This window comes from Podarcis erhardii (genome assembly GCF_964252035.2).
Source record: "Podarcis erhardii genome assembly, chromosome: 10".
In the NCBI taxonomy this organism is placed as follows: domain Eukaryota; kingdom Metazoa; phylum Chordata; class Lepidosauria; order Squamata; family Lacertidae; genus Podarcis; species Podarcis erhardii.
The window spans coordinates 55917569-56061747 of NC_138500.1; the positions used below are offsets into that span (position 1 = coordinate 55917569).

A 144179-nucleotide genomic window follows, 5' to 3' on the forward strand; every position below is an offset into this window, starting at 1 on the left:
TAAAGGGACCCCTGACATTAGGTCCAGTCGCGGATGATTCTGGGGTTGCGGCGCTCATCTCGCTTTACTGGCCGAGGGAGCTGGCGTACAGCTTCCGGGTCACGTGGCCAGCATGACTGATCCACTTCTGGCGAACCAGAGCATCGCATGGAAACACCGTTTACCTTCCCGCCGGAGTGGTACCTATTTATCTACTTGCACTTTGACGTGCTTTTGAACTGCTAGGTTGGCAGGAGCAGGGAGCTCACCCCATCGTGGGGATTCAAATTGCCGGCCTTCTGATCGGCAAGCCATAGGCTCAGTCAAAATTATTTGTTAAGATTGCATATTTACAGTGGATCCTAGGGCAGATGTATGGAGCATTCTCTTAGAATGAGCTGTAGCCCTGTATGCACTTAATCAGGGTGGACTCCCATTGAATTCAATGGGACTGATATCTGACCAAGAAAATCATAGGGCTGGATTCCATGACTGTTTTCTGGGAAATCTTCAATTATTTAATGCTCACATTTAAAAAACAATAACAAACATTTAACACTAACTTGAGAGTGAGTTCCACTGCAGATTTGTGAAGTAGACTTGCAAGAAAAAGAAAGAAAAAGATTGCACTGTTAGTGGCCGAATAATTCCTTAAAATTCACACAGTTAATGATCACGCTGGGTTAAGTTGCTAATAACTTTTGAATCCCATTCTCAACTCAGTGTTGAGTTGAACAAAATACTAATGTTTGCAAAAAAAAAAAAAAATCATACACGTTTTCTCCCTATTCTAATACTGTATTTGTCTTGTGCCAAGATTTTAGTAACAGAATTTAAAAGACAAGTGAGAAGTGGCGAAAACCAAGAATAAGAGGCCCTGTTATGGGAAGGCAATGGGAGCATAGGTATAGTTTGTGGGAAATAGAATGGGAATTCCATTGGGAATGTTGGCTAAGACCCGGGTCCTGGTTATCTTAAAGATGTGATGTAAAGCATGGAAGCCGTAGTAGGCAGGAAATGAAGTTCCAGGTTCCAGTTTTTGCAGCACATGCACACAGATAATACACATAAAACTACACACACACAAACACACGTAAGACAGAAACAAACATATTTGCAGAAATTGCAGTACAAAAGGGTTTTATTGGCATGACAGATGAAATTCCAGGAGAACATTTAACGTAACTGCTGACTTTACTTTTACAAACTCTCTTGCAGAGATGTTGGATTGCACATCTTCATAGCACTGTCACAGCAAGTGCTTAGCAATTCACCAGCTGGCTATGTAGCCTGTTTTTCTTAAGTAATCTGTACTGATTCATTTACTGAAAGTGTCATCTCAAGACAGGGTCTTGGAACTGTGCCCAGTGTGAACACTGAAAGGGTACAGTCTTCTGTGAGCGAAAAGGATGTACGATGGAAGAAATAGCAGTTAAAACATTATTTTAGACAGGATACACAAATGGGTCACATCGCCCAATTTATTGCTGTTGCTTTTTCTCCTGATGACTACTGCGTGCTAATCAAGTGCTGTCCTTTTAAGAAAAATGATCTTTGAATGTAAAATGCCCTAGATTTCTAGCATGTGTCAAAAATGAGAAAAGTAGAGGGGGAGAGGAGTTTTTATAGCATAGCATATATAATAATAATTTACGTAATTAAATGCTTTCTTTTTTTCGTGATAAAAAGCAGCATGAGACAAATGACAACAGACTGCTTATTACGATGGCTTTGGAGTTCTTGTTTTGAACAGAAAAAACAAAGTCTGCACAAATCATCAGTCATACAGGAGCGGGAATGCAAAAGAGAAGTGACAAAGGAGTTTGAGACAAGAAATAAACCAAACTACCCAATAATATGGGCAATCGAAATATTTAATGCAGTTTATAACTGAAAGAAACTGGGGAGTATTCCCAATTCTTCCCATTATTGCCACATTCCATTCACTTTTCATAAAGTGAACTTTTTTTCTTTTTTTGCCTTGAAAACACATGTATATTATTAGCTTTAAGCCAGTGCTGTACAGAATTGTGCAACCCAATATATGAAATAAAACACAGGAAACTTCAGTATATATAGCTATATATAAAGGTTATCATCCATATCCAATGATCCTGTTCTACAGGCAGTAGGGATATTACACACAGAATAGCATTTTAAGGTAACCCCCTGTAGGATCCCGGTATACACAGGAAACGAAAGCAGATCCACTGCTTAGTTTTTCACATAGGATCCTGTTGCGTGGGAATCCCACTGCATACTAGCAGAGTGGAACTCCAGGAGAGTCTCTGATTGCAAGTGATGAGTAAACAGCAAATGACACACTGACTTTGCTGTACAGATAGTCAGTCAGTCCTTCTGAATTTGCTAACTGCATCTTAATGCAATGGAGAACACATCTCTCCACCAAGACATCACACGTGGTACTAGCTCTTTTGTACATAGATATCTCTGGATGAAGTCTCTCATTCATATATATATATATATATATATATATATATATATATATATATATATTGTGTGTGTGCCTATGCATGTATTATTTACACTCTTTGTAGTGATACCCCTGAATATAATTAAACAATAAAACGTTTTCAGATTAGAAAATCATCTGTGAAGCTCTCTCACTTTCTAAAGTTCAATTTAATATAATCTAATATTTTTTTCCCATTATAAACAGCTTATTTACACAGAAATTAAACTGTGGTCCCATAGATACAACCGAGAAAACATATTTTAAAATTATTTACACTCGTAAATAAACTTGTTCTCTGAAGGTAACTAAGATTACGCAAAGGCCGAAGGGGGCGGGGGGGGGATGAATGGCAGACTGGTAGATTTATTCGCATTTCTCAAGTTGTATTTTTTTTGTGCATGTTCCAAATTTCTTCTTTCGAGTCCTTGACTGCCTCTATTTGCCTTGTATTGCTGCTGCTGCTGCTGCTTCATTTAGTGTTCTGAGAAGACTGGCTGACTTTATTTCTGGGCACAGGAAGAAAAGATTTCACTCTGGAAACACCACTCTTGAAAGATTCAGTTTTTGACTTCGTGTTGCTGCATTGCACTGTTGGACCGCTGCTGAGAGGACACATCCCAGAATTCCCATCCTGCCGACAGAACAGCATTATATATCATGAATGATTTCACCCCTGACCAAAGCAAAAAGAATAAAGAACAAAGAAGCAAAAATTGTCTGGGATCAAGAACCCTGAGCTTACACCAAGCTTCTGCTGCCAGCAGTTACAGATACATGGAGGGGGTGAATGTACTATGCTGACTATCGCAGCAGCTCTGCTTTGTGGTATGCAAGCCATGTCTTTGGATTCCAGCACCGGCCTTTCTCTGTTATTGTGCGGGGCGACCCTAGGCATTTTTACTTTGAAGTGAAAGTTTGGGTTCCAAAGAACCTGAAGGAGCGTCTCCACCCCCATCGTTCAGCCCGGACACTGAGATCCAGCGCCGAGGGCCTTTTGGCGGTTCCCTCATTGTGAGAAGTGAGGTTAGAGGGAACCAGACAGAGGGCCTTCTCGGTAGTGGCGCCCGCCCTGTGGAACACCCTCCTTTCAGATGTGAAGGAAATAAGCAGCTATCCTATCTTTAAAAGACATCTGAAGGCAGCCCTGTTTAGGGAAGTTTTTGATATTTAATGCTGTATGTTTTTAACACTTGACTGGGAGCCGCCCACAGTGGCTGGGGAAACTCAGCCAGATGGGTGGGGTATAAAAAAATTATTATTATTATTATTATTATTAAAGAACGTTCGCAGACCGGAACAATCACTTCCGGGTTTGCGGCGTTTGGCACCCAAAACGTTCGACTCACAAGTCGTTCAAGATCCAAGGTACAACTGTATGTTCAGAATTTAAGAGGAGCCCTCCTGATTGGTCCATTTAGTCCAACATACTGTTTTCCCATAAACCTCTCCTGTTGCTGCTCCATAGCAGCGGCATACCTGCTCTGAACCAGAGGTTTCATCTAGCCATCAAAGGAGGGCTTTCCTCAGTTTAACATGCCCGGGTTACATCCATATGAGGCTAGTGCGACATGCGCAACATGGGCCTGGCATAAGAAACCGTTTGGAAACATAAACTGCTGCAGCTACCATTTTAGAACATGGGTAGATAAACTAAGGTCCGGGGGCCAGATCTGGCCCAATCACCTTCTAAATCCGGCCCACAGATGTTCTGGGAATCAGCATGTTTTTACATGAGTAGAATGTGTGCTTTTATTTAAAATGCATCTCTGGGTTAATTGTGGGGCATAGGAATCCGTTCATTATTATTTTTAAAAATATAGTCCGCCCCCCCTCCAAGGTCTGAGGGACAGTGTACCGGCCCCCAGATTTAGAATGTGTAACACCTATACTTTACCCGTTGCATTGTTACCAAATTGTTCCCGGGCTTAATTTGAAATACTAGTCTTGATCTAAATGGTTTGGGACCACAGCATTTCCAGGACAGGGTCAGTCCAAGACATTTTGGCACCTGAGATGAACCACAGAATACACCGCTGCTGTGATGTGAAATGGTGAGGAACAGGGAAGCTTTAAGGCATGAGAGAAGTTGGGCTACCTATTATGCACTGAGTTACAGCTCCCTGAGTAAGAAATAGCACCATTTTACAGTGCTACTTAAGTTTATTTAGCTAGTCAGAATTCTGCAGTGTTAATTCTGCACAGCCAAAGGTGTGTCGAAACTGCATGAAATTGTGCTCAATTTGTAAATAAAATTGACAACGAAACATTTCTCCTTCACGATGAATCACTGTGTACACAAAACTCGATCCACCTCCTTTGTTCCCCCACTTTCCCTTCTCAAAATATATACCGGCTCCTACCACTTTATGTATGAAAACAACCCTGAAAATTTCCACCGTCCAACTGTTGAGAAAGCAAACGTTTTGCATATTAAATAGTTTCCTGTGTAGAGGCTTATACGAGATTATTTTCCTCGGGCCTCAAAATGGTATGGCTGGTGGCATTTGCAGTGTGTATTTTGGGATGAAAAGAAGAGAGCCTGTGATTACAGAATGCCTACATGCCTTTTAAGACTAAATAGATTCTATGCCCACCACCATATCTGGACTTTTTTTTTCTATTTCTACAATATCCCTGTTTCTATTTTTAAATGCATGTCTTGTCTTCTCCTATTTTCTGCTTCCCTCCCTTCCCCCACCGCATCTTACGATTCCAGAAGCTACACCAAGCAGCAAGAAGAAAGAACCGTAGGCATATCTGTGTACCTGCTCTTTCTGCAAGCCTGGTGGGTTCTAATCTGGATAACATAAAACCCGCTGATAAATGCATGACCTCTGCAGAGGAGACTGAAGCCGTCTAAATGCTGCAGAGATTTCTATGCACACTTCTGGACAAAGTAAAATCTATCTTCCATCCCTCCCCCCCCCCCAAAAATGGGGGAAAACAATGCTAAAGGTGTGGATACAGGGAAGGAAGGGCACAACATCTCACCCTATTTCATACAATCGTAGAGTTGGAAGGGACCCTAAGGGTCATCTAGTCCAACCCCCTGCAATGCTGGAACCATAGCTGTCAACTTTTCCCTTTTCTTGCGAGGAATCCTATTCGGAATAAGGGAATTTCCCTTAAAAAATGGGAAATGTTGACCAATATGGCTGGAACATGCAGCTGTCCTGTACAGGGATCAAATCTGCAACCTTGGCATTATCAGCACCATGCTCTGACCAACTATTCTTCTTTCACTTCAGTACTACCTTTTGATGGGACGCGGGTGGCGCTGTGGGTAAAACCTCAGCGCCTAGGACTTGCCGATCGCATGGTCGGCGGTTCGAATCCCCGCGGCGGGGTGCGCTCCCGTCGTTCGGTCCCAGCGCCTGCCAACCTAGCAGTTCGAAAGCACCCCTGGGTGCAAGTAGATAAATAGGGACGCTTACCAGCGGGAAGGTAAACGGCGTTCCATGTGCTGCGCTGGCTCGCCAGATGCAGCTTGTCACGCTGGCCACGTGACCCGGAAGTGTCTGCGGACAGCGCTGGCTCCCGGCCTATAGAGTGAGATGAGCGCACAACCCTAGAGCCTGGCAAGACTGGCCTGTACGGGCAGGGGTATCTTTACCTTTTTACTACCTTTTATCTAAATCAGTAAAAATCTCTACTGCAGTAGTTATATATTTGCCACAAACCATATTATAATGAGATGATTTAACAAATGTAAGTTGGAAGGCTGATCTGTACACAATACACACCCTGTTTGGTCCCTGCTGCATGGTTGCTTCTTATAACCAACATCTGCTGGCAACTATACCACATTCCTATCCATTCTTAAGGAAATCAGCCCTGAGTGCTCACTGGAAGCACAGATCGTGAAGCTGAGGCTCCGATACTTTGGCCACCTCATGGGAAGAGAAGACTCCCTGGAAAAGACCCTGATGTTGGGAAAGATGGAGGGCACAAGGAGAAGGGACGACAGAGGACGAGATGGTTGGACAGTGTTCTCGAAGCTACCAGCATGAGTCTGACCAAGCTGCAGGAGGCAATGGAAGACAGGAGTGCCTGGCATGCTCTGGTCCATGGGGTCACAAAGAGTCGGACACGACTAAACGACTAAACAACAACAACATACCACAAAGATGGAACTGATCAAGCTACTGCGTTCATTTGATGCCATTTTTCACTCATGAATTCATCAAAATATACTTGCCACTGGAAATGAGCCCCCTCCCTCAAATTGAGTTTCACAGGAAATAAATAAAAAAATGCCTTTTTCTGACTTAATCAAGGTGCATGGGGATATATATATATATAGAGAGAGAGAGAGAGAGAGCAAGCTTAAACTTTCCAAGCGTTGTGGAGGCACCTAAATGTTTATATATATATTCCCCATCAGTGACTGACTGAATCAGTATGAATACATAGACCTGTGTAGTATTATTATTATTATTATTATTATTATTATTATTATTATTATTATTATTAAACTGAATTGCAAACATTGTTTTGAACACACGTATAGAGCTAGTTGGAAGGGCCTTTGGCGATCATCCACCCCACGCCCTTGCTCAGTGCAGGATCTGCAGTGCAGATGCAGCTACAGCTTTGTGGACAGAACATAATGTTGGAAGGGACTGCGAGGGTCATCTAGTCCACCCCCCAATGCAGGAATCTTTTGCCCAATGTGGGGCCTGAAGCCATGACCCTGAGGTGAAGAGTCTCACACGCTACTGTCATTCGGTCTGCTTAAATATCTAACCACCCCCCTTCTCCAGGTAGCTGCCACTTTCCTACTGGGAGAAAGCATATAGGCTGATGTACAAACTCATCACAAGTGACACTCCCAGACAGGCCTCCATGTGATTATCTTTGTATACATTCTGAGATGCTTTGCAGACGTTCTTCCCTCTTTCCTATTTCACATGCTAAGAAGGCAACAGCCTCTTACAACTCAGAGGAAGGGGGGAAAAGCCTTTTAAGCAACTGAACATTTCTAATTGTGACTTCCAAGCAACCCTCCCCCTTGGGTACCATTTTATTCAGCCACTTCCTCTGTGTTTTTGAGTTTCCATGGTAACGACAACCATCTGGAGAGTTCATGGTCTCTGGGCCCGATCATGAATGGCTGAAGCCGAATGCTCTTTCATCCTAGTATTGGCTAGTCTGAGTTTCTCAATTATTTTTCCTCAGAGTGGGCTGTGTTTTGTGTGGGTGTCACAAAACTTCTTTTTTTTAAGAAACAAAATCTTCTAGGGCATGGGGCTCATTTCAAATGCCAGCAAAAATACTTCATTCTGATTATTATACAACTGAAAGGCAAGTCACGAATCGGTATGGGATAGCAACACACAAACAATCACACACAATCCCCAGTGCTAAAGGCACACAGCAATAGGGGTGAAGAACGCCACGTTTGTCAAGGGAGGTTTCACTCATGTTAATAGCTCAGCAATTCACTCAGCCCACCCACCAATTCAACACAGCCTACCCACTCCCTAGGCCTCTGTTCATATCCTACTGAAAATGGGGGGAAAGTCAAAAAGATTTATACAGTGTTGTGTTGTGCTCTTCAATTTTTTCTGTCTGCACAAGCATTCCAAATTGCCAGAGAGATTGATTCCCGCTCTCCCTGCCCTGTGTGCTGTTCTGGGGGTTTTATGACCCTCTACCCCAAGCCAATTTGGTGGTGCATGGGGCAGTGTAGAGACGGATTTAAGCACCACAGTGCAAATGGAAGTCCTTGCAAGGGGCTTTCCCTGATGATGTAAATCCCAACCCCCAATAACATGCAAGTACAGCCGTATCTTCATTTTGAAACAGCTTAATTCCAGAATGTTTTGGTTCTGGAATGCCACAAACCCAGAAGTGACTGCTCCGGTTTGCGAACATATTTTGGAAGTCAAATATCCGGCGGGGCTTCCACGGCTTCTGATTGGCTGCAGGAAGCTCCCCACAGCTAATCAGAAGCTGTGCTTTGGTTTCTGAACGTTTTGGAAGTCGAACGGATTTCCAGAATGGATTCCGTTTGACTTCCAAGGTACAGCTGTACAAGAATAGATTTAAAAATATCAGTCATATGACCACTTCCACTGTAATCTGATATGGTATAGTCCAGACACAATTTCCCCCCAGGTCCCTTCAGTGTGAACCAGGCCTTTGCTGCCCATGGCAGCTGTTAATGCCTCCAGCTGGTCACCAAGTATCTCTTATGGCACTCCCCTTCTGCTATAAGTAATAATAATAATTTTATTATATATACTCTGCCCACCTGGTTGGGTACTTCTTTTTATTCTGCCACTAAATGGTAGCCCTTTGTACTTTACTGTGGGGAAATCTTCCATTAGACCGACTGAGCAATTTCCCCCACAAGAATTCCTGTTCAGATACAACAGGCACACGCTGTCTGTATGTTCAGGAAGGGACAGAAGACATTTTTGTTTAAACACGCTTTTCCAGCTGAAGGAAAAGGTTACATAAACCTATCTTTTGTCAGGTTTCTGTACGGCAAGCTGTGTTACGGCATGTTTGCGAATCGCCTCGAGACTCGTGTGAAATAATATTCATAAATTAGGAAAATAAAACAACTAAATGTGCTCTTTCAATGCCCCCAGTCTGGTTGCCAGACGTTTAAGAAACTTTGCCCCTCATCCATGGTAAAGGTAAAGGGGACCCCAAGCGTTAGATCCAGTTGCGGACGAGTCTGGGGTTGCGGCGCTCATCTCGCTTTATTGGCCGAGGGAGCCGGCATACAGCTTCCAGGTCATGTGGCCAGCATGACTAAGCCGCTTCTGGCGAACCAGAGCAGCACACAGAAATGCCGTTTACCTTCCCGCTGGAGCGGTACCTATTTATCTACTTGCACTTTGATGTGCTTTTGAACTGCTAGGTAGGCAGGAGATGGAACGGGAGCAACGGGAGCTCACCCCGTCGCGGGGATTGAAACCGCTAACCTTCTCATCGGCAAGCCCTAGGCTCTGTGGTTTAACCCACAGTGCCACTGAGCATCAATAAGCTGTGAACCACAAAGATTTTTAAATTGTTTAGCAGGGGAGTAAGCAACAATCTTTTGGGGTTTTCCATGGTGTATCGTTGATAACTTACCACTTCTGTTTGTGCACTGTAGGAGAACAACAGTATGGACCTGTACACAGAAGAAAGCCCAACTGGCTTCCACAGTTCTTAAATAAGTAAATATGGGACTGCAACCTAAAACGCTTAACTGGAGACAGCACGTCCGACTGGGGCAAGGATCTATTCTTGCTGGGTCCTTTGGGCGACACTTCCCATTTGCAGGGCTCAATTTTTAATTTTTCTCCTTACTTCAGAGGATGTTTATATGAATAAAGCAAGAGACTTTGAAATCCTGTGCACACTGGAACTTCTTCATAAATGATAAATAGCCGCAGTAAAAAGTTGTATAATTCTATGAAGCTGCACAGCAGAGAGGGGGAGAGAGAGAGAGAGAGAGGTGAAGCAAGGCTGTTGCCTCAGTTGAGATGCCAGCTGCCTTTGGTTCTCCCTAGCAGCAGCCATTTCATTAGGCTTCTAGAACTATTCTCATCCTACATAGTCATTATAATAACTGTCTGAGCTTGCCATTCTCCTCCTCCTCCCTCGCCATCCCCTTTTCCAAGTGTGTGGTGTTTTTAGATTATCATCCTGAAGGCAAGGGCTATCTTCTCTCTGATCTTGTAAGCTGCTCTGGGAGCCTTTTTGGCTAAAGAGCAGGGTAAAAATGCTTTAAATAAATGCATAAGTATGTATTCACTATTTCTGTAAATGACCAGGTAGCTCAACAAAAATAAAACTCTAACGCAAATGCAAAAGCAAAATAGACTTTCTGGACAATGGAGTTGTCAAACACAACACCTCTTCTGATTTTTGTTTTCAAAAATCTAAAATATTTTAACATCTTCCCATGGCAACCAGTGGTTCATAGGATGATGTCTAGCCTGCATATTTGTTTCATTCTCTCTCTCTCTCTCTCTCTCTCTCTCTCTCTCTCTCCACCTTTGTGCGCATATTTCATGCGCATCAGTCTTTCTTGCCCATCTTGTGCCTGTCTCTGTTGTTCTCTGCCTTCTCTCATGGTGAAACTTCACTTCCACAAGGACAACACAATATAAAGGGCCTTGGCAACCATGCAGTGATTGTGCTCAGTATGCCCTGAATCTAACAAACAACTCTAGGCTTAGGTCACAGACATACAAAGACATCCTTATGCCACATTGTCACAACTCGTCACAAACCTGCTGTGATGCTGAAGTTTTGGCCTTAATGACGTTTGCTGAAAACACAGGATCCTTCTGAGAAGCATTAATCATCATCACCAGCTCATCCTTTGAATCTACTATCTGTATAAGGTTTGGTGAAGAAGGAGGGATGGAAAAAGTCAAGTGTTAGAAGTCAAAACAGGGATATGCCTATGCCCCACGTTAAGTCTACACTAGCTTCCCATGATCAATAGACTGATAGCGACAACAGAGATAAGATTATGAAGTCAGAGGGAAATCTCACTCGCATATACAAAAACTGATACATGTTTTTAAGTAATGTTCTGCGTATCATTGTTAATCTGCTTTGATAAACCTCTTAAACCTTGGTAATACACTCTGTAAACATATTATAAAGGTTTTCAGAGTTGAAAAGAGTGTTGCCAAGCTGCAGTCTATACGCTATGTCTTCTGTGATTAGATACAACTTATGCAGCACCACGGTACATCCAATATTGTCTACAGGACACAAACGTGACATTATTGGAGGCAGCAAGGGAACTTTCCATATGATGATGGAACTTCTACATAATGAGTTACTCCACTATGAAATAGCGGTCTATAAATATTTGTACAAATAAATAAGGGCATGCACCAAAAACTTCATGGAAAATGTGAGTTTCAAGGAGAGAGTTAATGGAAGAGAGAGACAACAACTTGCAGCCATTTTTGAAAACAAGTTTCAGACATAAGGGGCAGGGTGAGAAAGGGAAAGGGAAGGAGATGTTCAGACAGATGATGGACCTGAACACCAGCAGGAGTATTGGGATGCAAAGGTGGCCAGGATAAGAGGATACAAAGCCACAGGGAGCTTTGAAAGCACAGATGAGGATGTTGTGATGGATTCCAGGCTGAAAGATGGTGTAGGAATTAAGGACAGCTGTCAGGTGGTCTGAGCAATAAAACTCCACTGTGGGAGCAGGGCTGGGGCGGGAGAGTGCTAGAGTCCTGTCTGGTCTAGTTGTGTGGGATCAATTCCAATCTGTTACCTCCAAGGATGTGGACAGGCTGCTTGGACGAGTGAAGCCAACCACCTGTCTCCTGGATCCTTGCCCATCCTGGCTTATAAAAGCTAGCCGGGAAGGACTGGGCGATGGGCTTCGTGGGGTGGTGAATGCTTCCCTCCGTGAGGGAGCCTTCCCAGACCCGCTGAAAGAGGCGGTTATTAAACCGCTTCTTAAAAAACCATCTTTAGATGCGGCCACGATGGCCAATTATCGCCCAGTCTCAAACCTTCCATTCTTGGGCAAGGTGATTGAGCGAGTGGTTGCTGAACAACTCCAGGCACGCCTGGAAGAAGCGGACCATTTGGATCCCTTCCAGTCAGGATTCAGGCCTCATCATGGGACTGAAACTGCCTTGGTCGCACTGGTTGATGATCTCCGGTGGGCTAGGGACAAAGGTGAGAGCTGTTTCCTAGTTCTGCTGGATCTCTCAGCGGCGTTTGATACCATCGACCATGACATCCTTCTGGACCGTCTTGAGGGGCTGGGAGCTGGGGGCACTGTCATACAGTGGTTCCGCTCCTTCCTCCTGGGCCGTGTTCAGAAAGTGGTGGTGGGGGATGAGTGTTCAGACCCCTGGGCTCTCACTTGTGGGGTGCCCCAGGGTTCTGTCCTCTCCCCCATGCTTTTCAACATTTACATGCAGCCACTGGGAGAGATCATCAGGAGGTTTGGGCTGGGTGTTCATCAGTATGCAGATGATACCCAGCTCTACCTCTCTTTTAAATCAGAACCAGTGAAGGCGGTGAAGGTCCTGTGTGAGTGTCTGGAAGCGGTTGGAGGATGGATGGCGGCTAACAGATTGAGGTTGAATCCTGACAAGACAGAAGTACTGTTTTTGGGGGACAGGAGGCGGGCAGGTGTGGAGGATTCCCTGGTCCTGGATGGGGTAACTGTGCCCCTGAAGGACCAGGTGCGCAGCCTGGGAGTCATTTTGGACTCAAAGCTGTCCATGGAGGCACAGGTCAAATCTGTATCCAGGGCAGCTGTTTACCAGCTCCATCTGGTACGTAGGCTGAGACCCTATCTGCCTGCAGACTGTCTCGCCAGAGTGGTACATGCTCTGGTTAGCTCCCGCTTGGACTACTGCAATGCGCTCTACGTGGGGCTACCTTTGAAGGTGACCCGGAAACTACAACTAATCCAGAATGCGGCAGCTAGACTGGTGACTGGGAGCGGCCGCCGAGACCATATAACACCGGTCTTGAAAGACCTACATTGGCTCCCAGTACGTTTCCGAGCACAATTCAAAGTGTTGGTGCTGACCTTTAAAGCCCTAAATGGCCTCGGTCCAGTATATCTGAAGGAGCGTCTCCTCCCCCATCGTTCTGCCCGGACACTGAGGTCCAGCTCCGAGGGCCTTCTGGCGGTTCCCTCACTGCGAGAGGCCAAGTTACAGGGAACCAGGCAGAGGGCCTTCTCGGTAGTGGCGCCCGCCCTGTGGAATGCCCTCCCATCAGACGTCAAAGCGATAAACAACTACCTGACATTCAGAAGACATCTGAAGGCAGCCCTGTTCAGGGAAGTTTTTAATATGTGACATTTTAGTGTATTTTTCATCTCTGTTGGAAGCCGCCCAGAGTGGCTGGGGAAACCCAGCCAGATGGGCAGGGTACAAATAATAAATTATTATTATTATTATTAACAGATGACTTGTTTGGTGGTAGAGCATTGGTATAGGGTGGGTGTAGGAAGAGGGGAGAGAAGGTTGCAGCTTTCAGAATGGGAGATGACAAGACCACAAATCAGAATATTTGCTGACAAAGCAGAAAAGAAAGGCTGCATTTTTACAATGTTAAAACAGGTGAAAATGAAGTGACTTGGTGGCAGTGTGGAAGAGACGTGTCTATCCAATGAGGTAGATGGTGATATTCTCAATGGACACAGAGATGCAAATGTCTAATACAGAGTATATGAGGAAAGGAAGCATAGGAATGAGTTTGAGAGGGCGATGTAACATATAAGCAGCAATGTCAGAGAAGTACTTAAGAACTGAGGAATGAATGGAGGGGGATCTTGGTCTGGGATAGGGAGACAAAACTGGGTACCAGCATACAGGCAATATGAAAACCATGGGATCTGATGGAATAACCTAGGATTGGGAACAACAATATATCACTGAGACAGATTCTAATGGAAACATGGAACAGAGAAACGAGAGAATGGTCAGGTAGGAAGAGACCCAGTTGAGGACAGAAACTAGGGCAAGAAGGGAATCTGGCAAGATGAGGACAGAGACCTTTGAATTTGGCCGTGAGGAAATCATCTGCTGAGAGCACTTTAAATAGAGAGCAGGAGAGGAGTTGGAGGAGAAAGAAGTGAGAATAAGCCATTTTGCAGACATTTTGGAATTGTAATTCTGCAAGTGCTCTATTTAAATCCAGCCTTATTTTTTATTTATGTAATTATAAGCATTTTGAAATGGAATAAATAAATGAAAAGTGGGAGTAAGCAGTCAACTGAAGGAGTTTGGAGACAACACCGGGTAGAAACAGAAAAGGAAGGCACTTAGAGAGATGGATGAGTCTATGAATGTTTTCCTGAGAACGGGAGAAAATTGTGACGTTTTGGAATGAAGCATGGATGGAACCAGAGGAAACGGACAGGCCGATTACGTTGTGAAGAGATGTAGACTGCAGTTACCTTGCTTATGTCAGATTCCGATTTGCTTAAACATATGCTCTGAAGCTCTTGCACAAGGTCTACTTCATCATCAGAACTAACCGATAGCCTCTGCTCCAGGTTTAACACACTTAGTGGGTCATCTTCTAGACGTCTAGGAAAACAAAACAAAAGCCAATTTAATTTATTCTACAAGTTCATTAAAAAAATCATTCTTGACACTGTTGCCTAGGAAAGATGAGATTTTAAAATTGAGAGTTTTGGGTCTACTCAAAATATATCTTGGTTGAATATTAATTCTATGAGTGGTTTAATTAACCTTCCCTGCTACACGGGCATTTCCTTACTAATCTACAAGGGAGAAATGGCCTTTTCTAGTATAATGTGCGAGCAAGTTCACACATGCAACATTAAACAATGGCAACCATTAAACACCGCAGACAGACCTTTCATATCATCAAACATAAATGCAAGCACAATATTTTTTTTTTAACAGAGGCATTTCAAACATTTACATAGGATTGAGTCACAATCTGTTGAAACAACAGATAATGTCTATATGTAAAGTGTTCTCCCAAAGCTGCAAATCCTCTGGAGAAGTAAAACTAAACTTGACTTGAGTCTCATTCAGTTAATCTGTGCCTTTGACCATTTGCTCAACAGTATATAGAATGGACAGCAGGATTTTTAGAAAGTATCACACTGGCTTAAGGACTGGCATTCTGCAAACTAATACAGATGGGAATTCATTCCTGTGAACTATTCAAAAGCAAGTGTGTAGGCTGTTCTGTTTCGTATAAGCCAGGAACGTCATAGAATGTTCCTGAAGACCAGGCATGTGTCCAATAGCACTCACATGCACATTGGCAGGACCAGCTCAAGACATTTTGACACCTGAGGCACCTCCCTCCCTTTCAGGAAAAATGGGGTGATGGATGATCAGGAACATCAGGAATGAGAGAGAAAGATCGACATTGGGATCTGCTGCCCTGGTGGATCCTTGCCACCTGAAGCGGTTGCCTCACCTTGCTTCATGGGTGCACCAACCCTGCACATTGCTCTCAACCACTTTTATCTTTTTAACAAAACATGTTGAGGCTGTGGCAACTGGCAGCAAAGAACCTGCAGTTCTTCAGGACTTGTGCTTTCCAACCTTTGTGGCATTTTGGCAGGTTGTGAATTGGCAGCTTTGTGTTTGCCATCTGCACGTGGCTACGGCATCCAGCCAGAGTAATTTAAGGTGAATATTATTGTCTGCATATTGTCCCATTTCCTTTGTAGTTGGGGGAGGGGAGGGCAATGATGCTCACCTCATCTCACATGACAGGCTTACAACAGGGCAAACAATTATCTAAAATTTTGTAGAAGACGGACCGGGACAAAGCCACATAAAAATGTACAGTACTAGGTTATTACAGAATTCAGTTATTTAATTTTATCATTGCCTAATAATTTTCCAGTCCCCCTCCAAAAGCAACTTACTTTTTTGTTAGAGAAGCCATTTTGTTCCCATTTTCCTGCAATATGTTCTTTGACTTGACACCTACACAAGACGAAGGATGAGAAGCATTGACACACACATACAGTCGGTGGGAGTAATCCCTGAAGCACCAGTGGTGCCAATCCTGTACAGTGGTACCTCGGGTTAAGAACTAAATTCGTTCAGGAGGTCTGTACTTAACCTGAAACTGTTCTTAACCTGAGGTACAACTTTAGCTAATGGGGCCTCCCGCTGCTGCCGCGCCACCGCCGCACGATTTCTGTTCTCATCCTGAAGCAAAGTTCTTAACCTGAGGTACTATTTCTGGGTTATTGGAGTCTGTAACCTGAAGCGTCTGTAACCCGAGGTACCACTGCACAGTCATACCTCGGGTTACAGGCGCTTCAGATCGCGTTTTTTTGGGTTACGCACCAGTGAAACACGGAAGGACTGGAACGGGTTACTTCCGGGTTTCGGGGGTCGCGCATGCGTAGAAGCGCCGAATCGCTCCGGGTTGCGAACGCTGCGGGTTGTGAACGTGCGTCCCTCACAGATCACATTTGCAACCCGAGCGTCCACTGTATCTGTTTTAGCAGGGTTAAGGAGAAGTTGCACTTCAGCGGTGGTGAGTGGATTATGCATATCGTTGGTAAACAACAACAACAACAACAACAACAACAACAACAACAACAACAACTCAGAAATGAAAGAGCCTTGACTGAATGGTTAAAGGACAGAACAACAACAACAACAACAACAACAACAACTCCTCCTCAGAAATGAAAGAGCCTTGACTGAATGGTTAAAGGACAGAACATTCACATTAAACAGAATTTCCTGGCCCATCTCTGCAGTTCCTACAGGGCCTTTCATTCCCATTAGCCATTACCTTCTGCGTTCTCCTCTTTCCTACTCCAGGACTGGGCTGACAAGTGGCCTGGTTTCTTCCGAGGACTGGTGCTCACTTTTCTCCAAGCGATGCTTTCTCCTCTTTTCTTGGGGCAAGTCTTGTAGTTTGACACCATAGAGAGGGGGAAGTTTCCTCCTTTGAAATCAGCAATGTACCGATCCAGTTCTGAAACATTGAGAACAAAATAAGCCGTGGTGATAATTCAAGACCTGAAATATTATACAGTGGTGCCTCGCAAGACAAAATTAATCCGTTCCGTGAGGCTCTTCGTATAGCGGTTTTTTCGTCTTGCGAAGCAAGCCCATTGACAGCTTAGCGGATTAGGGCTATTAGCGGTTTAGCGGCTTTTAGCGATCAGCTGTTAAGCGGCTTAGCGGTTTAGGAAAAGGGGGGGGAGGGGAAAAAACCCTCAGGAACTCGCAAGACATTTTCGTCTTGCGAAGCAAGCCCATAGGGAAATTCGTTTTGTGAAACGCCTCCAAAACGGAAAACCCTTTCGTCTAGCAGGTTTTCCATCTTGCGATGTCAAATGCCTTTGTCTAAAAGAGCATCAGCTGAGCTTTTTTTAAAAAAACCACCATGGTTTTATGGAAGTGGAAGATTTGCTGTGATTGCAAGGATGAATAAAGAGGTCAAACAATGAAATATTATAGGTTTTTGAGACTTAATTGATGGGTTTTGTGGGCTCAGCAGTAAGCACTAGATCTCTTACAATCGTGGGCTACCTAATTGCTCAAGCAGAAATAAATCACGGGCCCCAATGTAAAAATGAATTACCTTTGGTTTCACAAAGAAACACACAAGCAAATGACACAGGAAGCACCAGGGGCAGAAACCGTGTGTGTGATGGTTGCATGAGAGAGAAAGAGAAGAGATGAATGCAAAAATAGAGATTCAGGCCCTCGTAGCCAGAAAGGAGAGAGCTGCAGTGGCTGGACCAATAAAGGGAACTATGAGCAATATACTCAAACACTTGGCCACAACAAAAATAAGAAAAAATTGAGAATTTATCTACATTTGTGAACACGTCAGACCCCTTGCAAAATAAAAATATCTAGTGCTCAAACTCCATGGGAAAGACCCATGCAATTGACCACACCTATGTGGCTGTAGCACATAATAATAATAATAATAATAATAATAATAATAATAATAATAATAAATATACCACTCTTCATCTGTAGACCTCAGGGCAGTTCACAACATAACAGTGCCGAGAGATGAACTCATGGAGAAATGACTCCCTCAACTCTAGTTTAACACTACGTGATCAGTAATCTTCATAGTTTTGTGGTCAAGAATGAATTTTCCCCAGATCAGACAGGCAAGCAACAGCATTTTGCTTTTGAATTGCTTAAGATATTCTGATCACTCCAAAACACGTTTCTTGAAACCATGTCTGAGATGTGGTAGTTAGTGAGTGCTATCAATGTCTTCTAGGATTGCTGGGTTATAGCCTTCAGTTTCCTTCCTGGACTTTTGAGTCTAGCAATCAACCCAGTTACTATTTCCCACCTGCTCTGGGAAGAGGACATCCATGCAGAACAGCTTTATTTAAGAGGATGCTGAGCGCAGCTTTCACCACAGCCTGTTGCCCTTGGCTCGGACTTTTCTTGACTGCCATCTGTCCCAGTGTGGATGGTCTTTTCAGAGAAGCTCTGGAGAGAATTGCTTCTTGAACTCGGGGAGCAATGACAGAATTCCATAACTTGGACATCCACCTTGGAGCACAGAGGGAAAAGAAATAACGCTAAGGCATGAAAATTGTAGCTGCAGTTTTTTTCATCCTTGCATGAGATGCTGTTGAAATTCCCTCTTCTGGTATGGGGCAATAGTTTAAAGGCAGAGTGCGTGCTTTGAGTTCAGAAGATCCTATATTCAGTCCCTTGCATGCTGGTAAAAAAAATATCAGGTGATATAAAATATCTCTTTCTGAGACCACAGAGAGCGCCTACAAATTCTGAGAAAGACACCTGGACAGCAATTGTACAGTTGTACCTTGGTTGTTGAACTTAATACATTCTGGGAATCTGTTCGACTCCCAAAACGGTTCGAAAACCAAGGTGCGGCTTCCAATTGGCTGCAGGAGCTTCCTGTACTCAGTTGGAAGCCACGGAAGCCACGTCGGATGTCTGGCTTCCGAAAAACGTTTGCAAACCGGAACACTCACTTCCAGGTTTGCAGCGTTTGGGAGCCAAAATGTCCGAGTACCAAGGCGTTCGAGAACCAAGGTACAATTGTACTTGGGCTGTACAAACACTTCCAAGAACTTGAACCTCCCTTTCTATGTGACAAGTGTGTCATGTAATCATAATCAAAGACATAAAATGTAATTTTAGCCCCTGGATTTAATAGTCTAATGGAGGCCCAGTGTGTATTACTGCAGTTGTGAAGCACACAATTACTTTTCCCCACTACTGCCATTGCATGCTTTGCAACTCCTTATACAGTGGTGCCTCGCAAGACGAAAAGAATCCGTTCCACGAGTCTCTTCATCTAGCGGTTTTTTCGTCTTGCGAAGCAAGCCCATTGACGGCTTAGCGGATTAGCGCTATTAGCGGTTTAGCGGCTTTTAGCGGCTTAGCGGATAAGCGGCTTAGCGGCTTAGAAAAAGGGGGGAGGAAAAAAACCCCGCAGGAACTCGCAAGACATTTTCATCTTGCGAAGCAAACCCATAGGAAATTTGTTTTGCGAAGCACCTCCAAAACGGAAAACTCTTTCGTCTAGCGAGTTTTCCGTCTTGCGAGGCATTCGTCTTGCGGGGCACCACTGTATATTCCTGATATGTTATATCAAAAAAAGAACTAACCAAAGAGTTTGCTAGCTCTACTAAAAAAGAGAGAAAATACCCCTGAGCATTTAAGGAACTCATTTACATCAGAGCACCATCATGATTGTCGGAATGAAATAAAAAGTAAAAGAATAATAAATTCAGAATCTGTAACCAAGTAAATGTCTACACAGTGGTGCTGCAACTATTTTATTTTTTAAAAAAGAATGAAGTTATTCTGCTCTGTGTTGTACATAATTGCAATTAAGCAGTATATCAGGGCTTGCCAACCTTTTGTAAGCAGCAGGTACATTTTGAATTTTGAGAAAAAGCTGTGGGTGCCAGTCGCAAAATGGCTGCCAAGAAGACACGGTGTAACACAAAATTAGAAAGAGTACAGCCATGGGAGAAAGATTGGGAAACTCTATAAATCTGAATTAGTGGTGCTAGAACAGATTACAGTGATGTACTGGAGAAGTAAGTATTTTAAGGATGTCACTGCTGCACTGTATCATGAATGAAGATTAAACGACAAGACTTACTTCACTGTTGTGTGGCTGTGACCAGGCACCACCGGACAAGACAGAAAATGCTTCGGTCCAACAAGTGCTTCAGGTGCACCAAGCCGTGATAAACATGAATTGAGTTGGTGCCAGACTGCGAGAATCCAATCTATGATCTTGCACACTGGATCACACGGAGGAGGCATTTTTCCTTTGAACTGGAGAGAGAGCAGATGATTGGTTTTGGACCTCTTTGAAGAAGGAAAGCAACTTCACAACGCAACATGCTGTACATAAGCAGTAGGTTTCACTAAAACACTTGCATGCTCATTCCTTGATAACCGCAGCATCAAGCAGTCACTGCTCGTGTGAAAAACCCACCATGGATCAAATACCACCAAGACACCTGTCCTTCTCACTTCTCATCACACAAGTGCTTTTTGATGGAGCTTTCATAGCTGAAAGTCATTGTGTTGAGTGACCAAGCGATAAGATATCAAATGGTGTACAGGCATGTGTGAATTATTTCCAAACTCGGAAAGATGAAAACATTTGAGTTCTTTTGAAACAACACAAGCAGTGGCCAGAAACTCCAAAGCACACCTAAATGTAAACAATTTTAAGAAGATGCAAATTCAGTAGGATGCTCCAGCTTCTAATATGAACCAAAATTTTAATATTTGAAACTATGGAGGGTTTTCTTTCGCCCTTCCAGTGGTAGTAACATCAACTGATTTCTTGAGCAAGCCCTATAATAATGGACAAGGGTTGTACATGTGTACATTTTAATGGGGCTTTTTTTTAAAAAAAAGAACATCCCAATGGATAAATAAAGCCTAATTCTATATGAAGCATTCACACTTAAGTCCCAGTAGAAGCATTACAGAGATATTGGCTATGCAGTCTGCCTTCAACTGGCATATCATCACCACCTCAAGAGGGAACAAGGCATAACATTACATATAGCAAGAAACAACAGTGTCGCCAGCAGTGTGCAGATGCTCTCGCTTAAGCCATCTTGCCAGGACAAGCTTGGGGAATATGACTGCTGCACATCTAAACATCTAATGTTACAAAGGAACAAATGAAGCCTTTGGGGCTGTAACTTTCCTCCCAATTAACATTTAATGCTACCTGGGCACAAGTTCTGACCATCACATTGGTGGTGAAAAGTCTCGATCTGGTAAGCGAAAATGCATCAGTCCTGTCAGCAATGCTTTAAGTCTATTCATCATTTCAATTTCCCACAATGCCATTGTGGTAGCATTGCTAGGGGCCCTAGATGCAGACACTGGGCACTACTTCACTACCAAATAAGCCCACTAGGGTCTACTGATGGAGAACTCATTCACTGGATCATCACCTTGTAATGGGGAGTGGGCTTGCACATTCCTATGACCCTTGTGAGCAAAGCCACCAGGAGTCTCGTACTCCCAGCAGGGTCACCCAAGGCGGTAAGGTCAAAGGGGAGGAGCTAGACAAAGGATGATCCAAAAAGTCCTCAATGGCAGAACAGGCGGACGATATGAGGTATGTTACAACGGCTGTGAAGGCTGCAGCAGATGAGAATCTACCGGTCGTTGTGATACTCATGCCATTGGAATAGAGTCTTACTGCGAAGACTGTGCATTGGTCAGCGTGCACTGATCTACACACAAAAAACAAATTCACGCACAGGCATCTTCCAAAACCACTGTTAAAACCGTGTTTATGGAAGACACTCTTACTCAGCTACAAGTGATCGCCAAAGAAGACAGATAGTTGAACTTGCCCCAAGGTGAAAGCATACTGGGATATGATATATAATGAACTTAAGAAAATGTTTAAGAACACTTTTCATAAGAAACCAGAAGCTTTCCTGCTAGGTATTCTAGGAGAAGAGATTCCCAAGAAAGACTATACTCTATTTTTATATGCTACAACAGCAGCAAGGATTCTTTTAGCCTGGAAGTGGAAGGAGCAAGAAATTCCGACAGTAGAAGAATGGCAAAATAAGATGATTGAATATGCAGAACTGGCAAAACGGTCCGGGAAAATCTGAAACCAGTGAGACCAACGGTTTGAAAAAGACTGGAGTAAATTTATTACATATTTGAAAGAGTATTGTAAACATTTAACAACACTAACAGGGCTGATTTAAAGGTTTGCTAGTCAACAGTAGAAGCTTGTTTACAATTAAAAGGAATATCAAAGCAAAAAGAAAGGTAGATAGGGGGAATGAGAAATGTGGATGAAATTATGATTAGAAGCTAGAAAGTCAGTTTGGAGGAATGGGGGGGGGGGTAAGTTGACGACTCAAGAGAGTCAAAATATAGGTGATGATAAGAAATGTAAAAATTGTATGGTGTTTGTTGAAAATGAAAATGCCAATGAATATTATTATAAAAAAGAAGAAAACTTGCACCCAGAGTTTTGTTTTGTTTCAGTGTAAATAATCTTGCACCTCTCACAAAAAAGGAGGGCTCTCTTGTTTTATAACAACTGTATAAAGAAAGGGCCAAGTACTATGGCTCTCTCGCACAGCGGAGGCCTACTGCTAACAATGACTTCAAATATCAAATTATTCCTTCAGTTCTCATTGTGTTGGTTTGCTCATTTGCTGAAGCTATTTCGGCGCATTTATGCCCTTGCTTCCATTTTGCTCGTTTTCAATTAAAAGGAACTTGTAGACAACGGGGAGCACTCCAGGCATTTAACAAAGATAGAGGCAGAGATCAGGAAACGACAGAAGAACCATACAGAAGTATTCAGTTAAGGGATAATGCCTTGCTTTGAGGCAAGAGCTAAAAAGGAAATCCTTTCATAAGAAATAACTCATGTTCTTCCTAATCTCATTAGAAGCAGGGCTTTCTGGTGTGCAGTCAGACCAGCTGTGGAAAGATACCATTTTGGTTGTTTTTTTTACAGCGCTGCTTTCATAGTCCTGTTGTGGACATTTAATTGAAATTAATTTTAAAAGGGAATATCATGATGAGGGTTGTGTATATATTAGTATAAAATGCATAAACTTCTGCACCAAGGTAACCCTAATTCACTACCCTGTATACATTATTGGCACTTTTTGAATAATGTAAATCTGCAATCCTATACCTACTCATCTGGGAGCAAATCCCATCGAACTCAACGAGACTTGCTTCTGCATAGACATATAAGATTCCACTATATATTCATCTTGCTCTCACCACAGGGAAATGCTTCGCACTTCCAACCCAACATTGAATACTACCACAATACTTTGCTGTTTCAGTTCATATGTGGAGTGCCAGCTATTACTGGTGATGAGTGCTCCCTGGAAGTTCATCACGGAAAGCACACCTTTCATGAGCTTTCTCCAAAATCCCAAGATAAAACTTGGCTCCTATATGAACCTTTTCTAGGAATGCACTAAAAGCCCCAGAACTCCCCCTCCCTCCCTGTTGTTTTTTACATGGTTGCTGCTGTTTCATAAGCACCAAGTGGGAGGGAGGAATTTCATCACAATTACCTGGTACCTTATGAATCCCTTGCTTGGTTCATTATTCGACCTATCTCCCGCTGGAACAGCAGAAGAAGGTAGTTTAGGGAAGAGGAAGGAAAGGGAAGAGGAGGCTGGAAGAGAACTGGGTTGATGTGTGGGGTGGAAGAAGCTGAGATCTTTTTTAGCTCAAATAAAAATCCAAGCCCAAGAAGAATTATAACACTGCAATGTTCATCTTCTATTGAGACAGACATTATGAGTCCTGGATGCTTGTACGGTCGTACCTTGGATCCCAAACGCCCTGGAACTCGGATGTTTTGGCTCCCAAATGCCGCAAACCTGGAAGTGACTGTTCCGGTTTGCAAACGTTCTTTTGGAACCCAAATGTCTGATGGGGCTTCCATGACTTCTGATTGGCTGCAGGAGCTTCCTGCAGCCAATCAGAAGCCACAATTTGGTTTTTGAACATTTTGGAAGTCGAACGGATTTCCGGAATGGATTCCATTCGACTTCCAAGGTACGACAGTATTTTTGAGAGTCAAAATACAAAAATTTCAGTGACATCACTAACTACTGTGCAACTACAGCTCTATAGACTGTAGTATACCTTACACAAATATTTTAATGATTACTGTGATGATGTATGTGGTGTGCCTTGAATGTGGAAAGAACACAACAAACCTAACATATCTAAATATCAAAGCAGCAATGTATAGCTAGCTTTCGTTTACGATGGGCTCACATCCTTGAGGTTTCAATCTCTTAATCCATGTTGGCTTCTGAGACAAAGAACTGTCTCTCAGGTGCTGTTTGCGGAAGAAGTCGCACCTGCTAAATATTTCTCTGCCGCACATTCTCGAGATCATCTCTCCGCCACTGCAGGCTCAAGAAAATCACTTAAAGCTAGTTCCTGACAAACACCCCAGTTCCACTAAGCAGCAATGATTTATGACTTCATTTCAAAGGGAGTAGGATGATAAACCATCCATTGCTAACTAGGATTTGAAGCTCTCCATGCTGCCAGGAGACCTACAATCAGAGGAGGAGGACTAGGAGGAGGAGGAGGAGAAGAAGAAGAAGAAGAAGAAAGAGAAGGAGAAGAAGAAGAAGAAATAATAATCCACCCAGTGGTTGTGTACATAAAAAGGGGTCTCAGATTTTTCTTTATTTCGGTAGGCATTATTCCTAACAGGAAGGCTTCAGGGGTTTTGGGGGAATGAAAATTTAAGACTCTACTTAATTTCATTATATATGATATCCCAAAATTCTCTTATTCTTTTATACTCCAACCACAGTGGCTAGGATTCTAATAGGTAAGAATTGGGAAAGTGACAACATCCCCACCAAAACAGACTGGCAAGTGAGAATGATTGGATATCTACAACTCGCAAAGATGAAAACTCAATACCAAAAGTTAATAAAGATTGGATAATTTTTGAAGAATATAATAGAAATTACTGTGATAATGCTAACCTCTGGGCAGACGTAGAATGAATCATGAAATATAAAGAAAGTATCTAATAATTGGAAGTTGGAAGAAATGGAAATTCCAATTGGAAGTTGGAAGAAATGGAAATTAAAATAGTAATAATGAAATGTTTATAGGTTAACAAATGTAAAATAGCACAATGAAAAGAATCAGAAGTTAGTGTCACGGGTGTGTTTGGTGTGTTTATGTTGTAATATGTGCAGTGTGTAGATGTGTCACTGCTTTTAAAAACCAGCCTGAAGCAGTCTCCATCCCTTACGTGCCTGTGACAAACCTGAAGGATGAAAGCTTATCACCAGGCAACAACTCAACACTGCTTCAGTACAGCTGGGTGGATTTTTTTCTTTTTAAAATAAACTTTATTATACATCAATTAAGATCAGTTTACATATTACTAATAACATTTAACTTAAACAGTCCATACAACACATCCAGTACACACTACACCTCTATTGAAGTCTTAAACGGTAGCAGTTACAGCAGACAGAAAATGCCTCCGTAACACGTATTGGTGATGTAATTGACTACCAATAAGCCAAGACCGCTCAAAAGCAATTCTGCAATTTGATTTAAGAAAGGCTTATGCATGAAAGTTACTGGTTTGTTGCTGGTATGTAGGAATGATGATGAAGTTCCACCTGTGTATTTATAAATATATACAGTCAAACCTCGGCTCCCAAATGGCTCCGTTTTCAAACTTTTCAGCTCCCAAAGGCCGAAAACACGGAAGTAAATGCTCCAGTTTTCGAATGTTTTTCAGAAGCTGAACATCTGACATGGCTTCCGCTTGAGTGCAGAATGCTCTTGCAACCAATTGGAAGCCGCGCCTCGGTTGTCGGACGTTTTGGAACGGATTTCCAGAACGGATTACATTTGACAACAGAGGTTTAACTGTATCCCAATTCATAAACTAAATCGCAGAAGCTTATTGAGCGGTATACAAAGGCTCACTTCTTTGTCCTCCAAAATGGAAGAGCTTTAGTTCTCTTATTAATTTATTTGGTTCTAGTAACGCCGAAAACCTTTTGTAGTGAACAGTGACCTGAAACTCACGCAGGCATGCTCCTACCTTGCTTAAAACCTTCCTTCTTAAGAACCTTTGCAGGAGGCCGTGGATCGGTTCTCCGTCCCATCTTAGCTGAACCCAGAGGAAATGTTGCTGAACCATCAGGTCAGAGCCTTGAAGCCGAGATTTTGCAATGGTCCCCATAAGAAAACAATTCTCGTGGAAGTAATAAGCTTCAGGTGCACCATTGGCTAAACAAAACAAAAACAAAACAACCAAAAGAGAAGAAAAACTCAAAATAAAACATCCAGGTGACAGAGTCCAAATGAAAGCTCATCTAAATGGATTACCGACATATCACTGTGGCAGGGTTCGTATGTGACTCCCTGTCATTCTGTACTGAGCTAAGCCTCAAACTATACCGTGAACCTTGCTTATAGCTTGTGGTTTGTCTGGAGAGAGCTAATCCATGAGCCTGGGTTCAGGTGCCCTGCTAAGGCTATGGCTTAGCTCAGTGCATTGCACTGCAGAGAGATCAGCGAGGAGTCAGGTGCAGGCTGGGATGTTTGTGTGTTTGTGCTAAGCCTGTGTCAAGGGCAAACTTCCAAAGAAAACTCTGCTCTTTAAAACAAAATAAAGAAAATTCTTTCCAGTAGCACCTTAGAGACCAACTAAGTTTGTTATTGGTATGAGCTTTCGTGTGCATGCACACATCTTCAGATACTTTAAAAGTATGTTTTCCATAATAGTGAACCCTAGAGAAACAAAAAAACATTTCTGTACCTTTCTTCATAGTGTAGGGGTTCTCAGAGCCACGGTTTTCAAGGGGTTGGAGAAACTCCCCCAGTAATTCCAATAATGTCGCTTTTTCCAAATTCTCTAAAATTACGATGGTTCTGTTGTTTACAGAAGGCTGTTTCACGGGGATCAGGCAACCTGTGGATACAAAGAGCTTATTGTGGCTGACAGAGGGAGACCTCCCTCTCTCGATTTACAACATGCACTTTTCATAATAAGAACATATATAGAGCATGTAGGAACTTTGATGCTGCTTTTGTCCACACCCCCTTTGCCCCCCAAATATCTCATGGAAGGGGTGACTAACCTTCCTTGGCTCAAGGGCCACATTCCTGCTCGGCTATTTCTCCAAGGGCCACAAGCTAGCAGTTGGAGGTCTAACCAAAAGTGAGACTAGCGCCCCCTCTCTCTCACACACAGAAGCACACAACCCCTCTCTCCGCAGATCAGCAGAGGGAAGGTTATCAGTTTTTCTCTGCTTACCAAATGATTGTTCGGTTGACCGAGAAGGGGGCAACGTGCATCTCCACCAGGATACTAGGTTCTGCCCACATCAGATTGAGCAGAGGCAACAGGGCAATGGGAACTGATGCCTCTGTTAGACTCCTCTCAACTCTCGTAACTAAACAAATACGCTTTCTGTCTCCAGTCTTTGTGTCCGGCAAAACAGATGCACACTTTTGACGACTTTGCTTATTCTCAGGGACAGTGCTGAGGGGGGCTACAATGAGGAGCCATGGTGGGTGCCGTCTCCTTTTCCCCCTGACCCTGAATCTCCCCAGGAGCAGGAGGGCAGTATAGATTTAGAACAGCGGTTTGCAGAGGGGCATATATCAGAAGGGAAAAGCTGGGAAATACCGGATGAAGAGCAGCTAGGAGAAGAAACACACTGGAAGAGAGAGGGTTAATAGATTCAGAGTCGCCGGACAGCATCCCCCTTCCCCCCTCCCCACGTTCTAGGAGAGCTGAGAAAGTTGCTGAACAGAAAGCAAAGAGACTTCAAGCTCAGGGTACCAGACGTGGAGGTGGTGTGGATTGAAAGGGACAGGCGGGGCGGAGTGTAGCCTTAATTGGAAACACCACCATTCTTAAAGGGAGACATTTGTTATCCCTTGCTGTGATTATTAAAGAATTCTAACTGGTAAGAAGACTCTGTTCAGTTTGTTCTGCTTATCTACTGCTGGGGGGCGGGGAGAGCCGATTCCTTGAAACCTGACACTTATAAACCTAACTTTTAAACTGAAACAGCTAACTTAGTTATTTTGAAAAGGTTTCACTTGTTTGTTAAAGACAAGTTAGACTGTTAGACCAGCCCAATCAAAATAGTCAGGGATGAACTTGGTGGGGGTCACGTCATCATCATTTGTTTTTTATTTCATTTTGATAGACCAGGCATAGGCAAACTCGGCCCTCCAGATTTTTTGGGACTACAACTCCCACCATCCCTAGCTAACATGACCAGTGGTCAGGGATGATGGGAACTGTAGTCTCAAAACATCTGGAGGGCCAAGTTTGCCTATGCCTGTGCTAGATAGATGTATGAGATGCCTGTAAATCTCTTGGGAGTGTTATTCCTACAATCATTGGTGAAGAATGATTTAGAGGTGGAAACACTCTGGGTGAATCCTGAGGGATGTAGATGCATGAGGTTCAGTATGGGAATGAAATCTTGAGAGAATTCTGCCTATCCCTTATAATACCTATAAGACAACTTTAATTTACCTTCATTTCATTTCCTTTTATGCTATTCATATGAATTAAATATTTCCAAATCATGTATAATAATTGTATTTTTTAGGGGGGGGAAGCATTTTTAAATCCCAGACCTATCCTCACATCTGTCAGGAGAGATATAAAATAAAACTATTCAAAGCTTGGTATTAAATTTTGTCTTCAGTCTCTTTTTCACAACATCAATTTTTGTCTCTGGAGTTTCTGAAAAGTTAGATTAAAAATATGCCATAGGGTGCACAAAGTGCTTTGGTGTAGTATTTCCTTTGTAAACATCATTCAAAGTAAGCCTTCTTGTTTTTAATCCCAGCCTCCGCTGATTTATTAAAATCATCTTACCGCTGTTGATGAATAATTCTGCAAGTTGCTCCTTAGAGAAATCAGAATCTATCTTCACTTTGACAATTTCACAGCTGAATCCTGCAGCCAGTTGCTTGTGCTGTGTTAAAAGTTCACAAATTCAGCAAAGGTGAATAATAGGCTTTTTCTACCCACCCTCCATGCCCCTGCCAAAATGTTGTATAGTTTTATCTTCTTACCTTCATACAGAGGGCTATTTGGTACGCCACATAATCTTGCAAGCTTCCTTCTGGACCATGGAAGATAATATTGCGGTACTGTTCCACCTATACATAAACACAGTAATATTTATATGTACTTTCACAGGCCTGTTTTAAAATGAATGAAAAGAGGTGTTTAAAATGAATGAAAAGAGGTGTTTATTGTTCTTTAGACATTGCTTATAGTGCAATCACATAGATGTCTACTCAAAAGCAAGTCCCACTGAATTAAAAGGGACTTTGATCCCAAGAACCTGCTATGTAGGATTGCAGCCTTACAGATTTTGAAAAATGTAATTAGAACATGGATGGCCACCTGGTACACATTTCAATGCGGAAAAAATTGCTCAAAGCCAGCAACTTATAAAATGATAACAGTTAATTGCTCTGTTTCTGTTCAGGGTTCATAAAAGTATTAAGGACCATTCTGCCATTCCTACATCACAAGTCTGGAAGGATGAGTGCCCCTATAATGATGCTTTTGATTCTTAGTACAGTGGTACCTCGGGTTAAGTACTTAATTTGTTCTGGAGGTCCGCTCTTAACCTGAAACTGTTTAACTAATGGGGCCTCCCCCTGCCACTATGCTGCCGGAGCACGATTTCTGTTATCATCCTGAAGCAAAGTTCTTAACCCGAGGTACTATTTCTGGGTTAGAGGAGTCTGTAACCTGAAGCATCTGTAACCTGAAACGTATGAAACCCAAGTGGTACCTCGGGTTAAGAACTTAACTCATTCCGGAGGTCTGTTCTTAGCCTGAAACTGTTCTTAACCTGAGATACCACTTTGCTAATGGGGCCTCCCGCTGCCGCCGCCGCACAATTTCTGTTCTCATCCTGAGGTAAAGTTCTTAACCAGAGGTACTACTTCTGGGTTAGCGGAGTCTGTAACCTGAGGCGTCTGTAACCTGAAGCGTCTGTAACCCGAGGTACAGTGGTACCTCAGTCCATTCTTAAACCGAAACCATCCTTAAACTGAGGCGCACTTTCCCTAATGAGGCCTCCCGCCGCCAGTGCCCTTCCACCGTTCGGCTTCCATTCTTAGACCGAGGTAAAGTTTGCGAACCAGGACACTACTTCAGGTTTTGCAGAGTTCGTAAACCGAATCGTTTGTAAACAGGGCTGTTCTTAAACCGGGGTACCACTGTACTGTATGATGTCTTAACTGGAGTGAATGTTAACAAAGACACCAGTCAGTTATTACCCCTGAAAGAGAAAATCAAAATGCCATTTAATATCAAATGCCAAAGAGAAAATCAAAATGCCATTTAATATCAAATGCCAGGATGTAAAGTGCTACTTTGGGTACATCCAAGGACTTGCTCAGCTGAGTTGTTGTATTTTCTCTCCTTTAACCAGTAGATCCCTGTGACATTTTACCAAGTGTCAAAACCAATGGTGCACAGTCCTGCTATTTGAGAACCCCCTTGGCTGCGCAGAATGAACTGTGTGATTCTTTGGACTGTGAGCATGATTTGGTGTGTGTGTTTTTTTAAATCTATGTATCTGGATAGAATAACTACAGAGGAGGGCTTTTCAAGTATTCTGCGTTTCCTGTGCTGCTATTCCCAGAACGAAATCTAACGCTCGTGTCTCAGTTTCCTAGCAACCTAACTACCTGTAAAGGGTTCTGAAGATAAGTTTACAAATTGAATTCCAAGAGGACTAAATTAGCTCTCTGCCACTGTAATAGCCATGTCCTTTGAAGGCTAACTTGCCACTCCTGAGAATTTTGCTTCCTTGCTTTTAAGTGGAAACGGATAATAAAAGGAACTTTATAGTAAGTGAACACGGTGTACGAAACTTTAGTGAAGCTTTATAGCAGGGAAGGGTAAGCTGCTTGCAGGCTGAGGTCTGCATTCCCTCAAGGAGAACCTGTCAGCGTTAGGTGGGGAATTAGAGGTCAAAGTGGAGAGAGAGAGAGAGAGAGAGAGCAACAAATGCAACTCACAATGTTATAATGTCACTCGTTCCAGCCTGGCAAAAGCATGTGAAGGGCTGGTGAAGGAGGCAATGGGATGGTGCAGTCCAGGGGGCGAGAAACTTAGCCCTTGGGTCTGAGAATTAGTTCCCCATCTTAATAATGAGAATCAGTTCCCCATCTTAATAATAATAATAATAATAATAATAATAATAATATATTATTATTATTTATACCCCGCACATCTAGCTGGGCTTCCCCAGCCACTCTGGGCGGTTTCCCAAAAAATATTAAAATACAGTAATGCATCAAACATTAAAAGCTTCCCTAAACAGGGCTGCCTTCAGATGTCTTCTAAAAGTCTGGTAGTTGTTGTTCTCTTTGACATCTGGTGGGAGGGCGTTCCACAGGGAGGGCACCACTACCGAGAAGGCCCTCTGCCTAACCTGTAACTTAGCTTCTCGCAGTGAGGGAAATGCCAGAAGGCCCTTGGTGCTGGACCTCAGTGTCTGGGTAGAACGATGGAGGTGGAGATGCTCCTTCAGATATCCTGGACCAAGGCCGTTTAGGGCTTTAAAGGTCAGCACCAACACTTTGAATTGTGCTCGGAAACGTACTGGGAGCCAATGTAGGTCTTTCAGGACTGGTGCTACATGACAGTTCTGCTGCCCTGATAGTTAAATGCAGCACCCATGTTCAGAGGCAGTGCTCCTCTGAATCACATTTGCGGGTATGGGAGGGCTGGTTGCCATCACAGCTCGTCTGTGGACTTTGCACCCAGGCAACATTTTGGGAACAGGGTGCCGGATCAAAGTGGACCTTAGAATTGATCCAGCAAGGCTCTCTTTATAGCCTTAAGAAAGCAATAGCATTCTGGCAGAGGTAGAGAAAACCAGCAAGATAATAAGAGTTAAGACTTGCATTCTTCCAAGCCCAAAGACTGGGAGAAAATATTCTGTGCCAACACTGTTTTGTGCCTTTCTAGAGTGGTTGCTTCACTAATTCATTTTTCAGAGCAGCAGAATGGTACCACTTGTCATAGTGGGGACATAGCCATAACAGATTCCAATTGCTCAAAAGCAACCAGGATCCAATTACAGTGGTATGTCAGGTTAAGTACTTAATTCGTTCCGGAGGTCCGTTCTTAACCTGAAACTGTTCTTAACCTGAAGCACTACTTTAGCTAATGGGGCCTCCCACTGCCGCCACACCGCTGCCACACGATTTCTGTTCTCATCCTGAAGCAAAGTTCTTAACCCGAGGTAATATTTCTGGGTTAGTGGAGTCTGCAACCTGAAACGTATGTAACCTGAAGCGTATGTAACCCGAGGTACCACTGTAGTTTAAAAGACCTCAAGAGGAGGACTGAGGGTGCAGTCACACAACTATTTTACTCCCACTTCAACATGGGTTCTGTCATCATGGTAAGATCCATGAGAAACTTGGTTATCTGAATCAGTCCATAACATATTTGGCTCTTGGCAGAGAAGACAAATGAGGGGAAAAATCCTAGAGACTAGAGAACTGGCTCCCTTCTAGAGAGTACTGTAGAAGGGCAGAGCTCAGGAGACTGTCCCCCAAACAGTTAGAAAACACAAGAAGTTTGCTAATTTTTACAAAACGATTGCAGTGGAGAGAGATGAATGTTGCTAAGGCTGAACTAAGCTGATCCTTACCAGCCTGAGGTAATTCTGCAGCGTCTGAAGATGGATCATAGATGTATAAGTCACACTGTGCAGACAGCCTTCTTGAGGACCTTTAAAGGAAAGGATACAAATGAAAACAACCCTAAGCTCTGTGGGGGGTTAAGCTGCACGGAGCCAGAGCTGTGATAAATGAGCAAGACACCAGACTATAGGGATCCCTGCAGTCCTAAAGAGGTTCTGCTTTCCCCAGCTTGCTGCACTTTCATTCCCTGCTTCTGTCTCATTTTCTTGCCCTTGGAATCTCTGCAATTTGCCCTTTCCTTCATCCTACCAACCATGAAGAATCTTTCCTGTGGTTGGACTCCCCAGATCAGGTACTCCCGAGAAGCTATTTTCTGAAATTACTGCCACACAATAAATACAAGCGGGGACGTTCAAGAGTACTCCCAGCCTGGCCAGATGCAAATTGTGCAGACTTTACAAAGAGGCATAGACATTTAATTCTGCTGTGGTTTTTGCACATGTCTACTCAGAAGTAAATATATTTGTGCTTAATGGAGCCTAGTCCCAGGTTAAGTGGCACACGACGCCAGCTGGAGCAATAAGGAAAAAAATGACGTTTTTCTTAAGCGCTGTGGGTTAAATCACAGAGCCTAGGACTTGCCAATCAGAAGGTCAGGAAGTGAGCAAAAACAATGTGAAACTGCACATGCTCAGAGTATTTGCTTTTTGTTTATCCAGGCTGGCAAATAATAATAATAATAATAATAATAATAATAATAATAATAATAATAATAATAATAATGTGTGCGTGTTTTGCTGAGAGCTGTGAAACTGCATATTGTGAAGGGCCTTTTTAAAAACATGGATCACAAATATTGTTCTAATATTTTCACTAGACAATACTATTTTGTGGCTATAAACTTCCCTGCTTTCCTTGTTGTTCAGGTTTTCCCTTTTGAACATATTGAAGGAAAGCTTCTTTATTCGCTGAACTTCAAAGCTTAATAAGAATGTAGCATGTAATTACTTAAGATGACAACTATCAGCAAACCATTGGCTATCCATCACAATAAACATTTACGCAAATATGTGAAGCCAAAGCAGGAGCAGACATACTTACTAAGCAAAAATATGATTATATGTTCCACCTGATTCCTTTTCAAAAATTCCCAAGGTGGTTGCGGAAATGCCTGACCTATTGACCACGAAACGTTGCCTGTTAAGAAGAACATGAAATCGGTCATGCTTATGTACACAAACACACAACACATCTATATTTGAAGACACATTTACTATGCCAGAGTATATATGCCATGTCACATGAATATAAATTTGGTTAGTTTTAACAAATATTTAATGGAAATATAAACCATTAGTGTTTTAAAAAGCTTTACATAGTGCCCCAGAGTGCTTTGTGCAACACAGTCAGATGGACGGGGTACAAAAATAATAAAGTTATTATCATTATTATTAAACAATAATGTAATGTCTACTTTTTTTTTTTAAAGGAATTTGCAATTCGTTTGGATTCCTGGAAATGTCGTATCTCAAACTAAGGACACGAGTTTCACCCCACTTCTGGATTTACCTACAAAGGTTGCATAATATGGCACCTTTTCTATTCTGTACTGTTTAAAAGCTACCATGACATAGGGGACTAAGAAAAATAAGATTATACTGAAAGTCTAGAATTGGCTCCAGAGTGTGGCCAATTTGCCAGGGACGAACATCAACAGGAGGTCCACTGCCCTTTTCTATGTTGTGCAGAGTACCCAAACAGATCAGATGCAGCCTAAGGGAATTCTTGGTTTACATGCCCCACTTGTTTCTTTATTTAAAGCATTTATACTGTGTCATCACAGGGTGATGAGGAATTGTGCTGGGTGCAGAAGGGAACGGGATGGGATGACGGCCATCGTGTGGTCTGAGTGACAGGAGAGGTAATTATTTGGCAGTGGGAGTTTGAACTGAGGTGCAAACCCAGCCAAAGAGAGGTACTGTATACAATGTAGTTTTACAGAAGGCAACAAATAAGGCTTCCAGAATTGTCAGCTAGCCTCATACCATTTCAAAAGATGTATCAAACACTTCCCTACTCACTCAGTCCCCTGGCACACCACATGAAAAGGTATGCTAAGTGCTCTAACTGAAATTGCGAGTCACCTTGGGAGCACTTTGTCCTGAAAAGTGGCATACTAATATCATAATGAAACATCTGGAGGGCACAAAGTTAATGTATTGGCATTTACTTGTTTAATCATGGCTCGATTTTGGACTTTGGGTAAGTATATACAGAGAACAATTGTGTTTCTTTATATTCCATCAGTCCATTGCATAAGGTAAAAAAGAAAAGGTAAAGGACCCCTGAATGATTAAGTCCAGTCAAAGGCAACTATGAGATGCAGCGCTCATCTCGCTTTCAGGCTGAGGGAGCTGGCATTTGTCCACAGACAGCTTTCCGGGTCATGTGGCCAGTATGACTAAACCGCTTCTGGTGCAACAGAACACAGTGATGGAAACCAGAGCGCATGGAAACAGCATTTACCTTCCCACCACAGCAATACCTATTTATCTACTTGCACTGGTGTGCTTTAGAACTGCTAGGTTGGCAGGAGCTGGGACAGAGCAACGGGAGCTCACCCTGCCGCGGGGATTCGAACCGCCGACCTTCTGATCGCCAAGCCCAAGAGACTCAGTGGTCTGGATCACAGCGCCACCCGCATCCCCTCAATTGCATAATACACCAGGAGTTCAGTACAACGCTCTTAGCCAAGATACTTGTTGCATACCATGTAACCCAAAACATAGAGCAATTTTCTTTTTCTTTTTTTAACAAAGCTAAGAGTGTTAATAGGTACCAAGTTTGATGGATAATATACTGCTTGCAGTGAGGCCGATGGTGGAGTCTGTGGTGTTATTAAGTGTCAAGTCTTCTAGGCTCTTCCATCCATCAGAAGTGATTGCTTGGAAATGGTTTGCCACTGCCTGGCTCACTGCTTTTGAAAAATCATCCCATGCTGTCTGCTTGCGGATGTTTAACACGCATATAGTGTTTTCCATTTCAAGATCATCTGTACCACAATGGGCTGGCTCCACCTGGCTAAGTGCAATCCATAAAGGTATCTTCAGAGCATCTGTTTAAATAGAATGGGAGAACGTGAATGTAGCAAAATCTAGATGCAATGACACAGTTACAATAAATAAAAGAAAAATATGAGTATTCATCCATACATCTCAAAAGCAACATGCAATCCCTGGGTACGGTTGGTAGCTCCATCAGATAGAATATAAATTCAAGTTTGTTTCCTGTATAGCCATTTTTTTTATCATTTGATCTAGCTGTAGGGAAACCTCAAAAAATGTCTGTGATAGAATCACAAAAAGGCTTTGATGTACGAAAGTTTGTGGCTTGCATAATGACCATCATGTGTGACAACAGAACAATTGTGTCCACCTTTTGATTTCCATGAGGTCTGAACTACTCCAAAGTAATCATAGGGGAGTATTTTAGCCTTTCCCACAGCACTTCAGAATGCCTGTTATTGAGTATATTCCATGCTGATCTCATTTTAAATTTGATGGATGGTACAGGTAGATTCAGATCATGTTTGATATGGTGTTATGACTGCCAATTAATGGACTTGCGTTTGAACTGCTGGTACCGTGCTCCCTTCCTGCACATATGGTTCTTCCAATTCAGAAAGGTGATGCAGTCCCTAATGTTGCTGTTAGCATGGTTGTCATGGAGACAGATGGCATTTAAATAACTATTTCTGCACCACCTGTGGAAATGCCAACAACTTATAAAGGGACCACCTGGGCATGACTGCTCTAACTGCCAGTTCAAACACATCATACCCCAGTACCTAAATAACTCCGAACAACCTTCAGGAAGAGTAATGCCTCAGTTAAAAAAACTCGAATGATTCCACAATCACTTATTCAACTTCTGAAACTGCTAGGGCTGTTGTTCTAACATTTAATTAAAAACCTGTCTGCTGAATTCCACTAGTTCTTGGCCTTGTTTCCATATGTGGGAAGAAAGATCCCCACTTCTGACGCCCTGTTACACATTTTGAGAGCCGTTGACATGTTCAGCCCTGCTTTCATCTTTTGCCAGTTCTTTACCTATTTATTCTACCTTCCTTCACATTCTTTGTATTCTGGGCATTCATCATCTTTACAACAGGGAAAACAAGGAGGCAGTCTCTCCTCTGTGCTGTGCTTTAGCCCACATGCAACTATACTAGAGCTGAGCTGAAATTTCTCATAAGTCATTGTTGGAGGAAAATGGTAAGGTTTTTCTTTTTCTTGCCCTTCTACAAAAAAAGCCATTTTGAAAAATGTTCTTGGAAGGTTTTCTACCATTTTGCATGCGCGCGCACGCGCGCGCGCGCACACACACACACACACACATGATGCTAGGTGCAAGGTGGACAAGTTGTCAATGCAGCAAAGACATGAAAACACACACACACACACCACCATCAAAACTGGATGCCTTCATCTGCCTCACCTGCAATAAAAAGTACAGTATCTCTCTCACTGCGGCCTCTACAGCCACAGCAGGAGCTGTAACCCTCCAACAATTTGAGTTTACCCCTCTTCCATCGCCTTACAAGATGTGAAAAATAAGAAATATATAAGGAAAAGCTGTGCTGATGAGCCCCAAACCTCAAAAAACTGTTTGGACATTTCTCCCTCTCTCTGGAGAGGTTTGCTGAAAAGCTCTTCTCGGTTTCTTTGCCCACAAATAGGGTGGACAATTTTGAGAAGCCATTTGCGGGTGGCTCTAGCTTATAATTATGTTATACTCTGGCCAAATCGCAGGTTCAACATTCTGAATGGCTTGATTATAATGCCAAATTTTGCCTAAGTACTAGTTATACATGCAGTACAGTAAGGTAGAAATATGATGGGTCCCTTTGTTCTGTTCTGATCTCAATGCTATAGTTATTATGAAGTATAAAAAGGCATCCAGTATTCACAACAAAATAGTATTAAAATATATTGCTGGTTTGCATTTTATCTTCTGTGATTCCAAGAGTAGGCTTTTGCACAATACTGAACTTTGTGTTCTCCAAACAGTGCTGAAATCTCTTTTCCATACTGAATTCTGAAGGGTCTCCTGTGAACTGTACTCAAGAGACTGAAGTGCAGATGTTTTAAAAAATGTTGTTTTCTAATTGGGACCACACAGGAAGTAGTATGTTTTCATGGTTGCTACAGAATAACTAAAGGTATACTATAAGTTGCATAACAATTGCAAAAGTTATTTTTACATGGAACCAGAAGGCAAGCTTTAAACTTTGTTTCCTTCATTACAGAGTTATTATGTCAAATAAAATAATGGCTTTTTTGTTTTGTTTTGTTACTTCTTACTATGCTGGCCAGGAAACTACAACTAATCCAGAATGTGGCAGCTAGACTGGTGACTGGGAGCGGCTGCCAAGACCACATAACACCAGTGTTGAAAGACCTACATTGGCTTCCAGAACATTTCTGAGTACAATTCAAAGTGTTGGCGCTGACCTTTAAAGCCCTAAACAGCCTCGGCCCAGTATACCTGAAGGAGCGTCTCCACCTCCATCGTAAAGCCCAGACACTGAGGTCCAGCTCTGAGGGCCTTCTGGCAGTTCCCTCCCTGTGAGAAGTGAGGTTACAGGGAACCAGGCAGAGGGCCTTCTCGGTAGTGGTGCCCGCCCTGTGGAACGCCCTCCCATCAGATGTCAAGAAAATAAACAACTATCTGACTTTTAGAAGGCACCTCTTTAAGGAAGTTTTTAATGACTGTTTTAATGTATTTTTAACCTTTTGTTGAAAGCTGCCCAGAGTGGCTGGGGAAACCCAGCCAGATGGGTGTGGCAAATAAATAAATAAATAAATAGTGGCAAAAACCAATACAAAAGTGGCAGAAACAAAAACAAAGGAACAAATGGGGAAATTGACTCCCACCTCTAATGGTAATACAGTATTACTATTTTGTTTTCCAAATCTTGCTGTGCTATGAAGCGGGATGGGATGCCAAATGCCTACGGTTTGAGACAGGAAGGTGGAAACATATCAGAAAGAAAGCTCTCTTAAGCGGTCTTCTCCAGCACAGGTCCCTGTGTTGCAAAATCCACTCTTCTTCCTGCTTCAGTGGCGGAAAACAATCTACTTCCATGCTCCTCAACTGATGTTAAAGGGTACAACTCTATTAACACTTCCATTTAAAGTTCCATGTGAGATCCAACCCTGGGGACACATCCATGTAGGTGCTAATTTAGGGCTCCAGATAAGCTGCCTCAGCATATCCAATCTCCACGGCATAAATATGGCAAAGAAATTCTCTCTGGTGCACTGCCAAACCACACAGCTGACAAGGACTGCTATATACATAATGGGCTTTTGCTTTCAACATAAGGGAACCCCCTGGTGGAGGGAGAAGTGCCTGCCTTTTCCAGAGAGATGTCACATGCTCACAGTTAAGTTTTAAGAATGATACGCTACAACAGAAGCAAGAATATTAATTGCCAAAAATTGGAAAGCAGAATTAGTACCAACACAAGAGGAATGGCAGGATAAATTATCTGAATATCTCGAACTGGCGAAAATGATGGAGGCAATTAGGAGACAGCCAAACCGAAAGTTCAAAAAGGAGTGGGAATTTTATAAAGAATATTTTTTAAAAAAACAAACAAACAGTGCCCTCAAGTTAAAACCTGGACATGCTTTGATCAATTTTCGCAAACCACAATATGGATTATAAGTATAGTATTCAGATAACAGAAGAAATGGCGAAATGATTAAAGAAGCAGTTTATTAAACAGATAATAAGACAGACCCACTTTAAGGAAAACGGAAGTCTAATGGGGAAGATAAGGAATTGGGAATTAAGAACATGGTGGCATCAGTTCTTTTGTAAGAACGTATGGATGTATGTATGGTTTTTTTGTTATTATTTTTTCATTTTTGTTAATTTCTTGTGTGCGTTTGTTAAGTAAGAAAACTAATAAAAAGCATATTAAAAAAAAGTTAAGTGTTAGCATTACAAACTGAATGGAAAACACCAGGCAGAATTGCCCTAGCAATCCAGTTCAGTGGAAAAGTTTACTTCGGATTCCAGTTTCAGTGTGATTTCAGTGGGAGGCCTTGCGCAAAGGACTATGTGCTGCTGTTAACTCTGTGCTGTAGAATCCCATGGGGTTATTTTAGCAATGAAATAGGTATGGCAGGTGGCTTGGCTCTGCCGGTGCATTCCACCAAGCCAACATCCCCACCACCTTTGCACTTCCCCAAAAGGTGGTGTAGTCAGTGGTTCAGTTCCACCTGGTGAACTGCTTCTGAATATATGACAAATGAAATAATAAAGGTGTTTTATGTGACCGCTCACTCTCAAGCCAATGGGATTTAATGGTGACACACGATTTAATGGACATAACAGCGGCATGCTGTACCAAATGTAGAGAATAGTCAAAAGTTGTAAATAATAGCAATAACAGTAACAATTAAAAATGTCAGCCTGCACTATATTTGCCTAAAAGTGGTGCAAAGGTAACACTGTAAAACTTTGCAGGACCCAATCAAAAGAGCGATGTGGTGATTGCCAAAACATGCAGTAGGGAATTTTAGCTCCCATTTACAAAGGCAGACTCCATTTTGCCTGTCTGTTTAGGAGCAGTCTCCAATTCAGACGTAATCTCCATGGCAGTAAATTGATATTCTGCCATGGTTACATCTCTCTGTCACATACATACCTCAGTATACCTGAGAATCAACAACATACAACTACGCAACAATATGCAATTTACAGCAATGGGCTTTTCAGCAATGCTTGGCCGCTGCACAGAATCTGCCACTTTTCCAGAAATTTCCACATATTCATGACTTAGCTGTTACTCACTCAGATTCTCTAGAAGCTGCTTGCAGTCATCGGTGGCAACATCATGCAGGGTTTGGTTGCATTTATCTTCCCTCTCAGCCTCTAGTTCCCCGTGGCTACACAAGACTTCTAGGCAACTCTGGGAAGATAAGAGCAGGAAGCTTTCAAGGAATTAGCTTGAGCTGAATCTAAGTTATTACCTGAATCTACCTTTTATAATGTCCTCATTTCAGCCCTTAAAATACATACTTCCAAACACTGAGAAATTATCTATTAAGAGGTTCGGTTTTCTGACAGGGAGAACTTTGACCACGAGATCCCCACATTTAATGTTTTCCTAGTCTGAATATGTAAACCTGAATTGGGAATGGCTGTGGAAACTCTGGACCAGTGGTGGGCTGGATGAGGGCCGATAAACTGAGTTTAAACGCTGACAGGACAGAGACTCTCTGGGTGAATGGTTCACATGTCCAGGATATAGTTAGCTGTTCTGGATAGGATTGCACTCCCTCTGGAGGAGCAAGGATGAAGTGTGGGGGTGTTTTTTGTCTGGAGGTGCAGGTGCTCTCGGTGGCTAGGAATGCCTTTTACCAGCTTCAGTTGAGAAGATAGCTTAGGCTTTTCCTGGCCCAAGAGAGCTTGGCTACTATTTGCATTGGCCACCTCAAGACTGGATTACTGCAATATGCTCTATACCAGGCTTCCACTGAGTTTCACCTGGAAGCTGCAACTGGTGCAAAATGCAGCTAGGTTGTTGGCGGAGGTATCCCATCAACATCATATAAAACATCTGCTGAGGGAGCTTGCACCGGCTGCTAAAATGCTCCTGGATGCAGCTCAAGTTGAGCATTTAAAGGTAAACCGGGTAGCCTAAGGGACTGCCTTGCCCTTATAAAATTCATGCCTTGCAACTGTAATCTTCTGACGGGGCATGGATGAAATGGCTAATGCACCCAGAATCATGATGTTTTGGTACTATGGAAGTCACCCTCCTCAGCTACACCCTCACCTGCCCTGCTGTGCACCCTTCCTAGAATGTTTTTGCCTGGCCAGAATGTGCCACTGAACTCTTATAATGCTTCTTGCTCACCTGGAGGGAGGATAGAGAGCCATGTGAAGAAATGAACCTATTGCTTTGCCCACTTTAGCTTCTGCCTTGCCCATCACAGGCATGTGGCTCCTGGAAGGTTCTCAAGAAGGGGATGTGGTGCTCAGGCTGAAAAAGATTCCACCAGCTCTATGTGGCTGTCTCCTAAGTGAGAATGATGGGGTTCCCTACGCATGTTTCTCCTTTCCAAGTGCTGAGTGCCTATAACTGAATTAGCCACTTAATGGAAGCCAGTTCATGGTTATAAATCTGATCTAAATTTATTAACTTAAAGCATAGCTAGAAGCTTCCCACTGGCCACAAGAACTGTGCCATCTGCTGCAAACTGTACAATCTGCAAAATCGGCTTCTGTTATCAGGTGTCTTTCCCCTCAAGGATATCATGTGATGCCAGCTGTAGTGGACAGCTAAAAACAATGCTAAATCAGCTACTGTAAATCATATTCAAAGGTCAAGATAATCTAGAGTTTTGTTTCCAACAGCGTTCACCTAAGAACGTTCTCCTGATAGGCATGTGAAGCTAAGCACCAAGGCATGGCGGTGGTAATAATCCCATTATTTTAATCCCAGCATCTGAGACCCAGACATTCTGAATGTGTGTGTGTCACATTTTTGCTTCTTATGGTTAAGAGTTATCAATAGCCATAGATATATCTTCCATAATGTTGTTGTTATCTTCCTTGGGTTTGTGTAAACTTTTCCAAAATCACCCAAGGTCCAATCCATATGTTACCTTTGCAGCATAGGTTTCACAATCTGAGATGGTCACTGCCCTCAACACTGCCACCATAGGCCCTTTTTTTTGGATTTGAACTCACTGGAACTCAGTTCCAGCACCTCTCAGGTAGGCACCACTACCATTCTAAGATAACGAGGGAGGCGCTCATGGTGAGTTCCGGCACGTCTTGTCTAGAAAAATAGCACTGACTGCCATCAACCCTAATGGAGGAGACATCTTGACATGAAGGTTCTCACATGATGTAGAAAATCTGTACCGATCAGTGCTGGATTACCAAATAAACAGAGGAGGCACTGGCCTATGGACCCCACACCTTTCAGGGGCCCAATGTCAAGGGCTAGACAGAGGAGGAATGGTGGGGATTGCCCCCTTCTCCTGAACCTTTCTGAGAACAGAAGAACAGTATAGATTTAGAACAGTGGTTTGCAGAAGGGCACAGTTCAGAGGCTGCAGAGGGCAGAAGCTGGGAAATACTGGAAGAGGAACAGCAAGAAGAAGCAGCACCAGGGGAGAGACAGCTGACAGACTCAGTGTCTTTGGAAAGCATTCCTTACCCCGCCCCCCAGGACCATGCGTTCATTGAGGGTAGTAAAACAGAGAGCTCAGCGGAAGAGCTCAGATTAACCGATGCAGGGGTGACCTAGAATAGGGGAGACGCAGGGGGGTGGGACTTTACTTGGAGTTATGCCATTATTTAGGGAAGGCTGCATTGCTTGTCGCTCTCTGTGAATTATTGAATAATTCGCTTGGTAAGAATTTTTATCGTTTCTCTGATTCTTGGCTGCCACCATGGGAGGGATCAGATTCCCCAAAGCCTGACACCCTGCAGCAATGGATCTAAATAATATTGATCTGATCCTGAGAGAAATTTACAAAAACGTATTGGAGGTAATTTGCGACTCCCACCCCCTGAGATTTCAACTGCCCAGGGGCCTCCACAGGGTTTAATCTGGCACTGTTACCAATGCAACAAATGGAGCCAACCATGAGAGTGTAGTTTTACAATGGCCTCAATGAGAACATCTGGTCTGGGTCAATTCTCGTGGGCCATAACCATCTCCTGTGACAATGACTTTCATATGTTAATCGTGTACTGTAAGAAAAAAGAACTTCTATGTGCTTGTCCTGAAACTTTTGGCAAACAGTCTAATGAAATGATCTCAACTGTTTTCAGTTTATTGTCTATTAATATTTCCAGTGCTCGTATTCTAGGAACATCTATCTTCCTCACCTGCTATGCAGTCTATTAAAAAAAAAAAAAAAGCTTTATCAGCCCTTTCCTCATTGTTTTATAAACTCCTTGACGAATGTGAAAAACACAGTATTGACTGTATCAGTCGCGCACATACAGCCAGTGGAACAGTGACTTAATCTTGATACCACGTCGCACTTAACAATCTATTAGGCAGACTGACTGACCTTAAAGCCTTTTGACGCTGCTATGTGGGCTGCAGTCCAGCCGTCTTTGTCAGCGTGGTTGATGAGATCTGCAGAAACAATGGGCTTTGCTTTACGGTTACAGCTGTCAACCCCACACTCCAAGTCAAAGAGGCACGAATTAGCATCTGCTCCATTCACAAAGTTTCCATCTTCCGGCTTTCCATAGTACATAAGAAATCTTAGGCAGTCAACATTATCAGCATCGACAGCAGCATGAAAAGGTGTCCAGCCATCCTGCAGAAACAAAAAACGGGGCGGGGGGGAGAGAGCTCAGAAACAACTTCAGCCTGCTGAATAGATATTTACGAAATTTATGTGTTTTGTAAAACCTGCTGTCTGCTAACTATCTGAAGCAGTCAATAGTGTCTGGCTGTAAATGTTTTGACAAAGGCAGCCCATCTGTTATATCCTCAGACAACTGTATGTACTGGTACATAATGAAAAAAGGGGTGTAAAGTACTTCAGCTCTTCCTCTGAACAGTGCTGGTGGATGTTCCTGCTTCTAGACCGAGAGGGTTCACAAATGGGGGGGGGGCGAAAGAAGTGGGGTCAATCCTTTCCAAAGGATGCTTTTAGCAGGATGATACCAAAACATAAAAAGACTCTGGCAGAGAAGGCTGATGTAACTGTTACTGGAGTTTTCTCAGACGTCTTCTCCCTTTCTTAAAAAATCTGTACAGTTTTATATAAGCAAGCACACCTCTTTAGCTCTGTGCGGTATTAAGTCTTTCCTACATTAGCATAACAAAGCGAGCACAGCTGCTCTGCAAAAGCATTTTCAGTCCTTAATTTCTTTTGATGTATTTATTTGGAATCACCAACATCCAAACTTGTATCTTTTTCTTATTATTATTTTCCTCTCTAAGTTATCATTACATTTGAGATCAGTATACAGCCCCCCCCCCCCCCCGCCGCTTCATTTAACTGCAAAACAAATTGTAAGCATGTGCCTTACTTCCAATATTCCTTATTTTGAAAGAAAGTATCTACAGTACTAGTTCTCTCACCAGCCCCTACTTAGGTCATTTTGCTAATGCATTTCCCTGCTTTTAGGGAACCCAATTCTGAACACAGAAGAAAGCAGTAAGAAAATTCTTCTATCTATATCTACATCTATACTCTTTCAGACCAACTCCTTACAGCCTTGTGGGTCTTGATTTCAAACAAAAGTAAGTAGTATTGGGTTCAATTGTTCACTGCCCCATTTGACCAAACTTTAATGAAAGGAAAAGACATCACTCTCATTCCTCTCTGCCATCCTTTACAGCATGGGTACGCAAACTAAGGCCCGGGGGCCATCAAAGGAGGGCCTTCCTCAGTTTAACATGCCCGGGTTACATCCATATGAGGCTAGTGTGACATGCTCAACATGGGCCTGGCATAAGAAACCGTTTGCAAACATCAACTGCTGCAGATAACATTTTAGAACATGGGTAGGCAAACTAAGGCCCGGGGGCCGGATCTGGCCCAATCGACTTCTGAATTCGGCCCACGGATAGTCCAGGAATCAGCATGTTTTTACATGAGTAGAATGTGTCCTTTTATTTAAAATGCATCTCTGGGTTATTTGAGGGGCCTGCCTGGTGTTTTTACAGGAGTAGAATGTGTGCTTTTATTTAAAATGCATCTCTGGGTTATTTGTGGGGCATAAGAATTAGTTCGTTATTTCCCCCCAAAATATAGTCCAGGAATCAGCATGTTTTTACATGAGTAGAATGTGTGCTTTTATTTAAAATGCATCTCTGGGTTATTTGAGGGGCCTGCCTGGTGTTTTTAAAGGAGCAGAATGTGTGCTTTTATTTAAAATGCATCTCTGGGTTATTTGTGGGGCATAAGAATTAGTTCGTTATTTTTTCCCAAAATATAGTCCGGCTCCCCACTGAGGGGGAGGTCTTAGGGAGTGTGGACTGGTCCATGGCTGACAAAAGTTTGCTGAACCCTGCTTTACAGCAAGGCTAGCCCAAGAAATTTTACAGGGGAACCATCAAATGGTGCAGACACAGTGTTCGAAACTGAGATATGAAAGCTAGGAGCTAAATGGCACCTTAAACCAAGGTTATGGGCGCAACAATAGAATGCTTAGCGCTTTTTTAAAATAAAAAAATAACAATAATACAAAGTTGAAAATGAATAAACTGCAGCTAAAATATTATGTTCATTTTTCACATGGTCTAGTCCTTCCCCTGCCTATTCCCCTAATATTCTTCAGAGGGTCTCTTCTCCAGTCTTTGGAGAGTAGCTGGAAGTGGGGAGGCAGAAAAAGGTCCCCCTTTCCTTCCACTCTGCAGTTTTAATCTGCAATCTTAGGTGCAGCACTGCGCCCAGAGCTCAGAAACTGCTGGCGCTAATGAAATTCCCTGTCACAAAATGCACCTAGAACAATGCGGGTTGCGAACACTGTGCAGACACCTCACCCCCACCAAACCATGGTGCATAGTACTTAAGGCTTGTCAATGTATTTTGGCATCTGTGGCAGAGAACTCTGCAAAAGCCTCTCCCACCCTCTGGCAGTAAAAAAAACCAATAATAATAAATTAATAACGAGCAGTATGCTGTCCTTACATGACAGCCAGAATCAACTGCCTGAGGCGGAAGCTTCCCTCTTTCTAATGGCAGGAGTAGCCCTGGCATATGGCCATGAAATCCTGCCCATGGAAATTGGTCTGCATTCTGGCAAGACGTATATTTTGTGTAAATAAGTGTCGCGTCACAGGCGATTTCACATAAAGCACAGCAAGGATCTGACAGGGGGTCGTGAGCAGGGGCCACACACCAGTTAAGAAATCAGCAGTCTGAAAGAGAAGAGTGGAACTGGACTTTTTAGAGAGAGGGCAGCTGGGTTGTTATCAACTGCATGACACCTGCTTGGATCAGAGATTTATGACAACTCTTTCTGAGGCATTGCTTCTAAACAGATCACCTTACAAGGCCTGCAGCTTAGAACTTATTGATCCATGGTTCGAGAAATGAACTACCGACCCACAATCAATTTAACTTGGACACAGATTGAAATTATGACATTAATTTAACACGGATGACTTAACCCCTGTAACATACGTCAGTCAAATTCCCTAGGCAGCAAACTCAAGAGTATAATCCCACCCATGCTTATTCAGAAGTATTCCTACCAGTTGTTCAACTGAAACAAACATGAACAGGAAAACAGGTACAGGACTGCAGTGTCAGAGTGTTGCAAAGATCCTCATACGTATAAAATGAAACACAATTACAGTGGTACCTCGGGTTACATGCGCTTCAGGTTACAGACTCCGCTAACCCAGAAATATTACCTCAGGTTAAGAACTTTGCTTCAGGATAAGAACAGAAATTGTGCTCCAGCGGTGCAGCGGCAGCAGGAGGCCCCATTAGCTAAAGTGGTGCTTCAGGTTAAGAACAGTTTCAGGTTAAGAACGGACCTCCGGAACGAATTAAGTACTTAACTTGAGGTACCACTGTATTCAGGCTTACTAGGTAAAGGAAAAGGGGACCCCTGACCATTAGGTCCAGTCATGACCGACTCTGGGGTTGTGCGCTCATCTCGCTCTATAGGCCGAGGGAGCCAGCGTTTGTCCGCAGACAGCTTCCGGGTCATGTGGCCAGCATGACTAAGCCGCTTCTGGCGAACCAAAGCAGTACACGGATACGCCGATTACCTTCCCGGCGGAGCGGTACCTATTTATCTACTTGCACTTTGACGTGCTTTCGAACTGCTAGTTTGGCAGAAGCTGGGACCAAACAACGGGAGCTCACCCCATCGCGGGGATTCAAACCGCCGACCTTCTGATCGGCAAGTCCTAGGCTCTGTGGTTTAACCCACAGCACCACCCGCGTCCATTCAGGCTTACTAGAACCCCTCTATAATATTTTCAACATCCTGTTTTATCCCAGCTCTCCAGAAAACAGCACTGCTGCTTACCCAATACAATGGTACCTCAGGTTAAGAACTTAATTCGTTCTGGAGGTCCGTTCTTAACCTGAAACTGTTCTTAACCTGAAGCACCACTTTAGCTAATGGGGCCTCCTGCTGCTGCCGCACCGCCGGAGCACAATTTCTGTTCTTGTCCTGAAGCAAAGTTCTTAACCCAAGGTAATATTTCTGGGTTAGCGGAGTCTGTAACCTGAAGCGCATGTAACCTGAAGCGTATGTAACCCAAGGTACCACTGTATATGAAAAAGACCAACTTTTGTAGCCCACCTAGGATCGCACAGATGTAGGAATGGACACAGAGGACCACATGGGACTTCAGACATGGGGATTATTGCATTAGTTTTCCTGGTTATAATGCTAGCGCTTCTTTCCCAGTATCTAATGTTCCTTTTGCACTGCATCCTGCATCCTTTTGCACTGTCATCCTGAAACCGCAACCCCCCGCCACCTTATGCACATGTGCACTTTTCTTCCCCATGAAAACAACAGGAAAGAACTGTATGCTGGGATACTGCCCCAAATTTCATCATGTGAGCAGCAGTGGTGAGATCTATGAATACTGGGGAAATGCAAAACTTCTGTGATTTTCTAGATTACTGTGATTGCAAACAGACTTTTCTCTGGAAGCAATTAACATATGAGAGCTAAATGTCCACGAGATTCCACTAGTTTTCCAGCAGTGGCTGTTACAACATGTGAAAGATCACATAAAGCCTAAAAATATCAGGTGAGGAAACAGAATAAAGTGCTCTCTGAAGGCAGCCCTAAGGCTGGCATGTATAAACATCTTTGAACCACCTGTTCCACAGATCATTTCCAAACCGACCAAATCTAGGGACCTTTGCTTATTAAATGGCACAATGAGTGATAGATATGTTTCTGAACCATTTCTGGATGAAATCGTTCACAAAATTAACAAGGACTCTGATAAAAGCTGCATTTACAAACCAGAGATCTTCAGCCTTATGCAAATGAATCCGAAGCCACGATGCCTTTAATACAGAACCTGTTCTGCTTCTGTTCCATTTCACATTTCTATTTCTCTCTCTGATTTCTGCTGTGATCTTCTACCACGTCTTTGAGTGGAAACAAATGCTTCACTCAATATAGGTAAATGTAATAACAGACTATGTATTCCAGTTGCTAAACATTGCACAGACATGCACTAACCCCGATGGGGTGTTTTAGTGCAGTCTTTAGACTGAAAGCACTTCCTATCAGCCCCTCCTCAGATGCTCTGAGATTTGGAGAACCCTTTTCTTTCCACTATGCTTGAGGTGTGGAAGAGGAGTCAGGGGTACTTGGCTTTCCGGCCGTCTCTACTACACCCTTTCCTGGATCACCCAGGGTCTACCTGCCTGGGACATTATAACCAATTTCATATGTGTGAGGAGGCTGGTAACTCAAGAGAGGGGGATCTATTTGAGATGGAGCCCCCAAGGCCCCCAAATCCCCCAGATCAGCTTATGATGCTATTCCTGATCCCCCCCCAAAATGACTAACAGTTCTATAGGCCTGTAGCTATGCTAGCCAAATGGCCTTCCCTAGACCATTGATTGACAGCCTTTGAAAATGAGTGTCAGTGATACAGGAATGGCAGGAATGGGCCGGTCTGAGATTTGTATTAGATGCTATTGAATGCAGTTTCCAAAGTTTAGGTGCTAAACAGGACAAGCTCAGCCTCAGTGAAGCAAGCCTATCTGAAACTAATTCACCACTGGTACCTCCCTCTGGTGAAATTAAGTCATAGTAAACCATCCCTATCACTTGACGGTTGGAGATGGAGGCTCGGAATGAGGCTCCTACCTCCACTTATGCGATTCAATCTTTGATCATTTCTAAAATGACTAACTAAAGGTAAAGGTAAAGGTAAAGGTAAAGGGACCCCTGACCATTAGGTCCAGTCGTGGCCGACTCTGGGGTTGTGGCACTCATCTCGCTTTATTGGCCAAGGGAGCAGGCATACAGCTTCCTGGTCATGTGGCCAGCATGACTAAGCCGCTTCTGGCGAACCAGAGCAGCGTATGGAAACACCATTTACCTTCCCGCCGGAGCGGTACCTATTTATCTTCTTGCATTTTGACGTGCTTTCGAACTGCTAGGTTGGCAGGAGCAGGGACCGAGCAACGGGAGCTCACCCCATCGCAGGGATTCGAACCGCCAACCTTCTGATCGGCAAGTCCTAGGCTCTGTGGTTTAACCCACAGCACCACCCGAATCCCTCTTCACTCAATAGACGAAGATACTTATAGTGACAGAGCAACAATCCATCCGGACCTAACACTGGACAGTACTGAGAGTACTCAGTCAGTACTGAGAGACGCATTGGAAATATTAACCCAAATTTTACATATAATATGAATATAGTATGTCCCATTGAATGTCATGGGCTAATAATAATAATAATAATAATAATAATAATAATAATAATAATAAATTTATACCCTGCCCATCTGGCTGGGTTTCTCCAGCCACTCTGGGCTGCTTCCAATAAAAGATTGAAAATACATTCAATATAATTTGAACAAGCGTAGTAAGTTGTCACATCAGCAGCAACAAGAGTAATTTATGTGCCTAGAACATTGAATTTCAAACTGTGTTACGGGAAACTTAGCAAATGTTCCTTGATAGAATAAGGATAATGGTAGACTAACTTCTTGGGAGATAGAGGCCACATGATACACCCCAAGCTTGTGTGCCCCCACACCCTAGCCTCCTCTGTAGCAATCCAGAAGTTTGTGCTTCTGTTTTGATTAATCACAGCTTGCCATTTCATCAGAGCCCTGCAAACTGTTGTTTACAAAGCTGGCTTCTTTCAACAAACCATAGGTAATATTCGCCACAGTTTAAGGTTTATATCGCTAAACTGTGGTTAATCCAAATGGGAAGTGAAGGCTCCCATCTCCTTATTGTGGCTGCACTAGAGGAGAAGAGGCAATGGAGGAGGCTAAAATTCTTCCTGTCCAAATACACCAAAAGGAACTCTTACATCCAAATGCTGCCAACACGTCCACCACTCCCCCAGAAGCACAGAAATAGTACTGGACATGTTTTAAGATATCTGCCTAGTTTTCAGGGGATGATAGCTAAGGACGATATGAACCAAGAGTACATCCTGAACTCTCCAGCAAAATTTGTAGGAGTTGTGCAACAAACGCCCTAACAATACAGTGTTTTAAAACCACTGCTATATAATATTCATGCACTGAAATCATTAATTTAAAAACATATGAATGAGTCCTTAGCAGGAAACGTAATTTGATATATGGATATAGGAATGGCGAGTGGTAACAAATTGGGATGATTTATCTGCTTCTTTGTTATTAGGAACAAAATATTTCTGCTCCTATATTTTTAACGTATTTCTGCATCTTCCAAAGTCCAAACAACAGTGAGATGTCAGTTTCTTTATATTCATTTGTTGTATGTTAATTTCAAAGATAGAATAAGAATCTTCCTTATTTAGTCTGATCTATTACTCTCTCAGAAGTTCATTTTTTAAAAAAACCCAAAAGAATACTCAATCTTTTTACCCTCCCTTTGTAGATTGTTTCCTCTGCAGGAAGAACAAAAGCAATCTTCTCCTAAGCAAGGTGTCCAGGCTTTTGAATCAGAGACAAGAAAAATCTCTATTGAAGTTGACATCATGGAAAACAAGAGCTTATAGGAGCAGGATGTGAGTAACAACTGCTTCAGATTTCAAGTCTGTGAGGCAGGATGACAGGAAAGATAATTATTTCAGAAATCTTATGGGGAAATAAATAATTGAATGCAGTTGAAGGCATTTTACAATGGCACACAACCATATAAATGTGAAACCTTCCATTAATTCCAAAGGATTTCATGCACTACAGCAGTTAAGATTATGAACAAATGCCTCAACAGAAGCCATTTTGACACACAGCAATGCAGCCGTTAGGGTTATTAATGTATGCCTCAACCGAAACCATTCTGAAGCAGCTCACTCCTGCTCTTCTTGAAATGTTGACTTTGAAAAATGGGCTTTTAAGACTTACACAGGTTTCTGCGCTTCTGACTGCTCCAGCTTCCAACAAGAGTTTGACACATTCATTATTTCCGTTTCTACAGGCCAAGTAGAGAGGTGTCTCTCCATTTTCAGCAGCGTGATTAATGTCAGCATGATACATGATTAATAATTCTGCACATCTAGGGACAGAAGCATTGGACATGTTAGAAGAATACCTGACCTGGAAAAGACATGACCTTTAAAATGCCATTCAGCTACAATACCTTCTCCAAACATATATTTCAATTATACTGCATCAACAAAGGTAATTGGCTTAAAACCATTATGATCAGGGACACATATTAAATCCAAAATTGGTGCCTGGATACTGAAAATAGGCAAATTCTCTCATCCAGTTATTTGCGGAGACTTCAGCTAATGTTGCAGAATATTTGAATTATAACACGCAAACTGGTCAATTTGTGTTCACACATGTCTCCTTAGCTTATTAATATGGCATTATTTATTTGTTTTATTTATTTAAATAGATTTCATGAAGTCCTGCCTTTTTAGGGTGTTCACTCTTCCAAGCAATTAGCACATGTTATGATTACTAGCAATTAAAACAATAAAAACAGGAAACAACAACATTAAATTAGCAGCAGTAGAATGCACCACAGTGCTGTAAAACCAGGCTGCATTTTTTGTTAATAAAAATAAAATAAGGTCTCTTTTAAAAGCCAACAGAGAGGAATCTATGCATATTTCTCTGTGAAGGGAATTCCACAGATAAGTGACCACTATACCTGACACAAGGGACGCGGGTGGCGCTGTGGGTTAAACCACAGAGCCTAGGACTTGCCGATCAGAAGGTCGGCGGTTCGAATCCCACAACGGGGTGAGCTCCCGTTGCTCGGTCCCTGCTCCTGCCCACCTAGCAGTTCGAAAGCACGTCAAAGTGGAAGTAGATAAATAGGTACCGCTCCGGTGGGAAGGTAAACAGTGTTTCCGTGCGCTGCTCTGGTTTGCCAGAAGCGGCTTAGTCATGCTGGCCACATGACCTGGAAGCTGTATGCCGGCTCCCTTGGCCAATAAAGCGAGATGAGCACCGCAACCCCAGAGTCGGTCACGACTGGACCTAATGGTCAGGGGTCCCTTTACCTTTACCTTTATACCTGACACTAGTATTCATCCATCTAATAGCTCTCTGAGTGGATCAGGGAGCAAGGCACTGGATGCCAATTGTAAATCTTGGGCCCCACAGGTTTTAGGGGCCCAATGTCAGCGGCTAGACTGAGGAGGAATGGTGGTGACTGCCCCCTTCTCCTGAACCTTCTTGAGAACAGGAGGACAGTATAGATTTAGAACAGTGGTTTGCAGAAGGGCACAGTTCAGAGGCTGCAGAGGGGAGAAGCTGGGAAATATTGGAAGAGGAACAACAGGAAGAAGCAGCAGCAGGGGAGACACAGCTGACAGACTCAGTGTCTTTGGAAACCATTCCTAACCCCCCCCCCCCCGGACCATGCATTCATTGAGACTGCATTCCTTGTCGCTCTCTATGAATTATTGAATAAATTGCCTGCCCACCTAGCAGTTCGAAAGCACGTCAAAGTGCAAGTAGATAAATAGGTACCACTACGGTGGGAAGGTAAACGGTGTTTCCGTGTGTTGCTCTGGTTCGCCAGAAGCGGCTTAGTCATGCTGGCCACATGACCTGGAAGCTGTATGCCGGCTCCCTTGGCCAATAAAGCGAGATGAGCACCGCAACCCCAGAGTCGGTCACGACTGGACCTAATGGTCAGGGAGCAAGGCACTGGATGCCAATTGTAAATCTTGGGCAGCTGCATATGAGCAAGGCAGTCACTTGTACCAATGTAAGGAAAATTCAAGGGCGGGAAGCAGGGGTGCCAATAAAATATTGTGGGGGAGCAGGTAAGCTCTGCCCCGCATAATCAATCATATGATGCAATGCGCACACACCATTTGAATGGGAACGCCCATAACATATTTTACTGAGGAGGGGCGAAGCCCCCAAGACCCCTACAATTTGGCTCCTATGACAGGAAGCATGCTCCCGGTCCCAGCAAGGAACAGAAGCACAAACTCCAGTTATCAGATTGAGAACTGGATTTCCAAAGAGATGCAATGAGGCCTGGCTAAACAGGAAGGCCTTTGAGATAGTGGCCATGTGTGTCCAAGAGTCTGTGAAGTGTGCAAGTCTGCGTGTGACAGGGTTCAACATGGCAGCTTCTTCCATGAACACTGTATAGTCGGGATGTGTGGAATGTTAAAAGCTTTTGGTACAAGCATCTGATGATCAAAGCAATAAAAGCACAGGTTACAGGGTCAAAATCATGTCTTCCCAATGGAAATTCCACTCACACTAGCCAACACCTGGTTTTGGTTGCAACCCAACTCCCTCATCTTCTGACCCTGAACTGGTCACAACCGGATAGAATTCAGATTACCTATATAATAAATGCATCCACTCCTGCCTTTGCTCCTTCTGTATTCTAGGAAAACATTTTATTGAATTTTATACTTCAGGTAATTAGAAACCTCTGTTTAAGAACAGCACATTCAGCACTATTCATTCTGGTAGCCAGCAATCTCCTTAAATCTAAACGGCTTCACTGCAATATAATATACAGGTAATTCACAGGGGTTATGTTGTGGAGATTTCACGCAAAGCTGAAACCGTGTATAGTCAAAACAATCCTGGTACTGTCCCTGTGTGAGCATACCTACCATTCTGAAGGTGGTGTGCTGAGAAGGACCTGCCTTCACAAAGCAGAGAGCTTAAGCACTCTTTCTGCAGCAGGGAAACCTGGTGCAGAAAGAGCTTTTAAGCTCCCCGCCTTGCGTGTGTTTAGTTTGTGTGATTTCAGCTGGCTAGTAGGTAAAGCACTTAAAGCTGAAATTGCGCAAGTTAAAAGTACATATGTTGCGAGTTACCTGTATATGTAGAATGCATCTTATTCCTTTTTAAGACCTCATTTTTTGATAGAGACTGAGGGCAGGGGGGGAGAACTAGGCGTTTGCAAAACTGGGGTGCCCAAAACTGGGGTGTCAGGACAAGCAGAACAGATATGCAACAAGAGAGGTATGGTAAGAAAAGATTTAGGCAAGGAGATGAGGAAAACAAGAGGCAAAGTGTTAGAAAAATTAAGAGGGACTGATAAATAGGAGGAAAAATGAGAAGCATCAAAACATTTAAGGAACAGAAGCACAAGAATCCTCCAGACTGGTGGGAGGGAAAGCAGGAAGAAATAAGGACAGGGCTGTCTGAGATTAAAAGGAAATGAAGATGAGAGCAAAAGCTGCAGAAAGAATTAAAATGCATGTAAATGAACAGGGGTTATAGGTTTATGGTCACAAGAGAGCACATTGCTCTCCAAATGGCAGGAAGTTGAGATCAATTCCAAGTCTCCTCTCAACTGAGTGCTGAACTCTGGGGCAAAATCTGACAAGCCACCAGACGAGATGGCAGAAGTGACACTTTCCACTGAAAGGATGTTATCTGTAACTGGAATAACAGGGTTGCCTCAGGTCAGGAATCAGTCTGATTGACAGCCCCACAGGAAAACCTGCATCACACCTGTCTGAACTATGTGGAGTTCTAGCCAATATAAATAGCATCTCAGTCATTTAAATGCCAGATTTCTGGGGCGGCAACAGTATCGGCTAGGGTGGCAAGGAAAAACAGGGCTGCCATATGTCTGAATCTGAAAGCTGGAACTGACATCCAGGGGGAATTTACGAAAGGCGGTACTTTGTCCTAGATCTTAGGCAAGCCAATCACAAAATTGTGTTTTTGTAAAACAAAAGCTCAACAACTTTCGGGGTACCCTGGTTTTTACTTTTTGGCAACCCTAGGAAAACTGAACAGCAAAATTTGCAGGAGATACCATCCATAAGATTGAATAGACACAATCAAATCATCAGTAAAATATGGATCTCTGCAGCACTATTAGAATTAATCCTATTCAAGTCCAGAGAAGATGGATGGATACAAGATTACCTGAAAAGATATCAGCTCTGTTTTTCTACAATCTTTCATAGAATAGTGAAAGAGTTTCATTTATCAAGAAATGTAAAGTATTCAGCAGCTATGAAAGGCATATCTTGAAAGACACTTGCTGCTCTCGCAACAACATGCATACTTGTGCCACTATACAATCCCACATTCTTACTGCTCAGAGCCTTCAAAATGAAAAGGGATATATATATATATCCCATATATATATATATATATATATATATAACACACAATCAAATTATATATATATAACAATCAAATTATCGCCTCAAAGGCTCCGGTAGTACAAACAGAACACATAAAAATTAGTATCAGCTTATTTGCATTTGTTGTTTAGTCGTGTCCGACTCTTTGTAACCCCATGGACTCCAGGTCCATGCTTATTTGCATGCGATTGATGCAATCAACAAACCACAAGCCTCCTCAACATTCTCTTATCACAAAAATTGTAATGTGGGAAGGATATTCATGTCAGACATGGGTATGCCCAATAATGACTACATGATTTGGCATTCACATTATCTTTCTCTTAGGCCAAAGTAACCCACCCAATGCACACAAACAATTTTTTTATATAGAGGAGGGTCTGGAGTGTAAACTCCCAGGAGAGGAAATGGCACTAAACCCAGAATAAAATGCCGAAAGGCTACAAATTTCAGCATGTTTTCTTAGAGCTAACTAATGAGACTTACTTTCAAGTAAGAGTAGTAAGGCTCTCAGTTTTATTTTATTTTATTGGTGAGGGGGAGGATATCAGATCACTAGTTTGCAGAGAAGGAGGAGGAGGAAACATGAATTCAGCAAATCTCTTTAAGCAGACTGTTAAAGGAAGGTCTGTTACCCCTTTTCAATTATAAGTGTGAAAACTCTGAGACAGGCTCACATTAGAGAATCTAGCCCACAATACTATACCTCTCCTATTTCTGGGGCTATTTAAACGGTTTCTCACACCTTGATAACAGTGAGGAACTGACGTTTTTTAAATCTGATTTGCGGATAACTTCAGCTTCCTCACCTTACCAGCCAATCCCAACCGACCCCCCACCCCACCCCAATTATATCCTTCCATGGTTAAATATAGTACGCAGATATTTCTCACAAGAAAGCAGCTTTTCAAAATTGTAATGCATTGCTTCAGTCAGTTACCATCAAAGTCCTACAAAAGTGTGCCTTTATTCCGTTTCCTCAGGCACTGCGTTAAATGAAACATCCTTGCTCTTTGACATATTATACCCCAACTGAGGGGGCTTTTTCTGTAGGCAGGCCACTTTTTGAAGGATCAAAGGCAAAATATCAATGAACGCAATTTCCCCATCAGCTGCCAGCACATGCTTTTCATTTAATTTTTGTGCTCAAAGAAAAGGCTGATAAGGCTTTCAGTAAAAGCTTGACCATAAATCCGTCCAGAGCTCTGGTTAAGAGATGCATTTTTAGAAGCCAAGACCCATTTTTCCCATTTGAAAGTACACTATTATTTATTAAATTTATAGGCTGCCCTTCATCTGAAGACCACAGGATGGTTTACATATATAACTTAAAATGTTGCAGTATGAAGTATGAAAGCGAAACCTTTTTTGCAGCATGGCTTTATTGTAAATCATAGAAACTCGAGAGCTTTTTAAAAATCCCCAAACATCTCTACTTCTAACAGAAAATCTCATAATAATATTACAACTGAGGATTATAGGCAGGAATAAGTCTTTAATTGAGTACGTTTTTCTCTCGCAGCTTGTGCACCCCAATACTTAAAAGATTACAAGGAATTCTGTGTCCGGAGAAACACATAATTGCCACGTTACTTACTTGCAATGTCCCTGAGCAACTGCTGAACACAAGGGTGTAAAGCCATTTTTATCAACAGGATCAACTTGAGCTTCTGAAGTCAGCAGCAATCTTACACAATCTAGGAGTTGGAAAACACAAAGGCATATTGATATATAAGAGGAAAGTGGTGGGGAGAGATAGGGGTCTGAAAACCAGAGAGCATTCCTCAGAAACCGTGCATCTACAGTATGTAACCAAAAAGGTTCCTGTGGATATCTGGTTGTCTAACTGTTGAAACAGAGTGTTGGACTAGATGGGTCTTCGTATGTTCTTATCTACCAAAGGCAATATTCTGTATTGTGATGCCAGCTTACTAGGAGCCCTGGGCAAGGCAAACTTATCTCTCATACATAGAGAGAGCAAATTAACAAAGTCTTCCCATTCACCAAGTTCTTTTTTATTTTTATTTTATTTATTAGATTTATATAACACCCTTCTTCATAAGATCTCAGGGCGGTTCACAGAATAAAATACAGGATAAAAGCAAGTAAAAAATTAAAACAAAACAGCAAAACAATAACCCCCTCTTCCCACAGACACATTTAAAAGGCCCCAGAATATTACTCAGCCCAAGGCCTGGTTGAAAAGAAATGTTTTCACCTAAAAATATATAATGAAGGCACCAGGTGAACTTCCCTGGGGAGAACACTCCACAAACAGGGAGCCAATACGGAAAGAAAAACCTTTCTGGGCCTTTTAATGCTTTAGAATACACTGGAAATTTCCCAACTTTGGATTTTGCTGTCACAAAATTTGGTGATGGCTGCTAGCTTAAGATGACTTAGTACGTGGGTAAGAAAAATCCACAGAGGAGATGTCTATTGCTACAAGTCATGATGACTACATTCACGCTCCCCATTCGGAGGCAGAATGTCATTTGCCAAGAAGAATCGATGGGAGAGGTCTACTACCTTCATGTCTAGCTTTTGGGAGACTTGTGACTGGCAACACTGGGAAACTGGCAACTGAAATGTTGGTCTAATCCAAAAGGATTCTTCTTATGTACCTCCAAGTTTCCCTTGCAACCACTGCCTTCCTTACTGTACCTACACCCCAGCAGCTTTCTATGCTACCTCTTGCTCAAATCTGATGAAGTGCTTATAGGATTCTGAGGCTGTAAGTGTCCCATCCTGACCCAAGTGTAGACACATCTATGTCTACAGGGGAAGGAGACGAGTGTAGAAGGGCTGAAACCAGACGCCAGAATTTGGAGTTTGGATTTGGATTTGATATCCCGCTTTATCACTACCCAAAGGAGTCTCAAAGCGGCTAACATTCTCCTTTCCCTTCCTCCCCCACAACAAACACTCTGTGAGGTGAGTGGGGCTGAGAGTCTTCAAAGAAGCGTGACTGGCCCAAGGTCACCCAGCAGCTGCATGTGGAGGAGCGGGGAAGTGAACCCAGTTCCCCAGATTGCGAGTCCATCGCTCTTAACCACTACACCACACTGGAGCTTATGTGAGGGGCGTATTGCTCCCCTGTGACTATACAGAAATATTAATGTCTCACACCAGGAACTAATCTTAGGGCTGCAAGATCAAGTTCTTCAGGATCTGCACTGGTTCGTGGTTTGATCCTGCCATTTCTCTCTGGAATACAGAGCAACAGTTCAGCTTTCCAACAACTTTGCTAAGCAGAGGGACAACAGCTTGCCCAAGGTCACTCAGTGAACTTTAACAGCCAACCACAGAGCAGAACCTGGATTTCTATGCAACCACTCCTCTTCGCTGTCATAAATAAAATATCGAACTTGGTACTGATGTATTTCCTCATTCTGAAAACAAATCTGAATTGTTATCATCATGACAGCCCACTGAAAACCCCCAGCTTTTCTACCCCAGCTTTTCCAGGTGTGTTTCCCCTGTGATCGATTTCATTATTTGTTTTAGGCAGAAGAAACACAGCCATCAAGTTTCTGTCCAAATTGTACCAGTTTCTCAGTGGACTGTTTTGCCTTCCTTCCAACATATTGAATATTCACCAGGAGTGATAAAAAATATTTGACCATAAAAGCTTTCCATTTGCTTAAACTGTGTTGAAATGTCTCAGCAATATTTTGATGTTAATACTGTTTTTTCCATATAATTTCAGAATGAAAGATCAAGGGCATGCCGCCAATAACAGTGGAATCCCAAATTCTCCAAGTGCCCCTATTTTCCAGGGACAGTCCTGGATCTATAGAAGCTGTCCTGGTTTCTGATTTGATCACGGAATGTCACAGGTTTCCTTACGACGGCCCTATTTTCAGTGGAGAAATGTTGGAGGGTATGGCAGGATACCCCTATTTTCATCAGAGAAATGTTGGAGGGTGTGGAGTTATGTGACCCCCCCAAGCCAAGGAGATACGTAACTATACAACCTTCAAAAGACATCTAAAGGCAGCCCTGTATAGGGATTTTTCAAAAAAATGTTTACTGTTTTATTATGTTTATATATGTTGGAAGCTGCCCAGAGCTGCCGGGGTAACCTAGTCAGATGGGTAGGGTATAAATAATAAAATTATTATTTATTGTTATGGAAAAGGATGTCCCTATTTTCATCGGAGAAATGTTGGAGGGTATGGAATCCTATAAAAAGGTAAAGGGACCCCTGACCATTAGGTCCAGTCATGACCGGCTCTGGGGTTGCGGCGCTCATCTCGCTTTATTGGCCGAGGGAGCCAGTGTACAGCTTCCGGGTCATGTGGCCATCATGACTAAGCCGCTTCTGGCAAACCAGAGCAGCGCACGGAAACGCCGTTTACCTTCCCGCCAGAGCAGTACCTATTTATCTACTTGCACTTTGACGTGCTTTTGAACTGCTAGGTTGGCAGGAACAGGGACCGAGCAACAGGAGCTCACACCGTCGCGGGGATTCAAACCGCTGACCTTCTGATTAGCAAGTCCTAGGCTCTGTGGTTTAACTATACATGTCTACTAAAAAGCCCGGTTCCCTGCAACAGTCCAGTGAGACAAACCCCTAGGTAAGTGTGCATAGGAGGTGTTGGAAACTTTTGCCTTGCAGGCCAAATTTGACCCTGGTTGCAGTTGGCCATTTCCCCCCAAGCAAATCCACCTGCTCCACACCTGACATTATATGTGTGTGATACTGCTTTGAAATCCTGACAATCATCACCTGATGTCACGGTGGCATCAGGCGATTAACCGCCCACCTGTCCAAAATTTGGCCAAGAGGTAGGCCCACTGACCTGACCAGTTTCCTCACCCCTGGTGTCTAGTGCTGCAACCTTAGGTAATCCTGCCCTCGTGGGAATAAACCCCACTGAAATCAAGGGGACTTGCTTCTCCATAGCCATGTTTAGGATGTCACTGTTAAGTACGCAGGGTGGGATTCAATTAATGAGTCCTATCGGTGGAAGTCCTGTAGGAGGACTTCTGGTTGTGCAAAGGGGACTTCCTCCTATCTTCCCACACTCCCAAAAAAGGGCTCAGGGGGTTGTTAGGAGAAGCCTAGAGAAAGGAGGGGACGTGGGTGGCGCTGTGGGTTAAACCACAGAGCCTGGGGCTTGCTGATCAGAAGGTTGGTGGTTCGAATCCCCATGCTCGGTCCCTGCTCCTGCCAACCTAGCAGTTCAAAAGCACGTCAAAGTGCAAGTAGATAAATAGGTACCACTCTGGTGGGAAAGTAAACGGCGTTTCCGTGTGTTGCTCTGGTTTCACCAGAAGCGGCTTAGTCATGCTGGCCACATGACCCGGAAGCTGTACGCCGGCTCCATCGGCCAACAAAGCGAGATGAGCGCCGCAACCCCAGAGTCGGTCACGACTGGACCTAATGGTCAGGGGTCCCTTTACCTTTACCTAGAGAAAGGAGAGAGGAGATTGTTCTCTCTGGGAAGCCAAAATGCTTGCCCTGGTGGAACAATCACCTTAGGGCACTGTGGAATTCCTCCCCTGAACTAGAAAAGCACATATAAACACAGCAGATAGTAAAGTCAGGGCACGGACAAAATCCATACCTGTATGTCCATTCATAGCAGCAGAATACAAGGCAGAATAGCCATCTTCACAGGAGTCATTAATGTCCAGACCTTCTTCATTAAGCAGCATTGACAATAAAGTTACATTTCCCTGGGCAGCAGCTTGGTGAAGAAGGGTGGGCCTGCCACCCAGGGGGACAGGACCACCACTCATTAATAAAGGGGTTAGGGAGGGAGACCAGCCTGCGAGTTAAAAGCAACATCAATTAGAGAGAACAGACATGAAGAAGTTAAAGCTGCACACTTTGAAAGCTATTTCAAAAGTTCTACAAATGAAAACAGATACTGCCGTTTCAGCACATATAAAAAAATTAGCACAACTTTTAAAAAAATTAATAAATCCTGGATCCAAAGATAGCTTCAAATCACACACATGCTAACTGAAACAATTTATTATTTAAATTATCCACTTTTGGTACAGTGCCATTGCCTAGATTTTGGTTTTTTGTTTTTAAAAAAGATGTTTTAGTTGAAAAGCTAGCTCAAGTTATTTTGGTTTAAATTTAGCAAAAAATATATATATATATATATATTAAAAAGAGGATTGAGATAAAATTTGCATAGGTTTAAAGTTACATATGATTTTAAAGAGTCATCTTTATCAGTATTCTCTTAAGAAAATCTGCTTAAATCTATGCAAAATATGACAGGCATTTTAGTTGAAAGTACATTTAAATCTCACACCTACTGTCTAAGCCTGCTTGTTACTCAGCTGGCCTAAACACTGCAAAGAGTCATCTAAAATGTGGCAGCAGCACTGCAACTTCCTTTGTGTTTTACAGTAAGGACTAAAGAGCAGCAATTAATTAATTACATCAAAATGACTGGCAAAAGCTTCCACATCGTCCAGTAAGAAACGCAAGCGACAGAACAGAATTTTAGGAAATTATAGGAGTTATCTTGGATAGACATTCCAGGTATCAGACGTTAGCAGCTTTAGAGGAGAGTTTATTAAGGGCATGAAGTCTGCTGTATAGGGTGCGGAAGACTTTGTGAACTCTTCCTTGATCAAAAGGCTGAAAAAGGAAATAGAAAAGGGGACTGAAAATAGATATCGCTTCTTGCAACTGTGGATTGCTGATCGACAAAGGAGAAATTCCAAAGGAATTTCCAGCCTTTATTGAGGTTCGGGTTATAATCAGGTTATAACAACTGCCCACACTATAAGCCAGGCATGAGGAAATTTGGGCTCTCCAAATGCTGTTGAATTACATCTTTGACCATTGGCCATGCTGGCTAGGACTAATGGGAATTGGAATCCAATGATATCTGGAAGGTCTCAGATTCCCCATGCTTGCTATAAATTGGAAGGATCATGAATTTAAAACACCAAGCTTGGTAATATTTGTATTGTAAAATATAATTTCTATGGCCTCCTTGATGTAGAAAGTACCGTATTTTTTGCTCTATAAGACTCACTTTTTCCTTCCTAAAAAGTAAGGGGAAATGTGTGTGCGTCTTATGGAGTGAATGCAGGCTGCTATCCCAGAAGCCAGAACAGCAAGAGGGATTGCTGATTTCACTGCATAGCGACCCCTCTTGCTGTTCTGGCTTCTGAGATTCAGAATATTTTTTTTCTTGTTTTCCTCCTCCAAAAACTAGGTGCATCTTGTGGTCTGGTGCGTCTTATAGAGCGAAAAATATGGTATTCTACTCTTGTTTTTCTCAACTTAACAGCCATTCATTAAGTTATCTATTTCCAACTATTGTAGGGTTTGGTTATCTCCAAAGTTTTAAAAAGCTGCCCATGTCTTTAATGAAGTATAAACAGACCGACTCATAAACATTACACGTCTCAATAAAGATGGTGCTTAAAAGAGGAGAGCTTTTTCTCGTAACAGAAAACAATCATTTATGCCATGGAAAATAATCATAAATGTATTAACTGAATTTAAAAGAAAAATACAGAAAATGGGCCATAGTAGAACTGCAATGGGTCTCATTGGTCTTGGACACTATATTAAGGGGGCAGCTACTGGGCAGGAACCAATGAGAAGGTTAATGGAAGGCACTGACAGACTGAGGGACAAAGCTAACTAATGGCAGAAGATGATGGACCAAAGGAAGGGAGTCAGAGGATTGGATGGGCACAAAGTTTAAGTGCAGGCAATAGGCAATAGAATAACAGCTCTGCTTATCTCCCTGGAGGTACTTACCTTGGGGTTATTCTGTTGCCACTAATGACAACATCAATTTCCCCCCTCCTTGACCAATACCACTTTGCCACTAAACAGTTCAGGGGTGGACAGCACAGAAGGGGTGGACAGGATGGAACTAGGGAGAAAACTCTCTCTAGGAAACTTCAATAGAGTTTCAAGGTCAGCCTCTCTTATTAGAGATGTCCCCACTATCACCCCTAGCCCAGCAGGCAAAAGGAGCCAAACTTAGAATTCTTGGTAGCCCAAGGAAGTTGCTTAGTTGCTTGCAGCACCAATGATCAACTACAATGGATCCTTAACAGAAAGGTTGGCTTTGATTAAACATAAATACATGGTGTTGCTATATATTGTTGTTGTTTAGTCGTTTAGTGTGTCCGACTCTTCATGACCCCATGAACCAGAGCATGCCAGGCACTCCGACTCTTCGTGACCCCATGGACCAGAGCATGCCAGGCACTCCTGTCTTCCACTGCCTCCCGCAGTTTGGTCAATCTCATGTTGGTAGCTTCAAGGACACTGTCCAACCATCTCGTCCTCTGCTGTCCCCTTCTCCTTGTGCCCTCCATCTTTCCCAACATCAGGGTCTTTTCCAGGGAGTCTTCTCTTCTCATGAGGTGGCCAAAGTATTGGAGTCTCAGCTTCAGGATCTGTCCTTCCAGTGAGCACTCGAGGCTGATTTCCTTAAGAATGGATAGGTTTGATCTTCTTGCAGTCCATGGGACTCTCAAGAGTGTATATATGTGTGTGTGTGTGTGTGTGTGTGTGCACGCGCGTGTGTGTGTGTGTGTGTGATGAAGAATCCATGCATGGCAGGCTATTATAGGAAGTTGTGAATGTTCAATAAAGGAAAGGAAGAAATAGAAAAAAGGGAAGACTGAGAGAAAAGAAAAGAGTTTTTTATATAGTTTTAATGATTTCCTTTCTATTTAAAGAACTACAAGTCATCACAAAAAGTTGGGAATATCATCTAAACTTTGCCTTACAAAAAAGAAAGAAAGAAAGAAAGAAAGAAAGAAAGACCTAACAGAAAAAAACGAATAAAATCTAGATGAAAGAAACCTTTATATTTTAACTAGATTGCTTCCACATTAGAGTCCTTTAGCATTGCTGTGGCTTTGCTTTTCCCCAATTAGCTGGAAGAATAAAAATGGGCATTCCAGACAAGCAAAAACAGCATAGGTTTCCAGCAATTTTAATTAAGTTTCTTCACTGGAGGCCAACCCATTTTAATCTTCCTTGATGGGCATGGGTGCAGGAATGGTGGTGAACAGCCTCTTAATTGCCCCTTGAATTTCTCACAGCACAATCCTATGCATACCTACTCAGAAGTAAAATCCACTGAGTTGAAGGGGACTTATTCTCAGCTAAACATGTATAGAACTGCAGCCTTAATGCCATTTTTGGTTCCCATTGATGAGAGGAGGGTTAATTACTGCTTTTCTCTCAAACTAGAATATGGTGTGTTCTTGCTATATAAAATATGAAAAGAAAAATAATTAGCATAAACCAGTAATTCTTTTTCTGGCCCATTTGCAAGACTAGAAGGGATACTGGGACAATTAAAGAGAGGCTATTCATGGTGACTTTAAGAGGTTATTCATCACTAACTACCAGGGCCATTAAAAGCCTCAATGGTGCTTTGCTTATTCACACTGGACAGGTTGGTTTTGCAGTTGCATTTGTTTACACCCCCCCCCCCCCCCGCAAATCACCACAAAACCCATTGGGGGAGGGAACATTAAAACTGCTGGAATACAATGGGCTGACTATGACATTACTGGATGTCTCTTTAGAAGTGAACAATGAATGGGGAATTCCTGCTAGTATGGAAGCAAATCTCATTTGTGTATGTTTATAATGTTAAGCTAACCAGGTCTTGAGAGCTCTTGAGAGTCCCATGGACTGCAAGAAGATCAAACCTACCCATTCTTAAGGAAATCAGCCCCAAGTGCTCACTGGAAGGACAGATCCTGAAGCTGAGACTCCAATACTTTGGCCACCTCATGAGAAGAGAAGACTCCCTGGAAAAGACCCTGATGCTGGGAAAGACCCTGATGCACAAGGAGAAGGGGACGACAGAGGACGAGATGGTTGGACAGTGTTCTCGAAGCCACAAACATGAGTCTGACCAAACTGCGGGAGGCAGTGGAAGACAGGAGTGCCTGGCATGCTCTGGTCCATGGGGTCACAAAGAGTTGGACACGACTAAATGGCTAAACAACAACAACCAGGTCCAGCAGCACTGGCAGGAAGATGCACCCTGTCACAGGCCTAATTCAAGGAGCCCTTTTACTGAACCTGTTAGACAATCGTGGCTATCTGGTTTATTTTCCTTTGGGTGTTGGGCTGGTAGAGAGAGAGTGGAGGAACAAAATGGAGCTTCCAGCAATAAGTACTTGATTTAGCACTTATTTAGGAATGGTAGCAATCAAATGTTGGGATGCCATTTGTAACTGTTGTTCAGATGTGGGTAGAGAGGGAAGGTTAAAGAGATTTTTGGCCATGGCTACAAACACAGATGAAAGCCATTTTCAGAAAAAGCTTTTGAATTCCATCTTAGCTTTTTAAACGAGTGCAATATCTTTTCAGTCATATAGATATTAGATAAACTAGGTTTACTGTGCACTATAGCAGATCCGGATTTTATTAATATTGCATTCACCTTTCCGGCAGAGCTTAAATTTTATCTTCTTGGTGAACTGCTTTACAAATTAACAGGGTCCCAGCATGGAAAGCAATTCCAGGCAAGAGCCTGAAACACACATGAAGATTACTGCATGCAGCAATCACACACACACACACACACACACACACACCACTGCATGTATGAGTATTGGAAAAGGAGGTCCATGTAGGATTAACATATGAAGCAAGAGCATGAGAAAGCCTTCCAAAACATAGCATATACAAACGAAGCAATAATAACTGCATTGCATATTTCGTATGCAAATCCCACTGTTAATGTAACATTGAATCGGCACCGATTTTTAAGAGTTGGCAAGGAAGAAGAACCACAGGTTTGTATTCATTCAGGAAAATGCATAACAAAATTCGGAGACATGAGTAAGCTTTGTGGTTTCATATGCAAGAAGTTAGCAAATACGAAGCATCTGGGAAAGCGTGCTGGACATGCAGTGATGGGAGAATGAAAGGAACAGGGGGGCGGGGAAACAGCTTCTGGCATCAGCTTCAGATTGTGGAGATGATTAATTTCAGAGTCTATTACCAACCTCTCCTGCACCCCATTCACTTTATGAGCAAACCACATCACAAAAAGATGAATCAGATCTGAATGAACCAAATAAAAACAATGTTGATTGAAAAGTGATTTTAAAAAATAAATAAATAAGAGTAAATCTAAAAAGAATGGATAATCCCAAGGGCATGGGAAATTCAATTGCTTAGAGCCATTTTAATATTTATGCTTCCCCCCGCAAGTCTGAATTGTAAACTCAATTGATATTCATTGGCAAAATAATGAAGGCTATTCATTGGCATTAAGAGAGCTAAATCATGAATACTTACAGAGATCTTTCAAGTAAGAAAGTGACCCACAGCTAATAGGGACTCAGTTGACATTTCATAGTTGACAAAAGTATGAAGACGCACAAGAGACCTGCACTGACATATAGAATGAATTTGGTAATGGTAAGGTGGCCAGGCAGCAGATATAACCAGTCTTGCCTAATTCCATGTATACGTTTTAAGATATCTCTATGATGGGAATCATGCTAAATGTAGCTGGTCACGTTCATCAGGCACAAAGAGCAAAGGCAGCAACACCCAACTTTGGTAGCGACCCTCAGTTCTGGTAGGCTACGTCTGCTGCCATCTTAAATAGGATTGCACAGCCTCACTTAAAACACCTATGGAACAAGCTCAGTTGTACTCAAGTGACAACTGGCAGGTTCCCTGAATGATCACAACTTGGATAAGCTCACGGCGAGATACTTGGATTGGATCTAGGAATCTTCAACATGGGACTCTAGATATTTAGAAAAATCTTTGGATTGATTGCACAGCACTTTTCATGATAAATACACCTGAAACTCAGACCTGGCTGTACTGCACAAACCTGCTGTGTGACAGCGGCATGTTAAAACTTCCGTTTGAATTGCATGGTAAAAACACTCAGGCCTGTTTACACACGTGCAGTGGCGTTGCGTGGGGACAGGGCGCAAAATTGTTAGCAGCACAAAATTTCAACACCCAGCGCTACCTCAATATAGCTGTGTGCTTCCGTCGCTGGGGTCCATTGAAAACATCTTATCCACGTGAAACTAGGAAGTGAAATTTCTAGACAATGGAACAACTATTCTTTTCTTATCTCTGCAGCTATGATCTCCTGGGTGACGCAGGTGCCATTAGGCAGCTAAATGCACATGTGTTCTTTGTCCGTTTTCCTCCCATCCACCCCACCCGAGAACTGGCAACCAAGCTATGCCACTGCACATGTGGCAACGTTTTTGCATTCTTTCCTGATGACTGTCCTTGAGCTTGGTCCTGTCTATCTGTGACCATGCATAATTCTCACGTTAACCAGAATTACATGAATACACAGCAATTGTGCTGATGTTGGCACACTTGTACCTTTTGGGAAGTCACAGGCTGCAACCCTCACTGTAATCCTTATTCACTGTAGCTCTATCTTATCCCATAGCCATATATACTTGTGCTTCTACTTCACACAAGAGTATGGGAGGTGCCATAGCTCAATGATAGAGCACATTCTTTGCATGTGGATGGTCTCCTGTTCAAACTCTGGCATGTCCTGCTAAAATTATCTGGAAACAGGTAACTTGGCAGACAGCTTCCAGAGTCCCAGCCAGGTGATCAGAGCAGATGATATTTGGCTAGATGGACAAAAGGTATGACATGTTTTAAGGTAGCTTCCCATGGTCTATGCTCATACCACAAGCACATGGAGAAAGGGATCATATGAAGGGGATTCTATGTTGATGCTACTGCAAGGATGACATGCTTCTTAGAGGCAGCCAAGATGCAAGCTATGTTACTTTAATGTAGGTTGCCTACAGAAAAGTATCCTAGAGATTTATTGCCAATTGAATTACAGAAGCAACAGTAACATGTCTCTTAGAATGAAGAGAAAAAAGGGTAACAGTAATTTAAAAGCAAATGTGTTGCCAAGTTGATCCAATAGGATGTATGATAGGTGCTCCTTAAGCATTTTAATCTCTTTTTATTGCCATTATAATAGTCTTTTGTGGAATGAGAATACATCATTACAGGAAAGGGTGATATGTTACTAGGACAATAAAAACATTTCTGCCCCTTAATACCAGATCCCTAGTTAATGGGTGAACCATTTTATTATTGATTGAAAAAGAGGAACTGTTAGGTTACTGTCTCCAAGTTATATTGAACCAAAGCAAACTTAAAGCTGCCTTGAGTTTGATTTTATCATCAAAAAGTGGGAGGTGAATTCCCAGATAAATACCTTTTGCATTCACTGTCTGTTATGAAATGTGAAAAGCCTACTGCAACCAGAATCCAAATCAATTTTTGAACAGCTTTCTAATACACCCGGTGGTTCTTTTCAACATGATTAACAAATGTATATTCAATCGACCAGCACTTGGCATTTAATTAAACGTTAAGAACTGCATGCTGAGTTTCAATGAACAATTTGGAATTGAATTGTCAAGTCTTGCCATTTGAGACTGAAATACAGTACTAATTGCACTTTGCTGAAGGTAAGCCTGCTATTATTTCTAATAACTGGCCCACTAGCCAGAATTTTTCAGATACCTGAAAACTGTGGTGAGCAGTGTTTCCCCAGAATATAGTACACTTAACAAAAAAATAGAAAAAGGAAGGAACAGGAATACAATGAGCAAGGTGATTAACTACATCCATTAGAACACTTCCCTGTGTACCCTATGTACCTCACTTCCGTTATAATAGCTTGTAATCCATAAATATCATTTTGATTTGGATTTTTTTGCTGAATATTGTCACTCAGGGACTCTTCATGCCACCTATCTCAATCTCCAAAGGGCCAGGCAGTTCTAATAAAGCATGGCGTTATTTATTTGAATGTATAGCATGTTTCCTCCTTAAAGGAAACATATAAACAATACATAGGAAGTTGTCTTGTGCCCAGTCAAGACCATTGGTTCATCTAGGTCAGCACTGTTTAACCAGTCTGGCAATAGCTCCCCAGGGTTTCAGACAGGAGTCTCCCCCAGTCCTACTTAGATAAATTCAGGGATTGAATCTGGGATCTTCTACATGCAAGGCATATGTTTGACTATTAGTCCTACAAAAATAAAAAATATAAAAACAAACATATAAAATATTTTTTAAATCCCACAAATTTTGTTTAAAAAACAACAAGCAAAACTGCTTACCAAATGCTGAAAAATAAAATCCTTCAACAGCTCGAATCCAATGTCCAAAATCCAGTCCATACAGAAATGTCTTACAATACTTCTAAAATGGCGGCAAGGTTTAATTACATGTGGTCCTGAGTGATTTTAGAGATTGCAAGGCACTCTGGGTAGCTCAATCGGTAGAGCACGAGACTCTTAATCTCAGGGTTGTGAGTTCGAGCCCCGTGTTGGGTGAAAGATCCCTGCATTGCGTGGGGTTGGACTAGATGACCCTCGTGGTCCCTTCTAACTCTATGTTTCTATGGACAAAGGCTTATCTTCTAAGCAGAGGTGGTACATGTGGTGTTATGGAGCTTCAGAGTCAAGCTGGAAAGCAAGTTGTTCCTGGATGGGGCTGGTGAGGTTGAAGTCACATGAGTGCACTATCTGGACCACTGGATCAGCTGGTGGTTGCCCTGCTGGCACAAACATGTCGCCCTGTTGACACCCTACCCAAGCGTGAAGCAGCAATACCAGTGCTGGGAGGGCAACTCCACAACACCCACCTCTACGGCCTTTAAGCATGTCTGAGACTCCAGGCACTCTTCCCCATATCCTTCATGGACCACTGTTCTCCCCAAGCCCTAGATTCTTATCCTCAGAACTCAAAATCTCCTTGCTATTCTTAAGCAGAGAAGGTACATTTTGGATCCCAGAATGCCTATCGCTTTGGCACCCCAAATATCAGAAGATGCATGTGAAGTGAGGATAAACCTTGGAAGCTTTATGTATATGATGCAATCCACTTTGACAATTTTTTCCCTAATGCATCACCACGCTATTGACATATATAAGAAAGGCGTACTTCCTCAATGTCTTAGCATAAGTTGTTTTTTTCTGGGAACGTGCTGTCCTTTTCAGGATGAGAACCTACATTCATAGCTAAGATGGGCACAGTCCATTAAGGGAGACCCAAACCCAACTCTCTGTTCAAAGAGAAGGCAGGCTTTCTAGCATGGCCACTATCATTAAATATGGAGGCACAGAATTCTACTAAGGCCTTGCCCAAAGTGTGAAGCAGAATTCAATGTAAAGCCCATTTGAAGGAAATTAAAACTTCAGATGTCCTCAGTGTCTTTCAGGAATGCTTCAGGGCAGTAAGGACACCTGGGCTGAACATGAACTAAGCCTTGGCGCTTCTAGCGCAAAACCTTGTTGTTGACCTATACCCAACTGGGCTGTGGAACACAAAAACCAAATCCAGTGGCGTTAGAGGAGCGGGGAGAAAACCCTCCACAAATAAAGCCAATAAAATATATCCAGTCATATAAAAAAGCTAAAACTGGGCCAATCGTTTTTTTGTTTTTTTTAATCAGCTCCAGTCCTTTGGTTTCACAAGAGAGGCATTGGGAAGTCACTCCTGGAGTGCTCTCAAAAGCTGAGTGGCCAAAACCCCTAAAGGAATGTAACACAGAAGCAGTTCTTAAATAGTTCACTGAGATTTTCAAGGTAATTGAATATCCTCGTTCCTAGATCAGCTCGAGGCTGCAGCCTCTCACCCGTGGCTGTGCGTGCAAAACTACACATCATATCTAGTTCCTGAAGTCTTTTCTCTGAAGGCTCTTTTATTATCAGGTAAAACCTCTGATAAAAGATGGAACATGGGACTGGTGAGGGGAAGGGGTGGGGGGAGGGGCTGTTTAACTCTTTCTTTCCCAGACATGGATTTAAAAAGTACAGAGGCCTGTGCCTTTTATATCTTTGGGGAGAAAAGTAGTTTGGGGGGAGAGCAACTTTGAGTGAACAAGCAGCCGGGAAGTAAATGGTTAAACAAACATGAACACCCATCTTCTGCTTTACCTGATTAAAAAAGAGACAGAAGAGAGGGGAGAGGAGTCATGAAACTACATATAACATAAAGTTTGCCCTTAAAAATTATTCCAGACTTTAGGGTTTCCATCTTGGAAGGAAATACACAAATTTCTTGTGTGGGGAAAACTATGTTATGGCCCCATGAAATGGATTTCCCATACCCCTGAAACTTAAAAGAAACCGCACATGGAAATTTCAACTTTAAGGAAGAAGCAAAAAAAGGGAAAGAACAGGCTTAGGGAAAAGGAAAGCTATGGAAAAAAATATGGCAAAGTAGCAACAAGTTTAGGAGTATATTGACAATCCCTTTACCTGATGCTGTTACCAGTAGGCTGTCTGAATCACATGGTCTACAGGATGAAGCACTAACAGGGTTTATGGAGGAGCTACAGGCAATGGTGGTGGGAATGACAAAGGAACTTTCTGAACATGCAGGTTGGTTCAGTCCAGGGGATTGGGGAGGCCAGGCACCCACCTGAGACGTGGCCATGGCTGGTATGGCACAACCTGCAGATGCCACAGATATATCTAGTGTTGGTTTTGGTGGCAGCTGAGGTGAGGACTTAGAAATGACCTCCTCATTTATTACCCTGATTCCTTGAGGTGAACTGGAAGGAGGTGAGACTAGGGTTTTGCTGTCAGTTTTGGCACCTATATTAGGGGAGCGACCACTATCCATAAGGACTTTAAGCTGTGGGTGCGGTGGAGATGGAGTCTGTGAAAGGCCTGGCTTTTTGGGAGGAATGGGCGGAGGGTTTCCTCTGTCAATCCTCGACACACTGGGAGTCTTTAAACCCATTCTACCGACTGGGGGAGGATAGGTGCCAACGTCTATCGAATGTGACATTCCCGGCCGTCCAGGCGGAGCACCCTGAGGACTCGTGAATCTTGACAGGACCTGGGTGACGGTATTCCGAGCTAGCTGCTTGGCAACTAGGTTGTCTCGACTCGTGGGCGACACGTCTCTCGACGGAGGGCTTTGGGTAGTGTTTCCGTTTTGGTCTTGGTCGTTAGCATTGGTTTGAAATCTAAACCTAGCTGCCTGGACGCGTGGATTCAGACCTTGATGCCCGGTACTGCCGGCGGATGGAGAATGCAGAGAGTGCATAGACGACGCTTGCAGGTAGCTCTGAGGTGCTATACTGGGTGCTGGAGAGGGTGCAATGTTATTTGGGAAGGGGGAAGGTAGATTGGTTAAGTCAGGCATTGCATTTGGTCCGTTCTCCTCAATTCTGCTTTGGCCTTGAGTCAGAATGGGAGTTGAGGGGGACAGGAGCAGGTCATTACAAGAAGAATGCCTGTCCATGACTGGCTTCACAAAGCCTGCATTGGAGCATACATTCATCTTTGTGTGGCCAGAGAGCAAAGGGTTGACAGCCGAAGGCTTTACCGGAACAGTTAAAGGCAACTTCCTAACACTTTCGGTTCCACCATCTAGCAACGCCGCGTCTGTCTGGCAGGCAAGCGTTCTCAAAGCTGGTCCCTCTGTTCCGACAGATACAGAAGCGGAACCTCTATCTTTGTTCTTACGCGGGAGGGAAAGGTGCAACTTACTGTCGTTCTCCTTTTTCAGCTGCTCAATCATTTTTCTCATCCTCTCCCTCTCTTCTCGGAGGCCATAGGTGTGCGCTTCCTCTCTGCCAAGCCTGGCGTGCAGTTGCTCCCTTTCGGTGTCAAAGTCAGAAAGCTGCTTTTCCATCTGGGCTTCCATCTGCGCACTCCGCTGCTTCTCAACAGCAAGGGATTCCTCCAATTCACCGGCTTTCTTCTTTTCTTCCTCGAATTTTGCCATGACCTCTTCCAGCTTCTGGGCCTCTTCGACTATTCGACTGGAGAGCTGTTTACATTCTTTCACTAACATCAATACGACTTGTTTATTCTTGCCACGCTCCTCCTCAAGACGAGCACAGAGTTTCTTGTGTTCCATTTCGAGCTCTTGCAACTGTGATTTCTCCATTTCCAGCTACAAAGAAATGCAGAACAATATTCTCATTACCATCAGGGTTGGGCTTTCCTTTTTTGTTTTAGTCTCAAGTAACAGAAATCAGTTGTATTTTATATTATTAAAACAATAAAAAACTATCTTTAATGGGACCTGAATTAGACAATTTCTGGGCTAAGTTATTTGAGCCAAAATGTTGCTATGTGTCTGTTTTCCAAACAGGTTAAATGAAAACTAAACTCATATTTCGTTGTCTTGAAAATGCAAACTGCTCACTTTTTTTGTTTATTGTTAATGGGAACAACTACTTTGTTTCGGCAAACATCGGAACTATGCTTTTCGCAACTGACACAGTGTCAATGGACTCATCTGCAGTACAGTGGTACCTTGGGTTACATACGCTTCAGGTTACAGACTCCGCTAACCCAGAAATAGTGCTTCAGGTTAAGAACTTTGCTTCAGGATGAGAACAGAAATTGTGCTCCAGCGGTGCAGCAGCAGCAGGAGGCCCCATTAGCTAAAGTGGTGCTTCAGGTTAAGAACAGTTTCAGGTTAAGTACGGACCTCTGGAACGAATTAAGTACTTAACCTGAGGTACCACTGTATACACATCCAAAGCAGTATTATGTTACTTCAACCAGTCATGGGTTCCCTCAAAGAATACTGAAAAGTCTAGTTTGCGTAGTAGTAAGGGAGCTGACCTTATTTCCCCTCACAAAGCTACTATTCCCAGAGTTCCCTGGGAAAAGGGATTGACTATTAAACCTATATGTGTAATTAGTGGGTGCCAGTCATCAGGGTGTTGTTTATTTGAGTATTTTATTAAAGGGTACCATAATTTCAACAAAATCGTCTGTATCAGACATCCCGCAAAAGAGGCATCAAATTATAACTATTTTATGGTAATCAAGAATTTTCCCTATTTGCAAGAATCAAAAGCATCAAGCACAGGTGGCTCAATGGATTTGTGCATCTGGCTGTTAACCAAAAGGTTGGTGGTTCCCACCTCAGGGACAGGATAACCGCACTGCAGGGGGTTGGACTAGATGATGCTTGGGTCCAACTCAACAATTCTATGAGAAGTCATCTGTGAACAAACAAAAATGAGGGCAAGTGTATGTGTATTGGGAAACGGCCATGCCGAAAGGAATGAGTGGGACTAGAGAATGCTAGCATCTCATCAAGATGGCTATAGGGTGCCAAATAACATCACCAGCATGCTGAACATGGATCAGCAACTATGGTGTACCAGAAACTCTGATGCTCAATATACTGATCAGCAAGCTTGGAATTCTGAAATAGGTAGGACAGAATGTTCCTTCTATTTCCATGCTTGTAGTGCCAAGATTTATTCCCTCTTAGAAGGAGAAAAATACCTGTTTCCTGCCCGGTAGCTATTTCAGAACTGGATGTCCGTGAAACTGAAAAGGCTCAAGCTTTTGACTCTTGACTGAGGATCATTATACAGTGGTCCCTCGGGTTAAGTACTTAATTTGTTCTGGAGATCCGTTCTTAACCTGAAACTGTTCTTAACCTGAAGCACCACTTTAGCTAATGGGGCCTCCCGCTGCTGCCGTGCCACCAGAGCACAATTTCTGTTCTCATCCTGAAGCAAAGTTCTTAACCCGAGGTACTATTTCTGGGTAAGTGGAGTCTGTAACCTGAAGCGTATGTAGCCCAAGGTACCACTGTACAATTCAAGAACATGTAAGGGGAAGGGCTTAGTTGCATGTAATAATCAGTGTAATGAAATGTGATCTTCATTCTGACCACAGGCATCCCCTCTCCCCCACCCCACCCCCCCTTATAAAATAATTGCACACAGGGTTAGTTTGTAAGCTGATAAGAGAAAGCAGATAAAATGGTTGCAGTCCAGCATTTGTGATTACTACAGAGGCGGGGAGGGTTTTACATTCCTCTAGATGCTAAAATCATACTAATTTCAGAGTTGTAAGAAGATACTGTATGGTGAGTATATTTCATGTACGCTGTAATCTGGGGAACCAGATGGCCCAGAGGATTGGTAACAGGAGATGGAGCATTTCATCTCTAGGTCAGTGGTTCAATTTTGGCTTTGGTTGCTAGCGAAAGGAAAGTCATTACAAACTGGTGACTTCTGAGTGGCCTGCTGTTCACCAATAGGATTCTGTGTCCTCCCTCCAGCACGGAGGAAAACTGATAGTCTGTTGGACAGCTCCTCCAAAGAATGTTGTTGTTATTTGCCTACACTCCCTTTTTCTAATAAGACAGCTTCTACTTTGTTTCATCGAAAACTTTATAAACAAGGAATTAACAGCAGCTTAGCTGTCCTCCCCACCCACTCTGAATAATACGCCTTTTATGCTTAGCATAAGTAAAACAGGAATCACTCTGAAAGTGAAGCAACAAGGGAATAATATTGCATATCCAAAAAAAAAAGCTAACTCTACAGACTGCCTGGTGCTTGGATGTGCTTGAAAAACGAGAAAACATTTGCTAAAATTCCAGGGATTTATACTTCAAGTCAATAAAAGTTAGCTATCATAATGGCAATGTTGGATCTGCAATCTTAAAACTCTTCATTTAATTTCTAAGACCTGGAAGGAGAATGGTATGGCAGCATGAATATTGGAAGAGGATATTTCTGCTTTATATCCCGCAACACACATCGCCCAGAGTCACTGAATTACAGCGTCAATCACTAAATTGTCTTGAATTAGCGACTGGAAAGCGCTAAGAGCAAAATACTTTGGATAATGAAGGACAAGCAAGCATGTGAAGCAGCATCATGGCGGTCATCTCAAGCGCACGTTCTTGACTAGGCCTCAAAATATGAGCCAAGTAACTGATTCAGATATGGCGCAATATAATGAGAAATGAGATGTGGTTTAGAACCATGTGGATTATCTGCCTTAGCAAACAAGGGGTGCTTTTCAGGGGAAGAACTCTGAATAGCTGGAACTGCGCCACACATCCACGACAGTGGCCAAGTAACAGTCCCAGGTTATGCATTCATTTGTTGTATTTCTGCTCCCACATTCCTCAGGGTGGTTTCCCAAAATGACCAATCCTAATTGCAATCCAAATAACAGCAGCAACAACAATAATAAACTCCTCCATGCAAATTGGAATGCATTCGCACTGTCAGGGTATTTTCCAGAACCGCAGAAAAATTCAGCCTTCTTTTAAACATTAATTAAGTATAATGCTAGGTGATGGAAAACACATTTGCCCCTTTTCCAAGAGTGGCGAAAAAATAAATGTTTCTACCTTGGTTATGCTAATCCATGTTAAGCACATACAATTTTCACATTATAATTCCTTCCACAGATTGTCAAAGTGACAAAGTAGTGACTGGGAGGGAAGCAGGGGTGATAAAAATAGAGCCGGTAGCTTTTTATTTTTAGTGTTATTTTTGATTTGTTTACAAAATAAAGTTAAGATAGGTGAAAGGGGCAGGGAGGCCTTTGCAGTGGTGGGCTAGATAGGCAGTATGATTTTATCTTGTCTATATCTTTAACTGACTTTTTAAGCTGACTTTTTATTGTATCGTTATTTAAGATTTTTTTAATAAAATAAAATAAAATAAAATAAATAAAATAAAATAAAATATGGATTAGTGGCATTTTTATACCACTAATGGTATAAATGGTTTTGTCAGCTTCTCTAAGGATAAGCTGCTCTTTTTTTCATTGGAGAGGAAAAGTAGACTACATGTTTTGAAAGATAAATAAAACAGATAATGTATGTGGAACTGTTTGGTTTTATGATGCATTTCTTTTGCTTTATTGTCCCGTTTTCTGTGCACTGTTTTCATGTATACCACTCAGAAATGCAAATAATTAAATAAATAAAACTAGCTAAATGGTTCGTTATCTCCCTTCAACCTCTCCCTACTGTGAATATATTCAAATTCGAAATGATTCCAGATGTGTACATCTCAGATTATGCCATCTGCTCCTTATAGCAGATTCTGCTAAAGGAAGCAGGATGCGTCGTTCCCTCACACTGCATATGTGCTTTATAAGATGTTTGTTTTCTAGATGAGTCAACCTGACTAAGCTACTACCTGCCTTTCTACTTCTTTGCCCCAATACTCTTACGGAACCTGCTCCCAATTTGTTCCTTCATGTCCCAAATTTTCATCTAGGCCGCTAAATCCCATCTTGCCTACACATACCTTTTGATTTTCTTGTACTGCCTATCCATGCTTCCTGTCAACTCTGAATCCTATCCCAACATCAAACTGTTTGCCAAACCCAGCCTTAGTTCTCTTAAGGTAGCCACTCATGGTCAGCTGAGACTCAGAGGTGCTGCCTTCAGCTCCTGCAAAACTAGACATATATGAGTATAGTCTCTCTCTGATCAGAAGAAACTCATCAGAGCATTGGTACCCAGCATAATATCCTCTGGATGTTGTTGGACTTCAGCTCCCATCATCTGCTAACCATTAACCATGCTTAAAAGGTAAAGGTAAAGGTACCCCTGCCTGTACGGGCCAGTCGTGACCGACTCTGGGGTTGCGTGCTCATCTCGCTTAAGAGGCCGGGAGCCAGCGCTGTCCAAAGACACTTCCGGGTCACGTGGCCAGTGTGACGAAGCAGCTCTGGCGAGCCAGCACCAGCGCAGCGCACGGAAACGCCATTTACCTTCCCACTATAAAGCGGTACCTATTTATCTACTTGCACTTAGGGGTGCTTTCGAACTGCTAGGTGGGCAGGAGCTGGGACCGAACGACGGGAGCTCACCCCGCTGCGGGGATTCGAACCACCGACCTTACGATTGGCAAGTCCTAGGCACTGAGGTTTTACCCACAGCACCACGCGCATCCCATTAACCATGCTTGCTGGGTCTTAATAGGAGTCCAAAAACATCCAAACAGCACCATGTTTGGCTCCCCCTGTATCATAGGGTTAAAAAAGAAGTCAGCCACTTGACCTCCTAGTAATACTGTAATGCATCTGTCTCCAAGAGTATGAATCACTGTACAAAGCATGTTTATCTTTAATTACTTGGCAAAATGTATGTAAATAAAGTCCAAAGGAGGGTTGGGTTTCAGGTGTCATGCAGTTGATCCAATTACGTCGAGTTGTCAGCCAGCAGCAGCTATATTGGAGATACTGAGCTATTGTTAGTTCTTAGCTTATAGTAAAGGTATACTCTCAGCCATGTTTGGGAAACTAGCAACTTTGCCCCACATTCAGATCTTGTTCTGTTGGGTTGCCATTTGATCACTGAAACTGCAATTGAGTAATCTTTTGAGTGTTTAGTCATTTCATCTACCTGTTGGGCAAAAATATTATTTCTGCAGTAAAAATAAAGGTTTATTTGGTTTAGATTTAGACACCCACACAAATCAAAATCAGACATAATCTTAACACAGTCACTCCCTACTGGGTGCAAGTGAAGGGAGAATGTCTCTTTTAATGATGGCACTTGCCCTTTGATTTAAAGAAACATTTTTTACTCTGCTACCCAATTAACTGGGTGACCATTTCAGTTGATTAAATATATCTAATTGCCAAGCGGCCTGCAAGCAACTCCCACGGCCGGTTGCCAGGAACGTACAAATCCATCTTACCATCCGCTTTTTATTCAGTATTTATAGAGAGAGGCTTTGGAAGACAGCCTCTTGGATAATGGCGTTGTCCTGAGCGAATTTCCACCCCCCTTTCTCTCCCACTTCCTTATTTGTCATCATCATCACCTCCTGTACAGGGGACGCTAAGTGCCCTCTGTCTTCAAGCTCTTTGCTCTCCTATTTTTAAGGCTTGCCGGGTTCTGGGAGATGGTGGGTCTGGAATGCTTTCTAGTGACAACGTGTCAGCCAGTTGCTGCTCCGCTTCTGCCTCTTGCTCCTTTCCCATTATTTCCTAACTTTTCCCCTCATCTGCCTTTGAGCTGTGACCTCCCTCAAACCCCTGTTGTAATTCCGAACTCTCTTCCTCTTCTCTGGATGGGTCAAGCTGGGGAGGCAGTCTCTAATAATAATAATAATAATAATAATAATAATAATAATAATAATAAATTATTTATATCCTGCCCTCCCCAGCTGAAGCCAGGCTCAGAGCAACAATAAAAAAATACAACAATAAAATAATAACAACAATAAAATAATACCAACAATAAAATAATACAACATTCTAAAATCATTTCATTATAAAATCAGTTCAAATCAAATTAATGGCAACCACTGGGCTAGAGTTCTGTGAGGATTGCCAAAGGAGGGGGTCAAGTCAAAGACCTGGTGGAACAGCTCTGTCTTGCAGGCCCAGAGAAAAGATGTCACGTCCTGCAGGGCCCTAGTCTCTTGTGACAGAGTGTTCCACCAGATTGGAGCTCCAGCCGAAAAAGCCCTGGCTCTGGTTGAGGCCAGCCTAACCTGCCTGTGGCCCGGGACCTCCAAGATGTTTTTGTTTGAAGACCATAAGGTCCTCCGTGGGACATACCAGGAGAGGCGGTCCCGTAGGTACGAGGGTCCTAGGCCATATAGGGCTTTCTACCATTCCTCCTCTGCCCAGTCCCTGACACTAATCAATTGATCTAAAACAGGGGTACCCTACATGGTGCCCTCCAAATATTTGTTGGATTACAACTCCCCTTTTTCCTGATCATTGGCCACGTAGGATGGGGTTGATGTGAGCTGTAGTCCACCCAATATTGGGACGGCACCACATCTGCTACCCATGATCTAACCAATTAATCAATTAAATGTTGCAGCCCTAGCTGAAGGTTTGCATTTCTTCAGAATGGCCATTCTTTAGCCTCAGGACTGTATCCAGTTGTCATGCTGGGCCCCTGGATGATGAGGACCTGGTTCTCCTGATGACCAAAGACACAGGTAAGCTGACAGAGCCCATGACATCCCTGGTGTTCTGGGAAGGACATTCCAAAACTGACAAGGGATACTCTTATTACAGTGGTACCTCGGGTTACATACGCTTCAGGTTACAGACTCCGCTAACCCAGAAATAGTGCTTCAGGTTAAGAACTTTGCTTCAGGATGAGAACAGAAATTGTGCTCTGGCGGTGCGGCAGCAGCAGGAGGCCCCATTAGCTAAAGTGGTGCTTCAGGTTAAGAACAGTTTCAGGTTAAGAACAGACCTCTGGAACGAATTAAGTACTTAACCCGAGGTACCACTGTATTATGTAAAGAGGAATATTCTTTCATTGTAATAATTGAAAACTATCAACCAGAAATGTGTCACTTATGATAAAATACAAATAATACGGCCACTCTAGAATCACACACAAAATTGATTTCTAATTTTTTAAAGTCATAAAAATGAGAGGGAATACATTCTTTTGGAGATGTGGTGAGCAATTAAAAAAAGAGGAAAGAGCAAGTCAAAGGGGGCAGGGGAGAATTGATGTAGTACCTTCTTTTGTCTGTTTTCAGCAGCGACCAACTGAGCTGCCATTCTCTCTTGCATTTTTCTGCAGTGAGCCATAACAGCTTCTAAGATGGAGAGTGGGTTGGTACAAATGGACTTCTTGTCTTTATCACCAGCACCTGACTCATAGTCTCGCTGCAGAGCCAGAAATGGGTCACTAAGATTAAATCTCCCATACCGCTCCTGGATAAAGACCTCCTTCCTCCGTGCCTAAACAAAGAGATAAACAAAATGAATCACTAGAGAACAGTTAAATGAAATGTTAACACACACAACAGCGCTATACATAGAACATCTGGGAAATAAACAGTCACACGTTCAGCAGATTACTTCAGTATTTTTAACAATACATAAGCCAATGCATTTTGAGAATAGCCATGTTTTATGCCAGCGGTCTAAATTAAATCTTATTTCCAAGTAACACCACAAAATAAATAATATATATATGGCCTTTATATATGCCTGAGAGAAATCAATTATTTAACATTTAGGTTTATTAAGTGCAGTTAATAAGATGTGGCCATTTTAGCTTTCTTCCCATCTCCCAGAGTTCTCTCTTTGCTGCTGCTACACACAACTATAAAGGTTATGTAGATGTTTTGTTGCTTGTTACCAAACCTATCATCAGAAACCTGGGGAAAGAAGATCATTTGAGAAAGTCAACACAAACAGTTATCATAAGACTGTTAAGTTCAAAAATAAAGGATGCTGTGTGTTTTGTTTTCTACTCCCTTTACTTTTAAGTAGTTACAAACCCCGTCAAAGTGCTGCAAGTTCCTGAAGGCAATGCTTGCAAAAAGCCTGATTGCTTTGGAGGGCAATGGTCACCTGCCACTATGTACACATCATTTAGGGCTGGCACAAGATATTGCACTGCTGAAACCCCTTTTTTGCATCTCCCTTGTCTCTGCTGTGCCTCTTCTCTTCATTGTGGTGGTGCTTTAGCAACAGCAGCAGTGTCACTCTAGACAGGACCTGGGAAGGGGGAGGCATAGCTGTCAACTTACAGATTTGAAAATAAGGGACCAGCAGCCTTGAAAATAAGGGGTCAGCAGCCAAAATAAGGGATTTTCGGTGCACAGGTATGTTCAACTTCTGAGCCCCTCCAAGCCAAAGGCAGAAAGCCCAGAAAGCAGCCAAACGAAGCTTCAAGCGGTGGTTCCCACAGCACAGCAACCCGGCAAAGGGGATGCAGCAAGGAAAACCACTGTCACCTCTCCGCTGGGAAGCGCTGAGCAAAGGCGAGTCCCCAGGCAACGCGGCCGATTTGATCGGCACAAGGCATGCAAGCTCCACCCCCCCCAGTCGTTCTTAGACTCCTTATTGGGTGAGCAACGCAGCCAAGCAACACAGTTGGAGCCTCCCTCTCCCTGGCTGGCAGGGAGAGAGGGAGAGGAGCTGCTTCCTTTGAAACCTGGGAAATTTAAGGGACATCATCAATAAAGGACAGCAGCGGGACACAGCGCTGGGATAAGGGACTTTCCCACCAAATAAGGGATGGTTGACAGGTATGGGGGGGGGGAGGTCCTTCTCGAGTGAGGCATTCTGGGTTGGAAAGTCATGAAAACACCAGTAGTTTCCTGCGGCAGCTGATAATCCCTAATATCGGGGGCGGGTGAAAGTTACAGTAACTTTAAAACCCTCCCCCTAGAGTTGGGCGGCATCTAACCGAAGAATGAATCATGGCTCAAAAATAGAAATGCAGCTTTAAAAAGAACCCAAATGCTATCACAAATAGCCTCACAAACTGAAGGTAAGAGTGATGATTAAGCGTGAAATCCTAAAGATATTATGGGAAGTGGAAAAGAAGCATTAATTATTTTTGCCTTCTTTCAAGGCCTGAAAAGCAGGTGGCTTCAAAAACAGGCCAAATGATGAGAACTCATCGTTTTAGAAATGTCAGCATGAAGGAAAGGCAGTGCTAAGCGGAAGCAGGCCATTCCATAGTTAACTGAGTTCTATTCAGGCATTATCCAACATCAACAACAAGGGTTCCAACAGTGGCGTCCAACCATTGGCCCCATCCCTACCATCATGCCTCTGTCGAACATCTGTAGAGCACATCTGTAGAGAGAAGCAAAATCTACGGTTGTAGGTTCCTCTGCTATTTCGAACCCTGTTTGAGCTATAATATGGGACTCCACACCAGAGCTCCACTTCTTCAAATTTCTTGTAACTTCTCTTGAGAGACACAGCTCTAGTCAAGATCCATTTATCTACTTCAGGATATTAGAACTCAAAGTGAAATCCCATGCACACTTGCATGGAAATAAATCCAATGGAAGACTATGGGACTCTTTTGCAATACAGTGGTACCTCGCAAGACGAAATTAATTCGTTCTGCGAGTTTTTTCGTCTTGTGATTTTTTTGTCTTGCGAAGCACGGATTTTGGAAAAGCTTCAAAAATCACCAAAGTCTTCAAAAACCTCAAAAAAGGCTACCACACTGCGTGCTATGAGTTGCTCCTCGAAGTCAAGTCGCAACTGCACCCCCTGAATGCACGGTTTTAAGAAAAAGGAAACAAACTTGCAAGACAAAGGAAACAAACTTGCAAGACGTTTTCATCTTGCGAAGCAAGCCCATGGGGAAATTCGTCTTGCGAAGCAACTCAAAAAACGAAAAACTCTTTCGTTTTGCGAGTTTTTCGTCTTACGAAGCATTCGTCTTGCGAGGTACCACTGTAATTATATTTTGTATTCTTTACTGAAAAATAAAAAATTACAAAATACAAGTGCACAGAATAAGATAAGACACAAAAAAGAAGAAACAAGAAGTAGCAGCTATGTAGGGGGGGGAAAGGAGATGTTGCGTACATTACAAAAAAGGTACCGATACTTAATTGCTGAGTAAATATGCATAGGATTATGCTTGGGACTTTGTAGGATAAACTTTTGCTAGCCCTGAGAATTCCCCCAGAGCTTGTGGTATCCAGTATTCACTAGGAATTACTAGCATCCAAGACCTACAGCTGGTTGCTAGTCATCCTCTGCTACAGACTGCTTCCCACCAGATCTTACCTAGAACCCAACAGGCTATTAGCAGGACAAGAAAAATGGGGATTGTACACCCTATAGCAACTTTTGGAGTAACCTGGGCAATAAAGATATCCATCTTTCCTGAAAAGCATCTCACATTCACAGCTGGGTGCTACAGTGATAAACCAGAAGCACAGGAAGTTCTTAATGACCTTAAAGAGAAAATCATGCACTGCTGGCATCTGCGTATGGAAACGAAACTAACATATTTTTACAGTACTCTGCAGATTTCATCACTTAACATATGGTAAAGAGTATAACATTTCCTTGATTCTTTTTTAAAGTCACAAGCAAAAAGCACGTTACATTTTTTAAAAAATAATTAACAGAGCTTTTGCATGGAGAGAGAAAAGTGCATTCTCCTTTTAAAACGACTCAAACATTCCTCTTTTTTTAATGCCAAGATGCAGACACAGTACTTCCCTTTGAGGCCAACAGACAAGTTTAGAAGAAGCCAGTGGAAGTTTCCTTAAACGTCACCACTACAAATAGCCAAAGGAACATTTTCTAGTGAAAACATGTTGATTTTGTCTTTTTATAGCAATGATACCTTTGGCTGGGCTCTAGAGAAAGCCAGTTTTATATGACTCACAGACACCTGGCATTTCTAAAATCCAAAACTTTCCTCACCACCCAAGCATGCCAATCCGATCCCCAACATACTTGCCAAGGGCACTGTATGGGAGTGTGACCAGCAATACAGTATGTCAAAAGGTCATGACATTTATAAGTGCACATGTGCATATTTAGTCTGTATGGACAAACACACTCAACACTGGGAATTTGAGAAGTATTTCAGTCGGGGGTTAAAATACATATGATTTGGCAACATAAAAGAGAATCAAAGATCAGCCAAACATAGCATATTTCTCTTAATAATGTTCCTTGACTCAAGGTGTAAAGTTCTTACTTCACTCATAATCATAACTGTTTCCTAACGAAGAAGGACTGGCCTAAGGCATATTGCTCCCTGAGATGGGGGACAATTGGAACCCTCTAGTCCACATATAGTATCCAACCAGACTGGAGACTGAACACACTCAGCGGTGTGTGGCCAGTGGATTTGGGGAACTAGGCTAGTGCCCTAAATGTTCCCCTGGTACCTCCTTCCCAAAGCCCAGGAAGCTTCTGCCCAGCTTAGGGATAGAGTTGCAATGCTCACACGTGCAACGTTGGAACGTCCCCTTCCCCCACTCTGGCCCTAACTGTTTCCTTATGAAAAATTTCACCATGTGCCGTTGAACACACTGGTCATGGGATAGTATTCTCTACTGGACCTGGGGGCAGCAGAATAGCTTAGACAGGATGGGGAATGTTGTCAGCCCTCTGTCTCAAGGCATTTGCTATATGATGCTGATGCCTTACTTTGCCTGATATGGGGCAAGCCCTTGAGACTATGGCAAGGAGTAAGGTAAGATGTCTTTATTCCCTCAGAAGCTGTCTGTTTAATGGCAGACTTCCCCAATATAGTGCCTGTGGCGTTTGCCCTCCTAGGTGACATCATGCTGGGTCATAAGGAAAGGGTTAAATGAGTGTGAAGTGATTGGCAAGTGGGAACCCAAGGGGAGGAGTTAGAGTTAGAGTTGTTAAGGAGTCAGTCGGGTGTTAGAGAAGAGAGAGGGAGGATAAGTCTGTGGGTTAGGATAGATGTGAGAGAGTGAGAGAATCTGTTAAGAGGAGTCAGATAGACAGTTGAGATAATCAGTTAGAAGTTATTAGGAAAGTATAGGCCAGTAAATCCCCTTCATGGATCACTGCCTTGCCGTGGCGAAGGGGCTTGAATAACTCAGAGAAGCTATGAGCTATGCCATGCAGGGCCACCCAAGATGGACAGGTCATAGTGGAGAGTTTTGACCAAACGTGATCCACCTGGAGCAGGAACCGGCAAGCCACTCCAGTATCCCTGCCAAGAAAACTCCATGGACAAAGACAACAGGCATATAAAAGTTATGACGCTGGAAGATGAGCCCCTCAGGTCGGAAGGCGTCCAACATGCTACTGAGGAAGAGCGGAGGACAAGTACAAGTAGATTCAGAGTTGATGAAGCGGCTGGGCCAAAGCCGAAAGGACGCTCAGTTGCAGATATGCCTGGAAGCGAAAGGAAAGTCCAATGCTGTAAAGAAAAATACTGCATAGGAACCTGGAATGTAAGAACTATGAACCTTGGTAAGTTGGATGTCATCAAAAATGAGATGGCAAGAATAAATATTGACATCTTGGGCATCAGTGAACTAAAATGGACGAGAATGGGCGAATTCAGTTCAGATGACTATCATATCTACTACTGTGAGCAGGAATCCCGTAAAAGAAATGGCGTGGCCTTCATAGTCAACAAAAGAGTGGCGAAAGCTGTACTGGGATGCAATCTCAAAAATGATAGAATGATCTCGATACGAATCCAAGGCAGGCCTTTTAACATCACAGTAACCCAAGTTTATGCACCAACCACTGGTGTTGAAGAAACTGAAATTGACCAGTTCTATGAAGACTTACAACACCTTATAGAAATGACACCAAAGAAGGATGTTCTTCTCATTATAGGGGATTGGAATGCTAAAGTAGGGAGTCAAGAGATAAAAGGAACAACTGGCAAGTTTGGCCTTCGAGTTCAAAATGAAGCAGGGCAAAGGCTAATAGAGTTCTGCCAAGAGAACAAGCTGGTCATCACAAACACTCTTTTCCAACAACACAAGAGACGACTCTACACATAGACATCACCAGATGGGCAGCACCGAAATCAGATTGATTATATTCTCTGCAGCCAAAGATGGAGAAGCTCTATACAGTCAGCAAAAACAAGACCTGGAGCTGACTGTAGCTCAGATCATCAGCTTCTTATAGCAAAATTCAAGCTTAAACTGAAGAAAGTAGGAAAAACCACTGGGCCGGTAAGATACAATCTAAGTCAAATCCCTTATGAATATACAGTGGAAGTGAGGAACAGGTTTAAGGATTTAGATTTGGTGGACAGAGTGCCTGAAGAACTATGGATGGAGGCTCATAACATTATACAGGAGGCAGCAACTAAAACCATCCCAATGAAAAGGAAATGCAAGAAAGCAAAGTGGCTGTCTAACGAGGCCTTACAAATAGCGGGGGAGAGAAGGCAAGCAAAATGTGAGGGAGATAGTGAAAGATACAGGAAATTGAATGCAGATTTCCAAAAAATAGCAAGGAGAGACAAGAAGGCCTTCTTAAACGAGCAATGCAAAGAAATAGAGGAAAACAATAGAATGGGAAAAACCATAGATCTGTTCAAGAAAATTGGAGATATGAAAGGAACATGTCGTACAAAGATTACCATAATAAAAGACAAAAGTGGAAAGGACCTAACTGAAGCAGAAGACATCAAGAAGAGGTGGCAAGAATACACAGAGGAATTATACCAGAAAGATATGAATGTCTCATACGCCCCAGATAGTGTGGTTGCTGACCTTGAGCCAGACACATTGGAGAGTGAAGTCAAATGGGCCTTAGAAAGCACTGCTAATAACAAGGCCAGCGGAAGTGATGATATTCCAGCTGAGCTATTTAAAATTTTAAACGATGATGCTGTTAAGGTGCTACACTCAATATGCTAGCAAATTTGGAAAACTCATCAGTGGCGAGAGGATTGGAGAAGATCAGTCTACATCCCAATCCCAATGAAGGGCAGTGCCAAAGAATGCTCCAACTACCGCACAATTGCACTCATTTCACACGCTAGCAAGGTTATGCTTAAAATTCTACAAGGCAGGCTTAAGCAGTATGTGGACCGAGAACTCCCAGAAGTGCAAGCTGGATTTCGAAGGGGCAGAGGAACCAGAGACCAAATTGCAAACATGCGCTGGATTATGGAGAAAGCTAGAGAGTTCCAGAAAGACATCTACTTCTGCTTCATTGACTATGCAGAAGCCTTTGACTGTGTTGACCACACCAAACTATGGCAAGTTCTTAAAGAAATGGGAGTGCCTGATCATCTCATCTGTCTCCTGAGAAATCTCTATGTGGGACAAGAAGCTACAGTTAGAACTGGATATGGAACAACTGATTGGTTCCAAATTGGGAAAGGAGTACGGTAAGGCTGTATATTGTCTCCCTGCTTATTTAACTTACATGCAGAATTCATCATGCGAAAGGCTGGGCTGAATGAATCCCAGGCTGGAATTAAGATCACCGGAAGAAATATCAACAACCTCATATATGCAGATGACACAACCTTGATGGCGGAAAGTGAGGAGGAATTAAAGAACCTTTTAATGAGGGTGAAAGAGGAGAGCGCAAAATATAGTCTGAAACTCAACATCAAATAAACGAAGATCATGGCCACTGGTCCCATCACCTCCTGGCAAATAGAAGGGGAAGAATTAGAGGCAGTGAGAGATTTTACTTTCTTGGGCTCCATGATCATTGCAGATGGTGACAGCAGTCACGAAATTAAAAGACACCTGCTCCTTGGGAGAAAGGCGATGGCAAACCTAGACAGCATATTAAAAAGCAGAGACATCACCTTGCCAACAAAGGTCCGTATAGTTAAAGCCATGGTTTTCCCAGTAGTAATGTATGGAAGTGAGAGCTGGACCATAAAGAAAGCTGGTCGCCGAAAAATTGATGCTTTTGAATTATGGTGCTGGAGGAGACTCTTGAGAGTCCCATGGACTGCAAGAAGATCAAACGCATCCATTCTAAAGGAAATTAGCCCTGGGTGCTCACTGGAAGGACAGATCGTGAAGCTGAGGCTCCAATACTTTGGCCACCTCATGAGAAGAGAAGACTCCCTGGAAAAGACCCTGATGTTGGGAAAGATGGAGGGTACAAAGAGAAGGGGACGACAGAGGACGAGATGGTTGGACAGTGTTCTCGAAGCCACAAACATGAGTCTGACCAAACTGCGGGAGGCAGTGGAAGACAGGAGTGCCTGGCGTGCTCTGGTCCATGGGGTCATGAAGAGTTGGACACGACTAAACGACTAAACAACAACAACAAGGCCAGTAAAGAAACTAAGATTAAGAAACTGACAAGAAAAATGATCTGAAACCATAAACTTGTTAATGCTTATAAAATAAACTTGTTTATTTGGCTTAATGTTAACAACTGTCTGGACTCCGTGTGTACCTGAGAGAAACGGGTTGGTGGCAGCAGGGAAGCAATCACAGTGCTGGCACAGGGATCAATATACTGTCAAATGTCCGGGGACTCTGTGTGATCGCCACAGTGCCCTCCATCGGTTTGGGACAATTCTCACCTTCCACATACAGCATCACCAACGAAGAGGGTTGATAGGAATTATAGTGTGGCAACTTCTGGTGGGTACCAGGTTAAGGAGTTGGGCTTGTCTCTTCTTCCCTCAGTCCAACACATAGACATTCAAAGCACTCAGCTCTGAAGATCAGAAATTGCTGTGTTGCTGTGTTTTTTTTAATAAATTCCCTCCTCACTCCCACATCTTAAAGTCTGCTCTTATAAATAAAAATTATATGAGTTGAGCAGAGTCTTTGCATATTAAACTGATAATGCAGACACCCATCTGAAAAACATTATGTCAGAATGGAACATCGCCTTTTGCCATAAGGATTTACAAGCTGGAGATGGGAATCCTTCCTGTTCACAGATCTTTCCAATAAAATTTGTGCAGATTTTGCATTCCTATCTGGAGTTTTGATCATAGAAGTTGAAACGTTCCCCAAATACATTGGCCAAAAAGATCTCAAAACAGGCAAGCGAAACTAGAGCCCATGGTTTTAGGGAATCTGGAAGAAGCTGTGGCAAGCTTCAAGCTCTCGTATTTTATCTCTCCTCACCCAATTCTTTTGTGCATGAGGAGAGTAAAATTTTCCTATTTCACTTTAACACAAAAGAGAGCTCCACTTTATGTCCAAACCCAGAGAACGGTGGCTTGCTTCAATTAAAGTTAGTTGAAGCCAATAAGGAACAATAAGGGAGAGTGCATGAGCAACTTGCCCGCAACTTCTCCTTATTCAACCAAATCCATGGTTTAGTTTTAAATCAGGGTTTCCCAAACTTGGGTCTCCAGCTGCTTTTGGACTACAATGACCATCATCTCTGACCCCTGGTCTTGCTAGCTAAGGATGATGGGAGTTGTAGTCTGAAAAATAGCTGGAGACCTCAGTTTGGGAAACCCTGTTTTAACTGATTGTCTGAACTAGGCCTTTAGATTCAGTTAGGTAGCCGTGTTGGTCCGGCGCAGTAGAAATAAATTTAAAAAAAATAAAAAATTGTCCAGTAGCACCTTAGAGACCAACTAAATTTGTTCTGAGTATAAGCTTTCATGTGCATGCGCACGAAAGAAGTGTATCTGAAGAAGTGTGCATGCACCCGGAAGCTTATACCCAAAACAAACCTAGTTGGTCTCTAAGGTGCTACTGGACAATTTTTTAATTTATTTGAACTAGGCCTTGTACTGTTATCTCAAAACATTTTCTCCAGATGAGGCTAAGTCAACAAACTTTTACAGATGAAGCAATGGAATGAAGATGGCTTTTTTGTTGTTGAAGAAAATATATCTCTAAGATAGCCAACCAAAGATTTCAACTAGGTTGCAGTTTCCCAGTTGCAATTGAAACACTAACTCAATTGATGAATATATTTTATTTTAAAATGTATGTTCCTTAAGGGAAGAGTCCCCCCCCCCAAAAAAATATTTTCAATATGAAAATATTGAAAACTTTAAGTTCCTCTATCAAGATCCACAAATGAATGTTTTAACAAACTGATTTCCATAGCAACAAACTGTTGCTACAAACAGGCAATCACGACAGGCAATCAAGACAACTGGCAAATTGAGGTTGCCAAAGAAAAATATCGAGGTTGCCAAAGAAAAATATTCTGTTCCAACATGTGTTGTTGTTGTTGTTGTTTAAGTAGAAGGATTAATAACAATAATCAGACATTTGCTCTTGTTTTGTTTTTCTGTGAGATCTTTTGTAATATAATAACTGTTAAGTAATAAGTTATTATCATAAGTAATGTAATACTTTTGCCTTCTGTGGTAGGCTTAAACTCACTGGTGCAGTGACCTCATAGGCTCACGGCATGTTAGACTTCAGTCACCATCCAAAATCCTGCCAGGTCCTGACAAATTGTAGATTGCAGCTGCTGCTTCATTGTAGATTGCAGAAGCTGCTTCATTGATTCAAACGACAGATTGTTCTGTGTGAGTAATCTGCATGCAACACTCTCTAATACTGAAATGAGAGAAGAACCCAAACTCTGCATGTGCCCTGGAGCATCTCAACTAGCCAAAGTCCCATATTCAGGGGCCAGCAAACTTTTTCAGCAGGGGGCCGGTCCACTGTCCCTCAGACCTTGTGGGTCTATATTTTTTTTTTGGGGGGGGGGGGTTGAACCAATTCCTATGCCCCACAAATAACCCAGAGATGCATTTTAAATAAAAACACACATTCTACTCATGTAAGAACATGCTGATTCCTGGACCGTCTGTGGGCCGGATTGAGAAGGTGATTGGGCGAGATCCAGCCCCTGGGCCTTAGTTTGCCTACCCTTGGTGTAGGTATTAATATAACCTGGCATGAATACAAAGACTGCAAAAGATGTTAGACTCTTTCTAACACAAACCATAAGCATTCTAAAGCACCACACACACACACACACCCCCCAGTTTGGTTGGCCACAATCAAGCAGCATTATTTAAATTACATATGGGAGATTATATGCAAATAGCTCTCCAGCCCTTCAGGGTCAAGATGCAACATAGATCAGTCTGAGCTGTGCTGAGGGAAGCATTGAGGGAAGACACTGGAGTATGATGGAATAAATAAGAAACAAAAAATATTTCACAGGTCTAAGTTATTTAGTGGGATTCCAGATGGTGAGCAAGAACACAGGGGAGTGAAAGACTGACTTTCTCAAGCACTAATTACTAAACAGAAGGTAGTCCTTCCATTGAGAATCATGAAGAGCTAATTCAGTGAATAATGCAACATAAAAAAGATTACATTGTCACATTCTAATGAATCCATAATGATCACTACTTACTTGCTTTAAATTGACTATTGCCATTGCAAGTTTAAAACCAGCTAATCACCTGGTCATCTAAGGTATGAATGGCTTCCTGGGCGAACAGAGATTAATTTTTTGCAAAAGTTGGGTGTCTTCTTTGTTTTAGGCAGTGGTGGCGAATATGGGTAAGTGAGCTAGCAAATATCATGGGAAATATTTGCAAGAAATGTCCTCCTGCTGTCTTTAATAGCAAAATCAGATGATGAGTGCCAAGACAAATGAAGGCAAAATGAGATGATTGAGAAGGAAATGAAAGCATCAGCATGCTCATGGGAACCCCAGGATTTGCAGAAATACAAAGAAAATCTGGAAAAGGCAAAACCATTGAGGAAAATAAAAATGGAAAAGGGGGTAGTGATTTCAGTATGGAATGGCTTGCTGAAGGAGGATGTGGATGGCTGGAACCATGAACAAGAATACTCCAATATAAGGAGGTGGAAATGATACATCACAACATTTTGTTGCAGATCTCATTTGTCTTTACTTATCAGCAGGATCTCAACCATTATGCAGGCATTCATTATGGCAAGGATTTTATGGATTGGAAGCTGATGCTAATTTGAAAAAGCTAATGTATTATAAGTCCCTATGGTCGTGGCCCCACTGTTCAAGCCAAAACCGGGGCTTGACTTTGTGGTTTTAACCAATCCATCTTTGTTCAGATAAAAGAAATGCCAAAAGAATGAAGCCATTATAAACAAAGAGGCAACTTCACTTGATTCGTTTGCTTGGATTACCAAAAACTCTCTTTAAAAAAGCTTTATTCCATTGCTCTGTACGTTAAAAGGCTTTTGCAAAGTGATTTGAAACAGGGAAATAAAAATATGCCCTTGATTTTTGTTGTAATCCTAATTCTTCCCTCTTCTCCTTGTCCTCCTAAAGAGGTGGAATGATCAACAGTTGAAACAGGGACTGGGATAAGTGGAAGGAGACACACGCACTGGCAACTGCTCGATGAGTTGGAGAGCCTTGTTAACCACAGGACTTGGCAAGGACTTGCAAATGCTTGGCAGCAGGGCCCACTGCAACCCCTGAAGGTCAATTAAAAGTGAACCTACTTATTGTCTGCAACCTGATTAGAATTTAAAGTCATCAAGTCTTGCCCCGGGGAGCCAACTACTTGTGACCACTATACTCAACTCTACTGTTCTAACAGAGACTGCAGGCAGCAGAGTAAGAAGTTTAACTAAGGTGATATTATGAGACCACCTGCTACCTAAATACTAGACCACCTGCTACCTAAATACTAGTTACTGTGAAAAGCTATGTTCATGGAGAACGGCGTGAGCTTCTATCCTCCCCCTTGCAGGGTAAGTTATTGCAGTAAGGATCAGCTCTAGGCCATTCCAACCTTAGCCACTAGGGTTGCAACTAATAGGGCTTCTGTTTCCCCATCACTGCTTCTCCATGTCAGGAAAAGCTACACCTGCTGAATATCTACTTGACAAAACGGTACTAAGAGCACAAGTAAGAAAACTAAAGCAGTGGTGATCTGCTATTCACCACGCCACATTAGCTACCTAGCTTAAAATGTCAGCAGTTCCATTTTTATTATTATTTAGAGCACTTATGAGTCTGGCACTCAACAATGAGGTGCATTCAGACAATGAAATTACATTGTTCTTCCTGAGATAGCAAACCTTAAAGCAATACTTTCGAGCTGATATGTTTTTCATATTGTACACCATTCTGGGATCTTTTGATAAAGGGTAGTATACAAATTGTAATAATAATAATAATAATAATAATAATAATAATAATAATAATAATAATGCAATACAGTGGTACCTCAGGTTACAGACTCCGCTAACCCAGAAATAGTACCTCGGGTTAAGAACTTTGCTTCAGGATGAGAACGGAAATCGTGCGGCGGCAGCGGGAGGCCTCATTAGCTAAAGTGGTACCTCAGGTTAAGAACAGTTTCAGGTTAAGAATGGACCTCCAGAACGAATTAAGTTCTTAACCCACTGTAGTTCTGTATTCTTTTAATGGTGAGAGAGTTATCATTCCCACAAGCAGATGCTGAAAAGCAGTAGTACCTACTCGTCATCCCAGACACACTGGGTACGCTGCTATTGTCCAGCTGGAACACACTGGGAGTTCACATAAGACAGGGGTAAGAAACACAGTATGCTCCAGATGTTGTTGGATTCCACCACTCATCGTGTGCAGCCAAGATGGCCAACAGTCAGAAAGTATGGGAGCTGGAGTCCAGTAACATCAGGAGGGAACCACATTGGTTACCTATGACTTAGTCCAACAAGCGGGTCAGCCAGAGGCTTCTGGGAAGCAGAGCATGAAGGCAATAGTGCTCCCTTGCTAACTGACCACCCAGAAACTGGAATTCATAAGTCTACTGTCTCTGAACCTGCAAGTTCCACCCCGCTGTCATGGCTAGAAGCCAGCGGTAGACCTGAGCCCCACAATTCCACCCCCTCTCCAGCAGCTAAGTCCACTATCAACACATCTTGTGGCAGAAAATTCCACCAATCAAACGTGCTTTGTGTAAGGAAGTGCATAAAAAGTACAAACCTTGGAACTTCTACCGATCAATTTTAGTGGATGACCCTAAGTTCTGGCACTGTACCAGAAAAAAGGTCTATTTATATCATGCCGTTTTATAAACCTAAATTATATTCCCATACTTTTATTCTAAGTTAAATAGCCACAGATATTTTCACTCAGAGAAAAGACGTTCGTGTCCATTTTGGTCTCCCTTCCCTGTACCTTTCCAAGGTCTACAAATTCCTTGGGGGGGGGGTGCAGCAGCCAAAACTATACACCGTATTTTTCGCTCTATAAGATGCACCAGACCATAAGACGCACCTAGTTTTTGGAGGAGGAAAACAAGAAAAAAATATTTCTGAATCCCAGAAGCCAGAACAGCAAGAGGGATCGCTGCGCAGCGAAAGCAATGATCCCTCTTGCTGTTCTGGCTTCTGGGATAGCTGTGCACAGTGGCGTAGCGTGGGGGGTGCAGGGGGGGCCGGCCGCACCGGGCGCAACATCTGGGGTTAGGGCAAATCCACAGGTTAGGGGGCGCAAATCCACGGGTTAGGGGGCGCAAATCCACAGGTTAGGGGGCGCAAATTACTTGCCTTGCCCCGGGTGCTGACAACCCACGCTACGCCACTGGCTGTGCAGCCTACATTCGCTCCATTAGATGCACACACATTTCTCCTTACTTTTTAGGAGGAAAAAAGTGTGTCTTATAGAGCAAAAAATACGGTACACAACATCCATGGCAGCATGGATAAGGGCCTTATTATGTTAACCATACTCTTCAGCATGGAATCTGCATCCTCATTATGCACTGACCAGGCAATTCTATGCATGTCTTCTCAGAAGAAAGTCCCACTTAGTTCAGTGGTACATACTCCCAGGTATAGAATTGCAACCTGTTTTCACTTAGCCATCATGGCCTGAAGGTCTTTTCCCCAGTTAGTCGCTACCAGTTTAGGGATAATGCTACAAACTAGAGGTTGGATCTAGACTTACAGCACAAGCCTAACCATGTCTACTCAGAAGTACGTCCTATTGAATTTGATAGGGATTACTCCCAGCTAAGTGTGGTTAGGTTGAAGTACAACTAACGTAGGCTGCCATCCTAACATAGGATGGTATTCAATTAAATTTTACTCAGCGTAGACCCACTGAAATTAATGGGCCTTAGTCATGTTCATTTATTTCAATGGGTATACTCTGAGTAAATCTTAGCTGACTACTGCCCCCAGAGTCTAGAATTTACCTCTGGTCAAATAATGTTGCTGGCATAAAGTGAGAGACAGATAACAACATTGAGAAAAATGTTTAATATGCATAGCTATAAGTGCAAAGTTCCACATTTTGACTGCACAACCTTTTTCATTCACTGCATGGTTTCCTTTGTCAAAGGGCAAAAGTGAGTTGTTGTGTGGGGCAAAGGCAAAGTTCATACTGGCAAAAAGGCAGATTATATTACAGCAGGTGTCTTACAAACTTTACTATAGAAAGTATGGCTTTATACTTGGGACATAGCATGTGGACGGTTTTCATGAAAGCTTTGTAAGACATACGGGCACATTTCCTTGCCTAAAACACCGCTCAGATTAGTTAAATGAAACTATACCACTATAAATGGCAAGTGTGGAAAGACTCAAAGTCCTCCCACCATTCTCTGTTCCAGAAAAAAATAAAAACTTGCTCCTGGAAGACTTTCACCCAAGGAAATAAAGTTGAGCCTTTTTACACTCACCAATTTTAAGCGCTTCTCCGTGCAAAACAAGGTTAAACATCCACAGCTGTGAAATGAACATAAATGTGTAGCAGAGGGCATCCTCTGGATGCATAAGGCCTAGGTTCAACCTCCTGCATCTCTAGACAGGCCTGCAAAAGATTGTCAGTACAGACCAGAGGTGGGGAAACCTGTGGCTTTTCCTGTGGTTGTTTGCCTCCAGCTCCCATCAATCTCTGCCAACATGGGCTATGGTAAGAGATTATACTTCAGCAACATCTAAAAGGCTGTAAGTTAACTGCCTTAGGTAGACAACAGTGGCTGAGACAGCTTTTAAGGTTGGTGACGCTGAGCCAGGAAATGACGCTTTCTTTCTCCGACAGCTGTTTCAGTCTCATCGCAACGGACTGGCCAAGACAAAGGGGGAAAAAACCTGTTTGGAAATCTAGGTGACCTTGAGATGTTCTTCTGTGCCTGAGGAGCTTTTTCATAAAAGCAATTACCAACTGCAGTGAAAGCCGTTGCTTAAATATATTCATGGAGCCTGGAGCTATCCTATCAGAGAGGTTACAAATGCCCACTGCAAGGGTTCCTAGGAAAGGGAGAAAGTTTCCAAGATACAACGGTACACACAACAATACATATTTATTTATTGTTGCATTTGCATCCCTCCTTTCCTCCAAGAACCTCAAGATGGTGTACATCAGGGGTAGACAACCTAAGGCCCGGAGGCCGGATGCGGCCCAATCGCCTTCTCAATCTGGCCCGCAGACTGTCTGGAAATCAGCGTGTTTTTACATGAGTAAAATGTGTCCTTTTAATTCAAAATGCATCTCTGGGTTATTTGGGGGGCATAGGAATTCATTCATCCCCACCCAAAATAGTCTGGCCCACCACATGGTCTGAGGGGTGGTGGACCGGCCCACGGCTTATAAAGGTTGCTGACCCCTGGTGTACATAACCCTCTGTGTCTGACAGATTGTGACTGGTTTAAAGTTTCACAGTGAGCTTCATGGCTGAGTGGAGATATGAACTCTAGTTTCCCACATCCTAGTCCAACAATCTAACCACTACGTCATATTGACTCTCCTTTGAGAGCTCCTATAGCTCCCGGAGGCAAGGACTTGCTTGGTGCCATTCTACCGAAGTACATTAGAATTCTTGCACAGGTTTTCTTTGCAAATCTCTCTTGTTTTCAAACAAGCCTATCTGCATAGGGAGCCATCAGACTTTCTTTTTATTGCTGGTTCGATTTCTAGCTACTAAATAAGCTGAACCAAGGTCAATGTACTCAAATGCACAGGCAACAGGACACTTCTCAGGTGAGAGCTTTCAATTTTAGAAATCGAACAAAAAAATTGCCAAGTAATTTCCCTTGGTGGTTGCTGTAACCTTTTTAGAACTCAATTCTACTTTTGAGCCGTTTCCTGAGAGATTGCTTTTCAGTTTGAGTTTTGGCAGAAATCTGTTCTGTGCACACGCCATGCATTTTAACAACTTAGGCCTCGTTCAAAAAACAACCGAAGCAGGCATAACTGCAATTAACAACAAATCCACCTGCTGTGGGAAAACGTAATTATTGACAAGGTGGCCAAAGTTGTCTAACATCTTTGGTATCTTTAAGGGAGAGGGGCAAATTAAGACGCAATATTATGGGCCAATGGTATTGCTCCAGTGATCGCGTGTGTGGTATACTTTGATACGAAGAATGGGGGTCAATTCTGGCAATGCACTTTCTACTCCCACCCATGCGCCTGACAATTTTCACAGTTGCTAAAATATAGCATGTTAGCCAGAAGATTGTGGCTGCAGTTTGCAGCAGCTTCCAAGATAATGGATGCATATTTTCCAGCCTCCATGATTACCTAAGTTGTCACTGGTTAAGACTGGCAAGGGAACAATCAGTGCCAGTGTGGTATTGTGGCTAGAGTGTCAGACTAGGACCTCGTAGACCAGGCTTCAAATGCCTGCTCGCTCAGTGGATGACTTTGGGCCAGTCATTGCCTCTTAGTCTAACCTACCTCACAGGGTTGTTGTGGAGATTAAATGACATGAGGGAGAACCATGCACACCACCTTGAGCTCATTGGAGGAAAATGTGAGTTGCGCCTAGAGGCCCCTAGGACCCACCCCGAAAATAACTTCACTCAGACACATATTTTAGTTTTAAGTTTTTCGGCAAATTTTTGGCCACAACTTTATTGAATTACAATTTTGTGAGCGGTATTGGCTTAGGCATTGACTCCCGACTATAACTGACTCCATCTCTCTGGGTGGCAGTCGAAAGGGGTAAACCAAACGAGGGAGCAACGTTGATGTGGACCAACCGAAGCTCACCCCAGGGTTCCTGTGGTCCTGGCATGGCCCTAGCCCTTCAAGCGGGCTTTGGACGAGATCCAGGACCCCCAGCTTCCTTTAACGGAATACCCCGTTCCTAGAGGGGCAGGTGATGGCCACACCTCCCCTCCCCACAATCTAACCGGGCCAGTGCCTAACCGCCACTTTACAAGTTGTGACGATTGCTAAGGGGTAGGCAAAAACCAAGTGGCTAGAGCCAATTTGCTAATTGGAAAAAAAAATCCTACCCAGCCCCTGTTCCAAAACAGGTGATCCAAACCAAAGCAAGGCAGATGAAACTACCTAACTCTAGGGAGGGAGGGTGGGTGTTCGGCAGTGTGACACGAGTGCCCCTACTTCCGTCACGCTGCCGCTTTTAAAGCCCCTTGGATCATGCCACCCTCTGTGGATTGGCTAAAACAGCCTGGCATGATCCAGGGGCTGTGGCCAGAGCTTTTGCTACTTCCCCCCACCCATTCTACCCCTATGGGGTAAGTCCCAGGTGCCCAGGCGCAACCAGGACCCTCCAATAGGAGGATCCCATATATAAATGCAATGAAAAGTTCTTTCCAGCTAAGGGAAGACTTGTTTCTGTGACTGCATTCTGGTTCACAAACTATGGTTTCTGGAAACCTGCATTATCAGTATTGGACAAACTTCTGGATGTAATTATGGTGTTAAAAATTAAAATGTATGCCTTTACCCTTCCAAGGTAGGGCTGTCTCTGTGGATCATTTTCATGCATGCGCCCTAAACTGCTACGATGTGGTCAATATCATTTCAGGACTACCCAGAGATTCTGCAGCAGTGCTGACCTACAAGCTTCTTAGTTCTGATAAAGCGTGGTCTCTGTTATCTCTGTTTATGATATTAGATTCTGCTTTGTTATGCAAGGCAAACCCTGATCATGCTGTGGATGAACCTAGATACCAATATTATGGACAGAAGGCATATGATGAAAAACTAACCTAAACAAAGATAACATGAAAACTTAATTCAATAGTCCCATTATTTGTACCACTACAGACATAAAACATTTTCCCCCCTGCCAAATCTCTTTCTACCAGTTCTATCAACAATTGTCTAGTTCATATGGCACTTAAAACTAAACATAATGCAAGCTAGTTGTAAAACACAGAGCATACCATATACAGAGAGAGCATATTGTATACACACAATGTCTTATGTATACAGTCCGTTTTTCACTTACAGATCCCTAGTTCACTCTGAAAGTTATACACATGTCACATCAGAGAAACATAGCCAAATATGGAACACACTGCATTTGTTAAAGACCATCTTTATCCTTCTGTACAAAGCTGAATCAGCACTGTAACAGTTCAGATTAATTTTTAACAGTTGTTTGTCTTTTTAAGGCTATATTCTCAGCAAGAGATCCTCCTACCAACTTTTATAGCCTCTAAACCTGCAATTCTGATTCGGATCTCTAAACAGTCAAAAGGCTTAGTTTTAATATCTGCTCAGCTACTTCAGATCTGATCTTCAGAAGTCTTTATTTCCCAGTATCTTAACTCACAGCTTGCTTGCATTTTTTTTTAAGCGTTATCATTCACATCCAGTTATCTTGACTGGTTTCCAGTCTGTTCCAATTCAAGACAGTAAATTTTATTAGAGAATCTAGTGTAAGGGGGGGGGGGGATCTAGGGTCCAAAAAAGGAGATTCTTGACACATACACACAATGCCATAATTCAGATGGCAAGATGGAAGCACAACTGTGAATAAAACATGGATTAAGCTGTGGATTTGCGTACAAATCTACACATGCATTTGAATCCTCACTTGGGCTCCACTAGATCGGCTGGATACATTTTTTGATGCAAATATGAAAGCACATCCCCATCTGGAACCACAAGCTATTGAGCATGACTAACGCTGAATTGGAGCCATGAAGGTTTAAACTTCTTTGTCTTTCTTGTTTATGAATGGCTTTATTATCTTTCTCCTCAGCACTACCTTCTAAAAATCAGATTCTCATTTCCAAAAGGCAATAGACACCGAAGTCTGCTTTTAAACACTCCCCTGGTGTTAACTTTGCAATAAATATCAAATCAGGTGACTTCCTAGAACTTGAAATGAATTATTCTAAGCTCAAGTGCTTCCATATATTAAAAAAGTATCCAGAGCAATCTTTCCCCTCTATTTCTAATTATCTGCATGGCAGAGCATCAGGTGAAATCTAAATTTATTTTCGTAGGCGAATAATCGTTTACCACCTGCAGTGTTTTAAAAAGGGAGAAGAGAAATTGGAAATGAAAAAGCAACAACCTAAACAAACAGTCTGAGCTAAAATGGATATTAAAAACTTGAGCAGCTAAGGACTTAGATAAACATCAAAACAAAGGGCTTGATCTAGTCCCATAAGCAAATAGCACTTCTTTGTGGAGGGATCCCATAGAGAACAGAAGAGTCCAGGTTATACACATAATTTTGGGGTCTTCCTAAAAATCTAGGTGGCTTCCCAGCCTATTGATACTCAGTACCATGGGAGGGTGGGCTTAGCTTCTGTTATACACTACTGCAGGGGTGTGCTCCCAGATATTGTTCGGACTACAACCCCCATTATCCCTCTGGATTGGCCATGATGGCCAGAGCTTGTAGGAGTTGCAGTCCAACATCTGGACTGTCTATCTCTACTGTACAGGGATTATTCTGTGAACAGCTGCTGAGACCACAGTGAACTTGATCAAGCTCTCAAAATGTTACTGCATGTGAACATCTACCAGTATGAAAGACATATGTTTAAATCTTCACATAGACAGAAGGAGGAAGCTAATGAATTAAATGTGAGGGCAACAAGTTCTCCAAACATCTATGAATCTTTGGACTGATGGAGGACTGTACGGGACTAATGGACCACTCTGTAATGTTAATACCCAATCCAGGACTTGGCATTGTTAGAAACGGGTCCTGAACTAATCACAGCTGGTTAATAATATAGTTGAACATTTAATAACATCTAAATTGCAACATGGTTTGTAAACGTTTGAATAAACAACAATGCATTTGTTCGTATTGCTATAAAAGGTGGGATATAAGAATTAATCACAATAATAAAATATGTAACAAGTATACTATGCACTCCTGCTGCTAATAAAAACCACATTTCGCATGTTTTCAAATGTGATTTGGAAAATGTCTTATTGGTGTGTGTGCCTTTCCCCACCAAAATAAACTCCACACAAACTTTGATGCTTGTAATTTTTGAATGTTTTTTTAAAAAAACTTTAGATCTAAAGTTCACAGAATACAGGAGAGAGCTCCTGATATGTACAGGAATTTGTTAGGAGTTGTATAAGCTGCTCTCTGCCCACATTACATCCACAGTGGATACGATCCATGTGAGAGAGAGAGAAAAAAGAGAATAATACACAACACAATGGGTAAAAAGGAATTGAAGGGCTGGGAAAATCTAGCATATTATTTTTACTATCTAATTCTATTTTCATCACACCTTTCCTCACAGGCATTTAAGGCTGCATGCATGGCTCTTCTCCCACTCATTTTATCCTCAAAACACCTCATGAGGTAAATTAGGCTGAGCTATACAGGTGTCTGGCCCACGGTGATCCAACAAACTTTATGGGCTGAGTGGGGATTTGAATTCGGGATTTGGTTTGACAATCTACCCTCAATACCATATCACACTGGCTTCTGGTCGAGCTTTGCTTGACATAACCATGCTAGTAAATCCTCAAAGCTCATCAGTGTGCAAAAATATTTACTAGCCCACCTGATCTAAACATACCTGTCTTAGTCACTTCTGGAACAATATTGATTCAAGGAAAAACAACAACCACCCATCCCACAGTCCATTTCACCTGGTCGCATTTAGGCAACGTTTTATTTGTCATCTGCTACCACCAGAGAATTGCTGCCATGAATAACAAACTGTGATGGATCAATATTTTAACGCTACTCATTTTATACAAACTGCCAGGCTCAGTAGCTTTGGCTGGGTTCATGCACTTAATTTTGAGTAAAAACAACTACAAGTCTTGTGGCGTCTTAAAAGACTCACAAATTTAGAATGACATTGCTGTCTCTCTTTGGAGTTCTTCAGCTCCAGGAGGGCCATTTAAAAGTAATTTGCAGTGTGTCCTGAATGGTTCTCCCACTGGCTTTTGAATATTGCCATTTCTGATGCCAGATTGGTGTCTATTTATTCTTCTGCATAGAGACTAGCCTGCTTGTTCTATGGAGAATGCAGAAGGGCATTGCTGGAAGATGATGGCATATATCACATTGGAAGATGAATGAACCCGATAGCACGAATGGCATTATTAGGTCTTCTAATACTTGTTGCCAGTGTAGGTATGTGGACAGAGCTGGCATCTAGATCTATCACAGGAGCTGTCCCTGTGTCCATAACTTTGTTATATGCCCTGCTGTTACTGGTGAGTAGCTATTTAAGGTGTGAGATCTGTCAGTAAGGAAGTACAAGGCCTACTATTCAAGGCCTGTGACATGGAAATGCCATTGTTCAGAATGGACTATAGAGCATAGGTGATAAGTTTGAGTAGCTTCCGCTGGGAACTTTAAGTGACAAGTGGTGTCCTGTCATTTTATTCTTCTAGGTGTGTCCTGTAGCAGATTATTACTGAGTAGTAGTCTGACCTGGTTGATTTGTTTTTGTATCTGGCATGTAAACTATAGTGCACAAAAGTTAATGAAATAAAAATCTATAAGTCTTTACGAGTGCCACTAGACTCTGTTATTTTTGCTGCAAAAGGCTAATATGGCTGGACTTTGGGGGAGTAATTCTGAGTTATTACTTTCTTGGAATCAAAGCTTAGGGACACTGGATTTTTCATGCTTCGATGCTCTTTATCCACAGCGTTCAATACTACAAAATCTGTCTAGTCTGCTTATGGCAAGTGTAACATTATATAGCCTGTAAAGGAGGACAGGAAAATCCCAGCAATGTATAGAAGAGAGAGAAAATGACTACGTGTCATATTGGGTAGTTTCCCCCTCCATTATTTTCCTCCTTAAATTAACACGAAGTGTGGGGGAGGGAACTCTAACGGGATTTGCAATCTCTCAGTCTTTCAAACCAGTAACAATGCAAAACATGTAGGGACTTAAGGCTAAATATTTTACAGCCACAAAGTGCAAGATTCCCCTAGGAAGTGATGTATTAGAAAGAAACACATCTCTTCTGGTATCTAAGCACTGATATTCTCTTTGGGAACATCCTTTTGTGAAAGAAAGTTCATGTGGCTGCATTGTGTGACCCGTCATACAATGTTTATCAAGCAAGAGCTGCTTATAAATACCTTTATTTCCCTCCAGTTACAGAAAATTAGCTTAAATGTAGACCAGCCCAGTTGTGAAGTTGCAGGAATAAGCATGTTATCCAACTCCAGTTATCTACTATGATTATCTTAGTATTGGGTGAACTTCTTCACATTACTGTTTTTTCCACTATGTATGACTTTTAAAAGTTGGTACTAGCATGCTACTGATTTGTTTTATTTAAATATGCATACTCGTGTGTGTGTGTGTGTGTGTGTGTGTGTGTGTGTGTGATAGATTTTCCTCCTACTTTTTAGGAGAATCTCCTTTGAACGTGGCAAAAATATCATATACAATAGTACCTTGGAAGTCAAACGGAATCTGTTCTGTAAGTCCATTTGACTTCTAAAACGTTTGAAAACCAAAGCACAGCTTCTGATTGGCTGCAGGAAGCTCCAATCAGAAGCCACGGAAGCCCCGTTGGATGTTCGGCTTCCAAAAATAGTTTGCAAACTGGAACAGTCACTTCTGGGTTTGCAGTGTTTGGGAGCCAAAACGTTCAAGAACTAAGCTGTTTGGAAACCAATGTACGACTGTAGTAACAAAACAAACACAATTTGGAATTGTCTCCTCAGGTGGCTTTGTTACATCTTTAGACACCAGGCAAAAACATCCCATTTTTCTCAGGCTTTTGGCTAATTAAACCATCTATGGCCTTTGAAACTGTGGGGTTTGTTTGTTTGTTACTATATTACGTATCCTTGGATGAAGAGCAGTATAGTAATAGTAACAGTAATAGTAGTAATAATAATAATAATAATAATAATAATAATAATTTTATTTTTCTTTACAGATGTAAAAGGTCTATATATTTAACAACAGGAACATACCCTTAAAGCTTCAATCACAAGATCTCGTGCTTCCAACTCCCCTTCTAGAACACTCAAGAGCATCCGCAGTTCTGATTTGCTGAGATTGTCCACATCAAACTCTCTTTTCTGCAAAATGAAGGAAAACCAATGATTAAAACAATGTACACAAGTCAGAAAGTCACCTAATGCAGCAGGAAAGTAAAAAAATAAATAAATGTACCCATAGTTATTTAATTTTAGTTTAAAGGCTTGGTGCTTCCCATGAGAATAGGAACAAATGTGTTTGCATCATGGCCAATAAGCACCAACACCAGCAGCCATGTGTTTGCCAGCATGGTGTGTATTAGGGCTGGGTATCAGTTTCATAGGGACGCGGGTGGCGCTGTGGGTAAAACCTCAGTGCCTAGGACTTGCCGATCACATGGTCGGTGGTTCGAATCCCCGTGGCGGGGTGAGCTCCCATCGTTCGGTCCCAGCTCCTGCCCACCTAGCAGTTCGAAAGCACCCTTAAGTGCAAGTAGATAAATAGGTACCGCTGTATTGTGGGAAGGTAAACGGCGTTTCCGTGTGCTGCGCTGGTGCCGGCTCGCCAGAGCAGCTTCGTCACGCTGGCCATGTGACCCGGAAGTGTCTGCGGACAGCGTTGGCTCCCGGCCTCTAGAGTGAGATGAGCGCACAACCCTAGAGTCTGTCAAGACTGGCCCGTACGGGCAGGGGTACCTTTACCTTATCAGTTTCATAGCTTTTGACCTGGCAATATATCGCAAATCATGATGTATGTTTGTGTGCTATGCAAAAATCACAGTGTGAGGAAAACCATGAAGCCAGCCAATGCCTCTACATAGCTCCATCCTTATTTCAGACATTATGATATCAGTATATTGCGATGTTTAGCTGGTGCTGTGTCGCAATGTTGAAAAGCAGAAAATGCAGTTGTACTTTGGAAGTCGAACACCTTGCGACTTCAACTTTTTGGCTCCCAAACGCCGCAAACCCAGAAGTACCGTATTTTTCGGCCCATAGGACGCACCTAGTTTTTTGGGGGGGATATAAAGAAAAAAAATTATTTCCGCCCCAGGTGCGGGGCTGGGTCGGGGGAAGCCTGAGCTTCCCCTGACCCCAGCCCCCAGAACAGGCTGCTATCCGCTAGCCGTGGGAGAGCCGCGCGACTTCGCGCAGCTCTCCCACGGCTAGCGGAGCGCTGCACGAAGCCCGAAGCTTGGGGCCTGCTGAGCTCAGCGCGGCCCAAGCTTCTGGGTGCAGGCTAGCGGATAGCTTCCTGAAGCCTGGAGAGCGAGAGGGGTTGAAAGCCTGCATTTGCCCCATAGGACGCACACACATTTCCCCTTCATTTTTGGAGGGGGAAAAGTGCGTCTTATAGGGCGAAAAATATGGTAAGTGTTCCAGTTTCCGAACATTCCTTGGAACCTGAACGTCCGACGTGGGTTCCATGGCTTCTGATTGGCTGCAGGAACTTCCTGCAGCCAATCAGAAGCCATGTCTTACTTTCTGAATGTTTTGGAAATCGAATGGACTTCCAGAAAGGATTCTGTTCAACTTCTGAGGTACAACTTTATTGAAAACCCACTCATACCTGAACAGTAAAAGCAAGCTTAATTAGCCGACAGTAACTTGCTTCAAACACATGGAAGCAAAATTGACAGACTAGTAAGTTAAGGGAGTTTTTAACCACTTTATTTGTGAATTTTGAAACATAAAAAATTTGGCAACATTTCAAATTTAACAATCAATCAATCAATCAATCAATCAATCACTCCACCTGCAACTCCCCCTCCCTCCCTTAATGGTTCTGCCAAAATTTCAATTTAGGCTGCATATTATGGTTACTCTATACCTTTGTCTTATCACAAAAGAAAAAGATACTTCCCCGCCCACTGCTGTTCCTACTCAAATCCTATTTGCGTTTTAAAATATTTACACTGAGTTTCTAAATATTCCGCAAACATTTTCCAATGCTATTTAATGTCAAATTTTTTTATCTCTAATTTTTACAAGTCAAACTTGCCATTTCTACATATTCCATCAATTTCAGCTGCCAATTTTCTTTGCTAGGTACTGTCTCACATGCCATTTTTGTGCATATAATATTCATGTGGCTGTAAAGAAATAGATTTATCTGTGTGGGGTTTTTTTTGGGGGGGGGGATATCTATTCATTATTTCCAGTAAAAAGGCTTCCATTCTTTTGGGGAGAGTTACCTTGAATCTCTTTTTTATCTCATTGTAAATCATCTCCCAAAAGTACTTAGCCACTCTGCATGTCCACCACATATGGTAAAAGAAGCCTTCTACTTCTTTACATTTCCAACAAAAAATTGACGTTGATTTGCTAATTGTAAGTTGAGAGGATTTAAAACTGGGGTCAGGAAAGAATTTAAAAAAACACTCAAATCAGAGCAGATGAATGGCAAACAGAGCCTTTCACAAAAAGTTATTTGACTAAATAAATTATAGCTGCACAAGTGCCACTGATAGTCATTTTGCCTGAATAAATTAAGAGTTACCCTGCTTTAACAACAGGGAGAAAATACTCTCTGTAACTAACCCCTTTAGCCATTAGAACAATAGAACAAAATAACAATACCGAGAAGAAAAGCATATCTTTCTCTGCCTGCCACCATGTTGCTTACTAGTAACTCCCCCTCAACCTGATGGGCAATAACCGCCAGGTAAAGTATTTCCAGTTCAGCACCAAGCATAGCACAGCTATTCCATTCTACTGGGTTTTATGACCTACACGCAAGGAAATGTTGCTCTAGGGTGACATTTGGCATGCAAAACTTAAACATGGGAGATTTTATTTAAACTTTAAAGAGCCTACTTTGTTGTTGCATGAGAGTAGACAACAAAAGGATTCAAAACACAATTTCTCAGTTGATTTTTTGTTCCTGCAGCTATCAAATTTGTGAGCTCGGTATAATTTAATACCCAGTTGCACATAAGTGGTAGTTGCTGTGTGTCATTTGAAAGTAAGGGAGCAGGAAATATTATTGCATTGAAACATGCTTGTTACTTGATTCAAAGAACCGTGCACAAAAAAGCCATTTATAAAATGTCTAGGACTCCTGCTACTGGAGAGAAGCCTGAAATCTTGCTTCAAAGTATCACAGTCTTCTTGTGCTAACAGTACTGTACAGAAAGCCAATTCCCTCCTATAGTTTTCCCTGTATGGTGACGACACATCTCTTCAACCTGACCTTCAACATCGAAATGTATATTCTTAGGACTCGTCCTATTCTTGTGCTTGCAATTTGTTTTAAACTGTTTGAATGTGTTTTGAACTGTTGTGACCTCCCTTGGGATCTTAAAGTGAAGGATGGCCAATAAATTAAAATACCAACAGTGACAACACTAACAGTTGCCCAAACAATAAGGTTTCACTAACGATTTCACTAGCAACTGCCCAGACAGCAGTGCTTATCTGAGGAATGATGGTAACAAATTCAGTCCGGGATGAATGCAGTCAGAACTAGGGAATCTCTCACCAAAATGTTGGAGAGGCTGCACCTCCACAGGCACATACCTTCACATGTGGCAGGAATGCCCTAAAATCCAACCCTTCTCGACAGCAGTCCTACAAGGGATATGCAAAAGAACTAAAGAGGTATTGGAACTCACCCCAGAACTAGCCCCACTGAACATCTTCCAAGATCATAATGACCACTCACATTATACAGGGCTTATAACCCACCTACTCTCAGCAGCCAGAAGCTAGACACTGGAGGGACCTGTCAGGAGTAAACATGGACCAATGGTATCCAATTGTTTGGGAAACAGCCTTACTAGAAAAACTAACCAATAAACTGAAACTGACATGGGGACATTGGCTCTAGTACGTTTCCGAGCACAATTCAAACTGTTGGTAATGACCTTTAAAGCCCTAAATGGCCTCAGTCCTGTATACCTGAAGGAGTGTCTCCACCCACATCGTTCAGCCCGGACACTGAGATCCAGCGCCGAGGGCCTTCTGGCGGTTCCCTCACTGAGAGAAGCCAAGTTACAGGGAACCAGGCAGAGGGCCTTCTCGGTAGTGGCGCCCGCCCTGTGGAACGCCCTCCCACCAGATGTCAAGGAAATAAGCAGCTATCTTATCTTTAAAAGACATCTGAAGGCAGCCCTGTTTAGGGAAGTTTTTAATATTTAATGCTGTATTGTTTTTAACACTCGATTGGGAGTGGCTGGGGAAACTCAGCCAGATGGGCGGGGTATAAATAATAAATTATTATTATTATTATTATTATTATTATTATTATTATTATTAATAGAAGAGGATGCCTTCACCCTGGCATGGCTCCCCTTTATTACGACAGCAACAAAAATCCACCAACAACATACGAATCAGTCTGGCTTACCTGACCCAGCAAGCTCTCTTTCCCCTCACAAATACAAACAAACCCCACTGCAGACAACCACACACAACCAACCAACCACACCCTGCCCCCCAATACCTCTCACTACCAAGGAAATGTAATAAAGAAATAGAAAGATAACCTACCCAGCTGACACTGACCTAAACCGCACACATACGCTATACAAAAGAACATAAGCCTCATCACCCCACCCTTCCTCTCCCCATTCTTCTTCCCCAACCTTAAACTGTACTCAATGCTAATGTCTCACAACAGATGTAACTGATTTGTAAGAAAGACTGTACAACCTGAAAAAAGAGAAAAGGCATGTACTTTTTTCAACCAAGGAAATCTTTAATAAAAATATTTTTTTTAAAAAAAGACCTAGGGAATCTCCTGAACCCATTCTCTCCTCCACCCACTTCAACTGGAAACTCATCAAATTTCTACCCACTCCCCTCATGGACAGTCTGTGCTGTCTTCAACTTCCCTCTCCCATTTATCTTCATACTCCAAGCTTTTGCTCCCCACCCTCATCTAAACCGAAAGACTTTGGGGTAGAGATGAGCAAATCAGTCTATTTCTGGTCCCTGCCACTATTGCAGGTATACACCCCTAAGTCCATTCAGGACCACAGCCATAGTCATCTGTGGCTATCAAAAGAATTTCCACATGAAAAAGGTGCATTTAAACATGTCTTATAGAAGACACTTCACACTTCTAAATGTGTTTCGCTAGGTTTTTTTTAGTTGTATGGGAACATTTGTGTGACGCAAAAACCATTGGATAACTAACTTCTAATCTGCATATTAGCCCAGGAGGTGCAGATCAGAAGAGAATTTGCAGAGATTGAATTTTGCAAGCAAATCTAGTTCCAGGGAGGCTTAAGCCAATATACTAGTTAAATCAGGCATCCCCAGCCTTCGGCCCTCCAGATGTTTTGGACTACAATTCCCATCATCCCTGACCACTGGTCCTATTAGCTAGGGATCATGGGAGTTGTAGACCAAAACATCTGGAAGGCTGCAGGTTGGGGATGCCTGAGTTAAATGAAGAACTACATCAAACTCGTGCACCTGAATGTAATTTCATCAATAAGCATCTTCATGCCATGCTCTCTAAAGATGCCATAGCTAAATCCTACAGCAGACACACACAGGCACACATGAGCTGTTTATTTTTAATACAACACCCCCCCCCAAAAAAAATGTGGCAGTTAGGCTTGTCCATGCTCTGCAATGAATATGTCACTCAGAGTTGGAGGGGAAATAATTAAGCCGATATATTCTGATAAGCTTTGAAAGTTGTCCAACAGTGCAGTTCTGTGCATTTTTACTCAGAAACAAATTCTACTGTATTCAGTCAACTTTACCTCAGTGTAAGTGTGTGCAGCGGGGGTCGGCGGCGTGTGTGTCCCTCTAGAGCAGTGTTTCCCAAACTTGGGTCTCCAGCTGTTTTTGGACTACAATTCCCATCATCTCTGACCACTGGTCCTGCTTTGCTAGGGATGATGGGAGTTGTACTCCAAAAACAGCTGGAGACCCAAGTGCTCTAGAGGATGCTGGACTACAACTCCAATCATCACTAGCCAGGTCTGATAGGAGCAGGAGTCCTGCAACATCTGGCTGGCCGCGGGTTCCCCACGACTGGTGGGCAGGACTGCATTTCTCAACTTGTTCAAGCTTCGAAGAAGGATGCACCAATTACAAAATTGTAAGCACGGCTCATCCATTAATGAATTAATCCATTAATGAAACCATTAATAAATTACAAATTCAACCAAACTAGAGTGACTGAAAATGTGCCCTTTTTTGTGGCTCCCGCAAATGCATATTTTTGTGGGAAACCTGCACACTTTGAAATGGTTGTGGAAAAGCTCTGGATGCTCCAGATGTTGCTGGACTCCGACTCCCATTATCCATAACCATTGGGCTTGCTGGTTGGGGCTGATGAGAGCCGGAGTCCAACAACAGCTGGAGGGACATGCATGGGCTTCCTATCCCTCTTTTAAAATCTCCAATGTAAGCGATATGTCATCTACATAATTGCCGGAGTAGAACAGCAGGTATGTTCTGAAAAATCATATAGGACCCCATCAGGAAAAGGAAAAGCAAAGCAAAGCAAACCCTTCTGGTTTCTAATTAGATACTTTTCACAGTTCTTAGTGTCCTTCTAACCAAAATCTTGCATCAAGTGTCTTTGGCAGTTTTTTTCCTGGACAAACTATGAGGTTTCAAGAGATGGGGGGGGGGGGAAGCTGCATGCATGGTGCCAAAAATATGCATTAGCAAAGGTACTTGAAAAGGAAAGTAGATACATTTATAACAGCTCTTAATTCCTATGGGAGTGTCTGTGCTCTGCTCTTGAATTGGCCCATTAAAAAGCTTGCTCTCTGATATTTCTTTTTTACAAAAATATGCTTGCAGCAAGTACTGGGAAGATATAACATAAGGACATCTGAGCCAGTAAGTAAGGCTGCCTAGGAAGTCCCAGACCTGTTAAAATTCCATTGGTAGAAGACCTCAGGAAGAAATCTGAGAACCATATATTCAGAGCAGGTAAACGTCAGACACAAAAAAAGAAAACCAGGTTGAAAGGTCCATTAAGAAATCTTTGACCTCCAGATAGTTCTACTTAACGCCATAAAAACAAAAGTCCTACTGTATCAGTAAGAATGCTGTTGAGATGCACACACAAGATCATTTAACACTAAGGTTTGGCCATTAACAAATCATTGCTACCCTGCTGTATTCACAATGAAGTGAGAAAAGAGGGCTTTCCCCACCTTTTAGATATCTAGGAAGCAGCATACTGAGTCAACCAACAGATTGGTAGCACTTTTTTAGGACTTCAGATATGGGCCATTTCCACCCCTACTGGAAGATGCTGTGGATTGAATCTGGAATCTTTTTAATGCAATACCATTGCTCTCTACAACTGAGCAACAACAGTTCCCAAATGAATTTCAAGGCATGCTTACTGTGCATGGTGGATTCTAATCTGCTCTAATTATGACCAATTAATTAGGAAACAAGTTTTCACTGGTTTGATGCGGCATGTATGGATACAGTATAAGGATAAGTATTGAATATGTTTTATAAGAACACATTTGTGCAATGGTAACAGCACAAATGCGGGTGGTGCTGTGGGTTAAACCACAGAGCCTAGGATTTGCCGATCAGAAGGTCGGCGGTTCGAATCCCCACAAGGGGGCGAGCTCCCATTGCTCGGTCCCTGCTCCTGCCAACCTAGCAGTTCGAAAGCACAAAGTGCAAGTAGATAAATAGGTACTGCTCCGGCAGGAAGGTAAACGATGTTTCCGTGTGCTGCTCTGGTTCGCCAGAAGCGGCTTAGTCATGCTGGCCACATGACCCAGAAGCTTTATGCCAGCTCCCTCAGCCAATAAAGCGAGATGAGCGCCGCAACCCCAGAGTTGGTCACGACTGGACCTAATGGTCAGGGGTCCCTTTACCTTTAACAGCACAAATGTCTTTCAACAAGCAACAAAAGCCAATCACAGCACAATGTTATGTGTGCCTACTCAAATTAAATCAGGATGAGTTCAGTGGGACTTAATCCCAGATAAATTGTGTATAGATTAGTAGCCTGAACCTAGGATTTCAGGTACAGAATGCATAGTTCAAGATGTTGTTGTTAATTACTTGTACCCTAACCCATTTGACAGGTTCGCCCCAGCCACTCTAGGATTCCACAGATGCTGTTTCTTTGTAAGTTTAGAAATCTCTCCCTTCACTGGTTAAAGGAGATACCAGAATCTACCTTCCGTGATGCAAAATGTTAACAGATACCAAGTCTGCTTCAGGCAGCTTTTGCATGAAATGTCTTTAAATAATTATTTTGTGTTATGCTACCCATCTGTCAAGTCCACCTTTTGCAAAACGAAGACATGCGTCTTCAGTATATATCGTGTAAAAATCCTAGTACATTTTGTCATTCAACACCATTCCATAACCAGTCCACTGGCACTGATACAGGCCTCAATCACAAGATCACCACCCATTTCTTACTTTTTTAAAAAAAACATCAACAAGACAGAATCAAAGCCTGTGCTTTTTCTTTCTACTAAATTAGGTTGGCTGCTATACTGCTGCTTTCCCTGTGGCCCATGACTAAGGGCCAGCACACTAATTGCCAAGGCTTTCTTTGCAGAAGGAAGTGGGTTTTACTTGGGTGGGTAGTGCATTGTGGAAGTTTTCAAATGGTGTGTACAAATGAATCTTGGAAGCTTATCAGGAGTTCCTCAGTGGAACAGGGTGCTTCGTGAAAAGAAGCTTGCTCGCCACTTATCATTTTCTCCTGTGCAGCTGTAGGAGAACACTTAGTGTGTTGCAGGTTATACTCCCAGTTCAACCTATGTGGCAAAAGTGTGGTTCAACAGCCCTTAGCCCCCTGCTCCAGATGAACTATGAGTGCACCCTAGAATATATACAGAATTCCTTGCAATGCCCTGGGGCTTCATGGCAATTGAGCACAGGTTGAGCTGGTGTAGATAGAGGTTTGTGAAAGGCAAAAAGTCTGAATGGATCTCAACTGCTACTTCCTCCACAGCCTGTGATGTCTGTAATGCTCCTTAATACAGTGGTACCTCGGGTTAAGAACTTAATTCGTTCTGGAGATCCATTCTTAACCTCAAACTGTTCTTAACCTGAAGCACCACTTTAGCTAATGGGGCCTCCTGCTGCTGCCGGAGCATGATTTCTGTTCTCATCCTGAAGCAAAGTTCTTAACCCGAGGTACTATTTCTGGGTTAGGGGAGTCTGTAACCTGAAGCGTCTGTAACCCGAGGTACCACTTTAAATGTACCTTATATATCAGGAGTTTCTGTCAAATGGTACTGTTCCCTCAGGGGAAATATGTCAGAGGATGCACACCTGCAGTGGGCAGGACTCAAATCCAAAACTGGGTGATGCATTCCTTCTCTCTCTCTCTCTCTCTCTCTCTCTCTCTCTCTCTCTCTCTCTCCTCCCTCTGTTTTTCTTTCCCACACTCTTTCCCCATCCTTCACCCCTGCTCACATGAAATGAGGCCAGAATTGTCCCCCCAGTATTGTAAACAATGGATGTTAGCACACTTGGAACCCATAAGCAATTTACATCAGACAGATCACATGAACAGACCACACCTGTGAGCCCAGAAATCAGCCACCACAAATAAGGATTGAAACAGCCTTTAGGACCATGAGGTCCTTAAGGCCAGTCTTATTAAGGTACAACACAAGCCACAGGAAAAGCCCTTCTGTGCTATGAGCATCATGTTGAAAGGCTTGGTACCATGTATAGCACACCATCTTTAGCATTTGCATGCCAACATTGCTGGCACCAATAAAGAGCATGAAATACTGGTGCACAAATGCTATGCATTCTGGGAGCCACTGACCACTGGCAATATGGGCTGGTGCTGATGGGAGCTGGAGTTCAGCCATATCTGGAGAGTGCAAGGTTGGGAACAGCTGGTCTGATTCAGTGGAAAGTGTCATGGAAACAGTAAATTGGCAAAAATGTATAAATCTAAATCAAATAAGTGTTGGAAATGTAAAGAGAAAGAAGGTTATCTTTATCACATGTGGTGGTCTTGTAGTAAGGTTAAAGTTTATTGGGAAATGATATATATAATTGAAAAAGATGTTTAAAATTATGTTTGTAAAAAAACCCAACCCTCCCCCCGAGAAGCTTTCATTTTGGGAATTATAGGGACAGAACTACCCAAACTGTACAGAAACTGATTCATGTATGCTACTACAGCGGCAAGAATGTTACTTGCCCCCAAATGGAAAGAAGTAGAAGTCCCAGCAAAGGAAGAATGGATACAAAAACTGATGGAATATGCAGAAATGGCAAAATTTACCGGGGGGGAAATAGGAAATCAAGATAACAAACTTTTTTATAAATGAATGGAAATGATTTATTGAATATTTACAGACAAATTGTAAACAGATAAGAACATTGGCAGGATGACTGTAATAACCTGCCATTTCATAAGATTATATATTTAAAGTAGATGAATAAATGAGCAAATTAAGTTAACTGGGATATGCAGAAGATATTAAAAATAAACTTAAGGAACTGCAGAAAGAGAGGGAAGGAAGTCAAGTTTTGAAATGTTAAAATGACTGTAAAATTATTAAAATGTATAAACCTGAAAATCAGAGAGAGAGAGAGAGAGAGAGAGAGAGAAAGTCTCATGGAAGAGTCTTTCCAAGCATAGCTACCTGCGTTCCTTCTGAGATGTCAGTAAATGAATGTGTGGCCTTCTTTATGTAAAGCAGAAGAACATAGGAAGCTGCCTTATATAGAGTCAGACACAATGGTCCATCTACCTCAGTACCGTCTACACCAGGCTAGCCCAACTTTTCATATTTAAGTGGGCTGCAAGAGTACTGTGACACAGAACCCATGGGCCACACACTGCCTTGTGGTGTGGGGGTAGAGAGCGGTGTTCAAAATTAGCCAGGCAGCTAATTTTGCACCTGACTATTGACCACTTGTGATCACATGAGGATGTCTGGGTTGCCAGGATGGCTCCTGACATCTCCATCATCTGGAGGTGCATGCCTGGGGAATTATTGGAACTTGACTATTTTCACACACCAAAACCACATCTTGTAGAATTCTACCAGTTAGATTTATCTGCGTAATCAGGATGAATTTCAGAAACCAAAATGCTTTTTCTGTGCAGCCTGAGCAGGAGCAGTGAACAAGGTTACAGTAGTTAACTGTTGTAGCTTGTCTTCACTTATCCCATCCCACTGTCCTGCTCACAGTTGTGAAGAATATTCTGATGTTAGGAATCGTCCGTGTCACCATTAAGAAAAAGAGGTAGGAACAGGCCAATATATAAGTGGACTGTCCCTGGATCAAGTGACTTTTCTTCTAAGTCCTCGATGCTCTTAACCCAGCCCAATGTTGTCATCTGAACTAGGTATAATAATAATATTATCATAATTTATTATTTATACCCCGCACATCTGGCTGAGTTTCCCCAGCCACTCTGGGTGGCTCCCAATCGAGTGTTAAAAACAATACAGCATTAAATATTAAAAACTTCCCTAAACAGGGCTGCCTTCAGATGTCTTTTAAAGATAAGATAGCTGCTTATTTCCTTGACATCTGATGGGAGGGCGTTCCACAGGGCGGGCGCCACTACTGAGAAGGCCCTCTGTATGACACTGTAACCTCACTTCTCGCAATGAAGGAACCGCCAGAAGGCCCTCAGCGCTGGACCTCAGTGTCCAGGCAGAACGATGTGGGTGGAGACACTTCAGGTATACAGGACCGAGGGCGTTTAGGGCTTTAAAGGTCAGTCCATCGTTTGAAAAATAAGACTTTGGAGCCGTCTTGTCCCAAAATGGCAACTAGACATTCTGTTATGGCAACTGTAACCTTGGTTTAAGGAGCTATTTGGTGCCCAGCTGCTATATCTGAGTTTCTAACACTGGTGGGGAGGGAGCCCAAAATGTGACGCTCGCTCCCAGCCTGCCTTCATGCTGCCTTCCCAAAAGCTGGATAAGTGAGGCACTTAGGCTTGGGGAAGGAGGAGCTAGGCTCTGGCAGGCCCTAGACCCTTCCCACCTCCTTCCCAAAGCAGGAGGAGAGATGACTTGGATCACCCTGCAGTCACTTTCCAGAGTTTCAGACAGTCATTCTCTCCCAGCCCTGTCTGGAGATGTCAGACATGGAACCTGTGACTTTTTGCACGCTTGGCAGCTGCTCTGAACTAGGCCCTTCTGCATCATGAAGGATGCCTTTCACACAGACTTCTCTGGCTCTGTGTTCTTCAGCTTCATGTAGGTGTGAGGGGTGAATCACACCAACTGCCTTCAAGTTTCCCCTCATCCCTATTACCATGGCAACAAAGCAGATACTCAGGTTTGCATCCCCCACATACCAACTGCTACGCTTAGTTCAGGAAAGCTGAGAATGGGAAGAATCTTGGCTTCCTTCCCAAATATGGCCATTAAAGAAGTCTCTTCTTTTTTCAGTCATAAATTTCTTGCTGACATTAAAAGGCAGGCTTATTTTTTTCCATAGTATTCTGTGCATTTTTTCGTCTTCCTGCAGAAGCCTGCCAGTATTGCTGCTGAAAGTTACTGGGTCCCCCACTCCCCGCCTCCACTTTCATAAGATGTCCTGGAAACAGCAGCTAGCATAAAATACCTCAAGGCAGTTGTGCTTAAAATGGCAGCCTTATGCTGAAAGTTAAATAACATTAGAACTCCGCTCTATAACCATTGTCGTTCCTTTTAAATTGTTTATTGGGCTATCTATACTTTGAGGGCTGGAAAAACTAAGCTGCATGGCTTGCATTCAACTGAAAGCACTCTGCTGGAAATCTTACTGAACTTCCAAGTTACAAATTAATCTGGGCAAAAATCCAAAATCTATCTGTTAGTGAAGATACTAGCTTTTCTTCTTTATTCAGAAGAAAAACCAATAATGTTGTTTTAGTAGCCTAGTTACTTCAACACCATGTTCTCCTGGCCTCAGTGGAATTTACGGTACTCCCTGGTAAATGTACCCCACACTGCAACTCTAATGTAGCCTTTTCTAAAATGTCCTAACTGTTTGGAAAAATAAGCCCATCTCATTCCCTCTTTTAAGTTAGGGAATAAATTCAGTATTTATGGCGGGGGGGGGGGGGGACTAGGTAGCTTGAAAAGTCTTTTGTATCAACCTCAAAGTAACAACTTTTTAATAGGGTAAAGGTAAAGGTACCCCTGCCCGTACGGGCCAGTCGTGTCCGACTCTAGGGTTGTGTGCTCATCTCGCTCAAGAGGCCGTGAGCTGGCGCCGTCCGAAGACACTTCCGGGTCACGTGGCCAGCGTGACGAAGCTGCTCTGGAGAGCCAGCACCAGCGCAGCACACGGAAACACCTTTCACCTTCCTGCTATAAAGCGGTACCTATTTATCTACTTGCACTTAGGGGTGCTTTCGAACTGCTAGGTGGGCAGGAGCTGGGACCGAACGGAGCTCACCCCGCTGCAGGGATTCGAACTGCCGACCTTACGATCAGCAAGTCCTAGGCACTGAGGTTTTACCCACAGCGCCACCTGCGTCCCTTTTAATAGGGTAGGTGTTTATAAATAGCCTTCTGACTCCCTATATAGAAATAAGTGACCTGATTTTCAAAAATACTAAGCATAAAACCAGTCACATACAGGCTTCCTGCGTGTATGACTGACAGGTTTATTTAAAATATCTCTCTAAGTTGTATTACCAATGGCTATAGCTATAAAAAATTTAATTTACTCTTCAATAATTAGCATGTTTACTTTAAGAATATCTCATATCTAAACAATAAAAACCAACTGATTCAACTGCTTGCCTTTTCAAGATCTTTAAGCAAATTAGTTCCGACCAGTTTGAATGGGAGTTTAATAAAGTGTTTGTACTATACAACTGAAAAATCCATTAAGTCACATAGAATGCTTAAATTCAGGACTCTATGTTGAGTAGCTCCAGGTCTTGTTAAACATCAGAGCCATGCATGCAGATGTTTTACAACACATGTATACATATTTATTACATCCACACATTACGAGTTTGCTATAGGAAAGATTGGCATAACAGTCGCAATGTGTGGTGCTGCCTTAAGTGCCAGTTTGGGCCCATTTCACAGAATTTCCTTTAGAATAGATTTCCTTCTGATAGGCTAGGTTGTTGCCAGAAAGTCCTCCCTGCCCCCCAAAAATCAAATTTTATGGCAGTTTCCTAAAATTTTGTTGTTGTTACTCAAAAAAGAAGTGTTTCGAACATAAAAAAATGATGACACTACAGATCAGTCTGCATGGACTACAGCAGAGAGACAGGAAAATGTCTTATAGAGTCAGACCATTGGTCAATCTAGTATTGGCAGTAGCTCTCCAGGGTTCCAGACAAGAGTCTTTCAGCTGAAAGTAGGACTTTCTGCATATGCTCTGCTACTTAGGTTAGGGTCCTTTGCCTGGCCTCATTTTGGGCCAGCCCCCTCCCCAAAATGCTGAACAGGCAAAGCAGAGGAGGGGTGACATCTTGATCTTATGTGCAAACAACTGCATGCTGCTTCAAGTGACAAGAGAATTTTGATTGGCAACTTTCTGGGCGGAGGGAATAATCAAAGCATGGATTTTTCCATGCCTTTCCACTTGCCACCCAATTAAATCAAAAAAGCGAGTGGCCTAGAAATTGACCTATGAATCAGAAAACAAAAGGGCACATCCGTGACAACTGTGCTTGGGCGGTAGGGGAGTCTAGCTAGGAAAGGCTGTCAAACAGCCTGTCAGGAGAAGTGGCAAACCCTAAAATCGGTCTGTACTTGGGGAAAATTTAAACAGCTCTTGCACTCGCGTGAGAGAAAGCCTCCAGCAACGATAGCAAAAAAAAGAGAACAAGATAGATCTTTCCTGTTCCACTACTTGGATGCAGAAGAGGGGGAAAGAACAACAGAGGATTAAAATGGGCTTATTGTTCTGGGGCGGGGGGGGGGACCACCTGATCTTCAACGCCCACCCGCATCCCAAACATTTCCCAGTTTAAGTGACCCAGCTATGTTTCTAATATAAAGTCTTCAACAGAGGTGGGAATCCAAACGCAACCATCAGCACCCTTCCCAACCCCGCGATAATGCTTCTGGCAATATCCCACGCCTGTTATTCGGGGGCTTGGCGGGGCGGGGGAGGCAGCGCATATGGAAGGGGAGGGAACTAATTCCAGGGCGATGAGCCCCCCCTCCCTCCTCCTTAGAAATGGTTGCGGGCGATCTGTGGCTGTCAATGCTCTGTGACGCGCCGCCAGCCCACCAGGGCCGTTGGGGGGGGGGGACCCTTGTGTTTCACCCGTCCCGCAAGCGAGGAGAAAAGCCCGCGTTCCTACAGCCCAATACATATCCACACGAAAACAAAAGGGAGCCGCCTCCTGGAAAAAGAAGGGGATCTTCGCCCTCTACAAAGACCTCCTCGAAAGATCCCCAGATCGAGGGGAGGGGCGTCGGAGGGGCGGCCAATGTCCACCCATCCCCGCCAAGGGCGCACGATCAGAGCGGCGGGGCCTCCCATGGTCGCCTCTCCAGTCGTCTCCAGGGTCCCTCCGGCTTCCCCTCCCCGATCTCTCTCTCCGTCAGGCTGCGATCGAGGCCGGAGAGATCCCTGGGGACTGCAGGTCCGCCTGCGCCCGAGCTCCGAGCCCTCCAGCTCCCATTTCTCCGGGGGCGCAGACGCCAAGACACCCTCCTTCCTCTGCGTAAAGACCCATACCCAATGCGCGCTTTTCACCCCACAACGCGCTCGCTCGGCGCGCTCCGCTCTCCCAGCCTCGAGAGGTGCGCCTTCTCCCGCTTGGGCGCCAAGCACCAGCCCGAGAGCTAGCCAGCGCGGAGCTCAGCCCGGCGGCGGCGGCGGCGGCGGAGAAGGGAGCCGCCGCCTCCTCCAGCCCCGCGCCGCACGCCGCAAGCCCCGCGCTTCGCCTACCGCTGCCTCCGGATCGCCCCGGTTGCCAGAGCCGGGCTCCCCGCTCGCTCCTTCCGTCGCCATCTTCCCACTGGCAGAGCGATCCCCGACTCTCAGCAGAACAGAGCCGAGCCGAGCCGAGCGGCGGCCTCCGCAAAACCCAGCTGCTTAACCCCCTCGGCGCCGGCAAGGACGGTCCTCCGAGCGGCAGCTTCGCCCCTCCGCCTGCCCGCCTCCCTCCTTCCCAGAGCGGGGCGGGCGCGGTAACGCAGGCGGGGAGGTGGAGCCAGGGAACCTCAAGAGCCGCGCGCCTGCCATTCCGTTTGCCTGCAGTCGGCGCTTCCACGGGGAAGGCGATCTGGTCAGGTCTCCAAGAGCGAGGGATGCTCTGGTCTCGGCCCATGCGCCCATATGTTGTTGTTTTTTTATCTTCTTCTCCTCGGACAAGGGACTCTAGTTGCGCTCCCCAGATTTTTCTGGACCAGGTCTTCTCTGAAGCATCCTAGGATTCTTCTTTTACGCATCATGTGCGCGCCTGCCAGAAGGGCCCAGAACAGAGCAGCTGGCGTTAAACAATAATATTCCCCTTCCCCTCCATTCATAGAATTGTATAGTTGGAAGGGACATTGAGGATCATCCAGACTACCTGCAATGCAAGAATATGCAGCTGTCCCATACGGGGATCGAACCTGCAACCTTGGCATTATCAGCAACATGCTCCTTAAGTTAAAACTCTACAAACATGGTTTGGCAGAGCACAAAACCGCCCTTTCCCACCTCAGGGCCACCATGACCTCAGCAGAAAATACAGTAACTTATCCATGTTGCTCCTCTATGAACAGGAAAATCCGTATTTTAGGTGCCAACAGTATCACCCATCCTTCCATTTGGATATCTGACCTTATACAGTGGTACCTCCGGTGAAGAACTTAATTCGCTCTGGAGGTCCGTTCTTAACCTGAAACTGTTCTTAACCTGAGGTACCACTTTAGCTAATGGGACCTCCCACTGCCGCCGCACCACCGATGCACAATTTGTGTTCTCATCCTGAAGCAAAGTTCTTAACCCGAGGTACTAGTTCTGAGTTAGCAGAGTCTGTAACCTGAAGCGTCTGTAACCCAAGGTACCACTGTACTTTGTCCAGTCAGTTTCAGTTTCACTTAACATGAAACAAAACCACGGTCACTTTATTGAAGAGCTGAGCTTTCCAAGCAAAACACTCTGCTACCACTCAGGCCTTTTACTAAGGGACAAGCTAGACATGGAATTGAAGATACCTTGCATTTAAACATGCACACTTTTTGAAAAAGGAAATAGCATTTTGGGAGGTGATTGTTATAAGGCTTGCAGCAGATGGAGATGAGGAAATTAACCCTCTTTCTGCTGTGGACCTGAGAAAAATATCCCCTCTGATGCTTTGTCCGAAATCACCTATTAGCACAATGAAGATAGAACCCGCAGCAAATTCCCAAGCAGAGCACAACCATGCTCCTCTATCAACTGATATGACAGGTGTCCATACTGGCGAAATGAATGATGACTCATGCTGTCACAGTCTTGCCCATATTCCCATGCTTCAAGTGTGCTGTCCACTCTTAATACTTTAAAACTGCCACATGAACATTCCTTATTCATACATTTGCCACTTGCTTGTTATTATTTTAGCTGGATCTTTCATATTTTAAAGAACATTGCTATTGTCATTGTAATCTGGTTATATGTGTATTAATTGCTCAGTTACCTGCATAATCCCTGTTGTGCCTCTCTTACAGTATTATAGTTACTGCTCACCAAATACATTGTAGTTCAGAGAATGATATGACCAGTCTTACTATGGCACCATCCTATGAATATAACAACTTAGAAAGCCCCTTTGAATCCAATGGGCCTTACTCCCCAGGTATGTGGGTATAGGATTGCACTCACAATTATGATTTACTGCATGACAATATCATAATCCAGAATGAATGTTGGATTAGCCTCCCTACTTACCAGTCAGCTGCTAAATATTCATTCCCTCTTCCAACCAAAAGACAGATTTAGAAATAATTTCTGTTAGGGAGGGAGGCACTTTTTTCAAATCTCCACTAAAGTAGCATTAAAGGACTAGGCAAACCAGCAGGACTTCAGCTAAAATCCACTCCCAGGGAACTTGCTTCAAATGCATCATTGAAATGCTGGAAGTAGTTTATTATGTTGTTGTGACAGATATAATCAAAGGCGCTCTCATTCAGAAGTGGAGAAGATAAGCATTTTCATGCCAATACATTCGCTTTTCCTACTTTTTAATGCTGATCCTTCCTTAAATCCTCTCCTCTGCAAGTTCACTTAGAAACAAGCCCCAAGAAGTTCACTTAGCCTGCATAGGACTGTGGCTCCATCCACGAAAAAGGTCCAGGAAGGAAGCTGAGGCAGTGATACAGTTTTAGGCTCTGAAATGAATGGTCATATGAGCAGGACCCCTCTCTTTATATGGTAATGCGTAGTATTTCACTTAACTTTAAATATGATAAGCCAAACCTGCTGCATTTGAGGGCGGGGGTGTCCTCCTCCTCATTGTGTTGAATGGGGTTCTGGTCTTCTGCCCAAAATTCCACTCTTGACAGCACCACTGAGCAGAATAATGGAGCCAGGAAACCCCAAACTACAGATGCTTTAGTTTGATTACATATTAACTTGGCAAATATATTTATCCATTTCTGATCTTCAGGCCATGAGTACCACACGATGTTGTCAGAAAGGCACACAAGGTATCAACAAGCTAGAGGAAAACCCAGGGTTTGCTGAAGCACAAATAATAACCATGGAAAAAATCCTTACACCACCCCCACCCCCAAAAAAACGCCTGATAAGCACTGAGCATGTGCTGTATTGGGAGCGTAGGAAACTATTGAGTAGGGAGAATGGAATGTCTTCACAGAATGCTAAATTGGCATGCATGTGCTCAGTTATGGCAGGATACTAGATTAATGTAACATACAGTTTATGGCATTTAGCTCCATGTTAGAGCAGCCCATTTCAGGGTATGGGGAGGCGGGGAGGAGGAAAACTCCATTGCACAAGCAATGTTTGTTCAGTGCACCCCACTCCTAGAATTGCCCATGTGTCCGACTTCACAGGGAACAGCCTGCTGTTTGATGGCCTGTCCAGTCCAAGTCTGCTTTAAAGATTTTTAAAAAACGTAAGAGAGAACAAGTTGCTCATCAACAGCATCTTGACATGATGAGATAAGTTGTATTTCAGTTTAAATTAAAGTAACTGTTTCTAAATTTATATCTATACATATAAATCTGCATACACAGATTTTATGCAAATCTGTGCCCTATTTTGTCATCTCTCTTTTGACGATGTTTTAGTGGGTTGTGCTGTGGGTTAAACCACAGAGCCTAGGGCTTGCCAATCAGAAGGTTGGCGGTTCAAATCCCCACGACAGGGTGAGCTCCCGTTGCTCAGTCCCTGCTCCTGCCAACCTAGCAGTTCGAAAGCACGAAATGCAAGTAGATAAATAAGTACCGCTCTGGCGGGAAAGTAAACGGCGTTTCTGTGCGCTGCTCTGGTTCGCCAGAAGCGGCTTGGTCATGCTGGCCACATGACACACAAGCTGTACGCCGGCTCCCTTGGCCAGTAAAGCGAGATGAGCGGTGCAACCCCAGAGTCGTCCGTGACTGGACTTAACGGTAAGGGGTCCCTTTACCTTTACCTAAGTGGCCACCCTATCTTCACTGTTACATTTCTTACTACAAAATTGAATAACTGACCTGCCCACCTACTAGCTTGAAACCATGGCATTAGCAAGTCAATATCCTTGCTGCCAAAGACATAAAAAACTGCCATCCTTTTTTTCCTCAAGACCCATTTTTTAAAAATAATACTTAAGGCAGGAAGTGAACCAATCACTGAAGTATTCAGAGAACTATTTTGTCATGCAATGGAGATGCATCTTCCTTATACAAAACTGTATTGCGACAAAGTTAATTCCATTACCAAGAAAAATAATACAACCAGGGGAGTTAATCTATTTAACTGTCAAGAGAGCTCTTTAACAGTGAAGAGTTAACTCCCTCAGGTCCAGGTTTAAACCTCCCTGCTAGGGAGCTGGTAATGAAACACTATATAGAAATGCTTCACCAGGGAGAGGTTTACTTCCTAATGAAACTATTTTGCTAGGTTGTTAACTCTATCACAGAACCATGAGACAAGGGAATGGTCCTTTTTTCCAGCACAGCATAGACTGGAAAGCAAAAGCCATCATGGATTAATTCAATTTTTGACATGAATCACTGTACTGAATCTCTAAAAGCTATGACCAGGTCCCAGCAGACACGAAACACAATCGCTTCTCTGTTGATGACAATACGCAACATATTTCCCTGCCTAGAGGGGTGTGTTTGTTTGTTTGTTTGTTTTGTTATATTAATATCATGGCTTTATTTCTCTATCCCCCCATTTTTTTTTTAATTTTCACAAAATTATAAACAAACAAGACAAACAAACAAACACAAATCATAATCTTATTGGAAATTATACTCATTAACATTGTTAAGTGACTTCCTCGCTTCCCCTTGGTTGAATTTCCATGCATATCCATTTAACGGTTTTCCAAATCACACTTCTTATAAAATTTACCATTAGCTTTAACATCTTTCAATCATTACCTTTTGAAATTATACAAATTGATTCATCACTTAACTTATATAAAATCCCAAGCTTATTAGTTATCTGCAAGTTATTTCCAACTAATTTAACTTAACTTATTTAATTAAATAATCATTAATTTTTTTTCCATTCTTCCTGGTACTCCTCCTTCTTCTGGTCGCGGACTCTTCCAGTTAGGTCAGCTAGCTCCGAAAAATCCATCATCTTCATCTGCCATTCTTCTATCATTGGTAATTCTTGGGTTTTCCACTTTTTAGCTAATAAAATACGAGCAGCAGTTGTAGCATACAAAAATAATTTAACATCTTTCTTGGGCACTTCTATGGCTTTGTTTCTCTAAATGAACATTTAAAATTTGTTTTATTTATTGCTTATATTCCAGTTTTCCTAACCAAAGGAAGCCCAACGTGGCTAACAGTAAAACAGAAAACATTGACTCAATTAACACAAAGTATCAGAATGAAAGTCAATGTAACACAACATGGTAACAGATCAAAATATAAAACAAGTGAAAACGAAATGTGTGTGAAAACAGTTTCAGAGGTAGCCCCCTAGGGTTGTGGAATGCTGTCTTCTCCAAGAAGCCCTTTGTGCCAACATTGTACAGCAACCTTTGCCTACCTGGTGCCTCCCAGATGTTTTGAGCTAAATGGGATTGTTGGGAGTCATAGTCCAAAGCATCTGGTGGGTACTAGATAGATAAAGGCTGTTGTTTAGCTTTCAACAACAGGTCAAGGTGCATTCTTTGTCCAGGCTTTTGGAGGAGTGGGGTGAGATGGCTTTTTAGTCAATGCCACCCCTTCTACTCTGCTGGTTTGCATTTTCTTCCGCTGTAATTTGTACTGGGATTTCAACTATTGCATTTTGTAGTTTTATCTTTTGATGTAACCTGCCCTGGAGTCTTTAGGTGAAGGGTAGGTAATAAATATAATCAATCAATGAATGCAATCAATCAATCAATCAATCAATCAGATCTATAACAACAACAACAACAAAGGTCCTCCTTCCCATCCCATGAGCTTATACTTGGCCTCTTTTGTACAATGGTGGTGTGATCTTACGAACCAAGAACAGCAAAGTACCAAACACCAAATAAAACACAACCATATAACCATTGCAGCCTTCATACCATGTGGTGTGGTAAAATGAGGTGTGGAGGCCATATTGGACTTCAATAACAAGATAACCTGCCATATTTCATTACCAGATTTCTGAGGCAATGGCACGAATGGATCATCCTAAATGCGTAATTGCTTGTTCTGACCTTCATGGCCTAATCAAATCATGATCAGGGCATGAACAAGGATCTTTTGCACCTAAGTATGTTAAAATTGTATCTAAAGACAAAGAAGAAAAAGAAGAGGAGGAGGAGTTTGGACTTGATACACCTCCTTTCACTCCCCTTAAGGAGTCTCAAAGAGGCTAACCATCTCCTTTCCCTTCCTCCTCCACAACAAACACACTGTGAGGTGAGTGAGTCCAGCCCAAAGACCAGGTTGGAACAGCTCCGTCTTGCAGGCCCTGTGGAAAGATCTCAAGATGCTGGGGGCTTCTACTAGTGTTCTCTTGAATGAGCACAATTTGGGGCTCTGCTTTATTGGGGTCCCCAGTCAACACAATGATGGTTGGGAACTGAACAGGCAGCGTGGCATTCATGGGGTATTGGAGGCAGAGCTTCATGAGTGCCACTGCTCCCAACTGTGTTGTTCACATGTCCAGATAAGAGCCTGAACACATCTATAGTTGGAGAAAGAAAAAAATAAAGAGTATGAAGAGCTAAATGATTTCATAAGCTTGAAAAGGCCACATTTCGGGAATAATTGTGCCCTTTCACATCCTCTGTCTTGCTTAGTGCCATTAAACCACAACAAAAGAAATCAATACACTTTTTATCACTTAAATCCATGATCTTAACTCATGAGTTAAGATCAGTTCCAGCCTTGGGCAGAGAATGTCAATCCTATTTTAAAAAGGAAGGGAGCCTTAAAAAAAGAGAAAGACTGCAATATTACAATAAGATAACTACACTATCACTGGTGGATTTCTGGTCAAAGCTACATTTTGCAGAAGAAGAAGAAAGCCTTTTTGTTTAATTCAGCTATAGGTTTTCTTTTTTTTTTTTTTTTTCATATATTTTTATTGAGTTTTTAACAACACAAAAAGAAAAACTCATTTACATCCAAGTACATATCACTTATTTTCATTATCTGGACTTCCCTCAACTCTTCCGACAATCTTTCGTAATTTCCATCCTATCTACACATTTCCTAACTTCAACATTACTATTAAGTATTACAGTTCTATCTCTAAATATCTTCACGTAACGTTCCTCATTCTTTTACAAAGCTTCTTTAAAACACACTAACGTTGTATGTTCCTCACATGCAGTTTCCAAATATTCCGTAAATTTCCCCCAGTCTTCCAAAAATTTCTGATCTTTTTGATATCTTATTTTACCTGTTAATTTGTCTAATTCTGCGTAATCAATAAGCTTTACCCTCCAATCTTCCAAAGTTGGGACCTCTTTTCCCTTCCAATTCTGAGCCACCAACATCCTTGCCGCCGTAATAGCATATTGAAAAAATTTACAGTCTTTCCTTGTTATATCCTTTCTTGTTATTCCTAATAAGAAAATTTCAGGTTTTTTAACAAAGTTATATCTTAGTATTTTCTTCAGTTCGTTGTGTATTGTCCCCCAAAACTCCCTTATTTTACTGCACTCCCACCACATATACATGAATGTACCCTCCTTCTCTCCACACCTCCAGCATTTATTACTGATTTTGTACATTCTGGCTAATCTTACTGGCGTTAAATACCATCTGTACACCATCTTCATTGAGTTCTCTTTTAGGGAGACACAAGCTGTAAATTTTATGTTTTCGTTCCATATTTTGTACCATTCATCTATTTCTATATTGTATCCCAAATCTCTGGCCCATTGAATCATCACATCCTTTACCCCCTCATCCATCGTATGCCAATCTAGCAAGATTTTATACATTTTTGAGATCACCTTATAATTGCTGTTCACTATTTCAGTTTGAAATTTAGATTCTCTTTCTCTGTACCCTTTTTCCTTTGCATCTTTCTTAAACATTTCATTTATTTGGAGGTAATGCAGCCAATCATAAACCTGACCTTTTATTTGTTCGTATGGTTTTATCCTCCATTTTCCTCCTTCCTTCATCACCAATTCTCCATATGTCGCCCAATTATCTCTCATGTTGACTTTTTAACAGCTAACACCTCTAATGGAGACAGCCAGTGTGGGACTCCTACTTCCAATATGTTTTTATATCTATCCCATACTTCCCACAACGCTCTCCGGACAATATGGTTATCAAATGACTTAAAACCCTTCTTCTTCTCTTTCCATAAATAAGCATGCCATCCGGCTATATTGTCGAATCCTTCCAAATCTAACAGCTTTGTATTCTTAAGGTTGATCCATTCTTTCAGCCAACAGAGGCATGATGCCTCGTAATATATCTTCAGGTCTGGCAGGGAAAAGCCCCCCCTCTCCTTTATATCTGTCAATAATTTATATTTAATTCTTGGTTTTTTCCCTTGCCAAACGTATCTTGTGATCAGCCTCTGCCATTCTTTGAAGATCGACGTTCCTTTTAATATTGGTAGCATTTGGAATAGGAATAGCATTTTGGGCAATACTTGCATCTTAATTAGTGAAATTCTGCCCCAGAAGGATAGTTTTAATCTGTTCCAAATTATCAGGTCTTTCTTAATTTTATTCCATGTCGGTGTATAGTTGTTCTGATAAAGGTCGATATTTTTGGGTGTCAGCCAAATTCCTAGATATTTCACTTTTTTAACAATTTCAATTCCTATTTGTTGCTGTAATTCTTCCAGTGCTGTTTTCTCCATATTTTTGACCATGATTTTGGTTTTCTTCCTATTTATTATGAACCCCGCCACCTCTCCAAATTTCTCAATTTCGTCCAGTATTCCTTTTGCCGACTCCAACGGATCTTCAGCCGTCAGCACTAAATCATCCGCAAAGGCTCTTATTTTATGTTGGTCTTTTCCTACCGCCACCCCTTTTATTACTTCATTTTTCCTTATTGAATCTAATAACACCTCCAGGACCATGATAAATATCAATGGAGACAATGGACAACCTTGTCTGGTGCCTTTTGAGATTTTTATTTCTTCTGAGATCACACTATTTACTATCAATTTGGCTCTTTGTTCCATGTATATTGCCTTTATTCCGTTGAGAAAATCATTACCCATATCCCTCTGTTCTATATTTTTCAGCAGAAAGTCCCATGATACATTATCAAATGCTTTTTCCGCATCCACGAACATTAGCATTGCCTGCTTCTCATTCCTGGCAGACAAATATTCTATAATATTTATAATATTTCTCACATTATCTCTCATTTGTCTGCCAGGAAGAAAGCCTGCCTGGTCTTCATGTATAATTCCTTGTAAAACCTTTTTCAGCCTTTCTGCCAATATCCCTGCAAAGATTTTGTAATCCGTATTCAATAAAGAAATTGGCCTATAATTTTTAACTTGCGTCAAATCTGCATCGTCTTTTGGGATAAATGTTATGAATGCTTCTCTCCACGTCTCCGGAATTTCTTTCTCCTTCAGAATCATATTCATCACTTCTTTCATTGGTTGTGACAAGGTTGTCTCCAATTCTTTATAATACCTTGCTGTAAAACCGTCTGGTCCCGGAGCTTTCCCATTTTTCATTTTTTTAATTGTCTCTTTTATCTCTTCCAATCTTATTGGAGTGTTCAGCCTTTCTTGTGCCTCTGTCGAAATCTTTTGCATCTCTTTCTCCTTTAAGTATCTTTCTATTTTCCTTATGTTGTTCTTTTCTTTATTTCTATACAGTTGATTGTAGAAATCCAAAAATCCTTTCCTAATCCCTTTAGGGTTAGTTATCTCCTCTCCACCCACTTTTATTTTATTTATTGTGGTTCGTTCTTTTCTTTCCTTGGTCCGCCATGCCAGCCACTTCCCTGCCTTATTCGCAAATTCAAAGTTCCTTTGTCTTAGTCTTTTGATGTTCCACTCAACTTCTTTGTTTATCATCATTTCAAACTCCTTTTGCAGCACCTTAATACTTTGTTTGATTCTAGCATTGTTTGGCTTCTTTATCAGTTTCTGTTCGTTTTCCATAATTTGTCTTAGTATTTCCTTCTTTTCTCTTTCTCTGTTCTTTCTTTTAATCGAGTTCTGTTGGATAAAATACCCTCTCATCACCGCCTTGCCCGCGTCCCAGACAACACTCCTCTTCGTTCCTTTATCCCAGTTATCTTCAAAATATTCTTTCAATTTCTTCCTGGCCTCGTGGATTACCTTTTGATCATCCAATAAGTAGTCGTTTAATTTCCACCTAAACGATCTTTCTTCCAAACCTTTAAGTTCCAATTCCAGAGGACTATGGTCTGAGATGACTCTTGGTTGAATTTCTACCTGGGATGTTCTTGGTGTCAACTCATTTGATATCCAAATTTGATCAATTCTGGACATTGATTCGTTTGGGTCGGAGTAAAATGTGAATTCTTTTCTCAGAGGGTGTCTTAACCTCCAGATGTCTATTAGATTACAGCTCTTTACCATCTCAAAAAAAGGCTTGGGTAACTTCCCTTCCTTTGAGTTGTTATTTCTTAGTCTGTCCATTTCTAAGGAGACCACCCCGTTCATATCTCCCATCAGAACTATCTTTTGGTCTGCAAATTCTGATAACTTGTCCTCCAATTTTTTGAAGAATTCGGATTTGTTTTCGTTTGGTGCGTAGATCCCGACCACCATTATTTTTTCACCTTGCCAATTTATCTGGATTGCCATCATTCTTCCTTCATCATCTTTGAATATTTGTTGTGCTTCAATTTTGCTTTTAACATACATTACCACTCCTCTCTTTTTCTTTTTATCTGAGGATATGAATTCATTGCCTAATCTCTTATTGATCAAAATTTTTCTATGACTCCTTGCTACGTGAGTCTCTTGCAAGCAGATTATATCTAGATTTTTCTTCTTTAAAAGTTGTTCCACCTTATTGCGTTTTTTCCTATCGTTCAAGCCATTCACATTCCAGTTCCATATTTTTAGAGCCATGTTGTTTTAATTAAGTGTGTTTAGATTCCTTCCTCCTCTTCTTCCTCCCCCTCCTCTCTCGCCTCCTCTTCCTCCTGTTCCTCGTTTCTCTGGCCGTTTTTCCTCTTTCTCTCTTCTCCTCCCGATGCTCCTTTCGCTTCTTCATCTTCTTCCGTCGTTAATTCTTTATACTTTCTTTGAAATTTACTTATTTCTTGCGGGCTGGTCAGTCTATGTCTTTTACTCTTGTAAAAAAAGGAGATCCCCTCGGGGAACTCCCATTTAAATTCTATATTGTTCTTTTTGAGGGTTTGGACTATTACTTTATAGGGGTCTCTCCGTTTCAGCAATCTAATTGGGATGTCCTTGAAAATGATTATATAGCCGCCATCTATGATTAGCCTTTTTTCTCTGTTTTTTTGAAGGACCAAATTTCTCATATCTCTATCTTTGAAGGTTATGAGGCAGTCTCCTGGGTATTTCTTCGCTTTGGTCGTTTTGACCCTCATTCTAAAGGCATTCATTATCGTATTTGCTACTTCGACTTCCTGAAGTTCTAACCATTGCGCCAGTTCTACTATTAACTTTTGCCTAATGTTCTCGTTCTGCGTTTCTGGTATCCCTCTCAGCCTCAAGTTTGTTTCCCGTTGTCGAAGTTCATTCATAGAGATGGCATCCCACATTTCTTCTTGAGCTTTGTTAGTCTCCTGAAGTCCCACCTTAATTTTATCTTCCTCCCGCTTTAATTCTCTTATTTCCATTTTTGTCTTTTTCATCCCTTCTTCTAATACTTGGGTTCTTTTGGATACTTCCTTGATTTGCCCTTTAAGTTCTCTTACTGTCTCATCTATTTTCTTATCTAATTTTCCAATTCTTGCATCTACTTGTTCAATTTTTGATTCTAAATTCTTTTCACTTTGTCTGATCTCACTAAACATTTTTAATATTTCTGATCTAAAATCAGACTCTTGTTTGGACCCCTTTCTTTCTACTGGAGTCCCCCCCTCCCCCGCCTTTTTCTGCGTATATGACATTTTAAAATTTTTGGATCTGATTTCACTAGCCGTTTAAACTGAACCCGATAGACCTTTTTCCCTTCTTTCCACTTCTTTCCACTTCCCCACACACCAATTCCCCCTTCCCCCCGCAAAAAATTCAATTTAGGAGTAAGATGGGGAAATCTGAATTTCAATTCCCACTGTCTCCTTTGAGTTGCAGTCTTTACAAATTTTAGTCCAGTTTGGTCTTCTTACTTCTTGCCACCAATTAGGCTAATCCGTTAAATGTGAATGTTCACCCTCCACCACCAAATCTCAGTGCCACTGTTCCCTTTTAGTTCTTTCCAAGTCTTCTTGCCCTCAATTGGGCTAATCCACTTTTCACTATATTCTTAATCTGTTCTTTATCTTCTTGCCCTCAATTGGGCTAATCCACCTTTCACTATGTTCTGTGTCTGTTTTTTATCTTCTTGCCCCCAATTGGGCTAACTCCTTTTGGCCGCGATTGCGGCTGCTTTCAGAGATTCCAGAAATTCTTCTCTGTCCGCCCCCTTTCCTTAGGCAGCGCTCTGTTCCATCTCTTTCAACACAGTTCCAGTGAATCAGGTGGGTAGGTAGGGTAGATGAAACAGTAATATGTTGCAGTCTCCTCTCCTTCCGCAAAGGCGCTACTACTCCCTCTGGCAAGGAGGAGGCGGGTGCCGCGAAAGGGGAGAAAAGAGGAAAGAAGAGAAAGAAGGAGCAAAGTATTTTCTCTAAATCTCCCCAGAACTCCGCGGTGTTCTCATAAATGTCTCTCACAGAGGGGAAAATGGGAAGGAACCGCTAGTATCTTTTATTTTGTCCACGTCTCTGTTGAGTAGTTAATCACTGTCCTGCGCTCCTCCTCTTGTCCCCTCCTCCTTCTCCTTCTCCTAGTACGTGCTGACAGTGAGGAAGGTAATGGCGTCTCTAATTTCTCTTATCTTCTCTCACGCAGTGCTTTTCCAAAGATCGCACTATCTCCTTCTTTTCCCTCTATCCTGTTACAGGCTGGAGAGACATGGACTAAGTCCGTCAAAGAATTATATAGTATCTTTTTGCTCTCCCCTTGCCTTCCTTCCTAATCTGTTACTTAATATCTGGCACTTTGGAAAGTTTTCGGGGAGAGAGAATTCTGTCCGCTAGCGACACACACGTTTTTCTCCGCTTTGCTTAGCGCTCTGCGTCTAATGCGATTTCGAGTGAAAGTTGAGCTCTCTTATGCTTTTCTTTCTCCAATTCGAATTTCAGCTTAATCAATCCTGAAAACCTCCTTCCTTAATTCGAAATTGTCCTTTTTTCTGAGAATCTAGCGCTCCTCCTCCAGGCTCGGGGCTTCGCTCCCCAGAGGCAGTTATGGCTTCCCTCTGCCCGCTTCCCCCCCCGCCGTACTCTTCGCTCCGAAACGGAGTTACCTGACGGCCGGGGATTCTGCGTTTCGGCACCGCGGGAACCTCTGTATCTGTATCGTCCTGCAGATACTTTTCAGGGGTTCGCTGCGCCCTGCGATACCCCTATTTTCCCCTGGAGAGTTCGGGATCCTCCGCAACGAAGGAATCCCCGCCTGGTTCAGAGTCGCGCTAATTCAGCTATAGGTTTTCAGGTTTCCCCACACCGTTTAATTTTCTTTTTCCATGCCACAAACCAGGGCTAGGGCTCCAGAGGGATCTCATATAGGGAAAAAGTCCAGTTAGAAAACAAAAGGGGGAAGCTAGTTTGAGGGGCAGAGGGGAATAGTGCCTCACTCTTTCCTTTCTTTTATTAGTGCCTCTTTCTTTTATTGCACACTGGCAGGCCTGTGATATGTCAGTTGCTATGCAACGACAGAAGCAGCAGCATTTAAACACCATTAGGTATTAATTATCATCATGGGTCCTTTTTTCTGTTGCAACTTCTGAAAACACTGCCATTGAAGTCAGGCACCTTCTAAGATACAGCTTTAAGCACTTTGTTGAATCTTAGGAATTGCCGCACATAGCAGCAGGGATGCTTCTGAAACTGCTATTTGTCTAGCATAATCTTGATATTTTTTATTATTTTCATTTGTTCGTTTTTGACAACCAGCTAGGAAAACCATCATGAATATATCAAAGTGTTTACCTAATTCAGGAGTAATGAAACATATTGTGCATATCAGCTATCTGATAAGAAGCTCAATGGACTTTTTAAAGGAGATGTCCTGGGCTCTGCTGATTCAGTGTAGCATATATTCTTACAGATAAAAGCCTATGAGACATGGTTTTACGTTGTCTTCAGAAGGGAAGAAACTATTTATCATTACTTGAGGTGAAAGGGCAGGCCATTAGAGTTAGGAATAGATATAATTTTGGTCCTGTGATTAAATACCTCCGTTTCAATGAAACATAAGGTGTCAGGGAACTGCCATCAGAGCCAGAGGGAGAGGGAGAGCGTCCCGGGAGGGAGAGAAGCAGCCCATCTTCTGGGGAAGGAAATCAGCGTAGCACCAGTGGAGAAGGGGGGCAGATGGGGGAATCGGCAAGGTGGCTCCATGACTCCTCGCCGGAGACCAGCGGGGAGAGCACGGGTCCTCCACTGCCCACACCCTCCCTGCACAGAAGGCTTCCGCGCAGGGAGAGTAGGCGAAGACTAGGCGTCAAAGAGCTTCTTTGCTGGAAGAAGTTCAAGAAACGCCCACTGACAGATTCTGCCAGCGATTGAGACAGCCACGGGTGAGTGGCTGTCCGGACAGAAAGGGTTCACTCAGGCAACCCAGCCAGGTGTGGCGCCGATTTTACGCACGAGCAACCCCTAGAACCATTACATAAGGTAAAAGTATCTGATTAGGACTCAAACCTCTGTGATGGTTACCAAGTGTGCAAGCAAGAATGGTAACAGAAGCCTTGGTTACAGTTGCTAAGGAAGGAAACGCCTTTTGCAGCTCACGGTACTGAAAGTGAATGTCCTGGATATTTATACTCAGTAGGAACATCTAACATACCCTCCAACATTTCTCTGATGAAAATAGGGACATCCTATTCAACAACAACAACAACAGCCCTGCCCATCTGACTGGGTTGCCCCAGTCACTCTGGGCAGCTCCAACATATATAAAAAACACCATTAAACATTTAAAAACTTCCCTATACAGGGTTGCCTTCAGATATCTTCTAAAGGTTGTATAGTTACTTATCTCCTTGGTTTGGGGGGGTGGCATAACCCCCTCCAACATTTCTCCAATGAAAATAGGGATGTCCTAAGGAAGAACAGGACCTTCCAGGATCAAATCAGAAACTGGGTTGGCTTCTGTAAATCTGGGACTGTCTCTGGAAAATAGGGACACTTGGAAGGTCTGGTCCAATTGGTATTCGAAGGTTCAGTATAAAATGACTGGCAGGAACGCGGGTGGCACTGTGGTCTAAACTACTGAGCCTCTTGGGCTTGCTGATTGGAAGGTCAGCGGTTCAAATCCCCGCAACAGAGTGAGCTCCCGTTGCTCTGTCTCAGCTCCTGCCAACCTAGCAGTTCAAAAGCATGCCAGTGCAAGTAGATAAATATGTACCACTGTGGTTGGAAGGTAAACGGCATTTCTGTGCGCTCTGGTTTCAGTCACAGTGTCCTGTTGTGCCAGAAGCGGTTTAGTCATGCTGGCCACATGACCTGGAAAGCTGTCTGTGGACAAATGGCGGCTCCCTTGGCCTGAAAGCAAGATGAGTGTCACAACCCCATAGTTGCCTTTGACTGGACTTAACCATCCAGAGGTCCTTTGCCTTTGCCTTTACCCATAAAATAACTCCAATGGGCCGTTAGATAAGGACCAATAAAAGGACATCCTGGGAAGTGGCCACAAAAAATTAAAGGATAGATCAAACAGTGGAGGGATAGAATTAAGAGCTCAAAGGCATTGAAGTACATGAGAAAGGTAGACAGAAAATTGAAGAAGAGCTAGAGCTAAAAGATAGAGTTGAGGAGGAGTCCAATAGGTGGCTGAGCCTCAGCAGAAGACTTGTGGCCTGAAGAAAGAAGGGATAGGGGTACAAGATAACAGCAAGTGACCAGAGGATACCAGAAGCGTTGTGCTTAGGAAAGCAGAGATGTTCCAGCAAGGAGACAACTGGGAACCTGAAGCCATAGTATTCAGGATGGTGGTCCTGACTAAAGCGAAAACTTCTTCAGAAAGTCGTTGTTGGGCCAAACATCCAACAGGCCAATGTGAAGCACTAGCGGCTGGGCCAGAGAAAACTTCATTCTAGAAACCATACCTGTTCTAAGGGTGCTGACTGGGGTCAAAGAAGACAGAAGAAGAAGAGTTTGGATTTGATATCCCGCTTTATCACTACCCGAAGGAGTCTCAAAGCGGCTAACATTCTCCTTTTCCTTCCTTCCCCACAACAAACACTCTGTGAGGTGAGTGAGGCTGAGAGACTTCAGAGAAGTGTGACTAGCCCAAGGTCACCCAGCAGCTGCATGCGGAGGAGCGGAGACGCGAACCCGGTTCACCAGATGATGAGTCTACCACTCTTAACCACTACACCACACTGGCTCTCTTAAGAATTACCTCCTAAGAATTACCTTAGGTCCTACATTTAAACAGAGGGTTAATGAAGCAAATGACTGCCATATTCCTTAACAATACCAAGTTTATAAAAGGCATAACATCTAAAGTTGTAGCATTTTATATTATGCCAGTATATTATCCTGCAATCTTCCAATTTGTGCATTTATGGATCCCCAAAATAAACATTATTTTTTGTTCCTGTTTAAGTTTTTTCAGTTATGGGTCAATCTCACAGCTATATGATCTTAACTAGGCAACTATTTAAAAGCGTGAATTTAAGAAGGTGTTTGTTTAAAATGCTTATTGTGGTAGTGGGAGTTTATTAGCAGGTTTAAGCTACAAGTTAGACATGAAACTGGAGGTTCAAATACATATGACGCAGATGGGCAGGCAGAACAGGGGCTTATTTTTGACACTTCATCCCCCTCCCCTATAAAGTAAGCAAGCTACTGTTCAGCTTTACATCTTGTACTATTTGAAAGATGAGCTCATTAATGCACAGATTCAGAAGCCGACAGAAATATTGAATTCCAGATCAGCTGCAAAGAGAGATATTCATTCTGATGTTACAAAATGTACACTTTTCCAACATGGAAATTGGCCTCCTCATTAGGGAAAGAAATCTATGACGCTGCCATGATTTGATAGAGCTTGCTCTTATTTTACAAGCTGAAGCACCAGTTGGCCAGTGGAAACAAAAAAAGGACTATTTGATGCTGTAGGAAACAAAAGCCAAACCACTGCAGCAAATTTGCAATGGTAATACTGAATGCTAATAAACATTGAACCCAGAAAATTTCTCTCCTACTGCTTGAATTGAATTACAAGAAAATGATAGACAGCCTGTAGTGCTATGCCACTGAGAGCTAGTACATATCATAAAAGACCCCACTGATTTCTTGCCAATCCATATGAAATAATAGGAGTAGAAACTAAATGACTAACAGCACAATCCTATACATTGAATTGAATGAAACTTGCACCCAGCTAAGTGAGTTCACACTGAAATTCTAAAGCCTTAGATCTTAGTAGGATATCTGATTAAACACACATAGGGTTGCATTACAAGGCATTACTGGGAAAAGACTATTGGTGATTGCTTTTCTACTTCCTCAGTATGTGTTGCATGGATACAATCCAAGCATGCTTAGCGGGGAGTAAGTCCCCCTGAACTCAGTGGGACTTCTTCAGAGTAGACATGCATAAGATTGGCTTTAAGATTGCCTTGTAGTGCAATCTTAGTATTTGACTATTGGATGACTGAAGGTAAGAAATGTCTCTTGAGTGCTTGCTTTTGATTACCCATGTTGACTTACAAAATCTTTGCACTTATTTAAAACTGCAAAAACTAGTAACTTTAGAGTTACACATTACTAAATCAAAATGAGAGTTGTTTCATCCATTTTGCATATACATAGACAGAAAAGACATGAGAGGATGCATCGAATGTATTCTCCTCCTCCATACAAACCTTCCCCGTAACCTGTACATGATGAAACCATAGAAGACTTCCACAGACTGGATTAGTTGATGCATTGCAGAAAATGTCTCCTCCTCTCTGTCAACTCTGCAATATCTTTCTGCCTGAGCAGCTTCAATGTTATTTGGCAGTGACAGCTGTAAATACAGCAGCCTTCCCCAGCCTGATGCTCTGTAGATGCTTTGGACTACAACTCCCATCAGTCTCACTCAACATGGCTGTGATGGCAGAGGCTGATGGGAGTTGTGGTCCAATACAACAGGAGCACCAGACTGGAGAAGGATGGATTACAGGAATGTGTGGGGCTGATATGATTGCCTGTAGGGGTAGGGGAAAGAAACATGTAACCCTTCAGAGTCATTGGACTACATCACTACAACTTGCATTATCCCTGACTACTGACTATGCTGACTAGGACAAGAAAATCTGGAAAGCCAGAGTTTCCCTTACTCCTGCTGTAGGGAAAACTTTGGGTGTTCTTTATGCAAAAAAACCACAAAAACTTGTTAACCCTAAATCTACTATCTAAACAGGAAATGCTATGAAGCTAGAATCTAGATGTCTATTTCACTGGACTTTCTTGTAGTACAACACAAATTGTAGCTTGTTTTCTAATAATTGCACACTTCACACCTTTCCCCCAAAGAAATCCGCATGCTAAAATGTGCCATTTCTATAGCAGATGAGTGAGAATGGAGCTGTTAAGGAGCTATTTGTGTATGTGAGAAAGTGAAGTGAAAAAGATGGCTCCTTTGGCCATTTTTGGCAGTGCAGAATACGATTCCTCAGTTGATAAGATTACCTGGAAATGCTTGACTGTCTTATTAACATTTGAACTTCATAGAGAAGATAGATGGGACAATCCCCTTTGTTATTTGCAGAATCAACACACGAAGGCAGAACAAGCGATACTTCCCATAACAAGTCAATGAAAAATTGAACATTTCTGCTTTTACCATAACTCTGCACTGCAACACAAGGTAACAAAAGAACAGTCTGCGAAACATAAGAGCATGTCAAACAACCATATAAAATATGGATGACTGAAAAGAAATATACCAATCTTAACCGTGTCAAAATCCATGCAACTCATTTGTCCAGGACTTTGAAAAGGTATATTGCTTTATGTATACATTTGTGGACCTGTTTAAATATGATGCCACAAAATTCATACATGTTTTCAAGAACTTAATTCTGCGCTTAATGTTTGCACTGAATGGTGCATTTGGTTAAATAATTCTTAGAGGACTCTATTGCTTTGCTTTTATTCTTGAACAAATCGTAGAATTGTAATGAACCACAAGAGTCATCTACTCCAACCTCATGCAATGCAAGACTCTTTTTGCCCAACAAGGGACTCGAACCCCCAACCTTGAGATTAAGAGTCTCACTCTAATGTAAGTGAAGTAACTCTTCACTTACATTAATCCTCAATCAAGATTATAATCATTCTTAGCAGCTCTTAAAAGGTACAAAGCCTTCTGTTTCTAGCAAGTTATTGAACCTATTATAAGCAAGTAATCAAAGTGTTACAAACTTCCATCCTTGTAATTCTGTAATTTATCAAGGAAATATGGTTATAATATGTTAGGTAAAGATAAAGGGACCCCTGACTGTTATGTCCAGTCGCGGATGACTCTGGGGTTGTGGCGCTCATCTCGCTTTAATGGCCGAGGGAGCCGGCGTTTGTCCGCAGACAGCTTCCGGGTCATGTGGCCAGCATGACGAAGCCACTTCTGGCGAACCAGAGCAGTGCACGGAAACGCCGTTTACCTTCCTGCCAGAGTGGTACCTAATTATCTACTTGCACTTTGACATGCTTTCAAACTGCTAGGTTGGCAGGAGCTGGGACTGAGCAACAGGAGCTCACCCATCACAGGGATTCAAACCACCGACCTTCTGATTGGCAAGCCCTAGGCTCTGTGGTTTAGACCACAGTGCCACCAGCATCCCTAGAATATGTTAGGAGTTACTTAATTATGTACTTAATTATGTACCTGCATTACTGTCACACCTCTTTGGTGCAGTTAGTTGTTGCAATATCTCACATGTGATTTCTTGGACTTCTGTTCACAGATTCATTCCAGATTTGTATTGTCTTCAGTAGCTAGGCAACTTGTACTTTTGGTTTCCTGTTTCACAGAGGTGTTTCTCTAAGCCTGCTTTTTGCACATGTAGCTGAAGAGGCTGCGTATGTAAGTGCGAAATTGCAACATAACACCCAGTGTTCGAGGGGCAGCCATTCACATGTGACACCTGGAAGAATATTGCTCTGCGTCCTTGAAGAACTGTTAGCAAAAAGTGTGTTACACAAATAACCATATAACACTTCATGCTGTACCAGCCTGCCTACAAAGAAATGCTTCTCAATAGACTGAAAGCGGAATGCTTGTTCACATTTTATGGAACTAGGCGCAATATCACTTTGGAAATAGGTTACAATGTGAATCATTTTCACTTACTTTTGCAGCTGGAAATGTAAAAAATCGCTAGCTTATTTTAGGTGTTGTTTTTCTCATATTAAGCATGTGAGAGTTTATAGCTAATGCATTGTTCTTTGCCTCTTTGCAAAGACGCTAGAGTTAACTCATTACTTACCAACTAAATAAATACCAGCCTTCTGCTGAATGTTAATTACAGAAAGCTAAATGTGTGTGCTAATCCTCCTTGGGGAGGAAGGGAGGGATATGAATTTAATAAATGAATAACATACTTCAAAATAGCAGTGCTATCATACTTATATTTACATTGAAGTCCTATTGAGTTTAGCGGTGCTTACTCCCAGGTAAACATGAACAGGATTTCCAGCCTTAATCACTTTTGTTCTGAGATGGCAGATGGCCAATGAGCAAAAATTCACTTGACCAAAGACACTGTCTACGCTGGCAGCACTATTGCAGGACCTAATAATATTATCTACAACATCAAGGGTTCATTTAATTGCCCATCTTCCAAAGAAGATATCTGTCATCATCTGACAGTAATGCAGTTTGCATTCTACCGAGGAGAAACAGGTCAATCTCTACGTAGAAAAATAAATCAACACAAATATAAAATCAGAAATGGCAATATGAAATGCAGGGTGAGGTGGGGTGGGGGGAACTGTAGAGAAACATTTCAACCTTCCACTCTTAAAAGTGGCCTTTCTTGAACAAAGAAAGATACTACAATGCGAAACAGTGGAATTACAAATCACCAAGAGATTCAGCTATACTACCTGAAGCTTGAATTGGGATGAAGGTCCTTTTTGTTTTTTTAAAAAATCTTTTATTTAGGATTTTCTTGTTTTACAGAAGTGTAATGCCTCGTATTCCCCCCCCCCATGTAACATTTTTACAAATCCGTTTCATTTGTTGAGGCATTAGGGGGAGAAGAAAAAAAAAAAGGAAAAAGAAAGGGGGTGGAGGGAGGGAAGATGGATGGGGGTGGGGTCAGGTGGTGGTGTTTCTATTATGCTTAATGTATGTAGAGTTTGGTGTCAGCGTTGTTTGTGTTGTTCACTTGTGTTCCTTTGGTGGTGAGAGAGTTTGGGGTTGGTCTAGGATGTGGCTGTTTGTTTGTGATTGGCTGTGGTGATCTTTGTTTTCGTGTGTGAGTGGGGTGGGTGGGTGTTTTGGAACAGGTTAGCCATATTGATTTGTATGCTGTTGGTGGATTATTGTCATTGTCTTGTTGGGCTGTGTATGTGATAAAGGGGAGCCATACCGGGGTAAAGGCATCTTCTTCTGTTTGTCCCCGTGTCAGTTTCAGTTTATTAGTTAATTTTTCCAGTAGGGCTGTTTCCCATACTATTTGGTACCATTGGTCCATGCTTACTCCTGATAGGTCTCTCCAGTGTCTGGTTATGGTGTTTCTGGCTGCTGAAAGTAGGTGGGTTATGAGTTCTTTGTGGTGTAAATGGGCGTTGTTGTCTTGGAAGATGTTTAGTAGGGCCAATTCTGGGGTGATATCTAATACTTGTTTAGTTATATTACATATTTCTCGTATGGCTGTTGCCCAGAATAGTTGGATTTTGGGACACTCCCACCACATGTGGAGGTATGTGCCTGTGGAGGTGCACCCTCTCCAGCATTTTGGTGAGGTTCCTGAGCGTATTAGCGCTAGTTTCCTTGGTGTTAGGTACCACCTGTAGGTGAGTTTCAGTGTGAGTTCTTTTCTTTTCGTTGATATGGATTTAAAGGGAGGTTTAGACCACATTCTGGTCCATTGCGTGGGGTTAATCTCATAGCCTATGTCATTCTCCCATTGTTTTTTGATTGCGTCTAGGGGGTTTGTGGGATTTTGGAGTAGTATTTTGTATATTGCGGATACCGTCCCTTTACTGTTTCCCTTTGTTGTTAGGAGGAGGTTTTCGAAGGTTGTCAGGGGCCTAGTTGCTGCTAATTTTACTGTTGGGTTGTTTAAGAGGGCATGTAGTTGGTGTTGTGTTAACCAGGGCATTTGGGTGTCTTCTAGTTTGTCTTGTATTTCTTGTGTTGACAAAGGTTTGTTATTTTTATAAAAGTCTATTAGGCGATATAAGCCTTTGGTTCACCAGGTTTTTATCTGGAGGTTTTGTGCTGCATGGTGGAATAATGGGTGGTACGCCAGGGGGATTAGTGGGGATGGGTTTGGGGATAGTTTGCCTATTTGTGTTTTCCATGCTTTGAGCATGGTCTGTGTGTACCTGTTGAGTGTTGTGGGAATTTTCTTTAGTTTGTTTGGGAGGAGTGGGTATGCTGTGGTGCAGGTATTTTCAATTGTGTCCCTCTCTAGGTGTACCCATTGTTTTGTCTCATCTTTGAGTATATATGGGATTATATGTCGTATTTGGTTGGCAATGTAATATGCTTCTATGTTGGGGATTCCCCATCCTCCTTCTGAGGTGGGGAGGTGCAGGCATTTGGGGCTTATTCTTGGTTTTTTATGTGAGAAGATAAAAGAGTGTAGTTTTCTCTGCCAACTGCAGAGTTGGGTTGGGGGGATCCAGATTGGGAGGGTTTGGAATAGGTAGGTTAGTTTTGGGAGTGTGATCATTTTGATCATGGCTATTTTGTCTGAGAGAGTGAAATTCATGTTATTCCATCTCTTTAGGTCTTTGTTAATTTGTCGCCACAGGGGCTTGTAGTTGTGGAGGTGCAATTTATTGAGGTTTCTGGTTATTTGTACCCCTAGGTATCTGAACTTGGTGTGGCAAAGTTTTATTTTGGTGACCTTCGTGAGTTCTTTTTGGGTGTGAGGAGGGGTGTTGAAGCACATAGCTTCTGACTTTGTGAAGTTTACCTGTAGGCCCGACACCATTGCAAATGTGTTGAGTTCTCTGATTAGGGAGGTTGCTGTGCTTATGGGGTCTGGTGTTGTGACCATTAGGTCATCTGCAAAGAGCCCTAATTTATAGGTTCTGCCTTTTATTTCCACTCCCTTGATGTCTGTGGCTGCTCAGATGCGGATTGCTAAGGGTTCCAGAGCCAGGATAAATAAGAAGGGAGACAGTGGGCATCCTTGTTTCATGCCTCTTTGGATAGCTATAGTATTAGAATCCATATTATTAGTTCTGCATCTTGCTGAGGCTTGGGAGTATATTTGTTTGAGGATTTGTAGGAAGTTGGGGCCAAATTTCATGTTAGTTAGTACTGCTAATATGTATTTCCACTCTAAGCAATCAAAGGCTTTGAGGATGTCTAAGGACATAATTGTCAATGGGAGTTTAGTTGCCTTGCTGTGTTCGAT

At 42.6% G+C, this 144179-nt stretch overlaps 1 protein-coding gene and 1 long non-coding RNA gene across 2 annotated transcripts; both read right to left on the reverse strand.

The window, feature by feature from the left end:
- Positions 1-1102: 1102 nt before the first annotated feature.
- On the reverse strand, positions 1103-121159 carry CTTNBP2 (cortactin binding protein 2). Its single transcript, XM_081877794.1, is given in 24 exon segments — positions 1103-2925; positions 2928-3086; positions 10693-10797; positions 14364-14496; positions 15825-15885; positions 16712-16897; positions 18248-18453; positions 20045-20223; positions 26021-26208; positions 26741-26893; positions 28826-28925; positions 29026-29112; positions 32643-32722; positions 33736-33831; positions 35474-35749; positions 40501-40618; positions 43746-44000; positions 51711-51861; positions 57504-57603; positions 61480-61683; positions 72176-73826; positions 81164-81388; positions 104930-105037; positions 120743-121159. Coding segments are annotated over 24 exon segments (5043 nt in total). The 5' UTR covers positions 120806-121159; the 3' UTR covers positions 1103-2766.
- Positions 4492-6743, reverse strand: LOC309350907. Its single transcript, XR_014160586.1, has 3 exons — positions 6563-6743; positions 6080-6244; positions 4492-5709 (listed from the first exon to the last, which is right to left on the reverse strand). It is a non-coding gene; the product is annotated as an uncharacterized lncRNA (long non-coding RNA).
- Positions 121160-144179: the final 23020 nt, after the last annotated feature.